The 144,179-nt window shown below is 35.9% G+C and overlaps 2 protein-coding genes and 1 non-coding gene across 6 annotated transcripts in view; 2 read left to right on the top strand and 1 right to left on the bottom strand.

Annotated features, from left to right (window-relative positions):
- ZBED3 (zinc finger BED-type containing 3) overlaps positions 1–22,319 on the top strand; it is a 24,803-nt gene extending 2,484 nt beyond the window's left edge. For both annotated transcript variants that reach the window (XM_007486446.3, XM_007486447.3), the window contains 2 exons: positions 16,734–16,833; positions 17,346–22,319. In XM_007486446.3, coding sequence (XP_007486508.1) covers positions 17,376–18,026 — 651 coding nt within the window. In that variant the 5' untranslated portion in view covers positions 16,734–16,833; positions 17,346–17,375 and the 3' untranslated portion in view covers positions 18,027–22,319. The remainder of the gene's footprint in view (positions 1–16,733; positions 16,834–17,345) is intronic.
- LOC130458680 (small nucleolar RNA SNORA47) lies at positions 15,924–16,065 on the top strand. The gene has a single exon (XR_008918080.1). It is a non-coding gene; the product is annotated as a small nucleolar RNA SNORA47 (small nucleolar RNA).
- A 15,425-nt stretch (positions 22,320–37,744) lies between the features above and the next one.
- On the bottom strand, positions 37,745–114,505 carry AGGF1 (angiogenic factor with G-patch and FHA domains 1). Of its 3 annotated transcripts, XR_008917929.1 has the most exons (15): positions 113,478–114,505; positions 109,062–109,164; positions 107,675–107,877; positions 106,774–106,938; positions 101,599–101,787; positions 71,388–71,730; positions 69,970–70,081; positions 68,053–68,104; positions 66,664–66,765; positions 65,552–65,717; positions 63,734–63,816; positions 57,044–57,171; positions 40,917–41,016; positions 39,247–39,378; positions 38,765–38,920 (listed from the first exon to the last, which is right to left on the bottom strand). XR_008917929.1 is itself a non-coding variant. In XM_001367864.5 (14 exons), exons 1-14 carry the CDS (start codon positions 113,685–113,687, stop codon positions 38,720–38,722), a joined length of 2,157 nt encoding a protein of 718 aa, XP_001367901.1. In that variant the 5' UTR covers positions 113,688–114,505; the 3' UTR covers positions 37,745–38,719. The 3 variants fall into 3 exon arrangements, 2 of the variants coding, with proteins under 2 accessions (XP_001367901.1, XP_056680765.1); XM_001367864.5 differs by lacking the exon at positions 39,247–39,378 and having other exon boundaries at positions 37,745–38,920; XM_056824787.1 differs by lacking the exon at positions 39,247–39,378 and having other exon boundaries at positions 37,745–38,920; positions 63,734–63,813.
- Positions 114,506–144,179: the final 29,674 nt, after the last annotated feature.

The following is a 144,179-nucleotide window of genomic DNA, read 5'->3' as shown; positions in this document are numbered from 1 at the left end:
TATCTGCCATGCTAGCCTGGATGTTTCACTCAATTTTCTGTTTTGATCTTAGGAAGCAAAGTGTTTTTTTTTCCTCGTTCGTTTGTTTGTTTTTTAATCATTTATTCAGGAAAGTGTAGTTTTGAACAATAAGAAAATTAAGCTGAAAGGGTATGGTCTGTAGACCTGAAAGTGGGACCCTATCCCATAACCAAATCACCACTTGCAAGAGATTTGATTACAGCATTAGAAACTAAGGCAGCTGGATAGTATACTAGATATAATATTATTTTGGAGTCAGGGAGACATGACTTCAAATCTCATCTGAGATATTTTCCTGTTTCAGCCTTTTAAGCCCCAGAAATGGAAACTCAGTGACATACTCTTTCCAGAGTAATGATAGCATTGCTTTATTTACAGTTATTGCTTTATTTAGTTACAGTTCTTATAGTATGACTTGAAACAGGGGCTTCTTCATCTGACTAGAACCTCCTTGAGGGCATGGACTGTTTTTTAACTTGCTTTGCCCCCTTGTGCCTAGCACAGTGCCTGGCACAGGGTAAGTTTAATCAATGCTTGTTGATTAATATTGGTTCTAGCTGATTTAATTGCAGCTGAGAAAGGCTAGATAAGTTGTAGTGTGGGAATTAAAAACATGTTTTATCTTCTTGCCATCTGCATTTCATCGTTAAAAAATTATAATGAAGTCATTTTGAACATTTCAAACTGAATCAGAAGCAGAGTAAATTGTAGAGTTTACCTAAGTAACTTCATCTTGGTTCCCAATGATCCCAGGACTGTTCTAGTTTGATGAATAAGCTCAGTTTATATAATAAGTTGTAACTAAAGAATCATCTAATATTATTTATCCTAATTATTATTTCCTAATTATATAATTATATTAATTAAATATTAATAATTATATCCTAATTATAATCCTAATATTATTTAACCAAAAGCTATTTCCTTGTTGTAGCTAATTTTCTGTACTGTAGAACACTTATCTCCTTTTAAAACAGATGCTTCTTAGAGTCAGATTTGGATTTGTGTGTGTGTGTGTGTGTGTGTGTGTGTGTGTGTTCGTGTTCTCATGTTTGTTTTTGAACCCATACCTTCCATCTTAGAATCAATACTAAGTATCTGTTCCAAGGCAGAAAAGTGGTAAGGGGCAATTTGGATTAAGTGACTTGCCCAGGGTCACACAGCTAGAAAGTGTCTGAGGCCAACTCCTCCTATCTCTAGACCTGGCTTTCCCTCCATTGAACCATGTAGTTGTCCCTATTATCATGTATTCTAGTACCTTGCAAGTGTAGCCAATAAAATAGAGCATTAAAAAAAGCCATACTACAAATCCAACCGAACTAATTCACAGATATTCTCTATTTCCTTGCCTGTGAGTTAAAAATCTATTGGCTTGAGTGACCTGTTTTGGAATTGTCCCTTTTGATGTCTACAATACAGTATTTGTAGAAAGAGAAATAAATCATTATTGTTTTCCCATCAATACAGGTTGGTCTTGTTGCTAAAGGCATCCATGCTTCTCTGCTGGTGCAGATAGTTTTTATTTGTTAGCTTTTACTGCTACAATTGTCGTGGCTTGTTGCCCATCTCTCTACAAACATCTCTGCATGTGCAGACAGGCGTAAAGTAACACGGACTAGTGAGCAAGCCCAGCATTTCTTCAGCCAGTGACTCTCAGTCTTCTGTGACCGCATATTTTTCTTGTTGTGCTTGCTCACTGAAATATGAGAATTTCCAGGATCCTTAGATGGCTTATGGGGCAATGCAACAAAATAGTTTAAACCAAACATATGGCTGCCATACCGGTAGGAGATACAGGAGTGAGTCACAGTCTTTGGTTGGTTGATCATGCAAATTCTTTGCTCTTCTGAAGAAAAGACACACCATTTTAGAAACATATTTTATAAACAAAATGGTGGCCTCATTCCTAAAATGGCAGCTTTGTTCCCTTTTGGATGGGCTTATCAGTAGACCACTGCAAGACTCCTAGGACAGTCTGGAATACTTGGCCACGTGGTGATGCAGTGGACTGTTGTACCTCCTCTTCTAGGAGCCTGCATGAAATTCAGGAATCATCTTTGCTTGTATGGTAGAATAATGCTCCTTCCATGTGGTAGAATGATGGAGGATGTTTCTCATTGGCTGTGTGACCTAGATTCTGCCTCACTGAGTAATAGCCTTCTAAGGAAATACCATTTCATTAAAAAGGTGAAGCTGCTTTCCTTGAGAAATTCTCTTAGCACATCATTAAGTCTGTTCTCTTTAGTCTTGCTCCCCAGATTTTTAGACCTCTAGTTTATAAACCCACTAATGAGTAAGATAGTGAAGAAATTCCCTAACAATTTGCTTTCAGAAGTTAGGATGAGTGAAACACACACACAGTGGTGGAACCCAGCACCACTCCAGACTGCTGAGGTACATCCCAAGGTAGCACTTGTAACTGATTAGCCTCTTAGGGTGTCCAGCTCTCTCTCCAAAGGGGAAGGAAGAGTCGTCTCCCCTAAATTAATCAAATACAAGCCCCCATGAAGATTGGGTGGGCCTTACCAAGTAGGACACATCCAGCCTTTGCTTTCTACTTTTCTTGATTTATTCCTTAGGCAGAAGGTACAACTGCTAATTGGTTAGACAGTCTTGAACTACTAATCACTACGAACTTGGAAAATGTCCTGATGTGAGCAGAGTAAGAGTAGAGATGGAAAAGGAAAGAGATTGTCAAGCTTCGTGCCAATATTGGCACGATTAGTGATTAGTGGTTCAGGACTGTCTAACCAATTAGCAGTTGCACCTTCTGCCTAAGGAATAAATAAAGAAAAGTAGAAAGCAAAGGCTGGATGTGTGAACCCAGTACCTCAATGGGGTGGATTCTTTTCTCTCCTGGCAGACACCAGGACTGTGACTGTGGATCTGTTGTTGAGCCTTGTGTTCCTCTGCCTTTCTTTTCTGATACATTATGGGACTGCTCCTTTTCTCTCCCTTTTTCTTCCTTTCTGTCAAATCTCTCAGGCCTCCTTGTCTTGCAGGGTAGTCTCTCTGAGGATGGACACTGTAATTCATGCTGAAGGATAGAGTGAATCAGAGACATCCAATAGAATATTCTCCCTCTGATCTTTAAGGTCTTCCCTTAACTCCTTCCTTCTAGCTTGTCTCCTTTGCCACAGAGATATTTGTAGTAGGTAAACTTACAAGGATCCAAGTTAGCAGTGACCAGGTTAAGGTTCCCTTGAATCTCACAAATTAGCTTACCCTTGAAGGTTCTTAGAAGATTCCCATCCTGAACAGATAAGCCCTTGGATCCTTTGGACTGTACAAATTGAATTGAAAGGGCCAGAAAGCACTGATTCTTTTGGAAAAGCCCAAGATTAAGTTAAAGAGAGAAAAATTTAGCAAGGAAAAGATCTGGATCAAACTCAAAGCTGAATCCTAGACTCAAATAAGAAAAAGGTTTAGTTCTGAAGGAATAAAATAAACCCAATCTTGTTAACCAACTACCCCAGCTCCCTTTCCTCGCCACCACCTTCTGCCTTTCTTCTACCTTCTCCTCTCTTTATTTTCTCATCCGTGGTCTGTACTGCTGTAGGGTGGCAAAACTATTCTGCTCTGATTATGCCAATTGTAAGATGGAAGGCTTCCCCAATGAATGCTCCCATTTCCTAGAGAATACTGAGATACTGAAGAAAGAAAGACACTCCATGCTAGCCTGGAAGTTAATAGAGTTTATTGAAGGGATTTTATTTATGAATCCTGTCCTGGACAGCAGCGGGACAGATATTCTATAGAAACTACACCAAGAAGGCATAGTGTAATTATATGTGTGTATGTGTGTGTGTGTGTGTGTGTGTAAATAAAAAGATTATTTGTTTTACCAATTACAGGTAATAACAAATGTAGTTTTCTTTATACTCCAAATTATTTCCCTCTCTCTCTTCCTTTCCAGTTCCTGGAGCTGGTAATCAATTTGATCTGGGTTATACATGTATTATCATGCAAAACCTATTTCCATATGATTCACTTTTGTAAGAAAATAATAATGTATATGGTTTTATTTGGAGGTTTTGGTTTTTCATGAATGTGCTCTTACAACAATGACCATTATGGAAGTGTGAAAAATATAGGTAGTTTTTACACACACAGACACACACACAGATGTGAAAGGTAGCATACTTTGAGCCTCATCCATCTGACTCCCACAGTTCTTTCTGGGGGTGGTGGTGGATGGTATTCTTTGCCATAAGTACCTCAGATTTGTCCCGGATTGTTGCACTGCTGAGAGTACCCAAGTTTTCACAGTTGATATTATACAATATTGTGGTTACTATGTATGATGTTCTCCTGGTTCTGAATATTTTGCTCTGGATAAGTTCATGGTGGTCTGAAATCATCTTGTTGATCATTTCTTATAGCACAATAATATTCCATCACCATCCTGTACCACAATTTGTTCAGTCATTCCCTGAGGTAGTTTCTATTAATCCGGGGAGCCACTGGTTACATTCTTACACTGTTACTCCCTCCATATAGGACCTTCTCCAACATTCTTTCCAATATTCTCTTCTGCAAGGTTCCCCAAGTGCTACCCAAAGGGCTTCCATCATGGAGAAAGCAAGCAAAGGAGCTTGACAGTGATTTACATTAGAGGCATAATTCACAATAGCCATACAAGCACAAGTAGAAAAATGGCCTGACTAACAAGAGAATTACTACACTTATTACACATTTTTTTCACCTTACCTCAAGAGAGGCAAAAAGTCAATGACATCTGCTGATCCGTGGGTGAACTGAGTTTCTAAATTTTACTCATTATAGGTGAGTTCAGTTTCTGAAGTCAGTTTAGAGTCCAGCATGGCTTGAGCAATTGCACAACATATTAGAGACAATACAGAATAGAATCAGCATCATTTGATTTTCATCAGTTTCCCCTTTTTGTCAATGGGAGACCTTTCATAGGCCAATGCAGGAACAAAAAGATTGACTGATCATAGTAAGAATATCTAAAACCATGAACTAATTTTAGAGGAGAAATTCACATAATGCCAAGATAACTGAAAAAACTTAATATATAGGATAAGAAAAAAACTCTACTTACAGGTATTAAATTTTTCCCACAATAGATACAATGAAAGAAAAAGCCCAAATCGTGCAATAATGACCATCAACATTAACCAGCTTTGTCTTTTTGTATTTTAGTAACCCATTCTCAATTGAATTAAATTTAATTGAATCATAAGACTTCATCTTAAATCCTAGATGTCCCATGTAGTTGTCCAGTCTTTGGAAACATCTTCTCTTGGACATTCTGGGAAAGATCTTATTCTCAAGAAGGAGATTCTTCTTAGTAGATTTGCTTTTCTGGTTCCAAATTACTGGTAGAGCTTCATAAGTTGTTCCTGCTAAAATCTTTGCAAAACAAATCTCAGTACAACTTAATACCCCTCCCAAATCTTACTTCTCCAATAATTAGTTCATGTGGTCATTTGGTGAAAACTAGCTCAAATCTTGAGGTTCTGACATTTTTAACAATAGAGCTAGAAGAGGAATATCAAGTTAGGAACTCATATGTCATTTGAAACTTTAGAGAATTGTCCATACCCCACTGGAATCATTTATATTTGATCTATAGATGATCATCTGTTCTTGCTGCCTTCCCAAAGTTTTCCACTGCAATTATCCTTTGCTCCCAAACATTTTAATTATCACAGTTTATGGCTCCCACTCTCTTATCTACAACTATTTAACGCTCAAAACTAATTTAAGTCTAACATTCCTTTAGGAGAAGAAGATGCTATTAAGGCTCTAATTCTATATATGAAAATATAGATAACAATATTCTTGGTAGGCAAAGGCTTTCCATCTGTAGAGTCAGTGGTTACGCCAATGAATTTATTTCTAGGACACTGAGTATTCCAATTGTAACAAAAGACCTGGAATGGGAAGTGTACGCTCTAAGTAATTAATTCCTAATTGTATGCAGAGAATAATATATAGCAAATGAATTGCCTTTAGAAACATGTTCAGTTGTTAGCCATATTCATATGGAGTAGATGTAACAGAAATATTACTCTCCACTGAGGACTCATTCCAATGAAATTCCATTCCTTAAAACAAAACAGAAAAGGTCTCTGACTTTAATTTCACAAATGAATAGATTCACATCTTTGTCTCCCAAGTTATTGTTTTCATCTTCATCTAGTTATTCCCATCTCATTCTGAAAGGATGAGATATTTCTGGGACTTAATCATTTAAAAAAAAATTTTTTTTAATCCCTTGCCTTCCATCTTAGAATCAGTACTTTGTGTGAGTTCCAAGGCAGAAGAGTGGTAAGGGCTGGGCAATTGGTAGTAAGTGACTTGCCCAGGGTCACACAGCTAGGAAGTGTCTGAGGCCACATTTGAACCTAGAACCTCCCATCACTAGGCCTGGCTGTCAATCCACTGAGCCATTTAGCTGCCCCTTTTAGGGAGTTAATCTTATACATTTCTCTATAACAGCTCTCTTAAATAAGCTTCTCTTTTTATAAGGATCAAGATAGTTCTTAAAATTCAAATTGAGCATAATCTAGGACAAAAAATGGTCAGGCATCTCATAATTTATAACATAGTTCTATTTCAAGGCATCGATTTAAAAAGTTATTTCTAAATTGATCAGGATTTAACTTTAGTTAAAGACTAAAAGTCTAATTAGCTGTTCAAATCAAATCTAATGACTTTTGGGGTTTTTCCCACTGTACACAAACTTTTTATTTTATTTTTGTTAACCAAGAAAGAGCTAATAGTAAGCAGACAGTTTCTAAGTGCCAGAGCATCTATTCCAAAGTATGAAATTGCAACCTTTTTTTTTTTCCTGTCACTGTGAAACTTCACTGACACTGTACATCCTCCCTTTCATTGCCTGTTTCTTTTAGCTTGTGAGAAGGCCTTCTTCTCTACTTGTAATCTAAATCCTTTAAAACACATTCTAAAGATTGTTGACTTGAAACTTGCTAGGATATTTCATTCTTTATTAAAGCATTCAAACTACAATTTAGGAATTTACAGTCAAGAATTTTACATTTTAGTCCCAAATTTAGTTTTTCATTAGTTTATAATGTATAATGTATATATAATGTATATAATAAATATAATGTAAAATCATTATATAGTCTGAGGGAACACAGTCCCTTTGTACCTGCCTTTTCCCACACACTTCCCTGGAATGTACAGGAAAAGGAAGACTTTCTGGAAATTTATTGAGTTTCCTGGAATGGTTCACATTCGTTTTCTTAGGAAAAGGTTAGTTAACAAGATATAGAAAGACAGATTTGCCAGTGGTATTTTTTTCCCTGTCTAAGTCTGTGTGCACAATTATAGATACCCCATCAGACTGACATCTACGAGATGGTGGCCCCAACACTCCCTTACTTGCAAGGCTATCTGTTACCATCCTTTTGAATATTTACTCCTTTTTGCCTCCTTCCCGGATACTAAGCAAAACCCACCAGCGTGTTGTTGTTCTCAATGTGGTCCTTTTTCTAGATAAATCCTGGTGTGAGTGTTTCAAGAGTCCTGGGATCTTATTGTTTTAGGCAATGGTCAATCGTTATGGAACTTTTGAGGCTTTCATCCTTACCACAAGCTGCAACTTGTGAAGACTAACTGCCTTTAACAGGAGCTTGTTATCTGGCCAATGATATACCAGTCAGCATCTCTACCTGATTCCAGATGTGCTTTTGGAGTTTGTCATTCCATGAATCGGCTATAGAAGGAATTCTTCACCTTAAGAATCTTCTCTTTCAGCTGCTGTCCCCAAGGCCATCCATCTCTCTTTCCAGATGACTGTAACCCACTGTCCTCCACACACTGGATCCTATTTTTTCATTTTAATTTCTAATTAATTAATTTTTTATTTAAAATGCTTAAATTGCTTTAAATTAAAAAATATTTTAAATTAATTAGTAACAAATTTCCTCATATAAGTTTTTTTTAAGTTATATGGTCTGTATTGTCTCCCTCTCTTCTTTCCTCTCTCATCCTAGAGCTAACAAGCAATCCAATCTGGGTTATACATGTATTAACATGCAAAACATATTTCCATATTATTCATTTTTAATTGATTAATGTTATAAAACCAAAATCTGGAAGCATATACCTAAATAAATAAGTGATGAATCCTATGTTTTTCTTCTGTGTTTCTGCTCCCACAGTTCTTTCTCTGGATGTGGATAGCGTTCTTTCTTGTAAGTTCCTCTGGATTGTCCTGGATCATTGCATTGCTGCTAGTAGCAACGTTTTTCACATTTGATTGTTCCACAATGTTACTGTTACTGTGCACAATGTTCTCCTGGTTCTGCTTATTTCACTCTGCATCGGTTCACGAAGGTCTCTCCAGCTCTTTTTAAAATCATCTTGTCCATTATTCCTTAGAGCACAAGAGTATTCCATCGCCATCATATACCACATTTTATTCAGCCATTCTCCAATTGAGGGACATCCCTTTAGTTTCCAATTCTTTGACACCACAAAAAGAGCTGCTATAAATATTTATGTACAAACACATCTTTTCCTATTTTTAAAAATCTCTCTGGGATACAGACCCAGTAGTGGTATTGCTGGATCAAAAGGTATGCATTCTTTTATAGCCCTTTGGGCATAATATTGGATCCTATTTCTGATTCACCTGTGCCAGCCCTGCTGCACGAGCTGCTCCAGAATCGAGTGGTCTCACTTCATCCTCACCTTCTTGTGCATCCTACTCCCATTGTCATTTTGTGTACTTTTGAGTATCTCTTGCCAACTGGAACTTGGATCCCAGGAATGGAGAAGGTCAGTGAACAGTTTAACTCTGTTCTATAAGATGTGCCAAAAACCTTAGTGACATTTTGAGATTTAATCACTTCAAACTGCATTAAGATTTTGAGGACACTCAAATACAATCACTTCATTAACTCAAATACTGTCTACCCTTTATAGGAAAAACAAAGCATCATAAGCTGATCCAGGCAACCTTCTGCATCCCAGAATCGAGCCAGAGGTCAAAGTCTATATCAGAGTCCCCAGGAGAAAGTGATTTGTGTCCTGGGGTAAAGTTCCATTCCAGGATGTAGTCTTTCTTTTTTAACAAGTGCAATAATTTATTATAATTATAATGATTTATGTTTATATAACTTTAATAGAAGGAAAGAAGAAGAGAATAAACATTTACATAGTGCTGAGCATTGTACCAAGCACTTTATAAATGTAATGATGTTTTCTTTCCCTCCAGGCTGAGAGATAGGTAGTATATAATCTTCTCTTCTCTTTTTTTTAATTAAATTTTTTTTAAATTTAGGATATTTTCCCCTGGTTCCCTTCCCCTTTCCTGTTTCTTTCCTCCCCCTCCCATAGCTGACAAGGGGTTCCACTGCATTTATACATGTATCATTGTTCAAAATATATTTTCAGAATATACTATTTTTAGCTCAAATTTCTCAAAAGTGGAGGTGGATAGATTACCTAGAACTCTGATAGTCACTCCTAGCAAGCCTCTGGCAATCACAAACCAGTAGACAAGACCTACTCCCTGAACCCTAAATCTAGGGATTCCAAAAATTGGAAAAATTTTCTATAAAAAACAGCCTGTTGTTTCTTGAATTTAAGAGAAATTACATGAATCTGGCTTCTACTCTGAGAAAGGATGCGTTATCTTGATTCTCTTAACTCCTATAAAGTTTATCTACCATCTTACTCTTCATACCTTTGAGCACCCTAGCCAGTTTGGTCCTGAAGCCACAGGTCTGTCCCTGTGCTAGGACAATCATGGTTTTGGTATTTGGTCTTCTTGTTTGTCCTGGAGGCTATTTCCTGAGGCTGAAGGCCAGCAGCACTTTTACAAATGTATCCCTCCCTTATTTCTATACTCTGGTATAACACTCAGACCCACAGCCTCCAAGTTTCAGCTGGAGATCTCTCCTCCTACCTTTCATATTCCAGATTTTTTCATACACCAATGGACCAACCCAATGAGTTTCAGTATCTACATTCCTCATCATTCTTTGAAGGGCCCTGCTCCCTATTCCTGATCACTTCCTCTCTCCTGGTCCCTTACCCATGGAGTTTATTTAAAACATTGTCCCTTCTCTTCACCAGCAGCTGACTGCTGACCAAAATGTACTGCTGATTGGAGGCTGAGAGGAACAATAAAAAGAGCTTGTTCTTACCACCAACAATCTCAGGGCTCTAGATTCCTTGTTTGTTTTTTTTTGTTGTTGTTATTGCTGAAATTCAACAAATAGCCAAGAAGCTACTTCTGGCCCTAGCAACAACAAATGGAATCTTTGACACATTATTTAAATATGGGCTGACACAGCTCCTTCATTCACAAAAGCCATGGAAAGAAAGGGACCAGGACCCTCTAGAATGAATAAACAAACCTCTTTCTAAAGTTCAACCCATTCTCTTTTCTATGGCTTTGGAGGATTTATATCTTTTTAAAAAAATTATATTATTTTTTATTACAAATTACAAATGCATATATATAATTTTTATTATAAAATATCAAGTCTATTATTTACAAAGAAATCCTAGAAGCCCTCAAAAGGTAGTGCTTCTTTCCAAATGATACTACCAGGAACCCCAGCAACTTCCCCTTTACTTTATCCAAATCAGTACCCCAGCCAGTATTTGTTTATGCATTCTGGTTTAGGAATATCTCTACATGTACACAGAAAGTGGAAACATTGTGGGATGATCAAATATAATCGACTTTTCTACTAGCAGCATGCAATGATCCAGGACAATTCTGAGGGACTTATGAGGAAGATCACTATCCATATCCAGAGAAAGAACCGTGGGAGCAGAAATGCAGAAGAAAAAGATAGGATTGATCACTTGTTTGTTTGGGTATAGGATTTGGGGTTTTGGTTTTAAAAGATAATTACAAAAATGAATAATATGGAAATAGGTATGAAGTGATAACACTTGTATAACCCAGTAGGATTGCTTGTCAGCTCTGGGAGAAAGTGAGGGGAAGTGGAGGGATGGAAAAATATTTAAAAATTTTAATGAAAAAAAATATCTCTACAACAGTTGTGTTAAACAGCACAGTCTGCAAGTTAGACTCCTTACCCAGGACAAGTTACTTAACCCCGTTTGCCTTTGTTTCCTCATCTGTAAAATGAGCTGGAGAAAGAAATGGCAAACCATTTCAGTGTTGTTGCCAAGAAAACTCAAAAAAGGACTCAACGAAGAATTGGGCACAACTGAAAAATGATTTTTAAAAAATCATCTTGGTTTTCGGTAATCCTAAAACTGTTATAGTGTGTTGAGTAAACTCAGTGTATAACAAGCCATATCTGAAGAAGAATCCAGTAGTGTTTATCCTGTGCCAACAGAGATTTCTTTGCACCAGTTCATTTTCCATAGCATATATCATTTACTTTTTTTTTTTAAGCAGATGTTTCTTAGGACAAAAGGTTTGTACTCCCATCTATCTTGCTAGTTATAGCCAAAGTTATAGCCAAAGAGAACATTTCCTTTTATTTTGTTGCAATATAATTTTTTAAAAACCCCAAAGTAAAATCTAATTGCATTGACATCCTCCTTGTTTGCAAGTTAAAAATCTGTTGACTTGAATGACTGTCTGGGAGTTGTTCCTTTTGATTTCCCCAATCAATTGCAATGTTGTAGCAAGTGGAAATCATCATTATTGTTTGGCCATCTGCACAGTCAGTTGGGCTTGGCTGGTACAGGTATCTGTCCTGAACAAAGCTCGATTTTATGGGCATTTGTAGGGGTTTCGCTGCCCCACATCTCTCCACAAACATCTCTACATGTGCAGATGGGCATAGACTAACATGGGCGAGTGAGCAAGCACAGTGCTTTTTCAGCAGTGACTCTCAGTCTTCTGTGACGGTATATTTTGATTGTAATGCTTGCTGACTTGACACACTTAGATGCTATTCACTGAAATGTTGGAATTTCCAGACTATAGTTGGTTTGTGGAACAATAGAATATTTGAAATCAGACATATGGTTGCCACACCTGTGTGAGATGCAGGAATGAGCTATGGTCTTTGCTTCAGCCAAGGCTTGTTGGGAAAGCCTATCCCTTCCACCCCACTCCTACCCCCTTAAAAAATGGTTTCTTCTGAGAAACAAATAAGGCAACCAGGATAAACAACAGTATGCCCTCTTTAGGGAAACTAGATAGAGTTTCATTACTAGATAGAGTATAGAAACAGCCTACTTTAAGTTGGTCATTTGTAATACAATAATAATAATAGTGACTAGCTTAAACTATTTCTTGAAACACTTTTTTATTTTATTTAATTTAACATTCTTTTCTTTTAATAGTTCACTTTATTAAATATAGTGCAAAATTCAACCAGATGGGAAAGAGTCAGAATTTATTTATTTTGGTTTATTTATTTTTTAATTTTTAAATATTTTTCCCATGGTTACATGATTCATGTTCTCTCCCCACTCCCTGAGCTGACAAGCAGTTTCACTGGCTTATACATATATTATCACTCAAAACTCATTTCCATATTATTTATTTTTATAATAATCTTTAAAACTATTTTAAAGGAGGATGTGGTGGAGGGGAAAGGCTTTTCTAATAATTCTCTTGGGCAGGGAACTGATCATGTAGAAATAAAATATATAATAATTTTGGGCTTTAAGGTTTGCGAAGTACCTTGTAACTATGATCTCATTTTATCTTCACATTATTATCTCCATTTTGCAGATGAGAAAACTGAGATAGAGTTCAAGTGACTTGCTCAGGATCACAGAGCTAGTATCTGGAGTTAGATTTGAACTCAGGTTATTTAAAATATTCAGGGGATTTCTTTGTATAATCCTAGTACATTAAAAAGGACTTGGGTTTGCCAACAGAAGTTTTCTACTAGATTTTTTAGAATACCTCTTTGAGGTATAAACTTGAAACCCTGTAGGAATTCTGCACATTTATTAAACTCCTGTGTGCAATGTATTTGTGGCAGCTGTTTACAATTTTTCATCCATTTTGATTGGAATGTACTTCTTAAGTCAAGTCCAACCTGGATAAGTACTGGCATGGTTCTGCAACATTTGCTTGGAAAAGCTTCAATCTACCACCTATTTATCCATTCTGGGAAAGCTCTAATTATTCTCCCAAAATAGAAATCCAGAAGAAAACATGATTTATCACTTGTTTATATGGGCATATGATTTGGGGTTTTTATTTTCAAAGATTACTCTCATACAAAAATGAATTAATATGGAAATGGGATTTGAGTGATAATATATGTATAACCCAGTGGAATTGCTTGTCAGCCCCAGGAGGTGTGAAGGAAGAGGGGAAGGAGACAGGAAGAATCGTACAACCATGGAAAAAAATTTTTTTTAATTAAATTATTAAGAGAACATTTCCTTTTATTTTGTTGCAATATAATTTTTTAAAAACCCCAAAGTAAAATCTAATTGCATTGACATCCTCCTTGTTTGCAAGTTAAAAATCTGTTGACTTGAATGACTGTCTGGGAGTTGTTCCTTTTGATTTCCCCAATCAATTGCAATGTTGTAGCAAGTGGAAATCATCATTATTGTTTGGCCATCTGCACAGTCAGTTGGGCTTGGCTGGTACAGGTATCTGTCCTGAACAAAGCTCGATTTTATGGGCATTTGTAGGGGTTTCGCTGCCCCACATCTCTCCACAAACATCTCTACATGTGCAGATGGGCATAGACTAACATGGGCGAGTGAGCAAGCACAGTGCTTTTTCAGCAGTGACTCTCAGTCTTCTGTGACGGTATATTTTGATTGTAATGCTTGCTGACTTGACACACTTAGATGCTATTCACTGAAATGTTGGAATTTCCAGACTATAGTTGGTTTGTGGAACAATAGAATATTAAAAAAAATGGAGGACTAATTATTCTCCCAAATTTGCCTCTTGACAGTTTCTACTCATTAATTCCAACTTGTCCCTTTGGCACCACGGTGAGTCTAATCCCTATTCCAAATGAAGTATCACAATAAATGATATTAATAATGGGACTTTAGTTGAGTAAGTATTTATTAAGGACCTACTATGTGCCAGGGACTATGCTAAGCGCTTGGGATGCATAGAAAGTCAAGAGGCCTCATGTGATGGTTTGAGAGTATCCCTAACTTATCAGTCACCTATATTTCACAGTTTTCATGTAGATAATTTTACAAGATTTTCTTATATATTTATTTGTCATTGAGAAGGTATAGCTGATGAATGTATCCCACGTATAATTATTTTATTTAATTCTATAAAATAGCCCATTGCACTAATCCATAAATTAATTTAGGATTGCCATTTTTATTCTTACTTGTAGAACTATATCAACATATTTAATTAGGCCACTGTCCTTTTTGAGAAGAGAAGCTAGCAAATTAATGGACTGAGATTTCACTTACACTTCTTTTGTCAAGGATAATTATTTGTTTTAAGCAAGTTGGTCAGTCTTGATTAAGGTCATTAGTGTCTGTGATTAAACAAAATCATTTTTAATCTTTTTGCGAGTCATTCTGATTTTCACAGCGTTTTATGGTCCACATCTGGAACCCAAGCTCAGCTGAGACTTAGAAGTGCTAATTTTATAACCAAAGTACAAGGTTTAAACTAACAGATAATTAGTGTTACTATTGTACGTTTAAAGAGAATTCTAGTGTATGAATGACTCTTTCTTACTAAGGACATTACCTGGGTGTCTGGTCTTTAGCCTAATAATAAAAATGACAATAATTTGCATTGACATAGAACTTTGCAAAGTGCCTTCCTTTATCTCCACACTGCACGTATACCATTTGGCACGTGCCTTTCCCCATAGTTTGTCAAGGCTCTGCAACGACAATTTATTCTCTGCGTTACATCCTTATGTGTTATACATAAAAGTTTCTGTAACTCCGCCCTCACTCTCTCTCTCCTCTCCTGCTTAGGCAGACTGGGAAACTCCTTTTTACTCAGGCTATTTTATTCCTTTACTTCAAAGGATTATTAATAAATCTTATAAATACTTGGGGTATTAGATATTAATTTTTAATCTCATAGGGGCCAACCTTTGGTCACCATCATTTTGTGTTTTATAGACAGTCTGGTGAAGCCAAAGACCTCTTCTCAGAAGAATAGTGGTGACTTCATTCATAATTAAAGGAAATATTAAATTTCAGTTATATGTTAACAAAAATGTGATTTTTTTCCTCCCAATTCAGGTTTTTGTTGTTGTTCAGTCGTCTTAGTCATGCCTGACTCTTTGTGATTCCATTTGGGATTTTTTAAAAAATTTTAGTTAATTAGATAATTTAGAATATTTTTCCATGGTTACAAGACTCATGTTCTTTCCTTCTTGTGTCTGACACACAATTCCACTGGGTTTAATATGTGTCATTGTTTATATAAAAATTTAAATTAAATCTCAAATAATAAAATATTATGTTTTAGGAGATTTATTAAAGATCATTAGAAATCAAGGAATAAAGAGGATACAAAATAAAAACCACGTGCCCATGACTGGTTAGCCATTTTCAAAATCCTCACTTACCGCCATCACTGCTGATGCTACATCATGCCAAAAAAAGAGGAGAAGCCTCAACGTCAACTCTGTCTACAGGAAGTATGTAATGACAGGAAGTTAGTGGGCTCTCAGGATATGTAGTTCTTTTTTTTAGGGTAACAGATTTTCAATTATACATTCAAGACCATTTGGGATTTTCTTGGCCAAAATACTGGAGTGGTTTGCCATTTCCTTCTCCAGCTCATTTTCCACTTGAGTCACACAGGGTCAAGTGACTTGCCCAGGGTCACCCCGCTAGTAAGTGTCTGAGGTCAGATTTGAACTTAAGAAGAGCTCAGCTCTAGACCCCTTAAAGATCTCTCCCTGCACCCTTAGTTAAGAACCCCTGCTTTAGAGAATTGGGTTCTTCCTGATCTAGGGCCAGAGACATAATACCCATGTTCCTGGAGGACAGAGAAGGTAAGGCAGTTATGTTCCGTGCTGCCCTCTACCGGTTATTGCCTCCGACAGCAAAGTGATGCCAGAAACATTGGCTTTTCTCTTCTTTCTCCATGGAAGGGAATGAGCAATGCTTCCTTTGCAGACAAGTCTCAGGATTCCGTTTCCAACGAGGCTCAAGAGCTCTTTTGTCAAGCCTTAAAGCATTAAGAGGCATGAGCAGTCCTTGGACTTGCACACTTTCCAGGTGCTTTTAGTGGAAACCTGTGCGCTACAATAGAAGCTTATTTCCAAGGAGATAAAGATTTCCGGCAGAGGTGCCCTCCTGCCCATCCCAAATGGAGTCACAATGGTAAAGTCAGAAGAATAGTGGTTACTTCATTCATAATTAAAGGAAATATTAAATTTCACTTCTATGTGAACAAAAATGTGATTTTTTCCCCCAATCCAGGTTTTTGTTGTTGTTCAATCATCTTAGTCATGTCTGACTCTTTGGGGGATGGAACCCCCTGATTAAGAGTTGGAAAAACACTGTTCCAAAGCAGCAAAACTTTCTGGCTTTGAGCTCTGGTATAAAAATATTTTAAAGCTTTCTAAATATTCTATAAAGTTTTCCCCTCCAATGTATGGAGGTGTGAGGTGGGAAGTCTAGGATTAAAAGAAACGAATTGGGTTCTAGGGAATGGGAAGAGGAAATGGCTAGTCATAAGTTCTCTTGGTATTTAATGAAGGAAGTCAGACTTTAAACGTCCTTCCACTTTTAACCTTGCAATTACTAAATAAATTCCTTTTTTTTCCCTGTTCCTTCCTTCATAGGCATGATGACGTTAACAAGTAGAAAAGGCTCCTGGAATCGGTTTCATTGAATTTGAGATATTTTGCATGGATATCTATCTTAAAGATATGTTCTGACTAGGTGAGAATCTTTGTTTTTATTTCCTTATTAAAGACTGAATGAATACCTAGCTAGCTATTCAGGGGATGGCAGGAGTTATCTTGGGTCAGTAGAAACAAAGATATTTGGGGGGGGGCAGGTTTTTTTTTCTACACTGACTTGAGGCAAACCCCCCCACAATTTTCTGGTGCTAGAACCTTTTCTATATGTTTTTGTACAGCTGGCCCCTAAATTGGAGTTCATCAGTCTCATCTTTTGCCAGTATCTGTCCTCTGAAGTGACTGTTAGCAATAAAAATATAATTAGGTCTAGAAAATTTGGTACAAAAATATTGACTTAAATTTCCTATTAAAAATTAGTATAAAAATCGTTGATATATAAATATCAAAAGAGAAACCTCAGATACCTAATTTTGAGAAGGTTCTCTCTATGGTTTCCTTCAGGGAAGAATGATGATAGCAACAAAAGTGATTTTAAGGTTTGGGGCAGCATTTCATTTTAACTCTTTTTTTTTCCCTCCCCTTGATGTAAAGGGCCTGGAACCAAGATTGAGGTGGAAAAAAATGGAAGAAGGCGGCTCATATATTGACACCGTCAGAAGCGCGGCCCCTGTGGCCCACGGCCGCGGAATGAGGTACTCCGAAGCTTGGGAATACTTTCACCTGGCCTTAGCCCGCTCTGGTCTCCCTGCCAGTCAATATGCCACCTGTAGGCTATGTGGAAAGCAAGTGAGCCGAGGTCCCGGTTTTAACGTTGGAACCACAGCTCTGTGGAAGCATCTGAAGAGCATGCATAAGCAAGAACTGGAAAAGAGCGGCCACCGGCAGGCTGGCCCTCGCCCAGAAGCACCTCCTTCCCTTCCATCCTCTTCCCCCGGGGTAGAGGGTGACTGGGGGCGCCTGATGGAACAGATGGGGGCACTGGCTTTACGGGCCAGCCAGCGGGAACGGGAACTGGAGAAGAGAGAGAAGGCCGTGGAGAGGAGAGAAAGAGTCCTGGAATTGAGGAAAAGGGCCATTGAAGAGGAGGAAAAGGATTTAGCTGAGAAGAGGCAGGAGCTTCAGGCTGAGAAGGAAGGGCTGCAAGCCCGGCTCCTGGAAGTATGCCAGAGGGAAAATGCTTTGGCCCTGGCTACTGCCCCTCTGTCCACCCCCATCAAAGAGGAGCAAGAGGATCGCGGTGAGGGCTACCTAATCACCAACGTCCTCTTCTAGACTGGAGACCTTCGGCAAAGCGGAGCCCCCCCACGCTTTCTTCCTGCTGCTGACTCTTCATGTCTCCCACATGGTTTGTCATTTCCTTTTCAATTTACAGATGAGGAAACTTCAGGCCCCATGCTCTGTCGCTTCCCGATTTCAGGAGAGGGACATCTTTACATTTCAATCCCTACTGAAATGATTGCTCCTTCCAAATGTATGCTTCTTGGGGACGCAGAGAGAATGCCATTCTGTGGTCCTTTGGAGCATCTCGTCTCCATGACCACACTGTTCAAGCATCTGCACCGCCCGGATGTGTGAATTTCACTTCTCATCAGTATCTTCCCCAGAGTCTGGCCTTCTCCATCCTCACCAGCCTCCCACTTGTCTTCTTCCTCAATTAGAGTGGAACCTCCTTGAGGATGGGATGCTGTATTTTCTTGCTCATGTATGTTTCCCCCATACTTAGCACATTGTCTGGCATTATTGTAAACATTCAGTAAATGCTTTATTGAGGGTACAGTTTTGGAACACAGTGAAACCTTGTGGAGGCAGGAGTACATCTGAGCTGGAGCCAAGGAACATCAGTAACAAAGTGGGAATTCTGCTGGCTTTTCTGAACTCAGAAACATCAGTCTTATATGATGCCGATTCAGCTAGCCGTGAACGACCCTGGAAGCCATTATGCCTAACGACAGATATTTTTCTCTCACTAAATGCCTATCCACAGATGATCAAATTGGTCCTATAAAGCAAGGGGCAATTGATAAATGGGCAAAATATGGGTGAACAGTCAATTTTTAGATGAAGAAATCAAAGCTATATATAGGTATATGAAAAAATGCTCTAAATCAGTATTGATCAGAGAAATATAGCTCAAAGCAACTCTGAGATATCACCTCACAACCCTCAGGCTGGTTAAAATGACAAAAGGTCAAAAGGACAAATATTGGAGGGGATGTGGAAAAATGGGGACACTGATACACTGTTGGTGGAATTAACCCAAGAAGTGGGATCATTATAGGGAGGGCTGTGACTTCTTTGAGATACCCAGAGATGTTTATAAAATTGTGTATATCCATAGATCCAGCAGTGTCATTGCTGCGTCTGTTTCCCAACAAGATTAGGGGAAAAGGAAAAGAGTTCATATGTTCCAAAGTATTTATAGCCACTGTCTTTGTGGTGGCAAATTGAGAGGATGCTCATCATTTAGGAAATGGCTAAATAAATTGTGGTGTATGACTGTGATGAGGGCACCATAAGAAGCCATAAGCAGGCTAATTTAAAAAACAAACTTGGAAATAACTATGCAAGATAATGAATGGCGAAATGAGTAAAACCAAGAGAACATTCTATGGAGCTACAGAATTAATGCTGGAAGAATAAACTGTAAGTGTTCTATTCTAGAAAGGGAACTGAAAGGTGAAAACCTGAAAGATTCCATTTTTATGAACATGTTGGTCTCAAGGGCAATGCCTTCTGTGATGAAGAAGAATGGGGAAGAGCTGGGACACTTGTGGATGGGATTTATTATGTAGATATGAAGAAAAGTAAGCTAAACATATAAGAGATTTGTGTTTTCATTTATGTATGATCTTTTTGTATGGAAATTGTAAAATTTGAAATAATAATTTTTAAAAAAGAAAAAAAACAAGGTCTTAGATAAAAGTTGTAGTATCTTTGCTCTGTTTCTAGATTAGACACCCAAGAGACACCTTTGGCTGGTATCCTTTGTCTGGACTCTTAAATTCTCAATCCCCTTCTGGTTTCATTTGTCAGCCCATGGTCAACCCTTTCAGGAATGCTTTGACTAGAACCCTAGAATACTTCGCCTTCTGATTTTTCACACTATTAATCTTACCAATTCCTAGTCCTCCACCTTCTGTTTTCTTTATTGCTCCTCCTGGGCTGCCAAAATCTGTTTGAGAATACCACAAAAAGGAGACCAGTACAAATTCTTACCCACAAACCTATCCCAAGTCCTTGATGCTCCTTGGTAATCCTTTTATTTAGCTTGTTTACTTTTAAATTATTAAGTCCCCTGTACAGCCATTTCACACTTTTCACCTACCCCTTAATCCCCAGTCTTACCCCTACTCCAGTTTTACACCTCACTCTTGGCAAAGGACCACTTCCTGGTTTACTGGGGAGAATAAGACCATCAGGTGTGAGTTGCACAAGCATCTTTATTCCCTCTTTTCTTCCTTTGTCAAAGAAATTACTTGATTTAGAAGCATTTATTAAATGGTCAACTATCCTCTTTATTCCTTGATTTTTTTAATGATCACTTAAACCTCCTAAAATATATTTTTATTATTAAGATGTAATTCTAAATTATACAATTGAAGACCAGAAGGGACAAGAAAAAACTCATTTTTTAAAAAATAGCTTAGATCTTTTTTTTTTTAAGCCACATTTCTCCTGCCAAGGCTTTTCATCCACCTCACTTTTGGTTCTCCAGGAGATTTAACATGTAGGTCTCCCCAGTAAGTCATTCCATCTATGGAGTCTACATGTTTAGAATTTTACCATCAGGCACATAAAAGCACAAAATATATTGTACAATTAACGGGGGGATTTACTACATTAACGTAATCTCCACCCCCTTCCCTCTGATTCTCTGGAAGTTCAGTATGTTGTGTATAAATGAAAATTTTGAACCTTTGACTTCATTCCCCAGAAGTCCTTAGTATTTCCCAAGATTCCCTATAATCTCTCCTGTGTCTCCACATTGGCAAGATCTTGTTATTGGTATTTAACGGGCTGTAACTCCTCCCATGCTCTCTCTTTGGCAAACATGGTGGCAGTGGTAAGCTAAGCACAGGGATTTTGAAATGGCTAATCAGCCATGGGCACGTGGTTTTTATTTTTGTGTCCTCTTTATTCCTTGATTTCTAATTGATCATTTAATAAACCTCCTAAAATATAATATTTTTATTATTAAGATATGATTCTAAATTATACAACAGCCTGTCTCTAATCTACCTCTCCAGTCTCATTATCCAGAAAATAGTCCTTATAAATTGTTACTGAATCCTGTTCTACATTTGATTTTGAATATATAGTTCATTTAATATATATTAAGTAATATAATAACTTAAGTCTTTTAAGTTTAATGTTTCATTTGTATAAGAGTCAATTGTCTCATCTCTAATTCATATTATACATTAAGTGCCTTTTTACTTTTTTTTGGAGTGAAAACCTAGTTGTGAGCCATAATTGAATTTACTGTTAAGAATAATCCTCCCTCAGGGTGTTGGGACGGCGATTGAGCCAATGAGAGTGAACTTATCCATCTCATTAAAGGGCAGGCTGCCCAGGACTGACCCTGTCCCTAGTGCATGCCTGGGTAGAAAGGTACAGAATGTGGTCTGGGCACATTATTACAGCCCACGGTAGATGTTTGTGGTTTGTATATACTTCTGTGTGCACTGTACATGCTTCCCTCTATAGAACATAAGCTGATTAAGAGCAAGGATGAGGGGGGCAGCTGGGTAGCTCAGTGGATTGAGAGCCAGACCTAGAGACAGGAGGTCCTGGGTTCAAATCTAGCCTCAGCCACTTCCCAGCTGTGTGACCCTGGGCAAGTCATTTGACCTCCATTTCCAAGCCCTTACCACTCTTCTGCCTTGGAGCCAATACACCGTATTGACTCCAAGATGGAAGGTAAGGGTTTAAAAAAAAAAAGCAAGGATGATTTACTTTTATTTTTCTGCAGGTAGAAAGCAGGAGATTTGCAAAAGATTATATATGAAGGCCTACACAGATGAGTTTCATATACAGTCCTTTCCTACTTTATAATGTATATAGAAATACTATTTTAGACAAGAGAAGGAAAAGAAGGCTGCTGAAGCAACTTAAAAATGCAGCGGATAAAATAAAGGCAGAAAGAAGCACCGAAAAGTAGGGCAGCTTTGAAAGTTACAGGTTGAGATTACCCTTCAAAAAGAAAAAGCAGCTGGACATGATAGAGAGCTGAAGTTTCCTGGATAATTCCTCCTCCCTCCACCTCAACCGCCCTTTGCCATCTGCACCTGGTCTTCCTGATCCCAGCTTTGTTTTCTTTTGTTTTCCTCTCTTTCTTCTTACCCACCTTCAAGGACCCTTGAATATTATCCAGCAGGCTCCTGACAGAGATACCTAGAAATAAATTCTATTAATAAAAAAACAAAAGAATGGAACGAGGAGGGGGAAGGTGACAAAAGATCTGAATGGGTATATGGAGTCTACTCCATATACTTTCATTTCAGAATAAAAATAAATTTTGGAAATACTTTCATTTCAGAATAAAAATAAATTTTTACAAAGAAATGCTTGTTTTGTTTGCTGTTTGCTAATTTTGGAATAAAAATAAAAAAGGTAAATGGACTCTGTGGAAGCCCAGACTGAGTGAGGGGCCTTGTTTCTGGTTCTACCAGTGGCTGCTGTCTGAGCTCTCCCCATCATCACAACAGGAATTATAAACCCCTTTCAAGTGAGGTGGCAACTGGGGTGTTCCAACTCCTGGCCAGGTGAGTGAGCTCCCTTCTCTTTAACTGCCCAACGACGTTGCATTTTGCTAGATTGCCTATAAAGGGATGACCACCCTAATTAGTTTCCCCCAAGATTTTATTCTTCTTGAGACTCTGTGGACAGAAAATTCTTTTACAAACTGCAGGTCTGTTTTGCTGTTCTATAATGTGTCCTCTCCTGGAAGCCTGAATTCACCTCCTCACCACCTATACCCATTCAGACCTTTTGTCACCTTCCCCCTCCTCGTTCCATTCTTTTGTTTTTTTATTAATAGAATTTATTTCTAGGTATCTGTCAGGAGCCTGCTGGATAACATTCAAGGGTCCTTGAAGGTGGGTAAGAAGAAAGAGAGGAAAACAAAAGAAAACAAAGCTGGGATCAGGAAGACCAGGTGCAGATGGCAAACAAGACAAGTTTATTGAAAGTTATCACACTTTTTGTAGGGGGAGTAAAACAAGTAGAGGCTGCAACACAAACTTTCCACATCCATAGTAATATGAAATGATTAACAGATCTTAAGTGATCACAATACAATTTGCCATTCATAAGTGATTTTTAGGGGATATATTATGCAGCAGTCTGAGAGATGGGAGAATTTCCTTATACACATAAGAATTTTCCTGGGTTACATACACATTCAGGGGTTTCTAGGGATGTTGGACCCAAACATGTCCTAGATGGAGAAGGAGAAAAGGGAGGGGGAATGTTACTGGGGATTTTCTGTTCTGTGGACTTGGGGGTCTCAGCCTGCTCCATCTCAGTCCTTTGTTCCCCTTCCCACACCATAGAAGGCATCATCTAGTAAGCATATATAAAAATAAGATGTTCATATATATGTAATGTCTTTTATTTTTTCACTGCTCAGTCCATTCTCCAAAGGTGAAAATTTGCAAGTTATTCTTCAAATTTTAAATCTGTAGCTATATATAATATTTTTCTTGGTTCTACTCATTTCACTCTTCATTATCTTACATAGTTCTTTCCAAGTTTCAAAAAAGTTGATCTTGTCGTTTCTTTTTTATTTTTAAACCCTTACTTTCCATGTAGAATCAATACTGTATATTGGTTCCAAGGCAGAAGAGAGATAAGGGTTTGGCAAAGGGGGCTAAGCGATTTGCCCAGGTCTGGGGGGCAGTATCAGGTCACATTTGAACCCAGGACCTCTTGTTTCTAGGCCTGACTCAATCCACTGAGCCACCTAGCTACTCCCCTTGTTTGTCATTTCTTATGGCACAGTAGTATCCATCACAAGCATGTATCACAATTTGTTTAGCCATTCCCCAATTGATGGACATCCCCTCAATTTCCAGTTCTGTGCCACCATGGAGAGCTGCTATATTTTGGAACATATAGTTTGTATTTTTGTTTCTTTTCCTCTGGTCTCCTTGAGAATTAGATCCAGCAGTTGCAAAATGCTTTATAAATGTTTTCATTTTTTCCCTCACAATGACCCATGGGTGGTATGTGCTATTCTTATCTCCATTTTATAGATGAGGAAACTAAGGCAGACAAGTTAAATGACTTCCCCAGTCAAACAACCAGTTAAGTATCTGAGGTCAGGTTTGATCTCAGTTTCCTGACTCCTGGTCCCATATTGTCTCCTCTGAACCGCCTGTCTACTTATTAACACGTTCCAAAGGATTAGCACGTGCTTTACTTGTCCTTTGTGTTTAACTACAAGCATTGAGCCATAGTGGAGCATGTTGGACCTGGAATCTTCCTGATGATTCCTTAATTTCCATTTGCCTCAGACACTTGTGTCACAGTCACAACCTCTTTCACCCTTCCTTTCCTCATGTAAAATAGGGATGATAATAGCACCTGTGTCCTAAGGTTGGCCATTTTCCTTTTAAACTCTCTCTGCTTAGGAACCTGTCGTATTTCTGTATTGCCTTTGGTGGGGTGGGAAGGTGGAAAATATATCACTGAAGGTTAGAGGTGGAAGGGACTTTAGAAATCAAATAATTCAATTAATTAAAATAATCTTAGTTAACAGGTAAGAAATCTGCAAGTGGTGGGACAAGGGAAAGGGTGAAATAGGAAAGAAAAAAGGTTCTTAGAGTTTATACATCTAAATTGTACCCAAATGTGTCTATGGAACCCTCTCAGGTAAGGTTGGAAAAACAATCAGAAAATCAGCCTTTGACTTTACAAAGTTGGCCATCTGGTTAGGCAGTCAAAGCATTGTGGTAGCAGATCAGGGTCAACTAATTGGCCCAGGGTAAAGCTCTTCTACTGAAATACCACCTAATCCCATGCATAAGCAGGTTATTCCAGCTTCTGTTTGACCTCTGCTCCAAGTCACTCCCTATTCTGGTCTAGCTTTAATTCAGCTACCAACAGGATCTTCTGAAAGGGTCCATCACCCTGCTGCCACTCTGCAGTGGCTCCCTATTCCCCCCAGGAACAAATATCTTCTCTTCTGTTTGGGTTTTTACATCCTTCATAACGTGGCCCCCTTCCCATCTTCCCAGGCTTCTTTACTCCCCTCCACAACCAATATGATCCAGTGACACAGGCTTCCCTGAGGTTCTCCAGCTCTGGAATGCTTTCATGGACTCCTTCAGGTCTTCTCTTCGGCAAGGATCCTTTCTTAAGGGTCTCCCCTTCCTCAATGTGAGTTTGTACCTGTGAATTCCAGTTTCCCTAACGGTCTATCTCGTTGGCACCTAGATATTTATTTATCTCCCCTGATAGAATGTGAGCTGCTTAAGAGCAGGGACTAATCCTCCACCCCATTTTGTGTGGGGTTGGAGATTCCACAGTGCTTACTTCCTGGCAGGTAATGAGCATCTAATGCTTGTTGACTGAGCACATGAACAAGTAGGCCACTAGGATAAAGTTCTCCCACTATCAAGTCTGTGTACCAAGCCAGGAGGCATCAGAGGGCATCACTGCCACAGAGGCGTCCATTCTCCTGCATCCCTATCAGCATTTTCTTCAAAATCATTCCAGAGTTGTCATTGCTCCAAACACACTTGCAGTCCCTTTGCAGGAACAGCCTTCACAACCGGGACCCTCATTACTAGGCATGCTCTCGGGGGCCACATTTAATCTTTGAGAAGGAGCCAAATGACACCTGGAGGCAGGTCTGGTGGAGGAGACGTAGAAAGGATTCCATCTGAGGTGGGGCTTTTCCTCCCTTTTACAAGGGTGACTATAACACAAGAGACTGATTTTTTTGGCCACTCATGAACTGACTGATAACGCTGTGCAAAGTGTACCATGGTCATTTTAGAGATTAAAAGCCCATTTTTAGTGAGTTAATGGTGTGAACGTATGCAGACCAGATTGGGGGTAATTGCATATTTAAATACTATTAAATATTTCTTTTTATGAAAGCTTGATTATGATATTCTCTTAAAGCTGATTTCCTATTATTAAAGTAGTCTTTAAACCATAACATAAAATGCTAATGAAAGCTTTATTATTTCAGCATATAGTCTCCTGTGACTTTGATCAAGATAAGTAATGATCAGGTGAATGACTTGGCAACCTTCCTGGCCTCAGAAGTCTTTTTATATAATAAGATATTAAGTAAAACCTTGCCACGTGTTAAAATACATTTGATAATACTCCAACGGTTTTCCCAAATCATCTTCTGCTTCCCTGCCAATGATATATCAAGGCATTTTAGTGGAGATGAGAAAATATAGCTTTTTTTTTTAAATATTTAAAACCTGCATCAGCACAATACCTGCATTTAAATCCTCTCCTTACCTCTAGAGGGATTTCTTGACTTGTGCTGATCCATTTAAGCATACAATTTGACTATATTTGATTCATGCTAATATCATGTCTGAATTTAAGAATTAGGGAGCTCAAATTCATTGAGTGTGCAGTGACTAACTTAAGAATATTTCAATACACAGAAGTCTCCTCGACAGCTCTACTGTAATAATTAAAATGGTTGTTTGCCATAAACTGTGGCAGTTAAAAGAGTGGGAGCCATAAACTGTTATAATTAAAATGGTTGATGTTGTAAACTGTAGTGAGTTAAAATGGTGGAAGATATAAATTATAGTAGATATAAGAGAGGGTGAGTAAATTTGACCGCAGAAAATGTTTCACTACAGTGTCTTGGTCTCTAAATCAAATATATAAGGTGATTGCCAGGGAAATATTCCCAATTATTCAATATACCCAAGTCAACTGGGTTTTATAGAGATTTTAATTAATAATACAATGAGTAATTAAAGGAAAGAGAGAAAAAGGAAATAAATATGAAGGGCCTTAAGCCAACATGGCCTAGACCTGAGTCTTAAGAGAGAGAGATCAGTCAGTCTTTTTTATCACTCACTGTGAGATTTAAAATGGTTGAGGTCTTAAACTGTAGTGATTAAAATAGTGGAAGATATAAATTGTAATAGATATAAGAGAGGGTGAGTAAATTTGACCGCAGAAATATGTTTCACTACAGTGTCTTGGGTTTTAAAATCAAATATAAGGTGGTCGCCAGGGAAATATTCCCAATTATTCAAATACCCAAGTCAATTGGGTTTTATAGAGATTTTAATTTACAATACAATGAGTAATCAAAGAAAGAGAGAGAGAGTAAGAAAGGAATAAGTATGAAGGGCCTCAAGCCAATATGGCCTAGACCTGAGTCTTAAAAGAGAAATCAGGCAGCTTTTATAACTCACCATAAGATCTGTCTAAGTAAGGAATTCTAATGACACCAGGCCAGCGTCCTTCCTCAAAGAGTCTTCCAGCCAGAGATTATTTCAAAGGGCCTCTCTCAAGAGCCTCCAGAGCTCCTACCCCAGAGGGACAGAGCCCCTCAGAGGAGCTCCTCAAGGAGCTCTCCTTCAGAATGAGAGTCAGAAATCGAGATCCTCAGAATGAGACTTCTCAAAATGAGCTCCCTCAGAATCGGCATCCAGCTCTTCTCTGAGCTCTTATTTTTAAGGGCAAAATCTCCTATGTCACCTCCCCTAAGTCCTTACATCTACCAATCACTGTAGATGTTTCTAAAGGACCGCCCATTTTGAATTCACAGCTGAGTAGTTTTAATCTCTTTAGTAAGTCAGAAAAAAATGCTGCTGTGTCAACAAATTTCATTAGAAAAAACCTCTGAATAAGTTATCACCCTTTTAGGTTTAAGTAGTTTACAAGTTCCCCCACCTTTATAGGTACCTAGCATCCCATTGTATCAATTCTAAAAACAGGCATGGCTCAAAGAACTCCCTGCCTCATCATAAGCATGGGTCCAAGTACTTTCATTGTTTAGCAAGGAGTTTTCTCCCCTAAAGCAGTCTTAAGTAGGGGTGGAGTAGAGGTCCTCCCATTTCTGATCCTGGCGAGTTCTCACATCAAAATGGGGAATGTTTCCAGTAGGGAATTTGTTCCAATGGAGGATTCCTCAATGTGGAAATTTTTAACAATCCCAAGTCTGAGAAATTTCAAGTTTTACAATCCCCCCTGATGATCATTGGGAGACTAGTCTCCGCATTGATCATTTAACATAATCAATTTGTAATCCTAAATGCACTTCTAACTATAGATATACACAATATTCAATTTTCTAAGAGGAATTAGAATAGTGAAAGAGGAAATAGAAAAGAAAAGAAAGCAAAACATTGACAGAAAGCCAAATTAGGGGCAGTCCCTTTTGGCATAAATGTGTACATTTACAATAAATGTTCAATCAAAGTTCAGTTCAATCAATCATATTCAAAGTTCATTCTTGATCTTCTTGATGAAGTGTAGGGTTTCTGGCATCTTTTTGCAACAGTTCATTCTCTGGATATAAAATTTTCAAGCTTCTTTCTTGAAGATCTTTTCTCGAACAAAATCAAAATCTTGAATTTTTCTAAAAGTACAATCTTAAACAAAAAAATCAAAATTCTTGGATTTTTATAAAAATACAGTCTCAAACAAAAAAATTCAAAAATTCTTAGATTTTAAATTAAAATACAATCCCCCCTGAAGTAGGTATTAAAAAAACATCAAGTTTAGCTCAGAATGCAATGTTCAGTTATGGGGGTGTATGAATCAATTATCAAAAGAAGAGAAAAATAATCAAAAGCATAAGAAAAAATTCAAAATAGGTCCTTGTATAGGTCCAATATAAAAGTAATTTCTATCCCACAAGTATGTAGGACAGAATGCAGCAATATTTCACTTAGTCATTTGTAGCCAAGACTACAGGAAGTTGAAAGAATTAGAATTCTATTTTGATAGGGAAGCTTCATTCCCTTATCTGATTTTTTTTGTCATTCTCAGGGATATAGGGAGCCAGCATGATAGTCAAACTTTGTACTTGTATGAGTACTTCCTACAACTTAACATATGTCAAGTATCGCAACCTCAAGTCTCACATTAGTATTTCCTGTGTGCTCTTTTTGGCACTATTCAGGTTAAGTCTGTGCTCCATGCTTTTTATCCCTTTTTCTGGAATCAGATACATAAACATTAATCACAGTCCTATAATATTTTATCAATAAATGGTATGTTCCCATAGTTTAAAGCTTTTCCATTGACATTATAGCAAGAATATATATATTAACTTCCATTACTGAAGAAAAAAATATTATTTATGTGTACCTTTAGTACAAAAATGAGAAAAAATCAAATATTCTAATCAAAATAAAGAAAAGAAATAATAAAAATAAGGAAAAAAATCAGTAATTCAATGTGTTCTCAAAAAACAGCATCCATTTGTCTATGGATTATTATCTCCAGTTCATATGATAGGATACAGTCAATCAATTTCAGCAGAAGATGCTTTCTTCACATGTGAGCAGTGAATCCAAGAGTCCTTTTCTCCAATCTTTATAGATGTTGGAGTAGTTAACAATATTTAGAATGGTCCTTCCCACAAAGGCTGAGTTGCTCCAGTTCGCTTGAAATTCTTAAAATAAACTTTATCTCCTGGATTCAGGTCATGCAGAGAAAAGTCTAATGGTCCAGCTTGTACTGCAGCTCCGGATTCATGAAGTTCATGTAGTTTGTGCTGTAACTCCTGTATATAGGAAGCAATAGTAGTATCTTCCCCTAATAGTGATGTATATGTAGGGGAAAAAGGTTTAGCCTGTATAGGCGGATGTCCAAAAAGCATCTCAAATGGTGAGATATGTAAGTCTCCTCTAGGCCTGCTTCTAAGATAAAATAGGGCCAGAGGGAGAATTTCAGGCCATTTTAAATGGGTCTCAGTGCATAATTTGCCAATCATAGTTTTAAGTTCTTTATTCATCCTTTCAACTTGGCCTGAGCTCTGGGGATGATATGGAACATGGAATTTGGGAGTTATCCCCAAGCAAGAATATATTTGGTTTCTATGACCATTATCATCATTATAGTTGCTCTGGTTTCTATGACCATTATCATCATTTCTATAGTTGTTATTTCTAAAGCTATTATTAAACTGTGTATTCCTTCCAATCATCTTAAGAAAGGTTGTACATTCCATCATTTTGTGGCCCTTCTTCTCACAGAAGTGGCAAGTTATTGATTGATTTGTGAATTCCCGCAAAGGGTATAGTCTCTCCCTTATTTTTCAATTATCTCTTTAACATTTCAATTTCTTTCTTTAAATCTTCCACTGATGTATCGTCTTCCTTGGGTCTTTTTACACGACCTTTATAAACATAGGTTGCTACTCTCCTCAGTTCTTTGAGGTCCATAGAGTCCCAATTAGGACAGCTAGTTCTAAAGTAGTCTTTTACCACTGAACAATAATTCTTAACAAATTGCCTACGTATTTGTCTAATGTCTCTTTCTCTGGATAAATCAAGGTCCATATATGTATTCCCTACGTCAATAAGTCTGTCCATAAACTGGGAGGGTGTTTCATCAATATGTTGTCGGGTTTTTTCAAATTTTGACCATTTTTCAGGTCTATCAGAGAAAGCTCTCATGGCTGTCAATAATGCTTCTCTGGCCTGGTTTAGTTTTGTGTAATCTAGTTCAACATTGGGGTTCCAATGTGGATCTTCAGTTAGCCAATAACTTCCTTTTTTACCTCGTTTTTGATTAGCCAGAGAGACTATATTATTTTTCTCTCTCTTTGTCAATAATGCTTCTAATATATTCTCAACATCCAACCAAGTGGGGTCAAAAGTTATGAATATGTTCTCTAATGGTTTGTCCTCAAATGATGGCATATCTTCCTTCAATTTTTTTAAATCCTCAGGGGGTAAAAGGTGTATGATGTCTTACAGATACCAAGTTTCCATTTTTATTAAAAGTGGGTACTTCCCTTAAAGGAAATAAGCTATCTGAATTATTTGGCACTCCTGTTTCTAGGCTTCTTGCTCCATTTTCAATTGGGTAAGTCTGAGAAATAGAAGAGTTGGGCACATTAAAAGGAAGGGTTTGTTGTTGTCCCATAGTGCCAGAAAATTCAGAGGTAGGGTGTGAATTTAGGTTGGAATGTGAACTTAAAGTGGATTGTGTAGGATGAGGAGGAGCCAAGGAAGAAGTGTGAAAGGATACAGAGGTGTTTGGATTGGAGGAATCAGTTATGGCTCCCACTCTTTTAACTGCCACAGTTTATGGCAGACAACCATTTTAATTATTACAGTTTATGGCGACCACGAAGGGACGAAAAGAGATCCTTGGAGATAGATCCTTTTGGAGGAGGCCCTTTGAAGATCTCTTGAGAAGAAGTCCCTTGGGAGGTTGACTCTGACTGGAACTCCCTCTGGGGAGACTCTGTTCCCAAGACATCCTTGCTTAAGACAAATCTTGTGGTGAGTGATAAAAAAGACTGACTGACTGATCTCTCTCTCTTAAGACTCAGGTCTAGGCCATGTTGGCTTAAGGCCCTTCATACTTATTTCCTTTTTCTCTCTTTCCTTTAATTACTCATTGTATTATTAATTAAAATCTCTATAAAACCCAGTTGACTTGGGTATATTGAATAATTGGGAATATTTTCCTGGCGACTACCTTATATATTTGATTTAGAAACCAAGACACTGTAGTGAAACATATTTTCTGCGGTCAAATTTACTCACCCTCTCTTATATCTACTATAATTTATATCTTCCACCATTTTAACTCACTACAGTTTATAACATCAACCATTTTAATTATAACACTACTCTTCTATCAACACGGCACTGGCTCAGGGTTACATGTCTGGTCTGAACCCATTCCTGCTGAGGCCACAGCTAAAATCAAGTACTGTAAGCAGCTCTAGATGTTCTCCTTTCTATTGGTCTCCAAGTATGACCTAGAAAAATGGAAGCAGGGCTAAGAGGATGTGAGTGGGGTTCCTTTGCCTTCTTTTGGGTTGCTGGTGTCCCAGACCGGTGATGGCAAACTCAAAGAGAAACACAGAGAGATGGTGACTTTGAAAACCATAAATGAACCTGGTTCTATTGTATTTTTACTGTCAAACTTTCCAAATTACATTTTAATCTGGGTCAAACTGTAACAGTTAAAATTATATTTTTATGAGGTTTGTTCAAGATTATTAGAAATAAATAAAATACAAAATAAGAAAGCACGTGCCTAGGAGGACTGAAAGCCCATTCAATTTCATTTACTCTACATCTTGAGAGACAGAAGCAGGAAGAGAGGGCGTAGGCGGTACAGACAGTTTAAATACCCCTTTTGCTCTCGGCAGTGAGGACCTCCGGTGAGATTTCAGGGAATTCTGGGAACTACCAAGGACTTCTGGGAATTGAAGTCTGAGGTTCAAATCTCCATTTTTACAGAGCCACATTCTTGAGAAGTTGGGGGATACACCCTGGGCTGCAGTCTTGACCCTTGTCAGAGACCTTGAAGACAGCTGGAGTTGTTTTATCTTTAGCACATAATTTTGGTTTTGCAGAGGTATGAGAAGCTGTAAGATCAGAGAAAATGCAGTCTTCCATCTTTTTGGCCATGTGTCCTAAAAGTGCCCTCAATGTGTGACACTCGGCGTGACTCATTTTTAATTCTATGGAGGAAGTCATAGTCCATGTTTTGCTGCCTTATAGCAACATTAACAAAATGTTAATAACACAAAGATGAGCCTTTGCTTTCATGGGCAGTTTCAGGTCAGAAAAAGAGCTTTTCAATTTCCTCCTATTCAACTGAAGGCCCTCTATTTGCACATCTGAACTGTTGGTCACAGATATAAATATTGATTGACTAAACTCTATGGGGAGTCCACCAAAATGCTACCAGTGAAAGTCTTTTGACCTCATATTCATTATTTTTAATAATTAAAATTATTTTAAAATAATATTTTAATTAAAAAATAAAATTAACATCCTTACCTTCCATTTTACAATCAATACTAAGTACTGGTTCCAAGGCAGAAAAGCAATAAGGGCTAAGCAGTGGGAGTTAAGTGACTTGCCCAGGGTCACATAGCTAGGAAGTAACTGAACTCAGGACCTTTCTCTAGGCCTGGCTCTCAATACACTGAGCCACCTAGTTGCCTCTAATTGTTTATATAGCTTAATTATCTTCGATTATGTCTTTCCTTTTTTTCTTTTACAATTAAGATTTTATTAGTTCTAGTTTGTCATCAGCACACACACTATGAACAATTTGTACATTTAAAAAAATGTTAGAAAAATCTAAAAATTATGTAGTTATCTTTTTCTAAATATTCCAGTGGCTTTCTTAGTTTAAATTGGGAAGAAATACTCCCCAAAAGAGGTTTTGAGTACCAGTATTCTGAATATGGATGAGGTATTAGGTTTTTTATAAAGGAAAGTTTCACTAATCCTGTATTTAATAAAACTCCACTCACACATTTTCCAGTTTTTCATAGCACATTAATAAAGTTCCTGGAAAACAAATTGATACTCCACTAACCAGATCCAATATGAGGGAGCAGTTGAATTTTGGAAATAATTGTACTGAAAGATGATACAGATTAAAATTCATGGTCACAACTCCAAATTTCCATCTGTGCTTCATTTAATCTAAAAATTACCTATTCAGGACAGTTAAGACTTTCCTAATCAACATTTTATTAATTTCTGATTGTTTAAAAAAAAAGTCTAACCAACAACCAGTGCATGATTTCAGCTCTTTAAATGAATAGGTCTCTAATAAAGCCACTGCAGACTGACTTATTCTTATCTAAATGTTTTTACACATTAATGTGATGACATGGAACTACCTGCTTCTTAAAAATGTTTCTAGTGACATTTAAAAAATGGAGAGGAGGCAGCTAGATGGCTCAGTGGATTGAGAGCCAAGCCTAGAGACAGGAGGCCCTAGGTTCAGATATGACCTTTAGGTTCAAATCTAGCTGTGTGACCCTGGGCAAGTCACTTAACCCCCATTGCCTAATCTTTACCGCTCTTCTGCCTCAGGGATTTAAAAAAAATCGACATATACAAAATAGTTGGTAAAAAACATTCCTCTGAATTGTACAAGAAGGAAAGTAACAGGGACAATTATTGATGTTACTTCAGGTTTGGTTTCTTTCTCTCCTCCTGAATCAGAGACTGGGCCCTTTTCATTTTGGGGGGGGGGGGGTCTTCATTTTTCACAAGGAAGTCACCTCCATTCTCTTGCTTGGTAATAACATCTGTTTGCTTCCCTTTTGCTACTTCCCACCCCCCCTTTTTGTGAACTTTTTGGTCCTCAGCTTTATCCCTACCTACTGTTTTTTTGGCTTAGGCTCAACCTTTACAAGGATGGGGATGGCTGAAATCTTGTCTTTCTTTTGGGTTCTTCACCTATTTTCCCTTCCGCAGTTGATCTTCCTCTTCAGCATCCTGCTGTGACTGTATATAAGCTTCTTCTCAGACACAGTGGCATGAGCATCTGGGTGGGGCATGGGGTTGGAGTGCAGGGCAGGGCAAATGTCAAGAGCACTTCTCTTTCCAAACAGGAATCCTCGGTCTAGATGTTCTTCCTCCAGCCACTTGAGCTTCTAGGACCACCTTACAGACACTTGGACCAAATTGTTTTCCTTCTATGACTGCCTCCCTTTTGCATTTTGTTGATGCAAGTTTTTAGATTCCTTTATTTTAAAATTTGTTTGTTATATTAAAATTCCCAGGTAACTCCTCCCCTTGCCTTCCAACACTAGACATCATTTGACAAAATACTTGTAAATATAACTTTGTCTTGGTCTATTTATCAGTTCTTTCTCTAGGGGTGGACATAGACATTATTCTTTAAACAATATTTCTGATGCTGTATATAATGTTCTCTTTGTTCTGCTTGTTTCACTTTTCACAATTTCATGTTGATCCTTCCATGTTTTTAAAAAAAATTTGCTCATTATTTCTTACAGTACAGTAGTATTCCATCATAATCATATGCAACGACTTGTTTAGCCATTTCCCAATTGATGGACATTGTCTCCTCTAGTTCTTTGCCATCACAAAGAGAGCTGCTATATTTTAGAATATAGGGGGTCCTTTTCTATTTTTCCTCGATTACCTTAAGGAAATGAACTTAACAGCAGTACTGCTGGGTCAAAAAAGTAATGTATTTTAAAACTCTTTGGGCATAATTTCATATTATTTTCTAAAATGGTTAAACCAATTTACATTCCACCAACATTCTATTAGTGTACCATTTTTCCCTCTCCCTCTCAACGTTTGTAATTTTGCCCTTTTATCATTTTAACCAATCTGAGATACCTCAGAGTTGTTTTGATTTGCATTTCTCTAATCAATAATGATTTGGAGCATTTTTTTATATAGTTATACATAGCTTTGGTTTCTTTAATCCAAAAACTCTCTCTTCATCTCTTTTTGGCCATTTTATCAATTCTGGAGCTACTTAAAAAAACTGATATTTACAAAATAGTTGATAAAAACATTCCTCTGAATTGCACAAGAAGGGAGGTAATAGGAACAATTGTTAAAACATGTAAGATGTTACTCAGGTTTGGTTTCTCTTTTTCTTGCTACTGAATAAGAGACAGGGAATGGCTCATATTTATATTATATATACATATTTTATATATATATGTATGCATATATATATATATAACTTATAAATCTTTACCTTCTGTCCTTTCTAAGCCAGAAGAATAGTAAGGCCTAGGCAACTGGGGTTAAATCACTTGCCCAGGATCACAGAGCCAGGAAGTGTCTGAGGCCAGATGTGATGAATGTCTTTTACATTTGATCAAGTTCTCTATACATTTTAGACTTTATCTCATGTAGTTGCCTCATTGTTACTCTAATTAAGAATTCATCAACCTCTTATACATAGCTCTGAAAGGTACCTGATCTGCTCCTCTTCTGTTTTTTTAAATAATACTTTTAAAAAATATTCAGGTCACATAATGAAATATGGTTGATGCTGGTCTATACCTAATTTCTGCCCGACTACTTTTCCAGTTTCCCCAGGAATTCTTTGTCAAATAGGGACTCTTTCCTAGGTTATTTGTTTTTGGATTTCTCAAGTGTGTGGTTGAGAGGTACTTTTAAATGTTGCAGAATATAGAAAATCTCAGATGTTTATTATTGGAGTATGATTTTAGGATGCTGTCAAGAATATTCTTCCCACAACACGTTACAAAGGGCTTTGGAAAATATATATAGCCTTTGAATTCTTAAAATATCTCCTAATTTTATAGTTTATGAAAACAGTTTTTAGAAATATATCAAATCAAGAAATAATTAATAACGAGAAATGGCAAGTAAGGTTGTCTTAATCCCAGAAAATATTAATTTATCATGTCCATAATAAAAATGGTACATCAGCGTGGGCAGCTAGGTGATTCAGTGGATTAAGAGTCAGGCCCAGAGATGGGAGATCCTGGGTTCAAATCTGGCCTCAGACACTTTCTAGCTGTGACCCTGGGCAAGTCACTTAACCCCCATTGCCTATCTCTTACTGCTCTTCTGCTTTGGAAATAATACACAGAACTGATTCCAAGTCAGAAGGTAAGGGTTAAAAAAAAAAAGTACACCAGAAAAAGCAGAAATTGAAAATAAGATTGATTAGACAAAGATTCCCAAGGCAAAGTTGGTTTTTTTCCTCTTTTCTCCCCCTTCCCTCACTTCCTTTTCTGGCAATTGAAGTTTATTTTATCTGCTTGACATGTAGAGGACATGAAATTCACAATGTTGAGACATTCTTCTGATTGAGATATTTATTGCTTGTTTCTCAAACTGGCTGGAAACTAAGATGCCACATTCTGCAAAGTTCAGTAATGTGCAGCTCCACTTAGCAACAACAACAAAAAAAATGTAAAACATTTAGAATTTCAATTACTAAATTGAATTTGAGTAGGTTATATTTTAAACTATATACAGTCATGAAAACTGTATGAGAATACAAACATTTTATATGCTTAGACAATAATTTTCAACATGTAAAGGGCAGTAAAACTTAGATATATTTCAAATTTCCCCCAATTCTGAATTTTACAAAAACAAAAATGGGAGAAGGAAGGAGGAAAATCACATTTTAATAATGACTTCAAAATTTGTTTCTCTGACCATAGGTGCATGGCAAAGCCTTGAAGATAAAAAAAAAAACAGAAATTTGAGAGGAAGTCATATGAACAGACTCCAACGTGTAAGTCTTTTGGGGAGTTGTTCTGTACCATATGTGAAAACTACAGCCATTTTAAGTTTATAGAACCCTCAAGGCAGGTAAAATGCTTCACCTAAAGAATACCACTCATCAGAAGTGGACCCTGCCTGGGCTCCTTTACTGTAGCAGTTGGTAGAATCTAGTGGAAACAAAAGGAGATTACAAATTAAGCCCAACTCTAATTTCCAAAACCCCTGGACCCCAGTGCCTTAGAAACTGATTAATTTAGTAGGCCTACAAGGAACTTATCAAGTGAAGTCTGTTTGGTTCTTTCTCTTATCTTTAAGAATTTATCTATTCCTTTTTATCTGCCACATCCCCATAACCTCTCATAGGCCTAGAAAGTCTAAAAGGTATCCATGTTAGCTCTGCCTTGTAACATTTCCTCCTCTCTGTATGCAGTACTTTAAAGGTGCCTCCTACCAGAACCGTTTCTCATTTCCTCTTTCCTAAATCATAAAGACCTCTCTTCTTGGTAGATACAGGAGCAAATAGTTGTACTAATTTAGCAGAAAGGGGGTGGCTCCTCCAACAGTTTCACAGCACAGAAGCTGATACAAAAGTAGAATGGAAGGCAAAGAAACACAGATATAACATGCAGAGCAGTGACACCTACATTCAGAAAGCAGGACTGCAGTCTTCCAAATGTTTCAGAGGCATTTGCTGCTAAAAATCCTCATTTTTGAACAATAATGCTTTTCTTATAGTCCTATTGCCACAAGTGGCATAATTTCTTTAAACATATGGTCCAATGAATCACACCATTTAATGTTACAATTGTTTTTATTGAGTGTAAGAACATACTCCATAAATATTTTGATTTTGAGGCCTTTATTTTGTAGTCCATTTTTCACTGGAAATCAGATTTACCTGGCACAAACTCCATTGCCAGCAATGGACTTATCAAAAAGACAAATGCCAGGATATTAAATATTTCAATACTGTATTCAGCTGTTTACATCTGGACACCTTACAGTTTCCAAACATACCAAATGTAAATGGTTAATATGCTGTACAAATCAACACATTCTTCATAGAAGAAAATAGGAAAATGCTAATTTACTACAACCTGTTCATTATCTTTTCAATAATGTTACTTAGGTTATCTCATGGATAATAATATTCCCACACAACTAGTCATATTTTTTCAACAGCCTATCTAGTTTCTCATAGGACAGTGAGAGAAGCATGTAGCCAAAATGATTTCTGTGAAGTCAGAGATGCCCCTTTTTTACTTTGTGATTCATAACTATGACTACATGGAGATGAAGACAAGTGTATATTTTTAAAGAGCCATTTACATTTGTATGGTTTTTGCTTCCCTTTTAAATTACAAAGAAAATGAAATATTGTGAATGAGGAAATGCCATGTAAAAAACAAGGTAATTTTCCTAGTTAGGTGGTCTTTTAAAGGAAAGAAGAATTCATTAATCTATGTTTGCATTCAATTATTCACATCTGTGCTCAGTGAACTTCATTTAACTCAGTGAAACTTATGGCAACTTAACTCACTGATTAGTTTAAAATAAGGTGTTTTTTTGTTTTTTAAAGATGAAAATGTGACCAACATAACTAAATAGTTCATAGCTAACCAAATTTTATTACATGTCTCTGAATCCTGAGAGGGTAAACTGTTATTTCATTCCCTCACACATACATATTTGAAAAATAAAAATCCCACAAAAAATCAAAATCTAAACATTTAAAAACTCTGAATTTCTTTGTTCTATGATTGACCTTCACTCTGCAGTCTCTTTTACCCAAGGCATGACTCCTGGCGCATCTTTTTGTAGTTTAACTTCTGGGAAGTTTCCAGCAAATCTTTCTCTTGCTTTGTCCCAATTCTTTTTGTTTTTATTTTGGAAGAGCTGAACATCTTCAAGTGAAGATGGTTTGCCTGTCCCCAAGCCTGCATGTGTCTGTCTCAGCTGAAGCTGGATCTGTTTAAAAAATTGAATAATTTTATGTAAGAGCCACCATATAATTCTAAATTAATTGAAGTTCTCTTTTTACCTTAGCCCTTGAATTGGAATTCTGATTTAAGACTGAAACAACAAACTCTCAAACATATCAAAAACATATAATAAAAGGTCACATCAATATGCATGGAATTTCATATCATTTTTCTGCATTATGCCTCATCATGAAATCAGGATATACTACTACTTTCCAAAGCAACTGCCTAATTTCATCCTGAGATGTTTCAAAATGTTATTCCCACAGTCTGACTAAAAGAAGAAGCACTAGCCATGTATCAAATCCTTACCTGGCCTTCAACTAAAATATTCAGCTGCTGGGCTATCTGCTATTTTCAATAACATAAGAGAAATTCTACAATAGGAACCTTAAGCAGAAGATGCTTGTTTCATTTTCTTAAGGACTGAGGGTAGACCACAATCTGGGGAAAAGTGAGGAAACTAAAGTTATAAATGCATCGAAATGTCACTCATCACTTCAAAACAAAACAAAACAAAACCCTTATCTTCCATCTTATAATCAATACTATGTTTTGGTTCTGAGACAGAAGAGTGGTAAGGGTGAGGTGGCAGGGGTTAAGTGACTTGCTCAGGATCACACAACCAGTAAATCTTTAGGGCCAGAAGTGAACTCAGGACCTCCCATCTCAAGCAGTCATGAGCCGCCTAGCTGCCCCTTAACTCACTCAACATTTAGGGTATCAAGTGATTTTTATGGAATATGTGATCAGGAGAAAGGTCTAGAAAGGTCAAGTGTTACGGATCTTGGACAAAGTCATGCAATTAATAAATAGCAAAACTAGGATTCAAATAAGGGTGTATTCTATATTTAGCATCCACATTACTACACTGCTATTCATTATCCTATGTTTTCCACTGCCCTCTCTACATAATAAACAGAATTTGCTTATTTATGACCTAAGGGATTCAGCTTAAAAAAAAAAAAAGACCTATGTTTTATTTAAGGCCTTTCCTAACTAGGACAGTGGATACATATAATGGAAAGGCACTTAAGTGCTATATGTTAATCGCTGAGTTAGGTACTAAGGGTACAAACAGAAAACAAGTTCTTGCTCTCAAGGAGCTCACATTTTGTTTATGGAAGGCACTTATTTATACATAGTTTAGAACACCGTAGGGTGCCAAGGCAGGCCAAATTCCAATGGTTGAAGTTCTGGCAGGTAAGAGCTAGGTAGAGTCCAGTAATCTACCATATTAATGAAAGGATTGTGGTTGGTTACTCTTGGATCATCAAAGTGATGTTAGTAGGCATGTTCCCAATGAATAGATTGTTGAGATATGGGCAAAGGATTGGAATGAAGGAAGGTTCTGGGTTATTCCACTGAAGGATGGAGGGAGAGGTGGGGGAGAAAGGGTAGAATGGGGGAGGGAGAGGGTTGGTTTGCCACTGTCCTGTTCCTGACAGTTCCTTTGGCAGCCAGTTGGCATTTAGGTGGCAGTGGGTAGGTCGGGGTAGGGGAGAGGGTTAATAAATTAGTAGCTGAATATGGGCCCTCTAAAAATAGCTCATAATATTATAGGAGTTTGAAGTGATTTCTTCTTAACTTAGGAAAGTTATATAAGTCAAAGATTTTAACCCTTTTTGTGTCACGGACTCCCTTCTGGTGGGCTGGTGAAATCTATGGGTTCTTTCTCAGAAGTTTTAAAAATGAATTAAATACATAGGATTACAAAGGAAATCAGTTACACTGAAGTTTGGGTATAAAGAAACCGATTAAGAACCTCTGTTTGAAATAGCAGTCTGAGATTTGAGTGTTTGAATGTTCAGGATTTGGCATACCATAGGCAATCAATTGAAAACTCAAAATTGAGGCTTGCTATGACTTGATGAAATAATATTTGCTATTCCAATTTTATATCAAGAATTCCTTTAAAACAATTTTCTTCAAAGAAAGGTTTTACTTGTAAGTAAATTAGGGCTGGAAAATAGAAGACTTACTGGAGTTTTCATTCCTCCACCATCCTTTCCTAGACCTTCTCCTTTTTTCCAACCCATCTTCTCCAACATCTTCCGACCTTTGTTGTTGTCATTGATTTCACTTTAAGGAAAATAAAAACATTACCCGATATATAAAAGAGAATTTAAAACATTTCTGAATAATAATTTTCCCTTGATTTCCATGACATTGTACTCTCCTGCTCTGCCCCTCTGCCTTATATGCAGGTGTTCCCTCAAGGTTATCAATGGTTATCTTTTTTTTCTATAATTTCACTTGATAAACTCATTGTTGTCAAGCTTTTTATCTGTAGATGAATCCAAAATGTTATCTCTCCCTCCAATCTCTTTCCTGAATTCCATACTCATGTTTTCAATTACCTATTAGATATATCCACTTGGGTTTTCCACAAACATCTCCAACTTACCATTTCAAAGATCCACCTTATCTTTCATCAGTACCTGTTCTTATTTCTGTTAAAAACACCAAGATCCTCTGAGATCCTATGCTTCATCACCCTAGGCTCTTTGACCCTACTCTTTTTCTGCCTAGAACAATCCATCACTTGCAAAATCCTATTTCCATCTCTGACCAATCTTTAATTTTTTTTCCTAACTGATACTACCTCACTGCCCCAAGAATTCAATACTCCTTTAAAGTGTTCCCCTATTTTCAGTCTATCTTAAATAACTCTGTCAGATTAATCTTCCTACAGCACAAATCTGATCATGTCACTACATGATTAAAAGCCTCAGTGATTTTCCATTACCTAGCTGTTGCTTTTTAAAAAATTCCTATTTAGAAACTTCTTTTATTTCCTTGCATGAAACCTCTACTCTAGTCAGTATAGTTGCCCAGAAGCAGGCCTTAATGTCACTTCTTAGTCATTTACAGATCAGGTTGCTCTACTCCATAATCCATTCTTCTCAACTTTTTTCTACCAGAATTTTCTGATACTTCCTTTAGGAGCTTTTTAATTTATCTTCCCTGGTCACTTTTTCCATTAAAAAAAAAAAAAACAACACTTTATTTCCCTCTAAAATTCTTTTTTTTTTTAAACTGCAGGGGAAGCAGAGTCAAGATGGCAGCTTAGACACAGCAAAAGCCCAGACCTCTAAAACTCTTCTACACCAATCAAAAACAAAGTGGAACAAAGTGGTTCGAGGGGACAGAAAACAAATCTAACAACAGGATAGAGCTGGGGAACCCTCCTGCTGTATTCAACTTAAAAGTTACTCCATAAAAAGGCTGAATTCTTGAATTCTTGGGTTCAAGGGAAGGGAAGGAAGGTCCCAGGAACCCTCCCCACCTATAGTGCTGAGTCTCCAGTGTTTGCTGGAAACTCTGGGTGGACAAGGACGCTAGTTTGGAAGGAGTGCCTTGCTGACACAGCTGTGCCAGGCTCAGGGCATTGAACACAGGCATCAAGAATGCAACTGGAGGAGAAGTACAGAGAGGGCAGTCGAGTTGCAGCCAAAATACTCCATCTTGCCCCCCATCCCTTTTTGCTCTCCAGGTTTTAACCTCAGGGCACATCCAGTGCTGCAGATCAACTACACACTGGCTTAATCTTATGAATAGGGCAGATAAGAAGCCTTCAGAAGGCAGGGAAGCTCAAGCTCCAACACTCCTCCCCCGTAAGACTACGCTGAGACTATCTGTAAGAATCCAACTGATTGCAATCCCAGGAGAAAAGTTGGAACCACAGCTCCTTTCACCTACACCTTCAGCTTCTGCTACCAGCTGGGGAAGATCTGACCTTAGGGCCCACCATAAATCAAACCTAGTCAATTAGCAAAGCAGTGAAGAAGCCCTTTCAGGACAGAACAGCTGAATCCAACAGATCTATCAAATAACCAGAGGAGCAAGATTACAGCCAATTATGGGGGAAAAGAAGGAAAAAATATGAGTAAACAACAGAAAAAGAAAAAAGAAATTACAATCAACAGCATCTATCCAGGTAATAAACAAAGAGCAAACAGAAGAGAGGAGGACCAAGTAAAATCAAGTAAAAACACAGAAAGTCCAGCGAATTGGACACAGACTTTTGGAAGAACTCAAAATACAATTAAAAAAAAATTAAGAGAGGCTGAAGACAATTGGGGAAAAAAAACTTAAAAAGAAAAATAAGTCATCCGAATACAGAAAATCGTGTCTTGAAAGCCAAAATGAACCAGCTTGAAAGAGGTAAAGAAGATGAAAGATGACCTAAAAGAAAATCAGACCAGAAGGAGGATGACCAAAAAGCCAGGGATGAAATTCAGTCTTTAAAAATTAGAATCTAACAACTAGTAGCAAATGACTTTACAAGTTAGCAAGAATCTATAAAACAAAATCAAAAGAATGAAAAATTTGAAGAAAATATGAAACACCTCATTGACATAACATCAGATCTTCAAAACAGATACAGGAGAGACAATTTAAGAATCACTGGACTATTGGAAGATCATGACAAAAGAAAAATCCTGGACATCATCCTACAGGAAATTATCCAAGAAAACTGCCCCAACATTCATAAGCAAGAGGGAAAAGTGGAGATTGAAAGAATCCACAGATCACCTCCTATTTTTACTTCCCAATTGACAATGCCCAGGAATGTTATAGCCAAATTCAAGAACTACCAGATCAAGATAAAAATGTTACAAGCTGCTAAGAAGTCATTTAGATACTATGAAAGGACAGGTAGGATAACACAGGATCTACATCTGCATCTACACTGAAGGGCATGGAACATGATATTCCAGAAAGCAAGGGAAATAGGACTACAACGAAGAATCAACTATCCAGCAAAACTGACTATATTCTTGCAGAGGAAAGTATGGCCATTTAATAAAATAGAAGACTTCCAAGCATTCATAAAGAAAAGACTGGCCTTAAACAGAATATTTGATGCCCAAACACAGACCTCAAGAGAATCACCAAAAGGTAATTAGGAAAGGGAGCAAAAGAATCTAAAAACTTTTTTAAAGGGATCTAATAAACTCAAATGATTTGTATTCCTATAAGAAAAGATGATATTGGTAACTCTTAAAAACTGTTATTATCAACTGGGTAGCTAGAAGAATTATACTTAGAGGGAACAGTGACAAATTGTATAGGATGAAATGTCAATATATATGTATGCATAAATACATATAGAACTAGAGGTAAAAAAAGAGGTTCATACTAAGAGAAATGGGAACAGAGACAAAATGGGGTAATTTATATTTCATAAAGAAGTGCATGGCAGGAGCAGGGAGAGAACATCAATACATTGGAAGAGTAAAGAGGTTGGAGACAGGAAATACTTAATTCTTATATGCATTAAAATTGACTCAGAAGAGGAAAGAACAATCAGATTCATTGGGCAGAGAACTGATTCGTGCTCTATAGAGAAGTCGAAGGATAACAAACGGATTGGTGGGGAGGGAAGCAATACAAGGGAGGGAGAGTGTGTGACCCTAAAGAAAAATAAGAGGGGAATAAGAAGGAGGGGGGGGGGTAGAAAGGGAAGTAAAATAAGGGTAGGAATTAGGGAGACTGAAGAAAAGCAAAATACTGATATAGAAGGAAAAATAAAAGAAGAAAGGGCTGGACTAGGAGAGGAAATCAAAATGTTGGGGAATACACAGGTGGTAATCATAACTCTGAATATGAATAGGATGAACTCACCCATAAAACAGAGGCAAATAGCACAGTGGATCAGAAAGAAAAATCCTAATATATGTTGTTTACAAGAAACACACATGAGGCAGATAGGCATACACAGGGTAAAGGTAAAGGCTGGAGCAAAATCTATTGGGCATAAACTGAGAAAAAGAAGGCAGAAGTCTCAATCATGATATCTGACAAAGCCAAAGTAAAAATAGATCTAGTTAAAAGAGATAGGGAAGATAATTACATCCTGATAAAAGGCAGTACAGACAATGAGGAAATAATAGTACCCAATATGTATGCACTAAACGGTATAGCATCCAAATTTCTAAAGGAGAAACTAGAAGAGCTCCAGGATGAAATAAGATACTAAAACTATACTAGTGGGAGACCTGGACTTTCCTCTTTCAGATGCAGATAAATCAAAAAATAAACAAGAAAGAGGTAAGAAATGTGAATGAAATCTTAGAAAAATTAGAGTTAATAGATATGTAGAGAAAAATAAATAGGGACAAAAAGGAATACACCTTTTTTTCAGCAGCACATGTTACATTTACAAAGACTGACCATGTAGTAGGTCATAAAAACATGGCAAAAAAAGTACAAAAGAACAGAAATAATAAATGCAACTATCTCAGACCACAGTGCAGTGAAAATACTAATTAATAAGGGTACATGGAGAGGCAAATAAAAAAATCAATTGGAAATTAAATAATATGGTTCTCCAGAATTGGTTAAAGAACAAAATCATAAAAACAATTAATCATTTCATTGAAGAGAATGACAATAATGAGACATCCTATCAAATTCTATGGGATATAGCCAAAGCAGTACTCAGGGGAAAATTTATATCCTTGAGTGCATATATTAACAAATTAGGGAGGACAGAGATCAATGAATTGGAAATGCAAATCAAAAAACTATAAAGTGAACAAATTAAAAATCCCCAGATGAAAACTAAATTAGAGATCCTAAAAATTAAAGGATAAATTAATAAAATTGAAAGTAAAAGAACTATTGAATTAATAAATAAGAATAGAAGTTGGTACTTTGAAAAATAAAATAAAGTACTGGTCAATCTAATAAAAAAAAAGGAAAGAAGAAAACCAAATTGACAGTATCCAAGATGAAAAGGAAGACCTCACTTCCAATGAAAAGGAAATCAAGGCAATAATTAAAAATTATTTTGCCCAATTATAAAGCAATAAATATGGTAATCTAGGTGATATGCATGAATATTTACAAAAATATAAATTGCCTAGATAAGCAGAAGAAGAAATAGAATACTTAAATAATCCCATATCAGAAAAATAAACTGAACAAGTCATCGAAGAACTACCTAAGAAAAAATTCCCAGGACCAGATAGATTCACAAATGAATTCTATCAAACATTCAGAGAAGAACTTATCCCAATACTATACAAACTATATGACAGAATGACACAAATATAGTACTGATTCCAAAGCCAGGTAGATCAAAAACAGAGAAAGAAAACTATAGACCAATCTCCTTAATGAACATAGATGCAAAAATCTTAAAAAGACTCCAGCAAGTGATCATGAGGGTTTTTCATTATGATCAGGTGGAATTTATACCAGGAATGTAAGGATGGTTCAATATTAGGAAAACCATTCACATAATTGACCATATCAACAAGCAAACCAACAAAAATCACATAATTATCTCAATAGTTGACAAAATACAACACTCATTCCTATTGAAAACACTAGAACGTATAGGAATAGAATGGCCTTTCCTAAAAATAATAAACAGTATATATCTAAAACCATCAGCTAACATCATCTGCAATGGGGATAAACTAGATGCATTCCCAATAAGATCAGGAGTGAAACAAGGATGCCCATTATCACCTCTATTATTTAACATTGTACTAGAAACACTAGCAGTAGCAATCAGAGAAGAAAAAGAAATTGAATGCATTAAAATAGGCAAGGAGGAGACCAAGTTATCGCTCTTTGCAGATGACATGATGGTCTACTTAAAAAATCCTAGAGAATCAACTAAAAAGCTAGTGGAAATAATCAACAACTTTAGCAAAGTTGCAGGATACAAAATAAACCCACATAAATCATCAGCATTACTATATATTTTCAAAACATCATGGCAGCAAGCATCAGAAAGAGAAATTCCACTTAAAATCACCCTACACAATATAAAATTCTTGGGAATCTATCTCCCGAGACAAACACAGGAACTATATGAACACAACTACAAAACACTTTCCACACAGTTACTACTAGATCTAAATAATTGGAAAAACATTAACTGTTCATGGGTAGGATGAGCTAACATAATAAAAATGAGAATCCTACCCAAATTAATTTACTTATTCAGTGCCATACCTATCAAACTACCAAGAAATGTTTTTAGTGAATTAGAAAAAACAATAATAAAGTTTATTTGGAAGAACAAAAGACCAAGAATATTAAGGAAAACTGTACAATAAAACAGAAGTCATCAAAATAATAGGTTAAAAGACAGAGGGGAAGATCAGCGGAATAGACTTAGGATAAGTGACCTCAGCAAGACAGTCTATGATAAACCCAAAGATCACAGATTTGGGACAAAAATCCACTATTTGACAAAAAATGCTGGGAAAATTGGAAAACAATATGGGAGAGATTAGCTTTAGATCAATATCTTACTCTCTACACCAAGATAAACTCAGAATGGGTGAATGACTTGAATATAAAGAAGGAAACTATAATTAGGTGAACACAGAATAGTACACTTGTCAGATCTTTGGGAAAGGAAAGATTTTAAGACCAAGGAAGAATATGAAAAAATTACAAAATGCAAAATAAATAATTTTGATTATATTATATTAAATTTAAAAGGTTTTGTACAAACAAAACCAATGCAAACAAAATTAGAAGGGAAACAACAAATTGGGGAAAAAAATCTTTATAACAAAAACCTGACATATGTCTAATTACTCAAATTTATAAGGAGCTAAATCAATTGTTCAAAAAATCAAACCATTCCCCAATCAATAAATAGGCAAGGGACATGAATAGGCAATTTTCAGATAAAGAAATCAAAACCATTAATAAGCACATGAAAAATTGTTCTAAATCTCTTATAATCAGAGAAATGCAAATCAAAACAACTCTGAGGTATTACCTCACACCTAGCAGATTGGCTAACATGACAACAACGGAAAGTTACTGGAGGTGATATGGCAAAATTGGGACACTAATGCACTGACGGTGGAGCTGTGAATTGATCCAGTCATTCTGGCAATTTGGAACTATGCACAAAAGGCTTTAAAAGACTGTCTGCCCTTTGATCCAGCCATAGCACTATTGGGTTTATACCCCAAAGAGATCATAAGGAAAAAGACTTTGTACAAAAATACTTATATTCTCAGTCTTGGTGGTGGCAAAAAAATTGGAAAATGAGGGGATGCCCTTCAATTGGTGAATGGCTGAACAAATTGTGGTATATGTTGGTGATGGAATACTATTGTGCTGAAATGGATAATGAACTAGAGGAATTCCATGTAAACTGGAATGACCTCCAGGAATTGATGCAGAGTGAAAGGAGCAGAACCAAGAGAACATTATACACAAAGACTGATACACTGTGGCACAACTGAATGTAATGGATTTCTCTACTAGTAGTAATGCAATGATCCAGGACAATTTTGAGGGACTTATGAGAAAGAACACTATCGACATTCAGAGAAAGGGCTGTGGGAGTAGAAACACAGAAGAAAAACAATTCTTTATCACATGGGTAAATGGGGATATGATTGGGGATGTAGACTCTAAATGATCACCCTAGTGCAAATATCAATAATATGGAAATAGGTCTTGATCAATGACACATGTAAAACCCAGTGGAATTGTGCATTGGCTATAGGAGTAGGGTGGGGGGAGAGAAAGAACATGAATCTCATAACCATGTAAAAATATTCTAAAATAATTAATTAAATAAAATTCTCCAAATTAAAGGTTAAAAAATTCTTTTTAAATGTATGTTCTTACAATAATACAATTGTTTCAAAACTCTTAAGTTATAGAAATATATTGGTTTTTAGGTTTAAAAAAAACTTTCTGAAGTTTCAAATAGATCAAAACAGAAATATAATCATACAAGTATATGATGCTTAGAGAGGAGTACATTGGTGTGCTCTCTAATAACATTAATTTCCAACAATACATTTTAAGAAACTTTGTTATTGTTTTTGAAAAATTTCATTTTGTAAAATTGAGGTCCTCTTTCCATTCCCCACACCATAGAAAGTATCATCTGGCAAAATAGATTATTTTTTTTGTGTTCCTACTTCTCAGTTCAATCTCTCGAGGTGAACATTCACAAATTATTCTTCAAATATTAAGTCTACAGTGATATATAGTGATCTCTTGGGTCTACTCATTTCCCTCTTTCTTATCTCATGTGGTTCTTTCTATGTTTTAAATAAATTAATCTGCTCACTGTTTCTTAAGGTTGCAATAGAATTCCAATCCAATCATGTACCACAATTTGTTTAAGCATTCCTCAATTGATGGACACCTTGTTGATTTTCACTTCTTTACCACCACAAAGAGTTGCTATAACTATTTTGGAACATATATGTTCTTTTGCTTTTTCCTTGACATCCTTGGGAAATAGAACTGGTGATACTCTTTTGGTTTTGCTGGGTCTAAGGATATAGAGTTCTTTAGCTTTCTGGAATACTCAGGTTCTTAATGTGACATATTAGATCCTCTACAATCTGGCTCTTTTCTATCCTAGTTTTTATACTATTTCTTTTCACAATCTCTATGCTCTTGGAAAACTAGACTACTTTTTGTTCAAAAATGTCTTGGTACTTTGCAAATCTATACATTTGCTCACACTGTTCCGTATGTCCCTATTTAAGGATACCTTTCTCCAACATCACCTATTAAAACCCAACCATAAAGACTGAGCTAAAATGCTATCTCCATGAAGTTTTCCTTGATTTCCTTTTAAGGGGTATTGTGATAAAAAACAAACAAACAAAAAAAAAAACATGAGGGGTGGGAGTCTTAGGTGGCTAAATGATAGTCTCAGTCCTGGAGCTGGGAGGACATGGGTTCAAATCTGAGCTCAGACATTTCCTTGCTGGGTGACCCTGAGCAAGACCCTGTAAAAATGGAGACTTGAATCCAGGACTTCAATCCCCAGAAGTCCTTGCTCCACTTCCCCAGAATGCTTTGTAATCTCACTGAATTCTCACTTGGGCCGAGAGCAAATTATTATTTAAAGGGTCTCTGCCTACGGCGGGGTCTTTTCTCTTTTTCTCCTACTTCTGCTTCAGAGCAGACGGGTCTTTTCATCATGTAGGTGAGGTTGAATTGGGCCTCTCGGCCACCTAGACAGGTGCTTTCTTATTTTGTATTTTCTGTATATTTTAATCTTCAATAAACCTCTAAAAATATAATACCTCTAGCAGAGAGAAACTAATTTTTACCTTGCCTCAGTTTCCCTAAATTTTAATCTTTACACCCCTCCCAGTTTGCCTATCCCTTGCCCTTGCCTAACCCTCATTTGCCTAGTCCTTGTCCTTTTGTTTTAGGATTAGGATTTTTTAAAGAGTAAAGAAAAAGCACTAGATTTAGAGTCAGAAGACCTCAGTTCAAATTCTGTCTTTAGTGAAGACCACCTACATGATAATGGACAAGTAAAATGATTCCCTCATTTTCAATTTCCTCATCTCTAAAAAATTAGGGCTTTGACTTCAATGATCTTTAAGGTTTCTTCTTCCTTTAAATCCTATGATGCTGTACCATCCTTGGAACAGTAACCTTCTCTTAAGACACTTATCAACTTCTTTTCTATGGAAGTAGTTTGTGTAAATGCCTTATCATATTAAATCAAACTCCTAAAGAGTGGAGATTGTTTTATTTCTCTATCTTCCCTGAAACTTCATACAGTGTTTTTTCACATATGATGGAGCTTCCTCTTGTGTTCCTTCTGCCTTCTGACACTCTGAGAAACGTGGCTGCTACCAAAAGAAAATGTATCTCTAGCCATTTTCTTTTCCTGTCTTTCTTGTACCTTCTCATGTGTTGGCAAATTCATTCCCCAATGCTACTTCTAGACCTTATTCTGCCACCATAATCTAGCAATCTCTTCTTTGGAGGAGATAATCATCTAAATGCAGATTCTGGGGGTCATTAGTGCCCAACATCAGGAGTTTAGTGACTGGTTCACAGAGTACTTGGGAAATTCAAGATTCATGTGTTCCCTCGGATATCTTGACTTTCAGTTTCTTAACCTCCTCAATTCTCCCAACCTACTTTTCTACTTTATCACAGCTATACATTTGATCTTTCCATCACCCATAGCCATAATTGAAAATTCTGAAATTCTTTTAACCAACCAAAATCTCTTATCATTCCATTTCTATGCCTCTTTCTTCCCCAGAGGGAAGAGATTCTTATTATGATCTCTATCCCCTCTACTCCTTGGTAATCTTTCAGTTTATCACCCATATTCTGGCTTACTTTCTTCTCTGCCCTATCTTGACTTGAGAGTGATTAGTTCAAAGTTACACTTCCTTTACTCTCAAATTCCTTAACCACTTAATGCCACTATGAAACCCAAAACCTGGTTTATCCTTACAATCTGCTTTCCACTTTTACTCATATATAACTGAAAAGTATTGAAGGAAGTCAGGGAACTATGATGACTGGATATACTACAAATGTATGTCATCTAGTCTCAACCGAGCCCTCATTTTAACAAGTAAAACACTTTTACTCTTCCCTAGTTGATTCTCTATTGGGCTCTGCAACATCTGCTTCAAATAAAATTTCTTTCTTTTCCTAAGCTTTCCACACAACTTCTCACTGTACCACCTCAAAAAAACTGTCTCAACCTTTACTGAGGTCCTGTGATATAAGCTTCATCTTTTTTTACCTTTTTCCATAGGCCAAAAATCCTGGATTTCAGTTCCATTCTTGCCTTCTTTAGTCCAGTCACTTTTAAAGAGAGTGTTTCTCAATAAGAATATTTGCTTGCTCTATATGCAGGATTTCTTTTTACTTCTGGTAGATTACCCTTATTATACTATTCCTCTCTAATAACTTTCAGCTCTTACTCCTTCCTTGCTGCCTATAAAGTCAAGTCTCAGCATCATTAAAAAAATGAAAAAGACAAAAACACCACATTTGACCATACCATCATTAGTGGTGCATTCACCCTTTTCATTTTCGATAGTAGTAATTTGGCTTGTTTCCTTTTTTAAAATCAAATTAACCAATGGTTTATGTATTTTCCCCCCATAAAACCAGCTTCTAGGTTTTTTATTAGTTCAGATTTCTTGCTTTCAATTTTATTAATCTCACCTCTGAGTTTCATGATTTCCAATTTAGTATTTAATTGGTGATTTTTAATTTGTTCTTTTTCTAGTTTTTTTATTTGCATGCTCAATTCATTAATCTATTCTTTCTCTAGTTTACTGATGCAAGTAATTAAGATATAAAATTTCCCCCAAGCACTGCCTTAGCTGTATCCCATAAATTTTGAAATGTTGTCTAGTTATAAATTGTCTAGTTTCCTACTGAATGGAAGTTGTCTAGTTAATAAAATTACTGATTTTTTTCATTAATTTGTCCTTTGACCCATTTATTCTTTAGGATTAAGTTACTGAGTTTCCAATGAATTCTTAATTTCTTTTTCATGAAGCTTTGTGGATTATCATTTTATTGCATTATGATCTGAAAAGAATGCATTCATTATTTCTGCTTTTCTGTATTTGATTGTAAGGTCTTTATGCCCTAATAAGGTCGATTTTTATGTAAGTGCCATGCACTACTGGGGGGTGCTGGGGGGGGAGGGGGAGAGAAGGTATTCTCTTCTATTTCCACTTGGCTTTCTCCTAAGTCTATCATGTCTACTTTTTCTAAAATTATATTCATCTCAGCTTCTTTTAAATTTATTTTTCAGTTAGTTTTATCTAATTCTGAAAGGAGAAAGTTGAGGTCCTCCACATAATTTTACTATCTATTTCCTCCTTTAATTCATTTAACCTTTCCTTTATAAAAATGGATGACCTACTACTTGGTGCATATGTGTTTAGTATTGATATTACTTCATTGTTTATGATATTTTTTTAGCAACACATAACTTCCTTCCTTATCTTTTTTAATTAGATCTAGTTAGCTTTTTCTGAGGTCATGACTGTCACACCTGCTTTATTTAGCTTCAGTTTAAGTATAACAGATTCTATACCAGCCCTTTCCTTTACTCTATGTGTCTCTGGGCTTCAAATATGTTTCTTGTAATCAGCATATTGTAGCATTCTAGTTTTTAATCCATTCTGCCATCTGCTTCCATTTTATGGGTGAGTTCATCCTATTCAAATTTACTGTTGATAATTAACTGTGTTAATTCCCTCCATTCTGTCTTTCCTCTATTTATTCTTCTCTCTTTTTCCTTTCACCTTGTCCCTTTGCACAAGTATTTTATTTCTGACCACTGTCTCCCCCAATCCATCTTCCATTCAATAGGAAATATGCTATTCCCTCTGAGCCAAATCTGATGAGGGTAAGATTCAAGTGTTGCCCCATCCCTATTTTCCCTTTCTAGTCATCCCATTTTATCTCTCCCTTCCTTCTTCTACCAATGCAATCTTTCCCTTTCTTTTTCTTTAATATCTTCCCATTATAAGCAATTCATATCCACACCCTCTATCTATGAAAATTCCTCCTACTTGTCCTAATACTGATAAAGATCATAAGAGTTATAAGTATGATCTTATCATATAATATACAGTTTTACAATTTAACCTGAGTCCTTACATTTTCTTTTTCTTTTCATGATTCTCTTGAACCTTCTGTTTGAATGTCCAATTAACTATGAAGCTCTGGTCCTTCCATTAGATATTTTTGAAAGTTCCCAATGTCATTAAATGTCCATTTTTACCCCTTGAAGTATCATGCTGAGTTTGCTGGAGAGGTAAATCCAGGTTGTAATCCTAGTTCCTTTGCTTTCCAGAATATATTTTAAGTATGGCAAGCCTTTAAAGTGGAAGCTGCTAAATCCAGTACAATCCTGATTGAGGCTCCATATCTCCAAAAGAATTGTTTCTTTTTGACAGATGGAAGTATTTTTTTCCCCCCTTGGTCTGGTAGCTCTGGAATTTGGCCAATATTTCTGAATTTTTTTCCTTTTATGATCTTTCAGGAAGTGACTGGTGGATTCTTTACATTTCTACTTCACCCTCTGGTTCTAGGATGTCAAATTTCTCTTAGCTTTATATCTAGGTTCATTTTTTGCTCTTGGTTTTCAGGAGACTGGTAATTCTTAAATTATTTCTCCACATTCTATTTTTCAGTTCAGTTGTTTTTCCAATGAGAAATTTCATATCTTCTTCTTTTGCTTGATTGTTTCTTGAAGCATTCAGTCATTATTTTTCCATCTGTCTAATTCTCATTTTTAAGGAATTATTTTCAATGAGCATATGTATCTCCTTTTCCATTTGTGTAGTTCTATTTTTTAAATACTTGTTTTCTTTAGTAGCTTTTGTGAACCTTCCTTTCCCTTTGGCCAATTCTACTTTTCTAGGATTTGTTTTCCTTGGCAAAGTTTTGGATATCTTTTCCCATTTTTTTATTTCCTTTACCAAGCTATTGATTCTTTTAAAAATGGTTTTCCTGCATTATTCTCATTTCCACCCCCCACCCCCAATTTTTCTTCTAATTCTCTTATTTGATCTAAAGTCTTTTGGGGGCTTGTTCATTATATATCTTTTGGGGTCTGAGACTAATTTACATTTTTCTTTGATGCTCCACATACAGCTATTTTGTTAATGCTATCCTCTTCTATGGTTGTATCTTGAACTTCCTTATCACCATAGTAACTATTTAAATTCAGATCCTTTTTTTTTGTTGTTGTTCATTTTTTCTCACTTTATTTTGTGATTTTTTTTTTAAATGATAAAGTTGAACTCTGTGAATTGGAAAGGTTGTTGTCCCACGTTTCTTATGCTGAAACTTGGGGCTTTGCTTCTGATTTGCATGAGACCCTATAATCTAGCTACTAGTTTACTCTAGAAGGGAGTCCCCCTTCTGACTTGCACTGATGGGAAACCTCAATGTGGGTTTATAGTGAGGTAAAGACTCACTGCTGACCAGCTCCTAGGAGTGAAGCCTCACTGCTGATTGGCCCCAGGGGTAGAACCTTAGTTCTAATTGGCCCTGAGAGTGAAGCCTGTAGGAGGCTTGCATCAGGTTGGGGGCCTTATTGCTTGGGGGGTAGGGGAGAAGGCCTCATGTGGCCTTCTGAGGTATGGTCTACCCTTGCTGCTGCCTACATAGACTTTGCTCCCCTCTTCTACTCAAGAGAGACAGGTCTCTTGTAATGGTCCTCCAGGAAGCTCTGGTACAGTGAAGTGGTTCCTGCCACCAAAGTTTTTTGTGAGGCTTTTTTTCAGTGCTGTTGGAAGGGGAATTTGGAAGGGCTAAGGAGGGTGGCTTCCTTAATCAGCCATCTTGACACCCCATTAAAAAAAAAAATATATATATATATATATAAAATAAATAACCTTTACCCTCTTTCTGTAACAAAAGAGCAGTAAGGGCTAGGCAGTGGGAGTTGTGACATGTCCAGGGCCACCCAGCTGGGAAATGTCTGAGACCAGAGTTAAATCCATGTCCTCCCAATTCCAGGCCTGGCACTCTATATTATGCTACTAGCTGCCCACAATGATATATATATTTTTAAACCCTTACCTTCTGTCTCAGAATCAATTGACTCCAAGGCAGAAGAGTGGTAAGGGATAGGCAATGGGGGTTAAGTGACTTGCCCAGGGTCACACAGCTGGGAAGTGTCTGAGGCCAGATTTGATTTGAATCCAGGACTTCCCATCTCTAGCCCTGGGCCCCCCCCACCCCCCCGATCTTTTAATACCCAAGTCAAATGACTTTTTGTAATCTTTAAATTTTGTGTAGCATTTGACACTATTGTCCACTCTTATATACTGCATACTCTTTCCTTTCTGGGTTCTCATGACACTATTATTTGATTTTTTAAAAAATTTTTATTTTTATAGGCAATGGGGGTTAAGTGACTTTTGTCCAGGATCACACAGCTAGAAAGTGTCTAAAGTCAGATTTGAACCTTACAACCTCCTGTCTCTAGACTTGGCTCTCTATTCACTGAGCCACCCAGCTGCCCCCAGACACTATTCTTTTAGTTCTCCTCTTGTTTGTTGCACTTCTCTGTTTTCTTTGCTGGATCATCATTGATATCATGTTCACTAACTGTGAGTGTACCTCATGGCTCTGCAGTAGGTTCTCTTTTCTCTCCAACCTCTCTCAGTGACTGCATTGGCTCCCAAGAATTTAATCATCACCTCTAGGAAAATGACTCGATAGTCTAAAGACCTAGCCCTAGAATGTCCCCCCACCCCCATTTTAATTCCATAACATCAGCTGCTTATTGAACATGTTCAACTTGACATCCCTCAAGTACCTCAAATTCAATATGTCTGGGGCAGAACTCTTTTTTCTACTTCAAAATCACTCATTTCATGAACTTTCTTATTTTTGTCCAAGGCATTACTATCCTTCTAGAAACCTAGGTAGACATCCTTCAATGTCCTCACCTCTGTGGTCTCTCTGCACATATTCAATCAACTGCCAAGTCTTCTTGATTCAACCTTGACAACATCTCTCACATTTCCCCATCTCAGATCTCTATCCTAATTCAGTTCTCACACTGGTTCTCACACTGACTACTTTAATAGCCTAATCAAAACAAAATACAAACCCTTTATTTTGACATTTTTTTTCACAAGCTGGCCTTGATCTCTTTCCAGTTTTAGTATTATCTTTTAAACACTTTTTTGAACCAGTCAGTTCAAACTGGTCTTGTAGTTCTCATAACATGAAACTTCATTCCTCATTTCTTTGCCTTTGTTTTGGCTGACTCCTCTGCTTGGAGCCTCTATTTCTACTATTTCACTGTCTCAGTGAATCCAAAATTCCCATAAAAGCTCAGCTCAAGTGCCTTCCCCTCCACACAAGGCATTTCCAGTGTCTCTCTGCAAAATGACCTCATATTTATATTGCGTTTGAGTTGTGCCTTTCCCTCTCAATTGAATGTAATCTCCTTAAGGGTGGAACTATTTCATTTGTCTCTTTTGGTTACCAGTGCCCAGCAGGTAGACTTGAACAGAATATTTACCAAATATATGTTCTTTAATAAATACATATGCATGTATGTGTGTATAAATATAAATATATACATTATAAAAACATACATATAGCTTCTCAGGGACAAGGGGGAATTGTATTATAAAAGAAGGCTTTAAATAATATCATGCTTTGTGAATGAAAGGCTGGAATTGGGCAATTTCATATCTTATCATTACATGTTCTACATCTTCATCCTTTGAGGCTATTAGAATAGTAATCAATATATATTAAGTAATCTGAATATGAACACTGTATTATGTTTCTCATATACTAAACAGGTGGCAATCTGTCTAATACTCACGAGTGGACAGAAGCGGGAGCATCATCTCTCTGAAATGTTCCTTCACTTCCAACCTGCTCTCTACGTTTTCCAGCTCTGTCTTTATATTTTGGATTCTTCAGTGCCTTTTCATCTTCATAGTCTGTATTCTTCATAAATACATAAAATTCATTAGGGAAGAAGGGCATTTTAAAATAAATAATGTAATTTACACTGTCTTAATGTAAGGGTGGAGAGGCTATTTATACATTTATCTTTACAATAAAACAAATGTTTCCACATATATTACAAAGTAAATTTAGAAACCTCTCATAATCAAAAACCTAATTATTCAGATTTTTATTAGTTTATGTATTCTTTCCTAGACAGTTGTATTTTCAAAGCAAAATAAATCACTAATTAAAGGTATAGCACACAGTTACATATTTTAACAATATTTTGATCTATAATGTAGATATTTCACTTCTGAAAGGTCATATGTCCTCGGGTTGAGAAAAATCTATGTTTACCCTAAATTTAATGTGGCCAAAAGAGTTCTTCTTGGAAAAGAAGAAAATTTAGTAGCATAGTTTTACAAATAAGCAGACATTCTTCTGCTGGCTGCCTACAAAATTGGGGAAGCAGTAAAAATGTTAGAATTCATTGCTGCTATTGTTGTCATTTGATTCTTAGACAGAGTTTTGCCCTATAATGCTATTTGTCAATATTTATAATAAATGATTATTATCATATGTCAAATTCATCCTAAGTAATAAATATAAGGGCTAAGTGATAGGAAAAAATTGTGTGAAGAACAGATGAATTCACATTTTAATTCAACAAACATGGAAAATCTATGTAGCAAGGTACTATTCAATTAGAAAATTCCAATATACATGATGCAATTGTGAAAATGTTCAATTATTTTGAACATCTAATGCTTGTAAATGTAAATTGTAAAAGTTTCAACATTTTACTGTATCAGTTTTTGTTATTTTGGAATGTGAAGAGAAAAAATTCAAATCCAAGGATTTGGGAAAAAATATTCCCTATAACTTCCTTCTCTCAAATTCTGGCCCAGACATATGGTCTGCTATTATTTCTCTCTTTTATTAAATGGACAAATATTTATTTAGTGTACTATGTGTACAAGGCACCAAACATAAAGCAAAATACTTTAATTCCTCAAGGATCTTAAAGCCCACTGGATTTTAATATTAACAATGTTATTTTCAAAGACATCAATAGCAATATAAAAATGTTCTAAATCATTCTTGATTAGAGAAATGCAAATTAAAACAACTCTGAGGAATTACCTCATACCTATCAGATACAGAATAGAGATCCTAACACTAGAGTCAGGGCAGAGAATGAATTAACTATATGTCACATAACCATCTTTTGACACTGGCCAAGTTCCTTAACCTATATGGTTCTCAAGTTACTTCTAATAAAGTAAAAACATTCAAATAGAAGTTATCTTTTGTTAATTACTGGGCTCAGCTTTTACAAACATTGTTTTAAAAGAAGAATTTATGATCAAACAAGAGATAGAAAGCATTAAAGGATGTAAAATAGATAATTTTGATTATATCAAATTAAAAAGTTTTTGCACAAACAAAACCAATGTAGCCAAGATTAGAAGGAAAGCAGGAAATTGGGGGAGAAATTTACAGCAAGTTTCTCTGGATAAAGGTCTCATTTCTAAAATATATAGAGAACTAAGTCAAATTTATAAGAATACACGTGATTCTCCATTTGATAAATAGTTAAGGTACATGAAGAGGCAGTTTTCAGAAGAAATCAAAGCTGTTTATTATTGTTTTTTGGTCAAATCCTACTCTTCATGGCCCCTTTTGGGATTTTCTTTGCAAAATTACTAGAGGTTTACCATTTCCTTCTTCAGTTCATTTTATAGATAAAGAACCTGAGGCAAACAGGGTTAAGTGACTTGTCCAGCGTGAGTATCTCAAGGCCAGATTTGAACTCAGGTCTTCCTGATTCCAGGTTCAGCATTCTATCCACTGCATTACCTAGTTGCCCAAGTTATCTAGAGTCATCTAAAAAAATGCTCTAAATCACTATTGAGTGACCCTTAATGTATTGCTGATTGAATTGTGAACTGATCCAACCATTCTGATATTAACTTGGAATTATGCCCAAAGGGCTGTAAAACTGTGTATACCTCTTGGACCCAGCAATATCATTATTACTAGGTCTATATCCCAAAGCGGTAAAAGAAAAAAAAAGCAAAAGGACACACACACACACACACACACACACACACACACACACACACAGACAGACACGATTATTGCAGTTCTTTCTTGGTGGCAAAGAATTGGAAATTGAGAGGGTGCCCATGAGTCAGGGTATGGCTGAACAAGTTGTGGTATAGGATTTTGATGGAATATTATTATGGCATAAAAAATGACATGCAGGATAGTTTCAGAAAAACCTGGGAAGACCTATATAAATTGATGCAAAGTGAAGTGAGCAGAACACTGTATAAAGTAATAGTGATATTGTAATGATGATTCACTATTCAAGACTTAGCTATTCTGATCAATATAATAATTCCATGACAATTTCTAAAGACTCATGACGAAAAAATGCTATCCCCTTCTAGAAAGAGAGCCAATGGACTCTGAATGCAGATGGAAAGCACTGCTTTTTAATATTCTTTTTCTTGCTTTATTTTTTCTTGTAAGCAACATGGTTAAGTTTTGAATGATTTTGCATGATTACCATATAGTTTGCCCTATTGGGTAAGGAAGGAACTAAAAGAGAGAATTTGGAACTGAAAACTAAAGAATGAATGCAAAAAAAATTAATTAACCCCCTCCCCAACAATAATGCTATTTTTTTCTCTGATACTGTGAAAGACCTATAGTTTCAAGAGAGTTCAAAAATATGTGGTTTCAATATTCTCCACTGACATGGACTGAATCCTTCCATATTTCAAGAGATGTTAGGAGGGAAAAATTTATCACCTAGTAGAAAGTCTTCTCTATACTTAAGCTGTCCTTCAGATGTTAGTATGTCACTAGCTTATTATGCTCCATAGCCTTTGAGATTTCTTATTTTCCCAAGCCTATATCTATTATCTTTCTCTTTTGCTTCAGTTATAGTAGAATGTACAGAACACTTGATTTAGAGTTTGAGAACTCATGGGTGATAACCTAGCTCTGCTGCTTTACTAGTTGTGTGACCTGGGCAAATTACTTAACCTCTGGGCCTCAACTTCTTCAGCTGTAAAATAAGGAGGTAAATTTTAAATTGTAAGATCCCTGTTAGCTTGAAATCTAACATACTATGATCATCAACTGCCTACAGAACACATCCAACTGGTTATTTAACCAGCATCTCAAACTCAACATTTCTAAGATTAAATTTACTTGTTTCCCCATCTACTTCTGAGCCATTCAGTCCATCACCCGTGTTCAAAGCTGTGGCATTTTCTGGTTTTTCCTCCTCTATCTCCCCTTACGGCTGTCAGGTCCTAAGGGTTTTACCTCTTTAATATTGCCAAGTTTTGCCTTTTTCCTCTGTTGCCTTAGCAAATGCCACTCCTTTAAGGAGCATTCCAATAGCCTTTTAGGACATCTTGTCATTTCTAGCTATTCTCTCTCTGACAAAATCTAACCATCTTTCACACTTGTGTTAGACTAACCTTTCAAACACAGACATGATCATGTACTCTCTGTTCAAAACATTCCCAACAGTTCTCTGGCTGTTGAATAAAAATGAAATTCTTCTGGAATTCTCCCTGTAGGAGAGGTGACAACATGTGCCAGGCAAGTGAAAAGACCTTGACCATCAAAAGACCTCAGACCCTACTAAGATCAGGACCCTGATCCCAAGAGCTCTGAGAGGGGCAATGGTCTCCAAATCTTCAGTCCTGCCTCCACCCTGGTAAGAAGCAGCCCTAAGGAGGAGCGGCCAGACATTGCTGCTACTACCAATGTCAATAAGCTGCCACAGAAAGGTAGTTAAGCTCAAAATCTGAGAAGCAGCAGTATACCACCTAGGCCACCAACCCTACTTCCTTGCCGGACACCTCAAGTTACATATATTTCAGAGAAGTAACTCTTGTGGACATGTAACCTAGCAATTTCTATAATTTTTTGGCTTTGCTTCTCCATGGCAATCATGCCAATCACTACTACTGAAGACACAAAAACACAGTTCTCACCACCAAAGTCCTTAGAACCATTAAATGGTTCAAAATTCAGAAACCAATGTTGTTTTTATTAAAGGAAATTACATTAAATAAGGTGTATGATCATTTACTTTACTTCTGCAGCCTAAAAACCATGGGACCTTTTCATCTCATTTGGAGCTGAAACCCTCACTGTTAAAAGACTATTAATCCTGAAGACTTTCTTGTTTTTTAATTTGCACCCTTGCACATAACACAGTGCTTTGCAAATAGCAGGCATCTCATATTGTTTTTGTCCCTTTTTTCCATGTCTTATAATTTATAATCTGTGATCACTATACCTTTCTAGTCTTATATCATATAACTACTCTCTGTGTGCATTTATCTCTAGTCAAAAACTCATCAACTCACACATATCAGCACTCTTCCGCCTTTGGGTTATGCAGTTCCCTGTTACCTGAGATGTTTCTCTTTTCTACCCCCATCAGTTTAAATTCTACCTATCTTTTAAAGTCCAAGTCAAATGTCACTTCTTCCAAGAAGCCTTCATTAGTTCACTCAATAATGACCTTTTCTTCCATTAGACCTCACATTTCATTTGGTGCATGCAATTTTGTATCATAGTAATTTATGAATGTTGTACTTCCACCATACTAAATTTTGGGAGGAAAGACTTATTTAATCTTTGCTTCTCCCCCAACACACCTCTGAACATAGCAGACATTTAATAAATGTTCCCCTCCATGTAACATGAAGATGTTTTAATAACACTTGAGGGAAGTATTATTATTACTGCTTCGTGAGTTACTTCACAATTAAGGGTCCCAGGCAATTTCTATTACTCTAGATTGTAGAACTGTTGCTGATTTGCATTAGTTTTCTCCCTAGAAGTTTCCTATAATAATGAAATCACATTTCAGGACTAAAACATCAGAGCAATAACAGAGAAATAATGCACATAGAAAAAATATTTGATATGAATATATTAGGTGAACTGCATGAACAAGATCTCTCCTTCCTAAGTCTCTGTGGTATAACCAAAAGGATACTACATTATGATTCTAAGGACTTGGGCTCTACTCTTGGCTCTTCTACTTAGATGTGTGCTATTTTGTAAGTCACTTTGATCAATTAAGAAGCATTTATTAAGGGCTCAGTAGGTGGCAGGCAAAGATAAAAATGAAGAGTTCTTGCCTTCAGGAAGCTTATGCTGTACTGGGAAAACAGGTATGGATGCAAAATATACACATAATAAAAACAAGGTAATTTGAGGGAGTGAAGGCACTAGCTGCTGGGGAAGGGTTTCAGGAAAGATTTGATGAAGAAAACAGTGCTTGAGTTTTTTGTTGTTGTTTTTGTTGTTTTTTAAACCCTTATCTTCTGTCTTGGAGTCAATACTATGTATTGACTCCAAGGCAGAAGAGTGGTAAGGGCTAGGCAATGGGGGTCAAGTGACTTGCCCAGGGTCATACAGCTGGGAAGTACCTGAGGCCAGATTTGAACCTAGAACCTCCCGTCTCTAGGCCTGGTTCTCAACCCACTGAGCTACCCAGCTGCCTCCAGTGCTTGAGTTTTGAAGGAAATTAGAGATTCTCAGCAAGAGGAGAGTGAATTCAAGGGATGGGGAGACTACATGGCATTTAAACAGGAGATAGAATGACATCAGCTTTTGATATAGCAATAGCACTATGGACTATGTAGAGAAGGGAGAGTCTTGAGGCAGAGGAAATGAGACTACCAAAATAACCCAGGTAAGAAAAGCCTGAACTGAGATGGTTGTCAAAAAAGATGGCAGTAATGAAAATTTAGTCTCAGCTTTTTTTATGTGAAAAACTGAATACTCAGTAAGGTAGGATAAAAAGGGAGAATGTAGTCGAGGCATTGCCGTAAAGGCAGAACCGTAAGGGTTAAGCCTCCTCTTCCTCCCCAGTTGGGCTGCATAGTCGGGGTCGTGGGTTGAACTGTGTACGACCTGCCCAGCTGTGTGCTCAAGGTTGGAGTAGAATCAGAGGGAGGACTGATAAGGTTTGTGAGAAATTGTGAGAGACTGTGGGAAAGTTGCTTGTTTGGAATCCTCTCGGTTCTTCCCTGTGCCTGGCAGGTAACGTCATGAATTCCTATGAATCTGCCCAATTATTGGTTCTTGCTGTTGCTGGGCGGTAACATCATATCTTCCTGTGTGTCTTAACCTATATATGCTTTGTGTGAAACCAATAAAGCTTTGTCGCTATGCATTTTCATATAGCGTCCATTCGTTACTCTTCATTTCGTTACCCCAAGTGAGGTCACACAGGGCTGGCCGACCCTGGCGATGAGCCTTACAGGAGAATGTTTGTAGAGCACTGTGATAATGGTAATGTATGCCATAAATGTAAACCTACTGCTTCTTTGTCCCAGTCTAATTTTTTCATTTATAATCCCAGCTTGGAAAATCAAAACTTCTTTTGCTTGACAGATCATTGTATTCAATTACAGTATACTGTTGGTCTTGTATGAAGAGAAGACTTCAGCTCTGCTTTAAACTACAACACTTAAAAGAATATAATATTTAATACCTTCTAAACACTTACCATTAAGCCATATTTTACTCTTATTTTCTTTAATGCTTTTCTTCTTACCAACTCTTTTTCTTCTTTACTTAATGCTGGGCCTACTGAAAAAAGAATGACTATTTAATCATTAGATATATGAAGCATGGAATACTTTTTTAGGAGGAAATGGATACTTTTGTAGCATACAGTGCTTATACTCAATAGTGTTACTCCAAACAGCAATGAGGTACAACAAAATGTTGGTATAAAAAGATCTTAGGTTATAATGAAGACATTTCATTATTTCTGGTAACTGAACTGGTTTAGACAGAATTATATAACAATTCTACATTCTAGTACTGGGTCATATCATAGTTAGACTTTGGTGTATGTTACAAAAATAACAGTAAGTTACCTCAGGACAATTCTTATTAAGACCCCAAACCACTTCATAGATCTCAATCTTTCAAGGGCCTTGTATGCAAAGTATGTGGCTACAAATGGTACAAAACATAAATATTAAGTGATATTCCCAAAGGGTCAACACGAGCTGGCAAAGAACTAATAGAGAACTGAGGACTTCTCAGCTTTTTGTTTAATAATTTGACTAGAAAATATTTTAACCCCACTGCTCCCAAAAACATGTAAAGGGACTGAGTTGTAGAAATAATAATTTTGTTAAAAGTTTAATTTCCAAGAAATCCAAAGTATCAAACTTCGGAAAACTAGACTGTTAATAAAGCTCCTTAATAACTTCCTAGCACTAATTTTTCCTCAGAAAGTGGTATTGCCAGCATAATCTTCCAACTTGATGTACATATAATCCTAGGGGGTATGAGAAGTTTGTCAAAGGGGCATGAAGAAAATTTGGTAATAACTATATTATCCTAATGAAATTAGTTTCTTGATTTTCTTAAGTGGACATGTGAGGAAAAGTGGCACAGTGGATGGAGAGCTAGCCTGGAGTCAGGAATACCTAACATATACATATTGGCCATGTGATTTAAAAGCTCCGTGTTCTCAATAGTACCTAAGCCAATTAGTTGCAAGAATTGTATAGGCTTTGGCTCCCTAGAGCAATGAAATCACATGTCCAGACAACACACTTATGTTCTTGTGCATCATAAACTTCAGAATTTAATTTCTTTAATATCGAACAACAGTTACAGATTTACTAAAAATTAAGTACAAGGATTAGGAAAAGTGGGAAACCCTTGCAATAGAACAATATGAATTCTGCCTCACATAAATGCCAACAGAACAATTCCACTAATGAGAGAGCCTGACTCTCAATGGCTTTTCTCACCATTAATAACAGAAGTTAAAAGAAATGGGACCTAGTTAGATAAAAGTATAATTACAAGTCTAATCACATCATAATTACTGTTTTGAAGGACATTTGGAAATGGTTACAGTGTTGTTGCAAAAGCTGATTGACAAATTGTATTGGCATTAGCAAAGCCAATATTTTTAACTAATAGGCTTTTCTTCTCAGCAATACATTTCATGTGCTATCGAGTCTTCAAAGTGCTATGGACAATGTGAAAGATTCCTAAATTACGTTATTTATTAACCTCGTTTCCAAATATGAAACACACAGCTTTTATTCATGCCTTTACTGGATAAAGTCATTAATATGCACTCTACTTAATAAGCTTAGTCCTAAAACACACTTTATGCAATAAATGATTATTAGCAAATATCTCTCATATATAAAGAACAGAGTACTGATACCTCAATATGATATGGAAAAGCTTCAGTTTTCAGCTAGGAGCCAGTTTAAGAAAAATGGAGATAGAGATTCAAATTTAAAAGAAAAGTTATCAACATCACATAGAAAAGACAAATTTTACCTACCAGAAGATTCATCTTTCTTATCAAGGCGAAGGTGGGCTCTCACTTGCCCGGGTTCACAACCATCACAAGTATCACTACCTGGATGAATGTGAAAGGACAGCACTGTTTCTCCAATTTTCACTTCATCGCCATGTTCTAGTACATAAGGTTCACACTTTGTTTTGGGCTATAGAAGAAATATGTAAAACAGAAGGCCAAGATGATCACATACATGGTTGATTTTTACTTCTACAGATAAAATTAAAGAACAACAAATGTCATGACATAGGTTATAACAGGTGTTACTATCTATATAAGAGTAATCCAGTCTTACTGATGATATGAATACAATGAATTGCATGTAAAAATTCAGGCAAAAGATGCCTTCCTTGGCCCCTCGTTCACTTAATTACTAAGACCAGCATATACTACTTGAAGAATAAAAGAAGATAGCTGAGCCTTTAATGGTTCTTTTATCACCAGCAAATCATAATTTCCCTTCACAATCCTCATATCTTCCTATCTCAAACATTTCTTCTAACCCTATCAGATATACCCAATTAAATTTCCAAAATGAAGAACCTGCTGGCAGAGTGGATAGAACACTAGGCCTGGAGAAAGGAATTCTTGAATTCAAAATTGGCCTCTAGCTGTGTGACTCTGGAAGTCATTTAGCTCTGTTTGACCTCAACTGTAAAATGGGGATAATAACAGCACCTACCTCTCATAGGATTGTTGTGAAGATTAAACCAGAATATTGCAGTGCCTGGCACAGAGTAGTTGCTATTAATTATTCCCTCCCCTTCCCTAAGCTATCTACTAGAATACACTACTATTACACAGTACTGGGTCACTAAGTGGTTAAATGACTTTTCTAAGGTAACATGGTCAGCTTTGTTGGAGACAAGACTTGGTCCCTGGTCATGACTGCCTGGCTCTCGATCTACTGTGCTAGCCAGCTGTTGTTAGGACTATGAATTTTAACTGGTAGGCAAGATGGAACTTATGAGGAATTTTGAGCTGGGGAACGAGGTCTAAAAAGGTTATAGATCTATTGAGAGAATTATGAGTTTTACATTTTTTAAGCTATATAAACATATATGTAGGTGTTTGATTAACATAAAAGTACTCACTTGAAGAATCTGTTTTCCATTAACAATTGTACCATTTTGACTGCCTTGATCCACAAGAACATAACTTTGTAACTCATGGTCAAAATAAATTTCTGCGTGAAACTTGAGAAAAAAAAACAAATTTCTGCGTGAAACTTGAGAAAAAAAAAACATTTTATTAAATGAATGTGATCTTTGTGATATGTTGTCACAGAACATTAATACTCTGCTTATATGCCTTTGAACATGTTAATTGTAAAGATAAAATACTGCTGGTTTATCTTTTTTAGATTAGTACAGAAACTTTTTTTTTTTTAATTTGGGCCACAATGAATAAAAAGCAACTTACCATGCTGGTGCAAATATATGCTGTCCTTTCTTTCCAAATCGGACTAGTATAAAGGTCTGCATCTGACCTACAATATATGTTTTTTTTTTCAAGTATACCTGAATATTTTTTTCCTTTCAAAGAGTCCACATTTTAGCGTGACTGGAAACATTTAAGCATTATGGTCATTTAGTTCATTATGGAGTGTCTGTGGTTTCATTAGATTTTTAATTAGGGGAATAAGGGGGAAGACGGGAGGCATAATAGATTAAGCTCATCTGGTTTTAAAATTAATAGGAAATATAAGACTATTTTTACATATGTGTGTATACACACACACACACACAAACACATTACAGAAACTTCAATACCTATTGTAATTCCATATTTTTTTCTATTATGGTTGAGGAGGAAATAAGGAGGAAGACAAAAAGGGAAAAAAGTGAGCCAAAGGAGGAAGAGAAAACTATATAAGAGAAGACAAGATTATCATGGAAAGAGAAAAGGTGAAGTAAATAAAGGAAGGAGAAGTAGACTTAGACACTTCTAAAATGCCAATTATTTGAACTTCAAAGTGTTCTTGCCTCTTATTACTTCCCTGTGAAATTCTAATTAGCTCATTAGCTATTTATCCTAGATCTACACTCGATCCAAAAATCTCATTTCAGAGATTCTACTATGAGAAAGTAACAGCAGCCAATTTTTTATTTTATTAGCTTCAAATTAGCCCCCAAAATTTTCCTTGTGCTACAAGAACAGTGACTTAGAGGTCTGGAAGAAATAAAGGTATGGGCTCAGGGTGCCTAATTCTGCTTTAAATTAATGAAAAAAGATGACACATTGAGTTCATTCACCTTGTGATTATAGACTATTTGATCATATACCCAAATAGGAAAATGCTATTTGTATAGCAAAATAAATTTTTAACAACAACAAACAATAAACGGATCCAACACAAATGTTCTATTAGTCAGTCACAAAAACAAGTAAAATGCTTGGAACTCAAATATGAAAAGTATAAAAGATTAATTCTACTTTCAGATAAGAGGGAAGGAATATTTTTTTCAGTTAAAAAAGCTTACCTTACTGACCCCAACTTCAGGAATTCGAAGTGTATGCTCCATGTCCTTTTCTCTATAAAGTCAAATGCAATTTTTCAGTCATATATAACTATACCCATTTCAGAATGGCCCTGAAATTTTAAGGAATTGCTAATATTTTTAATGAATTCTTCTCAATTCTGACAAGTACCCTTGTATAGATTATATCAAATCTTTAACTCTGTTTGCAATTTCCTATCTACCAGAAAATAATGCAAATTACTTTTTATTCTTTGGTTCATCTAACACAAAATAATTAGCAACCAGTGAGTACATAATAAAGTTAAATCTGTGAAACCATATCTTTGTACCAATTTTGTATTAATTTTCCCAGATCTGTTGCATAAATCTGTATTTTCATTACATGCATAATGGTGAATTCTATTGTTTGAGAGCATTTAAAGATTAACTTGGAATAAAAACCTAGATTATCCTTCCCAAAAGGAAAGATGTGAAGGCATCCTATGTGATCAAAGCTCATTCTCCCACTGAGTACACTGGGTCCCGTTGCTAAATTAGCTATAAAGCTACACTGATGCCAGAAATCAATCCTTGAAGTCCCCAAGCCTCTGGAAACTGAGAAGAAAAATGTCATGGTTTTTCCACATGAGGTATCTATTTCAAGGCTGAGAGTAGAGAGTACAAAAAGGGTGAGCTGAAGATGAATCAAAAATTGTGTGTGTATATGTACTGAACAAGATAAGATATTTGGTGTTTAAAGCCCTTCAAAGCCCTTCCTAACCTGGCTCCCTAGTATCTTTCAAATCTTCTTATACCTTACTCTCAAATATGTATTCAATGATACTGAATCATGGCTGTTCCATGAACAAGACATTCTGTCTTTCCTCTACAGACATTCTCTCTGAATGTCCCCTATGCTTGAAACTCTGACTTGACCTCTCTAGCTTTTTAAAAATCCTAATTAAAATCCCACCTTCCATAGGAAACCTTTCCCAATCCCTCTTAATTCCAGTGATTTTCTCTGTCAATTATTTCCTGTATATCCTGTATATAACTTGTTTGTATAAATTTGTTTGCTTGTCTCCTCCAATAGATTGTGAGTTCCTTGAGAGCAGGGTCTGTCTTTTGCCTCTTATTGTATTCCCAGAGCTTAGCAAAGTGTCAGCAACAGAGCAGGCACTTAATAAGTTTACTGAATTGAACTAAAAATCATAAATCATATACTATATAGGCCCCCTTCTGCATGTGTGTGGGTGTGTATACGCATGGGCACTTGCAACTAAGAGAATAAGGATAGGCTTAAAGGAGGATATGGATTCTAAGTGAGAGAAGGGAATTCCAGCACTGGAGATAGGAAATGATTACATTGGCACAAAGCATGTGTAAAAAGAGTAATATGCAATAAACTTGAATGGGTAAGTAGATTAAACAAACAAGTATTTTATCTTAAAGGGGAAAAGTCCTCAGAGACTTCAAGCAATTAAGCAAAATTCCCATTTGATACAGGACCATGATGTTCTGACTGATTCCCATATCCCTCCACAAACAAGCACTTGAAATTGAAGGTGTATAAAAATAACTGGCCTGAAGCATTTTTAAGAGTTCAATGCAATTACTTTTATGTAGCTGGCAACTACAAAATGTTGTATAATGACAATCCTTCAGTTACAAATTTCATTTCTTTTCATTCAATCATATAGTAATTTCTAAGCTCTTCATATTAATGAACATTGCTAAAAAATGCCAAAAGAAATTTATAATTATATAGTGCTTAGCATATTTGTGTCTAATATATATGAATACATATATGTAAAAATTGGAAAAGGAGCAGTAAATAGTTCATGAAAAGGCTAAAATAAAGCAGCTTTAACAGTAACAATTAAGCACGAACATAATTTTTTTGAAGAAAATCTGATAAGAGAGATTAAGACATTTTACCTTCCAATTGTAGCTGGATTTACAGCTGTGATAATAAAAAGTGCACCTGTCTGCAGTACTGGTGATCTAATAACGATGACTCTAATACATGGAGGCCAAATTTTTTCTTCCTCTGTAACCCAGAACAAAAAAAAAGAAAGAAAGAAAAAATAGAGGGTAATTATGAATTTAAGGGAATGAGATTAATTAATGAAATTTTCAATATCATGAAATTGTTTCTCAAATTTTTTAGAACCTGAAGCTCAAAAGAATTCGAAGCATACATTTTTAGTATGACTTATTTTAAATATTTAAAATTTTAAAATAATTTATCCTTTATGAAACAAAACAAAAAATGAAGAATGAAAATAGTTTATATTTGTACTTTCATGGCCTTGACATCTTTGCAAAAAGCAAAGAAAACAAGAAAAGTGAATTTTTAGCACATAACAAAGATAAATTAATTTTGGGGACTCTATTTTCAAAAGCAATTGTAAAATAATAATTTTATAACTTTAGTTGGGCCTATCCAAGGTCACAGATGACGCCCAAGACCAGATGAAATAGTTTTGGTTTTTTTTTTTTGAGAAACTTGGCTCTGATAATGACTATTTCAGTACAACTTTCAGCAAATGATTATGAGTCTTAGTTTCCTCTCTAAAACAAGGGTAATGATACTTGCTACAGTTGCTGTGAGAAAAGCAGGTAGCATAGAGTAGCATAGAGGATAGAGTACTCAGGAAAACCTGAGTTTGACTCTGACCTAAGTCACGTAATAGCTGTATGACTCTGTGCAAGCAAGTTGGTGCCTGCTTCTTTCATTCTTCTCTACCAGAAGGTTGCCTACCAGGTAATGAGCTGGATTGGCAACAGTAGTTCTCATTACTGCCTCTGGGCATCCTTGAAGTCCAGGCTTCCACAGGAAGCCAGAAATCTCTTAATTCAAGTGCATATTGTCTGATTATTTCCTGCTTACCCTGATTTGCATGTTGTCTCTCCTATCAGTTTATGAGCTGCAAGAGGGTAGGTACTATCTTTATTTGTATTCTCAGCATTTAGCACAGGGCCTGGTCTACAGTATTACTAACTGCTTACAGATCAACTAAAAGAATAATTACTAACTTAATATTAATGTTGGCACGCACTGTAATCTGCATAAGTCTCCACAATGAACAAAGCTGATACTTTTAGAATTAAAATTTAGAATTTAAATTATTCCTAACTACTCCTTAAAAATAAGTGAATTTTTAAAAAATCATTCACTGTTTTAATTAGATTAAATTAACATTAAGTAACTATACTTACCTACCTTAAAATCATTTTCCTGCATGTATACTGTGTGAGTTGTAAGGGTTTTTTTTCTAGTTTGCTCCTTTACAGTGATTAGGTTTTAGGGAAATGTGTTTTAAATTGGTTATCTGTAAAGGCCATTTACTCACCTTCATCTTCAGAGTCTGCTGAAGTAATATTGTCTTCACTAGTAACATCACTACTGTCCTCAGTCTGAGAGTCTGTAATTTCACCTTCTTCTGGCTCACTGTCAGTCTCTATTACTTTGTCTTCTTTAAATAAAGCCAAATCATAGACATTTACATTAAGATGTGAGTCAGTATTATCTTTGCCATCTGTGTCAGCAAATTTCAGTGGACTATTTTTACTATGATTATCTACTTTGGCTTTCTTTTTCACATTTGTGGAATCTTCTCTTTTAACACAGCTTATATGTTCAGTGGTCAGGCAATTTGAACTATTTGATGCTTTGTGTTCTTCTAGATCCAGATCCTGTGATAAAAAACAACAACAACTTTATCACAAAGTACAGAGCTGAAATTATGATAGATAAGAGAAAATGCAACTGTCTTGGGAAAATATTGTGAACTCATAAGTGATTGCTAAAACCTAATTTGCACTTTTGAATCCTTGTCTATCTGCATATCATTTTTCAAAAAAGGAACTTCTTAGTACTTATCCCGTTTCTCTAGAATTACTGTCAAATGGAACAGAGCATAAGAATCACAATAAACACTAGTAAACTCAATTTGAAGTATAATGAATATGCTAACCATACTTGATATGGATCAAATATATTCCTTGAGTTAGTTGGATAGTACCAATGTTTCTGGGTTTTGGTGAGTTATTTACATATTTGCTTTGAGATGTATTAATTTTCATAAGAGACAGTTTAGTGGAGTTACTAACTTTAATGTAATTATAATTATTAACCAGAGATGCAGCATTTTCACAGTGGATACAGAGATGGCCTTGAAGCCAGGCAGACCTGGATTCAGGATTTGCTTCTGTCATATATATGGCTATGGCACCTAAGGCAAGGTACTTAACTCTTCAGGGTGTTAGCCAATTCTCTAAGACAAGGGTTCTTAACCTGGAGACTATAAGCATGCTTAAGAAAAGCATAATACAATGGATTTCATTTGTAATTTATTTTTTATGTATTTCAAAATAATACAGGTATACCTTCCACATTTCAGGACTTAGGGGTATAGCACCCCTGCAATCTGGAAAAATCCATGTAAACTTTTTTGGCACGTCTTTGTACCAAAGAAGAAGTTTGAATTTTTTCTTTTTCTTTTATGGGGTGTTTTCAGTACATTATTATGAAATCTGGGTTAAGTATTTGGTCATAGATTATTTGTAGGTCAATGTTAAGTAAAAATACTGTAGGAAAAAGAAAATTTAAAAGTAAAATATGAAAAAATTAAAAATAAAACAAATTATGAGGATACTACTACTAACATACTATACAGGTAATTTTATATATAAAAGTGCATACATTTTATGCATTTATGAGTTATCAGACTTTTAGAACATATCTCTTCATTTGTAGCCTTTGTGTGTCATCTGCTGGCTTTCACATTCCTTTTGTAAACTTTAACTTTTTACTTATTTTAGCTTAAAAAAATAAATTGTGTACATTTTTGGCATAAAAAATAAAATGTTGATATAATACAAAACTATAAATATATTTTATGCATTTCTGAGTTAACTTTTTGTCTGTTGCCTGCTGGCCTTCTGTGGCTTCTGTAAAACTCCCCCAAATTCCCATTTAACTTCTTATGCCAATCCACGTTACATGGAAATTGAGATGGGGAAAGTTGTAATATGGTAGATACCTGTATTCTGAGAGGAAGTTCACAGGCTTAACTAGACTGATAATGGAATCCACGACCCAATAAATAAATAAAGGCTAAGAACCACTGTTCTGAGACCACAAAAAGCACAAACACTCTTGTGTATCACTGGTAGTGAAGTTAAAGCATTCCTAAAAAAGTGAGTTAACTTCCCCAAGTCACCAGATTAAATCTATAAAACATATTTCAAAGGTGAACTTCTTGGATAATATTTTTGATTAATTGCCAAGATAAAATATTCTGTATGATCAATGTGATTAGGTTAACTTTGGCAAGCCAGCTTTCACTACTGCAATTTATATACTTGTAAAGTTATGGCAGAATTCACATATTTTTACCTTTAACTACCTCATTTTAAAAACATACACAAAATTCAAAGCAAATGTTTTCATGCACAAACATAAAAATAAGAAAATGTTACAAAACCTTATTTTCACTTAAATGTACAGTTACAATGCCTTATAATAATGAAGAAAGTTTTGCTTTGCATTATCTTTTTGAAGATCCATGTTGAAAAAAAATTTCTTTTTGGAAATTCAGTACTTTTATTCAGTTTCACAAAGCCCAAGGGCTTCATAATGTCCCTAATTCTCACAATAACCCTTCAAGGAAAGAACCTATATTACCCTCATATTATAGACATGGAAAAAATGAAACCAAGCTTGTGACAAATTCTAAGACTCTGAAAAAACTAACTCTATGATTAAATTGATGGGAGTTTAAAGATCTATCAGAATTGTGAGGTGAATGATTTTAACCTTGTTTATCAAAGGAAATTTAAATTCTCCTTGAAATAAAATGATATATTTTATGTGTATATATAATACATTGTTATATCAATTATAACTTGTCAATTGCATAAAAAGAAAAAAATTATTAGACTAAGCACAGTTTCATTTGAATTAATTTTCACAATGTGAATAACTATTGCCTTAGATATTTCAACCAAATACACAATGACATTGTTCTGCCATGACTGCTTCTTTACCAACTATCCTGCAAATTATGTTGTAAAGTTTATATGGCTTGCTAAGTCAATGGGAATGCTTTTCATTGAAAGTATCTTTTAAAAGAGTTTTATTTTGAAATAATTTTTAAAAAGACCAGTTAAGAATATAAAACATTATAGATGCAACATAAAAACAATACTCATTCTGATATGCTAAATTCTTTAAAATGGAACAAAAAGCTTGATGACAGCACATTTATCAGGAATGAACCCCATCCCACCTTCTCCATTTTGGTATCTTCATTTTGGATTTATCTCAAATATAATTGGTTTTGTTTTTATCCATATCAAGAGGAGACAATATAAAAAGTAATTGATTTATATGTTCTTAGTTTGGCAAATAAGAATTTTTAGCGGAAAATTTAAGTTCTTAAGGTAGGTATGCTTAGATTTATATTAAAATTAGCTTGCATTATTATTCCTATTGCAAAGCACACAGGAATTGAGAAAGTACAATAATTTAAAAAACTGTCCGGTAAATGTAGTATTCTTAACTTGTTTAAGTATACTTAAACCTGTTGTCTATAGCTTTAATTTATAGCTGTCAGTTTAACATTGGCATGTCTAGCAAAGAAAATTAAACTTTAAGAGTTTTATAAACTGTTTCTAGGTTGCTAAAGAATTTATTTTTCTACTATATATGGTATAGACAAAGCATCAAAACTATGTACAGGAAAAAAGCTTGACTATTTCTTTTGGAAGTAGGCTGAAAGGAAAAATTTTCAACTCTCCATTATCTTCATATTCAGTCTGGTATAACTTTCTTACTCTGATGTGAATCTCACTTTACAATATTTGTTTTTTGCTATACTAGTATAATATATAGTCAGTTCTGATCATTTAAATTTCATCTCTATACAGTACCATTTTTGTTGTTATAACTAGCATTTACCGTTTCCCACATTAACTACATAATACAACTCCTCAAAACTGATATTAATTTTTTCTTTATATCATAGACATAATACAGTGAATCTGTCTGAATACTCCTACAGTTGACCCAATTAGCAGGTTTCTCTAACACTAATTGAAAAATAATTATTTAAAATAATATCTGACTGAATTATTTGAATTGTTTTTGTCCAGAGCTTAGTTTTATGTTTTACATATCGAAGAAGTATTTTAAGTATTTGCTTTCCTATAACACAGCTGGAAGGCAAGGAGCATATAATTACATGTGTATGAGGTTTTAGAAAATTTAAAAGAAGGAACTAAACAATCTTATAGATTTTATCAGTATCCAAATTGTGGGGAAGGAGTGGCACAATGGGCTGTTAACAATTAAATTTTAAAAATGCTAACTAATAAATTAAGTGAATATATGAATTGCCATTATTTTCATTTATGCTTCCTATATCTAATTGTTAAACTGTTGGGCTTAAACAGCCATGTCTAGATTAGAGATGTAATAAAGGCATATTTGCTACTCTGATTTATGCATTCAGTAGATCTGTCCATTTGGGAATCAAATTATATGCCTTCAATGTAATTTATAAATTAATTTCCTTTATAGAAATAAAATTCCTTTAAAAATTAAAGTCCAGGTACAGTGGATTTTGGTTTAAATGGTATTTATTAGTAGTTTTGAACATTTATAATGTAAATACTGTAGATGACAGCAGTCTGATTTAGGTGAAAAGCAACTTTTATTTTCCATCCTGTATGTAAATAATGTGGACTTGCTTTTCTTTTCGAGGTACTGGAATATAATTTCTAATAGCTCTAAACTATAAACAAAAGGAAACAATTGGAAAAAGAACCTAGGCCTTAGCTTCCATGGTGATTTTAGTTTTTTTATACAGTAATAATTGTGATGCTATTTGTCAACTGAATATAAATATATATATATATATATGTATATATATATAATTTTTAAAAGTCAAAAGCGCTTTGTTTCTTTGTTTTTAATTAATATAATCTTATGCTTCACCACCAACAGGATGCTGCAGTGAATTAAATATCAGTGAAGCTTATTCTGTATAAAGAATGCTATGAATAAAACATTACGATGCTTAAAAAAAAAAATTAGCTTGCATCACCTAAACATTTCAAGAACAGGACCAGAAATATACAAGGTAGAATGAAATTTAAAATTTGTCAGCAAGACTTCTAGTGGTCAAATTTGGTACCAGAACTGTAACTGGGGAAGCATCAACAAGACCTGTGCCCCAGGGCAGAAAATATTATCATTATTACTTTTGAATTTTTAAAAAACTTTTTTCAATTAATAAAAATCCATTTTCTCTCCTCTCTATCTCCACTATTAAAAAAAAAAAAGAAAACAAAAAATCCTTTGTAATAAATATGTAGAGGATAGCTAAATAAATTCCTGCTTTGGCCAAGTCCAAAAAATCCTTAATCTGGACTGAGTCCATCTTAATATGAAGAGGTGGGTAATATGCATCCTCATCAGTGTTCTGGACATAGGTTATTACCTTGGTCAATGTTTTTAGGTTGTTTATTTTTATAGTGCTTTTGCTTACAATTATATCAACAGGTCTCCTTGTTCTGCTCACTCTGCATCAGTTCATAGGAGTTTCCCCTGATTTTTACTGAAACTATTCCCTTTATCATTTCTTGGAGCAAAAGAACATTTTATTATATTCACTTACCATAATTTGTTCAGTTTCCATCTATATAACCACAAAAAGAGCTGCTATAAAATACTTTTTTGTACAAATGGATCCCTTTTCTTTCTTCAGGCTTTCTGGGTATTAGGAGGGCAAAATCTTTAGAGAACCAACAACACTGTTCTAGCTTTCTGTCTTTCTTCTACCATTACTCATCCCCATCAGGAAGGTAGGTTTGGGAGAAGATAGGTTCTCTTTCGGTGTTTTGTTGATGATAATATACAAAAGGATTGGTGATTTGTGTGTATTTTATACCCTGAAACTTTGTTGAAATTATTATTTTGATTATTATTAATTTCCCACCTCATTCTACAAGATGAAATCAACTATGAAACTTACTCCTTTCTCAGCATCTCCCTACCCCTGGGGTTCCTCCCTTCCTCTGGTTGGAGAAGGAGGGAGTAAACATCTAGAAGCTCATCCCTGATCCTCCCTCTTAATTTAAGGGGAATACCCAGGAAATCCTCATTTCCCATCCAGCTGTTTTCCTGTACTTCAACATCTTCAGAAACTTATAGTTCTATCAAATGAAATCAACTATAAAATGTTTACCTCCTTATATCATTTTCAATCCTTTCTGTAGTTCTTTACCTTGCCCTAATGCCAAGTAACCTTCCCCTCCCCACACTTTTTCAGCTTATTTTTACGTATTGTCGCTCCCATTACGCTGTGGGTTTCTTAAGGGCAGGGACTGTCTTATGTCTTTTTAAAAAATATCCCCAGTGCCTGACACATAGTACATATTTAATACTTAATGAGTTTTGACAACTATTATTGATCATGCCTCATTATCTAGTCCACCAGGCTGGAGGTGAAGTGGCTATTCATGAACTGAACCCAATGACAACTGAAAGTTCTGACCTGCTCCATTTCTGACCCATACCAGTTTGTCTCCTTTTTAAACAGCCTGGTGGTCCCTTATTCCCCAGATGCTCACCATATTGTGCCAGACTTAGTGTAGACAACCCATCAGCTTTAGCTTGACTGTTGCTCCTGAACTCAAGTGATCCACCACTTCAACTTCCTCAGTAGCAGGAATGACAAACATATATCATGCTCAGTTCAATTAATTTTTGGTTGATACTCTGTTTTTTAAGAAACAATTTGCAAAAAATAATAATTTTGTTTCTCCTTTGCCTATGTCTATTCCTTCCATTTCTTTTTTGTCATATTATTGTTCTAGCTAGCATTTCTAACACTATATCAAATAATGGACATCCTTGCTATGCTCTAGTTTGAATTTGTCATACACAGTAATCTTACTGGAAAGGACTGTAGTTTATGTTCATTACATATAATGGAGGCTCTTAGTTTTAAATATCTACTACATATTAAGAAAAAATACTTCTACTACTATGGAATTCTATAAAGACAGAAATAGGTATTACATCTTATCAAAAGTTATTTCTGTATCTATTGTTAAAATCACAAATTATTCTTATTATTAATATGTAATCTCCTAAGTGTATAGTTTTCTTAATATTGAACTAAACCAATGATGGTGAACCTATGGCATGGGTGCCAAAGATGGCACACTGAGTACTCTCTGTGGGCACAAGGCCATCACCCCACCCTGTACCCTGAGTTCATTACTAGAAAGGCAGAGGGACTTGGGAAGAGCTGCTCCCCACCCTCTCTCCACCACGCCTGATGATATTTTTCACACTCTTGCTCCTCTGCCCAGCTGCCTAATGGGAGTGCACAGTGGGCAAGGTGGGCAGCTCACAGGAGGTAGAGCTGAAGGGGAGTGAGCATTTAGGTCACCACCACCCCAACACTCACCAAGGACATTCCTCATTTTACCTGCCCCTCTACCTAGCAGCCCAATGGGAGCATTTTGTCCCTTCCCTGTGTGAAGTTAAAGGGGAGTGGGGTACACCAAGCACTCAGTGGCGGGGAGAAGGACACAGCACATGGTTGGGGGAAAGGGGAGGCAGGACCCCAAAAGGTTTGCCATCACTGAACTAAACCTACATTTTTTGCATAATTCTCAGGGAAAATCCAGGTTGATCATAATATATAGTGAGGTTTTTTGATATAGTATTTTAGTCTTTTTGGTAATAATTTCTATAATATTTTAACATCAGTATTTATTAAGAGATAGTGGTTTATTTTCTCTGTTTTGACTCTCTATGATTTGGGTATCAAGAATATATTTGTATCAAAGATGAATGTGGAATGGTCCCATTTCCCCTATTTTTTGCAAACAGCATATATAAAAATGGAATTTTTAAGGAATATTTGATAGAATTCATTTGTACATACAATTGATTCTGGGTTTTCACTTTGGGAATTCATTTATGTCTTGTTTACTTCCTTTTTTCTGATATTGGGCTAGTTAAATTATCTACTTCTTGTTCCTTTAATAAAAACATTTTATATCTATCTCTATCCTTTCTATGTTAATTTATGAAATCTTTCCTGACCTATTAGAATCCGAGTGCAAAGGAAAAATAGAATCACCTGAAAAACTGAAATCTCAAAATTAAAAGTTCTACAAATATTAATAGACAAAAGCAGAGTTTCCAGGTAAAAGATAAAACATTGCAGTCAGCCAGAAAGAAAGAAGTCATGTACCAAAGTGCACAAGGTTCATACAAGATTTAGTAGCTACCACTTTGAAGGAGCAGAGAACTTGGAATATTAAAAAAGAAGCTTTATAACCAAGAATAAGTTACCCAGCAAAGGTAAGCATAATCCTACAATGGGAAAATGGACATTTGATTAAACAGAAAACTTCTAATCATTCTAATGAAAAGAGCAGAGCAAACATGAATTCTGAAATACAAACACAAGCATCAAGAGAAGAGGAAAAAATAACTACTAATGAGTAATCAGAAGCGACAATACAAGGAAAAAGGGTTTACATTCTAAAAGATTGATTGACTGAAGTTTTTCCTCAGAACTCTGTTGTCGATATGATAGATGGGAATTAAAAAAGACAAGAGGTCTGGGAGAGGTTTTGTTTTAAGGATCTTAAAAGAGAAAGAGATACAGTAAAGAAAAAAGAGGAGGATAGAATAGAATTTACTAACTTACATAATCAGGTTGAACAAATAAAACTGTTCAAACAAGGAGGAAAGGGGTAGAGGGGAGCTATCACTTAAAAGTTCACTTTCAGTGGAATTGATGGAGGAAAAAGATGGAGCATAGAAATATATTGAACTCAACAGGATACAAAAAGGGAGCAGAAACAGGGAGTAATATAAGAAATGGTAGATTTGGAAAGGAAATAATGAGAAGTAAAATAAACTTCAGAGAGTAAATCATTAAGTATAGTTTGAAAGAAATTGAGTCAGATTCTACATAATTCGTATGTATGGGCAAGGGAAAAAGAACAGTTACAGAAGAGCATAAGTAAACTGTATCAACTCCAGAACACTAATGCTAAGCACATTCCTCACCATTTTCTTTGTAAAGAAAGGGATTAGGAGATGCAAAGAGAAGAAAAAGTATAGGATAATAGGATAGAGGGAAACACAATTATAGTTAACTGAATGGATTAATCTCAACTATAGAAGAGGATATCAGAAAAGTGTAGAATGCAAAATCCAACAATATGTTTATAAGAAACACACTTGACAAAGATTTATACAATTAAAGTAAGAAATTGTAGTAAAATCTGTTATGCTTCAGGAAAACTAGAAAATGGTAAGGGTAACAATTATGATCTTAGGGACAAAAGCAAAATTAGACTTGATAAAAAGAAGTATAAGCGGAAAGCTACTTTATATAGAATAGCAATATATAATGTATGTGTACATGTGAATACTCACATCTAATATTATGGTTATCTAAATACTCAAAGGAAAAGTGTAATGAGTTACATGAGAAATAAAGAGTGAAACTAAGTAGAGAATTTAATGTATCCTATCTAGACTAATCTTAACAAAAATTAAGTTAAAGAGCTGAATAGAATTTTAAAATAGTTAAAAATGACAAAATCAGCAGATGCCAAATAAGAATAGAAAGTAAAATCCATAATCTTTACTTTCTTTAATTTCCTGGCCCTAGTTTATATTGGGGTAACACTTGTCTTTGACTGGAACTCCAGCAGAGTTGCTGCTTCTAGCTTCTGTCTACTAGCTGAGATGCACTTGCATTTTAAGATCCAGAGTCTCAACAGATCTATAGTCTCACCCTAATTCTTAGTACGATGCCTTTAATACTTGCCCTTGTTATTCAACTGTTGGCCACAGATAAGTCTGTGGGTTGAATTAGCAATTTTGCTCCGGAGTCAGTTATAGGACTGTAGGCCAATAATCACTGGTCTGCAGTCTTTACTTTACTCACTTCCCTGTGGGCTGAATCCATAATCCTACTCCAGAGTCAGAGCAATAGAACTGCAAGCCAGTGCCTTTGAAAAAGTCATTTTCTGAAAATGCCAAAGTCTAAACCCAGATATTATAGTTTATTTACTAGCTATAAATTTGGACTTGTATCCCACCAAATGATGGAGGAGAATTAGAAAATGAAATAATTTGGAGAATTTATATCAATGAATCCTTATACCTTAAAGAATCTAGAAAGTTTATACACAATATTTTGGTTTTGATATCAAGTAGATGGTCTGGCTATATATACACTGACATGACTCCAAATGTCTCTTAAAAGGAAATTCTGACAATAGCATAAGAAAAGTAGGCTACAAAATGAACCCACAAAAATCACTAGCATTTCCATACAGTAATTAAAAAATACAGAAGAAAATTATTAAAAAAGGAAATTCCATTCAAAATAATTGCAAAATGCATAAAATATCTGGGAATCTGTCTACCAAGGTACCTGTCAAGCCTTGTATATGAAACTACAAAACAATAAAAGAAATAATATCTTAAATATCTGAATGAATAGTGAGCCAATATGTTAAAAATCATGATATAGCCTCCTATGCATATTTTGTGCTATGCCAAACTAACAAGAGTAAATTCATAGAATAGTCAAAATAAAGATGCGATTCCTTTCAAACACCACAAGATTTAGAAGCCATGGGGAATTAACGAAAAAAAAAAAGGATTGAAAGAGGACTAAAATGTCTAGATGTCAAAATATACTATAAAGCAATGATTATGAAAACTACCTGGTATTAATTTAAAATAGAATGTATCAGTACAGATTAGAAAGTAAAAATTTTTTTATTGAAATCAATAACCCTTTTCCAATAATCTGACAAAAGAAGTTATTCTGGAAAAGAACTCTATCTGACAAGACCTGCTGGGAAAATGGTAAAGCAGTTTGGCAAAAAAATTAGTTTATATCAAAATCTAATACTGTGTCATAATACATTTAAAATGACTACATGAGCTGAATATTAAAGCTAATATACCCCCCAAATTATAAAAGAACATCATGTCATTTCATCATAAAAGAATCATATTCCTGACCTCTAAATAGGCTCTCTCAAACATATCTAGTGACCAAAGTTCTGAGGGTCACATGTATTATCTTCCCATGTAGGTATTCTGTTCCTGCTCTGAGGGATTTTTTTCTGCCCAGGTGTTCAATTCCTGGATGCTGGAATGCTCTTCTTCAAGCTTACCATTGCTTCTGCCTACTACTGCATTGCATTCCTGGCCAACCCACACCCCAGTGGTGTTTGCAGATCTCTCTATCTTCTTAAGCTCCCTGGGATAGAAAAATGACTCACTATGACTTTTTCTTGGCTTTCCCAAAAAGAATTAAATTTGGTGTACTTTCTAAATCATTGTAGAGATAAGGCAAAACTGCTACTGCTCATTCTGCCATTTTGATTCCTTTTCCTCTTCTCCTCCCATCTCTCCTTATCTTTTGATCTATAGATCCTACTGCTAGACAAATACTCCAAGGAAGTGAATAGCAGAATTCTGTGCATTAGAAAGAACAGGAAATAAAGTAGATGTTTGTCAAATTGTGATTTATGATGGTGATGGAATACCATTGTACTATAGGGAATGACGAACATGATGATTTCAGAAAGAACTGGAAAGACCACGTGCACTGACGTGCACCAAATGCAGAGCGAAATACAGTACCAAGAGAATATTGTACACAGTAACTGAAATATTGTGGAATAATCAAATGTGATAGATTTTTTTTTTTACTAACAGCAATAACAATGATCCAGGACAATTCTGAGAATGTCTATCCATCTCCAGAGAAAGAACTGTTGAAGAAGAAATGCAAATGAAAACATTTGATTTATCACTTGTTTATCTGAGTATATAATTTGGGGTTTGGACTTTATAAAATTATTCTCTTACAAAAATGAATACTATGGAAATATGTTTTGAGTGATATATGTAGAATTCAGTTAAATTGCTTGTCAACTCTGTGAGGGGGAAGGGAAGAGGGAAGAGAGACAACAAGAATCATGTAACTTTGGAAAAACTGCATATAAATTTGTTATTGGAATAAAATAAAGATTAAATAAAAAAAGAAAGTAGATGTTCATGAAATGGGAATAAACTAAATAAACTGTGGTGCATCATTGTAATGGAAGACTATTGTGCTATGAGAAACAATATTTTGAATACAAAGAATGGGAAGACATATTAATTGATGCAAAGCCAATTAAGTAGAACCAAGAAAACACTACATACGACAACAATGTAAATAAAAAGAACAAAAAAAATGAAATTGAATGCTATGAAATTATGACCAAGTTTGTCCCCTGCCAAAATTATATGAGAATGAGCCTCTCTCTCTTTAAAGAAGCAGAAGACTTGGGCTCTGAAATGCTTCCTACAATGTCAGACTTTTTTTTACTACATTGGTTAGCTTTGCCTTTTTTTTTTAATCTTTAATATATTTTGTTATAAGGGATGGCTGTTTGGGGAGAGGGTATATTGGGAAATATGTCATGAAAACAAAATTTGACAATATTTTCAAAAGCTTTTTATAAAAAGAAATGTTTTCCTCACATTAATAAGCAGTCACTTCTTGTCTAAGACACAGTTGATTTCTTTCTTTTTAAAAATAATGTAGTTTTGTGCTTCCTATGATTAGTACATCTCTACTCTTCTCGAATACATACATACATGAAGAGTATAAATAAGACATTTTTTTAATGCCATATAAATTAAGGAGACAGATAAGGGAAAGTTTTGTTATTATCATGCTAGATTTAATATACCCTAAATTCAAATTTCATATAGTCTTCATTTTACTTCTTTGTATATCAAAATGGTTATCTTTGTTAAGATCATAATATGAAAATTTTCTAATTAAAAAGGTTGTATTCATGCTACACAGACATGAAATTTTTATATAGTCTACAAGCTTTGGGCTCCTTGTTGTTCTTACTCCTACAGCCTTTTCCAACAGATTTTTTTTGTTATTATCTCTTATGCCCACCTTTGCATCAAAGTCACAAGTATTAAAGTATGTGTTAACTTAAATTTCAAGGTCAAATTGAGTTCTTTGTAGAAGTTTTATGCTTCCTTATTCTTTTCTAAGGGATGCTGGCACACAAGCTTTAAATAATTTGTTGTGTGTGTTTCTCAAATATTCATAAGGACTGCTTTGAGATAACCAAGAATACCAAGAAATGAGGCTTCTTGATAAACAAATGATTTCAATGATCCCAAACTCCTCACCTTTGCAAAAAGAATATACCTTTATTTCAAATAGCCTTCTAGAGATATTACACAACTATGAATTATAAAAATACCATAAGAATTAAAATTATAAACAACTAGAAGGACAACAGAAGGTACATGGCAGGATACAAAAAGGCAGGAACAAATTCCTAAGGCAACTTATATGCAAAAGTGGAAAACAATACCAATTGTTCATATTCTTTTACCTGGCTCTCACTGCTGAACATACACCCAATAAAAGTCACAGACAAAAAGAAATGTTTTATATATTCAAAAATATTCATAGCACAACTCTTTTTTGTAACTAAAAGAGTTGAAACAAAATGGATGCCATAGACTGTGGGGAATGGCTAAACAAATTTAGTATATGAATATAAAGGAATATTAACTCAGGAAAAATGATGAGAAGAATCATGTGAACTAAAACAGAATAAAGTAAGCAGAACTAGGAAAATACACACAAATCTGAAAATGTAATGGAGAGAAAAAAATATAACAAAGCTGTTTATTGTATACCTATGATAATTAATTTGGGCTCTTGAGAAGAAATAAGGAAACACAACTCTCTTCTTTCACTGGACAGATGGGGTTACTATGAATGTGGAATGCTGCATATGCTCTCAAATGTGATTTCTACATCAGTTGAGTTTGCTTAAATGTTTTTCTCTATTAGAAGGGAAGACGTCCTAAGAATTGGGAAGAGGAGTACATACATCTCCAGAAATGACTGATGAGAAACAAATGGTAATAAAACATTTAAAATTTTATTATCTACATGTATAACCCATTGAAATTGCTTGTCAACGCCAGGAGGAGGATGGGAAGAGGAGAGGGAGACACCATGAATCATATAACTTTGGAAAACTTATGTGTAAATTTGTTATTGGAATAAAATAAAGATAATTTTTTTTAAAAATTCATTATAAAGGAAAAAACAAGAAAAGAAGTAAAACTGTCTTATAGTGAGAATGAGACAAGAGACAACACGAGTACTACATTGGTATCCCCAAGATGCTAAAATAATAAAGAGGAGATCATTAGTGCAGGAGGATATCCTCTATGAAAGATGTATGGAAAAAATGGAAGCATAAGATCTCCAGGATGAGAAGTCATAGGAGATTCATTACAATGGTGGGAATAAAACCTTATGGAAGGAGAACCCACACTGGCAAAATCACAAAGTACTCATTAATATATCAAAAATTTGTTGCATTCTATTAATAAGAGGCTTCTATTAACTAGTACTTCAACATAGCTACAATATAATACAAATTTATATTCATAATGATGAACCTATGGTCCTGTAAGACCCTTCAGAAACACCCAAAATAGATGAAATATATTCAGGTTATAATGGTATTTTTCATTTAGTTTTCATACTCTGAATTTACATATAAGATGTAAAGTGATGTTAATAGTCAAAACATTAAAAAAAAATATTTCCTTGTAAACTAGCTCATTTTAGATGTTGCTAAGTCTTGAAAAAAGACCTTAACATTCAATTGAAACTGTTCTCTCTAAAGATATCAATATTCTTTTTAACTGCTAAATCCAAAGGTTTTTCTTCATTATTCTTGAATTATCTGCAGCCTTTGACACTATCAACTACCCTTTTCTCTCCTGATATTTTATTTTTCTTAATAATACTTCCCACTTCATTACATGTAAAAACAATTTTTTAACATTCATATTTTTTAAAGTTTTGAGTTCCAAAAACTCTCCCTTCTTCTGACCCTCCCCACTCTCCCTTAGATGGAAAGCAATCTGATAGTGTAATCATGTAAAACATTTATTTTTCCATATTAGTCATTTTGTAGAAGAGTTCTCAAATGGAAAAAGTAAGAAGAAAAAAAATGAAATATAGTATGTTTTAGTCTGCATTCAGATTCCCAGTTCTCTCTTGGAGGGCTATCTTGGATTGTGTATTGCTGAAAATACCTAGGTCATTCTTAGTTTACATAGAGAAAAATTGCTGTCACTGTGTACAAAATTCTCCTGGTTCTGCTTACTACATGTTGCATCCTGTTTCTATTTTTTCTCTACATTTTCATGATCATATTCTCTCTTGGTTCTCCTCATATCTAACTGACCACTCCTTTTCAGTTTCCTTTGGTGGATTATTCAGGTCATGACTGAAATCAGAGGGTATCCCACATGGCTCTGTCCTTGGCCATCTTCTCCTTTTATATTCTTTCATTTGGTGATCTTATCATCTCTCATGAACTTGATAATCATCTGCATGAAAAGAATTTTTTCCCTAATCATCTCCACCTTCTGGCTTCCTTCAAGTCCCAGATAAAATTCTACTTTCTAAAGAAAGCTTTTCTGAAGCCCTCTTAATTCTAGTGCCTTCTCTCTGTCGATCATTTCCTATTTGTCCTGTATATAGCTTGTTTGTACATAGTGGTCTACATGTTTTCTACTCCATTAGATTGTGAGGTACTTAAGATCAAGGATTGTCTTTTGCACTTTCTGTATCCCCAGAACTTGGTGCAAAGCCTAGTATTAAGTAAGTTCTTAATATTTATTGACTGATTGAAATTAATCCCATTAGGCAGGTATTATTTCATTGTTGTTGGTATCTCAAAGGCCTAGAAGTGTCTGGCAAATATTAGATGCTTAATAAATTTTTACTCTGATACTTAAACTTTCTTTACCCACTAACACATATTCCCACCCATTTAAATACCCTTCCCTCTTCCTTTCTTTCAGAGCTTAACTCAGATAACCACATCCTTCATGAAGACCTTTCCTGAAGCCGTCCTTACTCCCTCACTCCCTTACAGCTGGAAGTGATCTTTAACTCCAATTTTTATACTTTTTTCTACAGAAATCTCCATTGCAAATTACGGACACAATAAATATTTGAATTAAGTTTTTGAATTCTAGCATTCAGCATGGTGTGACTAAAGAAAGTGCTTGAAAGTTAACTAATTAAAACGAAACATCAATGAAATCAACTTCGAGATTTTACTTTGTACAAATTGGCAAAAAAGAAAAAGAAAAAGAAAAAAACAGGAAAAAGGGGCTGTGGGAAGACGGGTATACCAGTCTTTCGTGGGAAAGTAATCCAATTGTTCAATTTGGAATTTTGCAAGAAAAAAGCAAATTGTACATACTCTTTGATCTAGCAATCTCATTACTAGACTTCTTAGACCCTAAGAAAGTCAAAGATAGAAACAAAGACCCAGGATTTAGCAAAAAATACATCCTAAAACTTTTTATGATAGCAATGAACTAGAAACAAAAGGTAAACATCTCTTGGGGACTGTTTGAAAAAAATACAGTATATGAATGTAACAGCAGAATATTATTTTAAGTAATAAAGGATTTCCATGAACTCATGCCATCTCAAAACAATAGAAATATACATAACTACAACAACATAAATGAAAAGAACCCGAAGAGGAAATTGAACTCAGGATTATGTTAAGATCAGTGAAGGCCCTGAATTACAGATAAAAGGCAGAAAGGCAAGAGCAGAAGAATATTGTGTATGTTGTCAGACAAGATTATTGCATTACCTGTTCTTTATTATTACTTTTTTAACCCTTACCTTCCACTTAAAATCAATACTATATATTGGTTCCAAGGCAAAAGAGTGGTAAAGGCTAGGCAAAAAGGGTTAAGTGATTTGCTCAGGGTCACACAGCTAGGAAGTGTTTGAGGCCACATTTGAAACAAGGACCTCCTATCTCTAAGCCTGGCTCTCAATCCATTGTGCTACCCAGCTTCGCCCGATTATTTATTTTATCAGAAAGAAGGACTCAATCTGGGGTTGAGCAAGGAAATGACTGTGATATAAAGACAAAAAGTCATCAATAAAACATTATTAAATGTACTTGTTTACTACAAAAGATCATATTTTAATGACCTACAGATTACCTTTTAAATTTCTGAAATCTCTCACTGATCTGTTTTGTATTTCTGAAAGTTTACAAATGAACATTAAACTTTCTAACTCAATGACAGAATGATAAATTTAAGGGACTGCAAATGCATACAATGAGCGAGTTTGGAAGAAATTGTGTCACTATCTAAACATAATTTCTTTTAATTAAATTATCAGGGCAATTAGTAATTTCTTTATTCCAGTAAATTTGGTCTTTTTGCCCTATTATCCATACAATCACCAAAGACAACTATTATCCTTGTACTTTGTTTTGTTATTTAAAGCTCTAGCTAATCCTCAACTGCATTTGCTTTAAATCTTGCTGTAACGGGATAAGTTTGGACCTAAATGTTGGAGGGATGTACTAACATCTCCAGATAAGTTTAACTATTCTCATAGTTCATATTAGTTTTTGAGCTCTTTAAGGGTAGGAACCATTCTTTGAACACTTCTATATGTCCTTTACAAAGATCATCTAATCTGTACCTTTCACAAAGTAGGTATTTACTAAAAAAATTGATGAATAAAATGTCTACAAAAAATAATCCACACAAAAATCATAAGAATTGTAGGCTTAGATTTAGAAGGAACCATAGAGGCTATTGAGTACACCTCCTCATCTTACATATATAAAGAAACTAAGTCCCAGACAAATAAAGTGGCTTACATAGAATTAATTTGCTAGTAAGTATCTAAGACAAGATCTGAAAGAAAGGTTAATGGGGACTCTAGTTCCAGTATCCTATTCATTAAACTAGGCTCCTCTCAAAGATGTTTTAAGGATATTTGGAGACATTTAATATTAAAACAACCTTACAAGGAAGAACAAAAGGTCAAGAATATCAAAGGAATTAATATAAAAAAATTAAGGAAGAAGATCTAGAAGTACCAGATTTTAAATATATTATAAAGCAATAATTATCAAAATTATAAAATACAAGCTAAAAAACAGAAAGGTTGACCAGTAGAACAGAACAAATATAAAACAAACAATAGAAAAAGATTATAGTAGCCTTGTATTTGACAAAAAGATCCAAGCTTTGGGGAAAAGAATTCCTTATCTGGTGAAACCTGGAAAGCAATTTGGCAGAAATTAGGTATAAACCAATATCTCACACCATTTACTAAGATAAGATAAAAATGGATACATATGTTCATTAATTGGGGAATAGCTGAACAGGTTATAGAATGATTATAATAAAATACTACTGTGCCATAAGAAATGATGAGTAGGTTAATTAAAAAAAACATGAAAAGATCTACATGAAATTATTAAGTATGAAATGAGTAGAACAAAAAAAAATTATAAAGAGTAAAATAAGTAGAACCAAAAGAACATTATATACAGAAACAGAAATTATGTTTGAAGAATAACTTGTGAATGTTCAACCTAAAGAGAAATAATAGATAAAGAGAAACATGCAAAACATGGTTTTACATTTACACAGGGAGGGTCAAATCATGGGGAGAGGAGTGTGAATCTTAAAACTGCTCAGACTGTACCTTAGAAGATTTGGTTAAGCTATTCCCCATTTGAAAAATGGAGGTTCTTGGTCAGGAATGTATTGAGAACTTTAAAATTTACTCTACCCTGCTCAGACAGTGCCTTAGGGGAAGATAAAGTTGCAAATTCCTGATTGAACAATGAAAAGTCCTCAACTCATACTTATAGTGAAGCAAAAACACTAAGAGAGGTGGTCTATTTTTAGATCTAATACAAAAGGGTCCTAAGTACCTATAAAGGTTAAATTAATCACTATAAGTTCAAGCAACTTACAAGAGGCAAGCTTAGCAAAAGAGATGTGAAATATTCAGAAGATATAATAAACCCAGAGAAGGTGAGAACTAAAGAGTGATGAGAACTAAGAATGGGCAGTCCTGGGAAAAACGTCTACTATGATTGGTAGATGTGAAAATTTAGGGGAGGTGACGTAAGAGAAAATTCTCTTTAAAAAGGACTCTCTGAACTCCTCTCTCTCTCTCTCTCTCTCTCTCTCTCTCTCTCCCCCCTAAATTCCTACATTTGCATTAATTAAAATCTCTATAAAACCCAGCTGACTTGGGTATTTTCATATTTGGGAATTTTCCCATGGCAACCACTTATTTTTAATATAAATCAAGACAATAACATTATCTTTACAGTTTGGCCAAAACCTTTACAGTTTTGGCAATTCACAGTCATGGCAAAACCACATTTTCACGGTTACAGGAGAGGGAAATACCTGGGAATTTTAATGTAATCAATAAGCAAATTTAAAAGAATTAAAGTACCTTACATATTTCACTCATTTTTAAAGGATCACAGTATTAACAACCACCATTGCTACAACTTAAGTTTATATAGTACTTTGTTTTTCCATAATTCTATCAGTTAGGTTGTACAACGATCATCTCTATTTATAAAATGCAGAAATTGAGGCTGAGAAATTTTAAAACTACTTTCCCATTGTTACATGGGTAGTAAATAGAATAACTGGGATGTCAAATTCAGTTCCTCTGATTCCAAATCCAATCCTCCTTCTACTACACACTCTAATTCTTAGTTACAATGATAATTCTTTGTTATAAAAAAAAAGTTAAATTCTTTAATTCTCATTTTAAAAATGACCCTGGGCTCCCTAAGGAAGACAGCCCAGCTGCAGAGAACCGAGAATTAGCCCGAGGCTAAAGCCTTGATCAGTTGACCCTTACACTGAGAGCAAGTCCTCCTCACTCAGATTTCTGACTGGAAAGGGGAGGGGAAAAAAATAGAGATGGCAAACAGTGCACAGGAGCAACAGCCTCCCAACACCAAGAAAAGCAAGAAGAAGGGGGTGACTTTGGATATATTTTATGGAGGAAAAAAACAGAATACAGAGGAAATAGAAGAGGAAACACAAACAAATGCTCCAAAACCTTCCAAAAGAAATGGAAATTATCCACAAGCACTTGAAGAATTTAAATTGTAAATTATCAAAAAGATGGAAGCCTTCTGGCAGGAAAAATGGGAAAGAATGCAAAAGGAACTCAGCAATCTGAAGGACGAAAACAAACAACTGCAGAAACAGCTTGAAGCCTCAAAAAGCAGAACAGACCAAACTGAAAAGGAAAATCAGTCTTTAAGGGTCAGAATCAATCAACTGGAATACAATGATCTTGCAAAAGAGCAAGAATTAATGAAGCAAAGTCAAAAGACTAAGGAATTAGAGGATAACATAAATATCTCACTGACAGGGTGAGAGACCAGAGGAAGGAGAGACAACCTGAGAATCATTGGTCTACCAGAAAAGCCAGAAATAAACAGTAATCTTGATATCATAATATAAGATATCATCCAAGAAAACTGCCCAGAGATTCTAGAACAAGGGGGCAATATAGGCATTGAAAGAGTTCACAGAACACCCTCTACACTAAATCCCCAAAAGACAACTCCCAGGAATGTAATTGCCAAATTCCAAAGCTTTCAAGCAAAAGAAAAATCTAACAAGAAGCCAGAAAAAGACAATATAGATATAAAAGAATGCCAATCAGGGTCACATAAGACCTTGCAATTTCCACACTGAACAACCTTAAAGCATGGAACATGATAATCAGAAAGGCAAGAGAGCTGTGTCTTCAACCAAGAATCAGCTATCCATCAAAACTGACTATATACTTCCAGGGGAAAGTATGGACATTCAACAAAATACAAAATATCCAAGTATTTATAAAGAAAAGACCAGAGCTCTGTGGAAAGTTTGACAACCAAACACAAAGAGCAAGAGAAACTTGAAAAGGTAAATATGAAGGAAAAGGAAAAGGAGAAAAATGTTATCTTTTTCTTTTATCCAAACTTTCTTAATAGACTACATTTATATCAAATTATATATATATATATATATATATATATATATATATATATATTAATATGTGGGGAAAATGTAATGTGTAACTCTCAAAAATTGTATGCATCATTAGAGTAGTTAGAAGAATCATGCATAGGGAAGGGATTGGGGCATCAAGACGATATGGAGAAAGGAGGGGGAGAAAGAAAAAGGGAAGGGGGTATCATTGATGGTACTAAGATATACTTCAAGAAATAGAAAAAAAAACTAAATAGAATAATCTTTCTCACACAAAGATACACATTGGAAGGGGAGAAGAAGAAGTCTCATATAAGAAGGAGAGGAAGAGAGTGTGAATAGGTATTACTTAAACCTTACTCTCAGTGAAATCAACTCTGAGTGGGAAGAACATCTAGATCCATTGGGATCTTGAATTCTATCTTATCTAACAGGGAAAGAGAGAAGGGAAAAATAATGAGGGGAAGAGGGGAGGGAATATAAAAAAGGAGGGAAGAGGAGGGGAAGGGAACAAAAAGGGAGGGGACAGAAAGGGAAGCATATCAAGGGAGGAGACTAGGGGGACTGACCTAAAGTAAATCACTGGTTCAAAAGGTTATAGCTAAAGAAGAAAGGTCAGAATTAGGGGAGGATATCAAAATGCCAGGGAATCCACAAGTGACAATCATAACTTTGAATGTGAATGGGATGAACTCACCCATAAAACGTAGACGAGTAGCAGAATAGATTAGAATCCAAAACCCTACCATGTGTTGTCTTCAAGAAACACACACGAGGCGGATAGATACTCACAAGGTCAGAATTAAAGGATGGAATAAGACCTTTTGGGCCTCAACTGATAGAAAGAAGGCAGGAGTTACAATCATGATATCTGACAAAGCCAAAGCAAAAATAGACCTGGTTAAAAGGGACAGGGAGGGTAAATATATTCTCTTAAAAGGGAATATAGACAATGAGGAAATATCACTAATCAACATGTATGCACCAAATGGTATCGCACCCAAATTTCTAATGGAGAAACTAGGAGAATTGAAGGAGGAAATAGATAGTAAAACCATATTAGTGGGAGACCTAAACCAACCACTATCAAATTTAGATAAATCAAATAAAAAAAATAAGAAAGAGGTAAAAGATGTGAATGAAATCTTAGAAAAAATAAACTTAATATACATATGGAGAAAAATAAATAGGGATAAAAAGGAATACACCTTCTCAGCACCACATGGCACATTCACAAAGATTGATCATACACTAGGTCACAGAAACATGGCATACAAATGCAAAAAAGCAGAAATAATAAATGCAACCATTTCAGATCATAAGGCAATAAAAATAATGATCAGTAAGGGTACATGGAGAGCCAAATCAAAATTAATTGGAAATTAAATAATATGATACTCCAAAATCAGTTAGTTGGAGAAAAAATCATAGAAACAATTAATAATTTCATGGAGGAAAATTACAATGGTGAGATATCCTTTCAAACCTTATGGGATGCAGCCAAAGCAGTACTCAGAGGAAAATTCATATCCCTGAGTGGCTATATTAACAAACTAGGGAGGGCAGAGATCAATGAATTAGAAATGCAAATAAAAAAACTTGAAAGTGAACAAATCAAAAACCCCCAGAAGAAAATCAAACTAGAGATCCTAAAAACCAAGGGAGAAATTAATAAAATTGAAAGTGATAGAACTATTGAACTAATAAACAAGACAAGAAGCTGGTACTTTGAAAAAACAAACAAAATAGACAAAGTACTGGTCAATCTAATTTAAAAAAGGAAGGAAGAAAAGCAAATTAACAGCATCAAAGATGAAAAGAGGGACCTCACCTCCAAAGAAGAAATTAAGGCAATCATTAAAAATTACTTTGCCCAATTATATGGCAATAAATATACCAATCTAGGCAATATGGATGAATATTTATAAAAATATAAATTACCTAGACTAACAGAAGAAGAAACAGAATTCTTAAATAATCTCATATCAGAAAAAGAAATCCAACAGGCCATCAAAGAACTTCCTAAGAAAAAATCCCCAGGGCCTGATGGATTCACAAGTGAATTCTATCAAACATTCAAAGAACAGCTAATCCCAATACTAAACAAACTATTTGACATAATAAGCAAAGAGGGAGTTCTACCAAATTCCTTTTATGACACAAACATGGTATTGATTCCAAAACCAGGTAGGGAAAAACGGAGAAAGAAAACTATAGACCAATCTCCCTAATGAATATAGCTGCAAAAATCTTAAATAGGATACTAGTAAAAAGACTTCAGCAAGTGATCAGGAGGATCATTCACTATGATCAAGTAGGATTTATACCAGGAATACAGGGCTGGTTCAATATTAGGAAAACCATCCACATAATTGACCATATCAACAAGCAAACCAACAAAAATCACATGATTATCTCAATAGATGCAGAAAAAGCCTTTGATAAAATACAACATCCATTCCTATTAAAAACACTAGAAATCATAGAAATAGAAGGGTCGTTCCTAAAAATAATAAACAGTATATATCTAAAACCATCAGCTAACATCATCTGCAATGGGGATAAACTAGATGCATTCCCAATAAGATCAGGAGTGAAACAAGGATGCCCATTATCACCTCTATTATTTAACATTGTACTAGAAACACTAGCAGTAGCAATCAGAGAAGAAAAAGAAATTGAATGCATTAAAATAGGCAAGGAGGAGACCAAGTTATCGCTCTTTGCAGATGACATGATGGTCTACTTAAAGAATCCTAGAGATTCAACCAAAAAGCTAATTGAAATACTCAACAACTTTAGCAAAGTTGCAGGATACAAAATAAACCCTCATAACTCATCAACATTTCTATATATTTCCAACACAGCCCAGCAGCAAGAATTAGAAAGAGAAATCCCATTCAAAATCACCTTAGACAAAATAAAATACCTAGGAATCTATCTCCCGAGACAAACACAGGAACTATATGAACACAATTACAAAACACTCTCCAAACAATTAAAACTAGAACTGAGCAATTCGAAAAATATTAACTGCTCTTGGGTAGGACGAGCCAATATAATAAAAATGACCATCCTACCCAACTTATTTATCTATTTAGTGCTATACCCATTGAACTTCCAAAAATTTTTTTTTACTGATTTAGAAAAAACCATAACAAAGTTCATTTGGAAAAACAAAGGATCAAGGATATCCAGGGAAATAATGAAATAAAATTACAAATGAAGGTGGCCTTGCAGTCCCAGATCTCAAACTCTATTATAAAACAGTGGTTATCAAAACAATTTGGTACTGGCTAAGAGACAGAAAGGAAGATCAGTGGAAAAGACTTGGGGTAAGTGACCTCAGCAAGACAGTACATGACAAACCCAAAGACTCCAGCTTCTGGGACAAAAACCCACTATTTGACAAAAACTGCTGGGAAAACTGGAAGACAGTGTGGGAGAGATTAGGTTTGGATCAACACCTCACACCTTACACCAAGATAAACTCAGAATGGGTGAATGACTTGAACATAAAGAAGGAAGCTATAAGTAAATTCGGTGAACAGAGAATGGTATACATGTGGGAAGAGAAAGACTTTAAAACCAAGCAAGACTTAAGAATCAAAAAATGTAAAATAAACAATTTTTATTACATCAAATTAAAAAGGTTTTGTACAAAACCAATGTAACTAAAATCAGAAGGGAAGCAACAAATTGGGAAACAATTTTCATAACAAAAACCTCTGACAAAGGTCTAATTACTCAAATTTATAAAAAGCTAAATCAATTGTACAAAAAATCAAGCCATTCTCCAATTGATAAATGGGCAAGGGACACGAATAGGCAGTTTTCAGCCAAAGAAATCAAAACTATTAATAAGCACATGAAAAAGTGCTCTAAATCTCTTATAATCAGAGAAATGCAAATCAAAACAACTCTGAGGTATCACCTCACACCTAGCAGACTGGCCAACATGACAGCAAAGGAAAGCAATGAATGCTGGAGGGGATGTGGCAAAGTAGGGACACTAATTCATTGCTGGTGGAGTTGTGAATTGATCCAACCATTCTGGAGGGCAATCTGGAACTATGCCCAAAGGGCACTAAAAGACTGTCTGCCCTTTGATCCAGCCATAGCACTGCTGGGTTTGTACCCCAAAGAGATAATAAGGAAAAAGACCTGTACAAGAATATTCATAGCTGCGCACTTTGTGGTGGCAAAAAATTGGAAAATGAGGGGATGCCCTTCAATTGGGGAATGGCTGAACAAATTGTGGTATATGTTGGTTCATGGAATACTATTGTGCTCAAAGGAATAATAAAGTGGAAGGATTCCATGGAGACTGGAACAACCTCCAGGAAGTGATGCAGAGTGAAGGAGCAGAACCAGGAAAACATTGTACACAGAGACTGAAACACTGTGGTACAATCGAAAGTAATGGACTTCTCCATTAGTGTCAATACAATGTCCCTGAACATTCTGCAGGGATCTAGGAGAAAAAACACTATCCACAAGCGGCGGACAAATTGTGGGAGTAAAAACACCGAGGAAAAGCAACTGCTGGACTACAGGGGTTGAGGGGACATGACTGAGGAGAGACTCTAAATGAACACCCTAATGCAAATACCAACAACATGGACATGGGTTCGAATCAAGGACACAGGTGATACCCAGTGGAATTGCAAGTTGGCTATGGGAGGAGTGGCGGGGGGGGGGGGGGGGGGAAGAGGAAGAAAAGGAAATTATTTTTGTTTCCAAGGAATAATGTTTGAAAATGAACAAATAAAATAATGTTTAAAAGTTTAAAAAACAAAAACAAAAAAATCCTCTTGGAAATAAAAATCTAGTGTTGCTCCTTAAAAAAATTTTAGTCACTCGAATTAGAAAAAGGAACAAACATGGACAGAATTTTAAAAAAATATTCTGGTTAAATGACACTTTGTAGTAAAATGATTTTAACCTCTATGCACACTACTTTTAAAAAAGAAAAGGCCCAACTTCCTCTCTGGAAAGGGAGGTTTGACACTCTTTTGTGTAGTTATAGCGCCATCTGCTGGAACTTTTGCTTTGTGTCACAAATGTCAGCATAATTATCTAGACAAAAGATGATGTATGCTGCATGATGGACTCGAGATAAAAAATTAGGAATATACTCTTGGAAATGATTAATTTGGGAATTTAAAATAATTATTGTTTTTTAATGGGGGTAGAGAGTTAGGAAAGGGAGAAACTAAAGCTTTATTAATTGAAATAAATAAAATTAACCAGATTTGCTAAGAACACACATGCATTAAGAACACACCTGCTAATAATTTCAGAAAGCATTTCTATCTTCCCCAATAAGTTCAGGGCAAATGAAAGTATTTTGGCTATTGTGTTCTTTATAAGCAAAGTAGAGCAATTCAATAGGACTGCTGTGTGCCCAAAATAATAGCCTTCTAATTAAAAAAAAGTTTCCATTTGCATCTCTGTGCAAATTCTAGATGGATAAAAGTATGCCAAACTTGGGAATCAGAAAAATCCAAGTTTAAAGTCTGCTTTAGCCATTTACTAAATGTGAGACCCTGAAAAGTCACTTAACCGTTGAGCTTATTTCCTCAACTGTAAAATGGGGATAATTATAACATCTACTTATCATAGTTATTGTGAGAATCATCAAATCAACTATCAGCATAAATAATAACCTAAACCGAGGATTACCCACCTTCTGACAGAGAGGTGAGCTACTCAAGAAGAGAAAGGAGGCGTTTTTGTATATAACCAATGTTAATATATGAAAAGAACTCTGCAAACCTTAAAGCATTTTTAAAATGTTTGTTATTAATATGCACAGTATGTTTGGCTATTAATCTTTTCTTAGCTTTACCACCTATAGTTAATTAGGATTTCGGAATTTAAAAATTAGTGTATTTGTCAACTAACTGTGGTTCTGTCATGGTATGTATACTAGAAAAACAGATACAGTATTTACATCTGTTTCTGGACAAACGTGGTCAAGCAAAAAATCTCAAACAAATTTTTGACCAACTTTCAAAGAAAACCTTTCTTCATGTATTTGCTATTCTACAGTTTGATGTGAACATTAAGATATCAGGGCATCCCCCAGACCTTCTGATGTATGTATGTACCACATGTACATTTTTAGAAAAGAAAAGAAACATTCCCCACCTCCACTCACGCAAAGCAATTTGTAAATCAAACATTTTTGATAAACTGAAGATTCAGACAGGGATTCAGGTCAAATGAGGATCCTTTTTATCAACAGCATAACCTCACTTAATCTGGATTTTGATCAAGGAACAAAATGTTCCAGAGAGATAAATATTCCAGAACACTGAAATATACCTCTTTAAAATATTACTTTTAAAACCTCAGTCATTTTAAAAAGGGAAATTTGAGAAAAAAGAAAAAGAAATATTATTTCCCACCATCTTTAAATAGAAAAGATCCAGATTATTTGATCTTTTCTTAATGATTTGGGCTCATTATTATTGGTGCCTACTTGGGTTACCGAGGCATGTCAACTTATTTTGTTCCCATACAGTGTGTTTTCTTATGTCTTTTCAGACTGTTGTCACTTCTCACTAATGCTAGCAGCTTTCTCACTCCTTCTCTATGCTGCTTCTTCTAACAGAATGTGAGCTGGGAATCACATAACTAAACTTGTAAGAAGTGTATGTTAAGTAAGAGTTAATTCTGATTGAGGGCATGAGGGCCTCTTCAATGGACTGCATATATAACTCAAGGACTTTGTAGAGCTATTTTGGCTCCTCAGACACTTTTCTTGTTTCTAGAAGATTGAGATTGCTAGACATCTGACCTCAGGAGAAGTGGGAAATTACTCTGTGTATGTATACATCTTAGTATTTAATTTTGTAGGAGACAAGAACTAGTTTTATTCTTTGGAAATACAATCTGATTTATCTTGAAAACCTTGAAGTTTTATATGATTTACATTTGACTAAGAATTAAGACCTAAAATATATCCTAAGGTCACCTAATATTCACCAACTCCCCTTCCCCCTACTTCCATTTCTTATACTTTAGTATTTCAGCACAACTTATATGTTCTTTGGTTTTTCAGAATGAGAAACTGTAGAATGGGGTTTTGACTAAAAACAACTTAATGGCTTTAAGAAGGACAAAAAGCCTCGTCTTGTTAACCTAGTCTTCCTGACTCCAGGTCCAACATTCTATTTAATGAGCCAACAGTTGCCTTTACATGCAAACTCTATACAAGTACTTGGGAAAGCATGATGAGGTAGAAAGAGTATGTGATATTTGAAAATGCTTGAAAATCTGAACATGGGTCCTGCTGCTAATAAGCTATGGATCGATGGAGTCACATTATCTCTTGGGCATTAATTTTATCACCAGTGAAATGGTAAAGCTACACAAGATAGTGTGTGAGATCTCTGTCTAGGTTGATCTACTGCAATTCAGAGGGCATCTTACCAAACAAGATCAAAGTGATCATCACTTCCAACCATCTTCTATCTCTGGCAATGGCATTAAATGAAAGTTTATGTTCTGGTATGCTCTCCTTAATATCACTAATTTTTTTTAAAATTATTATTCCATGTGAAATGACATTGCACAGGTTATGATTATTTACATAACAATAAAAGAATAAAAACTTAATTCCTAGACAGATAAAATTCAAACCACATAAATTTAATATCCTTACAGAGAAGTGAAACTTTATGAAAGAGCACTGTGAAAGCAAGCCAGCTAAAGTTGCCTAGATAAGCCAATAGAACTAAAACAGAGACCTGAAACTCCAAGTTGAAGAGATCCATGAGTTTTGTAATTAGTACCAGTAAAGAAGTACTACCAGTACTAGGTGCCAGTAAAGAAGCTTAGATTTTATCTGGATGGCAATGTATGGAGAAGTGGAGGATGGAAACTGGAAAAAAAAAGTGTAGACATGAATAGGGCTTTCTGATGGGTATTTTCAAAGAAAATGGGTGCTAAAGAATCTAGATAAATGCTAAAATTCTCATTATCTACCTAGGTTAAGCTTAGACATTGATTCTTGAAAAAAAAACCTGTCCATCACATGGAAAGATACAATAAAACTCCCCAAAGTAAACAAAGCCCTAGTGTTAATATATAGAAGGAGGAGGAAAATAAGTGAGAACTGAATTTGGGGGTCCAGGAACTGATCTGCTCATTACCGATCCCTGATGTCTTTCATAACATAGGAGAAACTGGGAAATCAGTGGGATAGTGACTTTGAATATATATGTTAGGCTGAAAAAATTTTTTTAATACTCATTTCTTCTCCTTTTTTAACTTTATTTTCCAGAAGTAGATAGTGGAAAACCTTTATTCATAATTTGTTGTTGTAAATTCAGCTATTGTAAAAGACTAATCTCTTATTACTGCACTGTTTATGTAAAAAGCTTAAAATCTCTTGGTAATAAATTTAAGTCAACAATAATTTATTAAGCACTTATTATGTGCCAGGCAGTATGCTCAGCTTTGGGGATCCAAAGAAAAGCAAAGAACAGCCTTGCCTTGTTCTCAAGAAGCTCACAGGCCAATGAGGGAGACCACAGGCAAGCAACTATGTACAAGTAAGATATATATACAGGGTAAACTGGAGATAATCCAAAAGGGAAGGCATGAAGGTTAAGGACAATGAAAGACTTCTTGTGAGACCTTAACTGAAACCTGATGGAAATCAGGAATCCAAGATGAGGAGAGTGTGAATGGGTGGTAATCAGTGAATAAGAGAATCACAGAAGTGAAGAATAAAGATTCAAACTGGGAACTTGGATTGAACTGAGTCATTCTTTGGGGAAGAACTTTAGGATAGAAGCTTGTATTGTATGCCTGCCAAATTACTTAAGTAGTGATAAATCTGTGGATGGAGCTTCTCCTTATGACATCATCTTCAAATGTTAAGAGCATCTTTAATTTACCTTAGCAAGTCAGTATAGATCAGTTCACTACAAATCTATATATTTTTTCTTTGAACCTATTTTTATTTTTACCCTATACAAACATCTTATCATTACTGAGGCTATATTTGCTAATACCTACTTAAGGGAAGGCTTATTTGTCTTAAAATTAGCTGCTTCAAGGAATTCCTCTTAGATTTCAATTCATTACAACAAACATATTAAGTACCTACTATGTAGAAGGCACTATGTTAAATTATTCAGATATACTGACAGATATGACATAGGCTATGCTTTCTAGAAACATAATTTTATGTAAAGGATAAATACGCAAATTGCAATAATATACAGGAGAATGAGATAGTAAGTACAAAGGAGAAGTTCAGGAAACATTCTATGGCAAAATTGAGATCACCTTTACCTCGAGGTGTCAGAGAAGACTTCATGGAGAAGATGGCATCTAATTTGAGCCTTGAAGTTCAGTAGTCAGAATCTAGTGAACAAGTCCACATTTGCCCTATCAAAATGTTATGTACTTTAATAAGATTCTCAAGGTTATGATCAGAATACAAATAGGTAGTGATTTTCAATTTCTATAGAATTCTGGTCATTATATTATAGCTTATCATTATTTACTATAGCATCATATATATCTTATATAACTATATATGGAAAAAATACCTTTTCTTCATTGGCAGTAAAGCAATCTGGATCTTTCCTTTTCTTTTTCCCTTTTTTATCTTTATTTTGTTGTGTGATGGGAGTTTGGTAGGGCTGCAAATCTACACGAGAATGAAACTGATATCTACCACTTTCCACATCACAGTAGTAATAAATTCCAGTAGAAGGATCATAATATAGTTGATTTTCCTTTCAAAGGAGACAAAAAAAATGAGGTCCATTAATGCAAAAAGTTAATAATCTAATTTTAACATAAATATCACCAATGTTGTATATTGCCTATTTTCCTTTAAACTGAAGAATAACAGATAACAAATAAACATTTTCAGTTGTCAGAAATATTTTTTATTACTAAACATGTTCCAAATTTCATAGGTTATGCACACTTCCTTTCATTAGCAGACTATGAGAAACTAAATCCATATAAAAGGTGGCCAGAAAATTAAAAAATCTATACTACAAAAATGGTTGAACATATTAATCCCAATTCTCTAATTCAGTTACTTTATGACCATTTAAAAACTGCCAGATACAACCTCTAAAAGCCTCTTTTGCAAAATATGCACCTATCCTTAATTAAAAAAAAAAAAAGTTATCACGTACTTGGAGTATAATGACAAAATGAAGAATGTCAAACTTTCCAGGAATTAAATTATCTAAGAAACTAATGAATAATAGTTTTGACAAAATTTAATCTTTTAATAGTTTAAGTACTTAAAAATTGTGCTTTGTCTTACAAAGTAGCAACACAAAAATGAGTTGAGATTATGGTTTTGCATTGATTATAGACACATTGGTATACTCCCTTAGGGATATACAACAAAGGAAAATAAGACCAGATTGAAAATTCAACAGCTAATTTGTAACATGAGATCATGTAACTAAATTCTAGAAAGCACTTATTTGCTGCATATTCAAGAATAATATTAATTTTCAACAATATGACCAAAAGAAACTCAGTTCAAATCTGATTTAGCCTTGATCACACAATCATTTAAAGGTAATAGTCATTTTTCTTTGTTCTTTACTTAAATTCAATTGAAAATAAGATAGGGTGAAGCAGAGAATGTTTTCATTTTTCCTATTAACAGCTCAACATTCTGACACATCTTTATTTCTCTTAGCATTTGCACAACATGTTCACAAAATTCTGATTTTTATATGTTTTATGGAGAACTGCAAAAGTTGAAATCTAAGGGTTTCAAAGTAATTTCTGGATTGGAGAAAAAACCAAAAATTCCATCTGATTATTGCTACTGTGTGTCTTCTCTCTGTAGACCTGGGAAACTAAAATATTCTTTCCTTGGTAAAGTTACAATTCACTTACTTAGAATACTAAATCAACTAAACAAAACCATGCCAAGTCCTCAGTTATACATTGGCTACTTGCAGAACCAAATGACTTCAAAGTAATATGTCTGTTTGGATACTGAATCTTTTGCAAGTAACAAAATCTCTTTAAAATAAGCTTCATTTTTCTCAAAGCTGATATTATTAAAAGTTGCAAGGGGTTCTTCTGTTTTGATTTTTATACACTGAGGTTTCTTTTTAAAAAAGAAAAAAAAACATTTTAGTATATATCCTATTAGCTTTTCTAGGGGTGACTAAAATGAATAAAAATAGACTATGACTCAAACCACTCTAGTTTTGCTGTCAGAGTCACACAACCTTGATAACTTGACACTTACAAATACAAATATTTTTCTTTCTACTTACAAGAAAAAGTTAGGAATAATTGCTAAATGAATCAAATCTCAACTTCATGAATTCTCTCCCCAAAAATATCACCTTTCATTTTACAGATTTAAAAAACTAAGCCTCCCAAGGTCACAGTTAGTGTCAATGCTGGGATTCAAACCTGGTGGCTACTAGATAACCACAAGGGATTCATGATGAAAATGCTATGGGATGAGCCAACTGAATCACAGTACTCAGACATCCTTGGACACTCAGGCCAATTTTCTTTGGAATAAGGATCAGTTAGTTGTAGTCATCATATCAGCACTCTCTCTAGTGTTCATTCATACCAACAGGAATACCTCACATCAGCTTTGGCTCAAAATTCCCTACCCACCAAGGCATACTGAAACCACAAAAATTATATTTTTGTGTTCAAATAATTAAAATTTAACTACTAGTCTCCAAATATCTAAGAGAAACAGCATCCACATTTTTGCTCACATGTCCTTTATTAAAATAAATAATATTTCTTTCCTTTTTTAAACTCTTACCTTCTGTCTTAGAATCAATAGTATGTATTGGTTCTATGGAAAAAGAGTGATAAGGACTAGGTAATGGGGGTTAAGTGACTTGTCCATGGTCTAGGAAGTATCTGAGGCCAGATTTGAGACCAGGACCTTCTCTCTCTAGGCCTGGATCTCAATCCATTGAGCCACCTAGCTGCCCCCAAATACCTATTTCATACAAAATATGATTGAGAAAGTGCAGGTATCAAAAGTGGGATTTGAACATTTTAGTTTATATGTATGTTCATATAGAACTTTAAGCCACATTTAAATTTATCATGGCTTATAAAATTGGGAGGACATTAACCCATCTATTAATCCATTTTCTTGAAGCTTATTTTGAAATGTAAACAAAGAGTGCAAAAAAAGACTTTAGAGAAAATATCCTACTTGGAATTCTAAGTATAAGAATTAGAAATATTCTGATGAGTTATCATGCTTGAAGTCAAGTCCTGTATGCAACTTCAGAATATGTAATTATAATGGTGCAGTATAAGACCAGTTTCCTGGTCTCTCCATTCTGTGCCCTTTTCTCACTTTTGTGTAAAACCTTACCCCAAAAGGTAAACCTTCTTATCATCATTAAGACGAGAAAAAAAATTTAATGTCTATCATTTATACCTGATGACTGCTAATACTTTGATGCAACGAATTTCAGTCAACTGCCTCAGATTTCATATATATTACTTATAAATGTGAAATGAAAGATTATAGCAAGTAGATGAAAGAGATGTTTTAAGGTCAAGATCAAGGATCCCCCTGGAATTTAAAAGGCTATCCATCTTCAGATAGAGAACTAATGAACTCTGAGTACAAAATGAAGCATATGTTTTCACTTTCTTTATTTTTCTTGCCTTTTCGGGGGGTGGTACAATATAGCTAATATGAAAATTTATTTTGTATGACTTCACATGTGGGTTTTATATTTTTTGCCCTTTCAGTGGGTGGGGGAGGGGCTGGAGGAAAAGAGAGAATTTGGAACTCTAAATAAAGAAAACAATGTTTAAAAAATTAAACCTTTTCCTTGAGATTTACCTGGAAAGCACTGGGGCTAGGGCTAGGTTAAGTGACTTGCCTAGTCACACAGCCAGGATGTGTTAAAAGATAGGCCTTGAATCCAGGTCACTTAACTTTGAAGTTAGTTCTTTATCCACTATACTCTATTGTTTCTTTAATAATTTCTGATTGTTAAATACTAAAATAAATTAGAATAATCCAGATGTTAAAAACATATGATAATGCCTGCATCTGTTAGAGAACAAGCAGGTACCTAAAACAAGTTCAATGAAAAGAATAATTTAAATAAAATATCATAACTCTGGGTTGATAACCAATGGCAAACATCTGAAAAGAGAATTTTTTTAAAATTATCAGTGTCATGAAAATGGGAATAGACAGAGAAGTGCCTGAAATTCCCCCACCATAACTAAGACAAGTTTCCTGAGGCAGTTCTGATAGCTATAGCTACTATCTCCAGGAGTGCACAACAATTGCCTTTCTGAGGACTACCCTCACATTTCCCTAGGTTAAAGCAGGTCATATTCTCTGAAGGAATGTGAAGGCATGAGCTACATCACTGATGTTACCAAATCATACATCAAATACTAGAAAATGGCATGATTCAGTGAAAAACACAATCTTGAAAATCACAAACTCAAATTATACTTCTGCCACAATTAACGTTATGTCTGAAAATGAACACTGGGAGATGGATTAATAAAATACGTGAAATCCTTAATTGAGTTTGCTAATAAAAGTATTACTAGAATTTCAAGAGAAAGTTACTAAAGAAAATTGTTCTATTGTCTTTATATTATTATGAACAGTAATCACATATAATCCTTTAGATAAGTAACTGCAATTATAAGTTTTAGTTATACCCATTTAGTAAACTGTGTATAAGATATCAAATCATAACAGAATATTAACCATAGCATTAGAAAGGAAATAGTTTGGAATATAAGAATATTATAGCAACTAAATATATTAAGAGCTTCTATTGAAGGAATAAAAACTTTAGGTCTATGTCGTTATCTAGGGAAGCTGGACAGTAGACAGTATACAGCTGACTTGATAAGATAGTATGAAAACAAACTTGTTTTCTTCAGATGTGTGATTCTTTAAGGATTTATGCCACTATAAGCTCCCAGAATATTGTGGTCAAGAAAGGTTACTCTGACCTTAGTACTGAACTTTGAGGACTTCTTAACAAATGTTTTAAACCCTTATTATTAAGCACCACTGCATGTTTCTTAATAAAATCTGTATGTTCTACTCTGTTAATGACTTATGCTAATTAGCTATCAAAAACCTACAATTGAATGTACAATTGAACATATATATGGGGTCTTATCACAAAATAGGTGTGGTAAGATCTCCAGTTTTAATTTACCACAATTAATGTTTGGATCTTCAGCTCAGAATTATGGCCCAGAGAGTTCTTTATTTCTAACATTACCTAGTACTTTCATATGGATTCATGCAGACAAAAAAAATATTTATATGAAACTTGAATCCCATATAGTAATTTTCCACCTCATAAAATTTCCATATTTTCTTTCTTACAGCCCATGGTTATAGTATTAAAAACTTCAATTCTTTTGAAAATACTATGAAGAAATGTACATTCAAATCATCCACTGTTTTTGCAAAGTATTATTATGCAATTATTAAAAACCTCTCAAAAATTCTAACTTTTGTGTACTTATACAGAAATTAGAATATGTGGCAAAAATAAAACTGATAAACAGAACCAAAAAAATCTACAATAAACACAATTTATTCTAATTAATCAAAATCCTGAAAGTACAACATTCTGTGATTTCTCAATAATTCCTTTAATAATTCTGAAAAGTTTAAAAAGCATGAATTTCCTTTTCTTTCTTTTGTGCCTAGATTTAAACTTAAATTATTGATATCAGAGACTTACTGAATCATAGTAGAATCCAGTGCTATGATCATAATACAATCCAGTACTTTCATCATAACTAAATCCAGTTTGTGATACAGCAGCTTCTGCAGCAGCTCTCAAACTTTCAGCTAATGACGAACCATCTAATTCGGCATTTTCTGCTGCTAATACATCTTCTGATTCCTAGGTAAGTGAAAAGTGAGTGAAATGAGATAGCTGGTTTCTTGAAGAGGGCCAAGATGTGAGCATAGATAAGCTCTGACCTGAGAAATGGATTAAATACAATATGACCTAAGAAACAAAAGAGAAAAGCTCTAATGATTTTTATTCCTTAAAGTATTCCATTCAAATCTGATCCAGTTTTGAAAACACTCAAAGTTACTAAGTGATAGGTTTCTGAGTAACCATTGTAATGCTACCACCAATTTAGGCATTTAAAAAATTTCTCTTAAATCAACATCTAATTCACAGAAGCAGAACTATAAATAACAGATCCTAAAGGGGAAAAATAAATGGGACTCTACTGCTATCTTCAAAAACGTATTTTTTGTTTCTGGTTTAAAATTTTCTTGGTTTTTAACTTTTGGAAACTATATCCCATATATTACCAAAAAGTGTTAAAAGAAATTTGCATAAAAAATACTGAAAACAGATGATACAACAATGCTATGTACTTGGTGACTACACATCATTAATTTTTATAGTATGACAGATAAAAAAACACCCCCCACACACAATTTACCTAAATTGTCATTCTTGCTGCCTATGAATTATATTCTCTGCTTTTGTGTATGATTATTTAAATCTAGTTTCATCTATTACACAATGATGAAAATATCAGTTGGATCTGAACTTATATAAGCAAAGTTTGGAAAAAAGGTAACAAATAGTAATGATTTGAATTTAGCAAGTCTTTTACCTGTGAAGTAGGGGTAAAATTGTCCTCTTGTTCATATTTAGCATTTTCTGTTGTATCAGTGCCAATCTGACCCTCATTCTCTCTATGTGTTGGGTCTGTAGAATTATGATTGGGTCCTTCATGCTCTTGATCTTGTTCAAGTGGAAGTTCAGCACTCTTATTTGGAGAACTGATATTCCGATAGTACGTCTGATAATAATAATCTGTAACATAAGTAAAGTGCATGATATTAGCTAAGTAATAAAGGACTTTACATTTTTTAAGTATTTGATAAATCTATGAAGAATACTAAAAAAAAACAGTGCTATCAAATTAAATCCACACTGATTGTTATGACCTATTTAATGTATTTTAAAAGCTTCAACAGGATGTTTAGATAAATTTTCAATAATAAATCTTTTTTGCCACCTCTATCTAATATCTTAGCTTTAAAACTTTAAAAAAAGAGAAAGATTTGTCATTTCAGAAAATGATTAAGAGAAAAAGATATTAATATAAACTATATAAATTAATCCTTAGCAATTGCTAACTCTCTACAGACTCCTCACTACATGACAATGACATGAAGACTAAGTAAAAGGTCTCAGTTTGCCCAAAGTGACAATTTTCCACGTGGTACAGTAGGAAGAGCACCATACTTAGAATTATAAGAGTCAGGCCTGAGTTTCAGCTTCTCTGCTTATTATTAGCTTACATGCCCTGCACTACCTATTTCACAAGATTATTGGAAAGAAAGCTTGGTAAACTGTACAGTTCCAGATAAGTGTGAACTCCCTGAACCTAAGCACATACACCTAGAGCTATGAACCTGTAAGTTTACCAGTTTAGACCAAATAGTAACCATAGTTAGGTAGACAAGATAAGAGTTTGGGGAAAGGATTACTTTATGCTACAGCTTAACTCAGTTAAAAATCAGTTAGGATGAATATTATTCAGACATAGACCATGGTGCTAATGAGGCCAAGGTCATGGGTAGCATCTCATAAGAAGGAGTGAGGTTTGCACTGAGAAAATACTCAGTGCTACTGTTCCAAATTATGACATTTATCTCTATCACCTCAAAGATACATGCCTTTTTGTTACAAAAGGCTCAGGTGAGAAGGTAGCTGGCTCAGATCCATTAATCATCAGTACCACTAAAACCATAATTCAAAATAATCCTCCCAGTGGCAGTGTCAGCAACACATTCCTATATGAAGGATATCAGCTGCCAATCGCTTCCATTCAAAGGGTTATTTGATTTTTGGTAGTTAGCACATTCTACTAAACCAAACAACAGGACAAAATATTCTTTTATGTAGCTAATTATTTTAAATTTAAAGGAAGAGAACCCTGAGTTGGGCTGATGCAAGCTAAAACAGGCATTTCCTCATTGCATACTAAATACCTGAGGTTGACCAAGGAGTATAGTCGTCTGTTTGGACTTCTACATCAGACGTGTTATTTTCTTTTTTTTTCCTATAATGGATTTCATTACTGAGCTCTTCTACCTGGAAAAAAAAAAGCAAAGGTTATTATTATTTTTAAAATATGTTACTTTTATACAATTACAAAAACATTCTAAAACAACAAACAGTAAATTATTATTCCTGGTAAAAGGTGTCAAGTTTTTGTTTTTTTTCTAAAATATACAGTAAGCAGTTGGTCTCATTTCTAAAACATGACATTATCACTGAGTTTCTTTCATCTTTCCTATTTAATTTGAGGAATTGGATATAACGATTTTAATATCTCCTACATTAATTCTTACAGAAATCAGTAACTAACTGAAGGAGATGAAAGAACTCCCTAAATGGACTCTTTGTAGCCAATATGTCAAATAGTTTATAAATATGATGCTAATATTAAAAAGGTTAGGAGTTCTCTATAGAAAATTATAAAACTAAGAAAATATAAATTTCTATCTCTATTGTAATTAAATCTCTAATATCACTCAGTGTCCTTCAACCTTGACAATATGTACTTAATTAAATGCATTAATGTAGTTTAAATGCTTTTTTGCACATATTTCTCAAAATAGCAGTTTCATAATTAAAAACCACTGCTCTGGAGGAATAAACTCTGTTAGCTACTGAAACATATCTATATGTGCCTAGGCTATGAGTCCTTGAAGGGGCCATAAGTATGCCATTCTCATGCTATCTAGGGCATTTAACTAGAAGAAAAGGAAAAGTTGCTCTTTCAATATGCCATAGCCGGATGTGTAACTTTAAGGTAAAATAACATTAGTTCACTATAAGTTGTGTTCTCTTGGCTTTGTCAATTTGTCCATAGACAGGCTATGACCCAATCCCTGGATAATCACTGTAGCCAATGAAAAAGAATAAAAAATTCAGAATCAATTTTTGATTATATGGTAGATATGTAGTCAGTCTGGATTATTCCTATTTTCCCCATCTGCTTGTTTTTGACTAGTTCACATTTTTAGCAGCTTAAAAGCAGAAAAACAGGGGCAGTGGAGAGAAAGCTGACATGAATGACTAAGGTAATTTTATCTGTAATACCTTTCTCGTATGATTAAATATGACTTAAAAGCTTGGCAAAAACACTTCCTAATTACAGTATATATGAACAAATACATTAAAACCAACAAAGAATAATGGACTTTAAAAGCTACAACTTCTCTATGAAGTATGCCATTTCACTTTGCTTCCATCTTCCTAGTTTTTGGTTTAGTGAGCTGAAAAGGTCAACAATATATTCTTCAGAAAACAGTAACAAATTGAAAGGGCAACTTGGTGGTACAGGAGGCCAGGCTTGTAGTCAGGAGAACCTAAGTTCAAATTTGGCCTCAAACACACCTTCTGTGTTACCCTGGACAAGTACTTAATCTTGTTTGCCTTAAGTTTCTTCATCTGTAAAATGAACTAGGGAAGGAAATGGCAAACTTCTCCAGTATCTTTGCCAAGAAAATTCCAAATGGGGTCATGATGAACACAACTAAAAAACAAGTGAACAATAACAAAGTTAAAAAAAACTGCAGACAACTTGCTGTACAAGGAAAATGGGGGGGGGGGGGGATATATGTATGTGTGTGTATATACATATATATATACACACAGTTCACCTGTGAATATATGTAGGACCTTGGTGAGAAATGCCCATCCTAAACTATAACTATATCAGCACAAGTTTGTTTGTCTCATTTCCCCTCCTAGATAAGAGGCTCCTAATTTTATTCATCCTAATTTATTTATCTTTATTTAGAACCCAAAGCCACAGTAGTTGTCCTTTTATGAACAAGTATTCATTAAGCATCTGTTAAGTTCTGGTCCTGAGCTAAATCCTGAGGGCATAAATACAGAGGAAAAGACAATCTAAACTGACAAGGAGCTTTGTAAGGTATTTAACTACAAGGTAGTTTAGGAAAGAGTGCACTAACAATTGGGCACAGAGATGGGAGATGTTGTATGGTCAAATCTGAGGGACAAAAAGGCCTGTATGGCTGGACTGAGGAGCATGGGAGGGAAAAGTAGTATTCCATAGTTAGAAAGATAAATTGGAGCTAGGTTATGATGGATTTCAAATGCTAAACAGAAGAGTATATTTTATCCTAGGGCCACAGGGAGCCACTGAAGTTTATTAAGCAAGGACATAACACGGTCTGATCTGTGCTTTTAAGAAAATCATTTTGGTGGCAGCATGGAGGATAAATTGGAGTAGGGAGAGATTTGAGGCAGGAATACCCATTGAGAGCTCACTACAGGTGAAAGGAATTGATAAAATAAGGAGTCTAGGATAATGATATTATAAACCTGGGAGAAAGGAAGCATGATGCTGCCTTTGACAGAAAAAGAGAAGTTTGGAAGAAGGATGAGGTTGGGGATAAAAGATAATGAGTTCTATTTTAGGCATGCTATATGTGAGACTATTAGATTATCTAGTTTTAAAAGCCTAACATGCAGATACAAGGCTGAAACTCAGGAGACTAGAGAAAATTAAATATATATTAAAGTCAATTGAATCCAAAGGAATTGATGAGATAAGGGGGAAAGGAGAGAGAGGAAGCAAGAAAGAGGAAAAAAAAAAGGCAGACACAGGAGAAAGAGGGAGAGATAGAGAAGGGCCCAGAACAAAGCCTCAGGGAACACCAAAAGCTAAAAGATGTGATAGTAATGATGAGCCAGAAAAGACTGAGAAGGAACAATTCTGTAGGAAGAGAACCAGGAGAAAGAATTAGTGCCATGAAACCCTAGAGAGAATAACGTGTTCAATAGTGGCCTATTGAGCTATGGTGTGATCTGTCTGCTTCATTTGACACTACTGAACACCTTATTATCTTTAGGGTTTCATGCCACTACTCCTTTTTCCTGGATCTAGCAAGGAATAAAAGGAGTGTTATGCAGCAGTGAAGGTCAATTGAAGTTAAGATAGCATGATTTTATAATGTGCCCAGTCTGCATGGCTAATTCTTCCAGCTTCTTCAGCAGCATGTAAGTAGGAGGTTGATTATGGGAGTAGTCAAGGGTCAAGGTCTGGCAAGGGATGAGCTGAGATAGGATTGTTGATCTGAAAATAAAGAACACTGTGGCTAAGTATGGGGTCCAGATGGGATAAGAAGAAAAGTGAAGTCAGAGGTGAGGATAATAGCTTGAAAAAATACTAAAGACTGGGGAGACTGGAGGTCCTGAAGTGGGCAAAAAAAATTGGTTTAGGAGGCCCAAGACAGGGAGAGATAGGATAAGAAGTTATAGTAAGATACAAATTCACAAAATGTGTAACTATTTCACATAGTTGATGTAAATGTTTACAAGATGTTTTAAAGTCCTCAACTCAATAATGTTCCCTTACAATTTTCTGTATTCAAATAAGCAAATATATTTGAAGTTGGTAAGGAGTGAAACACAATTGAGGGTATAGCCATTGCATATGCTGTATGCTTTACAACTTAATCTTAGATTACACAAAAATCATAACAGAACTTGAGGCTACCTTGGGTTCCAGCTTACCCAAAACCTGTCACTATATAAAGGAAAGTGAAGCTCTGAATTTTTCCCATCAAAATAAAGATTTTGCCAAGATTGTCACTTTGACTGGAGCAAAAGAGATCAAATGTGCATGGAAATTAAGACTCCAGAAATTCAAAGTTGTTATTACTTGGATGTAAGTAGCAATGCTCCATAGAGTTATCTGATATTTAACAACCAGTTCTGACTTAACTGAAATTGCTACTTATAATAGCTTGAAAAAGTAATAGCAAGACATGAAAAAAGTGTCTATAACAGAAATTGTCTGCTTTCAAAAACAAAACTAAATTCTGCTTTAGGTTAAAAGTGAAAATCGGTGCAGCATATGCTGTCCTCATTCAAACTGGCTCTTCATTCTTCACTCAAACGTGCTATTTTTAAAATACCACATAAAGCCACAATTATGGTATCTCAGCAGTCTTTTTCCAAAAGAGCCTTGGGGACAGTGTGTGCCAGGGAAAGATTAGACATAAGATCAGCATAAAATACAACAGCCTGTGAAATGTGCAAAGATATTTCAGGGGAGGGGGACAAATTTTAAGAACTGTTCCTCCTGTTCAGGTAGTCTATCCAGATCAGTCGGCATGAACTATTGGCCAAGATCTTAAACCATGCGTGCTCTTGCATTCCTTAAATAACTCGCTCCATTTTACTGGCACGAAGTTTACTTAGCATGATAAATGCACGCGATGTTAGGTGGGTTTGGATCCCTTTGAGAGTATTATTTAGCAATCCGGATCCCCGGGACCCAGGGACAAGGGCAAGGCAGAGGAACAGATGAATTATCCGCCTTTAGGCAGCGGCCCAGCCCCTTCCCCGCCCGGGGCTCGGGTTACCTGGGAGCGGAGCTCCTGGTTGCACCTCTCGGCGCCCTGGTACAGGCGCTCCGTGTGCTGCAGCACCTTCTCGATGTCGCGCACTTGGCGCCGGCAGCTGCGCAGCTCTTGCTCCAGCCTCTCCACCTTGCGCCGCAGCTGCACCAGCTCAGGCTCCGGGGCCGGCGGGGATGGGGCGCGGGGCGGAGAGGAAGGGGCCACAGAGGCCATGAAGCTGGTGGTACTCAGCGTCCGCCCGCGGCCTCGCCTCGGGTCCGCGGTCGCGGCAGCGGCGTCCCGAGAGAGGAGGGCCAAGAGGCCGTGCTCAGGAGGCAGCCTGAGGGCTCAGTGGCAGCCTGAGGACACGGGGGGCGCGGAGCCGCCTAACACTGACATGACGGCGGCTGCCGCCGGCCATGCCGACCTGGACCGAGTCTCTCGCCGTGCCTGCGGGAACTAAGGAGGGAGAAATCGAGGCCCAACGGCGCGGTCCAAGCCTCAGCCTCGACCCAGCGCGGAGCAGCGACGGTGGCCGATACCGTCGGTGCCCGAAGCGCGGGCAACTTCTGAACCACAACAACGAAAACTTTATTGGCAACTTTAATTTCCCCGGTTACCGACTAGGCGCGGGGAGGGCGGGAGGCGGAGAGCGGACGCACAAGGGCCGCGCGTCACCCGGACATGTTCCCTTAGCGTAGCCGGAAGTGACGAAGCCCCTGGTCTCCGTTTGCTCCGGGAGAGTGGTTGGGCCAGTGGAGTTAATAATGCGCATGCGTTGGGCACCCCAGACCGGGCGAAGAGGGTTGAGAAAAAGATTCATGTTTTCCGCGGGTGGAGTGTGGGTGAAACTCTGGTTCCTGGGAGAACGGAGAGTAGATCCTGAGGGCAAACAGATTCCAGGAGAAGCAGCTAGGTGGTGCAGTGAGTGAAGAAGTGCCTAGTTCAAATTCAGCCTTAGAAACATTAGTTGGGTGATCCTGGAAAAGTTACTTATCCTATTTGGTTCGATTTCCTCATCTGTAAAATCTGTAATTAAAAAAAAATACCTCTCAAAATTGTTGTAAGGATAAAATGAAATATTATTTGTAAAACACTCTGCAAACCTTAAAGTGCTATATAAAAACTAGCTATTATTGTTATTTTGCACTGACATGTCAGCTTTCTTTTCACTGTGTATAGTGATGATGGAAGCCAGGATTTATCTTGAATTTGCTATTTATCTTCTTTTTGAGTTTATATGATAGGTAACTGCTGCTAAAATTGATACCAAAACAGAAGTTATAGAAGTAAAAAAACTTATCATGCTTAAACATAGGTTCAGATCTCAGACAAAGACAAAAACAAAAAAAAAAACCTAACAATTAAGATTCTAACAAAGCTTCATGACAAAACTATGCCAAGGTGGCAATGAAATAATTGAGATCTTGTAGGTTCCTCTTAGACCATAAAAATTTAAGAAATGGCAGAGTTCATAATTCCATGCTTCCTTCAAAGTCATAAAATTGAACAAACTTAGTTAAGCAGTCATAATCTCATACATCCAATAAGGAAACAAACAAGACTCTAGGTAAACTAAATCAGATTACAGATTATATTTAGAGTGTTCACAATAAATTGATTGAAGGAAAAGATTTATATGTTACTAAAATAATCCAGAAATTGACATGGGGAACTCCTTTCTTAAGGCAGTTAGCCAGGGGAGCTAACAAATAACTAAATCACTTTGAAGATCTCAAACTCCCCTTAGGTTTTTATCATAAGAATGTCAAATAGTCTTCCCTTAGCATTTCTCCAGTAGTTGGGTTTTGGTCCGGTGAAGTTAATATTAACAGAAGACAAGCTTTTAGCTAACCAAAAGTTGCAGGAGGTTTAAGTAATAAAAGTTAACAAAAAGAAATAAAAATTCCCATAAGTTTCCGTTTTTAAAAGTGAGAACATAGGCTTGAATTGGTACAGAGGGCCCTTCTGGCTCTAGAACTGTGATTTTATGAGTACAATTGTCATGTTTTAGAATGCTCGTTTTATATATATATATATATATATATATATATTTTTTTTTTTTTTTGCTTGTTCACAGTGCATAAATGCACAGGACATAAAATAAAAAAGATCCGAGTTCAAATACTACCTCAGATGATTACTAGCTGTGTGACCCTGGGCAAGTCATTTAGCCTTTCTGTACGTCAGTTTTTTCATCTATAAAATGGAGATAAGGGCACCCATAGTATGTAACCCACCAAGTAGTTTAAGGATTAAATAAGTTAACACATAGAGCACTAGAAAACCTTAAAGTGTAATTAATGCTAGCTGTTTGTTGTTGTTGAGTGCCCTGAAGGAAGACTGCCTTCCTTAAAGTTTCTGCATAACTCTAAGAATGAGAACTCTTCTAATGAGTCTCAATAAGGAGAGGTTATTTCTCTTAGATTTGGAGGTTAGAAAGGTGTTAGATATACACAAAAGCCTATGGTCTCAGAATATCACCTTCTGACCACATCATTTCAAAATCATTCAGGGTACCCTAAGTAATAAGAATTGCTACCATGGGGCATAATTCTTGGCCATCCAGGCCAGAATGTTTGATCCTAAATTCAAGGAATATTTAATGAGAGAACATAAATTTGTTTTTGGCGAGAACCACGAAAATTGGCAATAATGTCCTCTAGCTCTATCACCCATAAATTTAAATAAATGAGTTTTTATTGGTCCAGTCCTATGACTTCATTAGTGTAGGGAACTCCCAATTTGTGGTGTGATAGAGTTGTTGGGGTATTGAGAGGTCATGACTTTCTTAGCTAGTATGTGTCAAAGGGAGACAGTAGTTGAATGCATTTAAATTTGACTAATCACTTTTTTTTTTAATTTAAGAAAAGGAACTAAAACCTTTTGCTTTAAGTAGTACTTCCTTTTGTTTTTATTTGCTAAACTTACCTCTTTCTGACTTCATAGTTTAAAGGTGAAAGAGGCCACCTTAGCACTCATCTAGTCCAGGTTTTTATTTTATAAATGAGGAAGCTAAAACCCAGAGAAGTAGTACCATAAAATTTAAGTTCAGAAGGGCTTCAGTTGCCATCTAATCCAAATAGTTCCAAGTGAGAATCCTCTCTATAATATGTAAATTAACATGTGTTTATTTAGTCTCCTTGAAGATTTTGGATTGTTCCAATTATTAGGACAGTTAGGTGGTTCAGTAGATAAAGGCTGGGTCTGGAGGCAAGAAGACTCATCTTCCTGAGTTCAAACAAGCCCACTTAGTTCACTTACTAGCAGTGTGGCACCCGGCAAGTCACTTGTCCCTGTTTGCCTAAGTTTCCTCATCTGTATAAAGAGCTAAAGAAGAAAATGGTAAGCCACTCTAGTCTCTTTGCCAAAAGAATTCCAAATGGAGTCATGACTGAAATGACCAAACAACAATTAGGAAGTTTTCCCTCATGCAACACATATGCTATGTCAGGATAACCTAGATGGGAGAAATTTTTAGGGGAACAACTTTTCATGCATGATCCACATATAAATAGAGAGGGAAGCTGAGGAAATTAGGAGAACAGGCCGAACAAGCCCTGCCTCTCTCCCTGTTTGTCCTATGTTTCAGTGTCTGTAGAGTAGACATGATCCTGGCCAGCTTAAGGTTTCATATGATGGCTTTCTCCTTGTCTGCTTACACCAACCACTAGCCAACTACCATTAACTCCAAACACTGACCAACTATTTCTAATGAGCAAGTAAGTCCCATAGTGGTGTCCACTTCTTTTGACAGCACCCATCTTCTATATAATACAGAACATATATAATCTATATTATATTTCCTATTTTCTTTTATGCTAAATTGCATAATTCTAGCTTTTCTTCTTTATGCTGAATATTATAATTAATAAATTTAGAACATGCTTCCAAGAGTGTCTTGCCACCCCCGAATTGTGTCTAAATGTTGCAAACAAGTCTGCCAATGAAAGTTAAGAGTAGAGAAAGGAAAGCAAACCTGGGGAAGGATATCATCTGGTCATTGCCTCATTAGCAACCATAGAGCCTGAACACCCAGGAAAGAAAGTTCTTGCCACTAAAGACCTTGTCATTGCCAAGTAGTTTAATATCAGAAGTGAATATAAATTTTTTAAACCTTACTTTCCATCTTAGAATTAATATTGTGCATTGGTTCCAAGGCAGAAGAGAAAAGTAAGGAACAGGCAAAGGGTTTAAGTGACTTGCCCAGGGTCACACATCTAGGAAGTGTCTGAGGCCAGATTTGAACCCAGAATATCCCATCTCTGGAGCTGGATCTCTATCCACTGAGCTACCCAGCTGCCCCTGTGGATATGACTTACTAATGGAAATAAAATTAGCATTTCTTAAGCCCCTCCTATATATCAGGTATTATATTAAGCCCTGGGGATACAGAGAAAGCAAAAAGCAGACCTTCCCCTCAAGGAGCTCACAATTAAATGAGGAAGACAACATACAAATAAGAACATAAAAAAAAAGGATACATACAGAATATTAAAGAAGATGCATTATTCTCTGTTGCACCTGAAGGACCATGAGGCCTATCCATCTGACTTGCAACTAAAACCTCCTATACATGTTGTCTCCCCTTATTAGAATATGAACTTTTTGAGAGCAGAGGATTTCTTACTTCTTTATTTGCATTCTCAGCATGTAGCACTGTGCCTGGCACATAGTAAGTACATAATAAATGATTTTTTACTCAGTCAGTCTGAGTAGATCTACCTTCTTGGGGTCTACTGAAGGTCTCTTCAGAAGTCTGTGTAGTTTATTTTTTTTTCCTCCTTTACGTTAAATAGTAAAATCAATAAATATAGAATATGCTTCCTATAGTGTCTTGCAACCCCCATTTCCACCTCTGAAATTCTAAATTTTGCAAACAAGACTTGACTGTGTAAAGAGAATCCATAGGTTGCTATATATGGGAGCTTGTCTTGGATATATTGAGTCCTTCAAATATGTAGGGAACTAGTGGAGAGATTCTTTATTTAGCACTTTAGTTATTATATACCCTAGTTTTGTGGATACACTAGAGAAAAATCAGTATTTTTTTCTCTGTTTTGGTATAGATTATAATTGTATCGTCTATTTTACAGTCAAGCAAAACAAATTCCCTTAATAATTGTGTGTGTGTGTGTATATATATATATATATATATATATATATATATAGTATATAAGGCCAGGCACATGCATAAATACTTGCATGTTCATCACAAGGAATTTGTTTTTCTTTTTTCACTGAGTTAAAAAAGAGAGACTAGTGTAATAGATAATATTGGAGGGTATATTTGATGGATACTAGATAACTAATATATTTATTAGGCAGCTATCTTTCTTTTGCCTATCCTCCTCCCTCTATACCTCCCTTCCTCCCTCTTCCAATCTCCCTTCCTCCCCTCTTCTTCCCTTCAGTTTCCCCTTCCCCCTTCTTCTTCAGCCTCCTTCTAAGTCACTCAGGGTGAGCTATGATGTTTCAGAGGAAATACTCTTTTCTTTGGCTCGAATAAGGGTTTATTGGGGAAAACAGGAAAAGATGAAGGATGGAGGTAAGAGGGGTGGAGGTTTCCCCATTATCTACAGTGAGTCTTAAGTTGGAGGATATTGGGAGAATTGGCAATTCAGTCATTAGCATGAAACAGAGCAAGTCAGAGAGAGATATATGGACTATTGTCCTTCTTCTTCTATCTTCAAATCAGCCAAGCTACTTCCAACTTGATTATCCCAAGTCCCAGAGATAAACCCAGCTTCTTCCTTCAAAGTCACCACCATCAACTAAAAAGCCTTCAGCCAAGTCCCAGAAAATCAATCACCATTGGTTTTTGCCTTCAACTGTTTCCCAGTCACATTCCAAATGGAATTTTCCTTTGATTGACAGCTGATCAATCTCCAGCTTCTTGTTTTTCTGCATGCCTTGTAATTTCTCTCCTCCACAATAGATTTATGTTTATTTAAAAAACAAGAGATGTGGAAATGTGCTACAGATGCGAAATATTACATATACTTTTAGATGAGGTCATTTTATTATTCATTTTGCATAATTGTTTCACTTTTTTACAAGAGACCTTTCAGAGTGAGAAAAATCTAGAAATGTTAATACTGTGAAAAAAACAACAACTTGTCAATAAAACTTTTTTTACAAAGTGAATTTATCATTGAGGGCTTGTAAGCTGAAAATTTGAGAGGATGCTCTCTCCTTTGTTGCCTGGGATATGGTTGCCAATTTGTGATGGTTTTCATCTACAACATAAATAATTTTTTAATTATTCAAATATTCTGATTTAGCATTCCAATGTGTATTTACTGGCCTATTAAGGTATAATTTGTTCTTGAAAATGATCTATATTTTTATTAAGTAAATATTTTAGTCCATTTTTCATTAAATTCAATTGCAAGATAATTTGAGACTTGACAACATGTTAGAACCAAGATTATTAATACAAATTTATTAATTTTATAATTCCAAACATTAAGGAACTTTTGAAAAGTGGGTAGTGCCAGGGTCAACTGGATGGCTCAGTGGTTTGAGAGCCAGGCCTAGAGACAGGAGGTCCTAGGTTCAAATCTGGCTTCAGATACTTCCCAGCTGTGTGACCCTAGGCAAGTCACTTAACCCCCCTTGCCTAGCCTTTACCACTTTTCTGCCTTGGAACCAATACATAGTATTGATTCTAAGATGGAAGGTAAGGGTTTTAAAAAGTGAGCAGTGCTTAAAGTAAAGAACAACAAATTTTGCTAAAATTATGCATTATTATATGTCTGTCTGATTTCTTGGTGAGAGATGAGACATAGAATCATATAGTACCTATGCTATACTCATAGAAAAGAGACAGTTTCATTGATATCTCATTTTATAACCTGTTCTACTGTACCTTCGTTCACAAACTTTTATTAAGTGCCTACTTATTCAAGATTCCGTACATGATTTTATTTTTATGTCTAATCCGTTTGAATTATTGGAGATAGTTTTCTTAAACAGAATTGATTATTCAAAATATGATTTGCATACTAATTTGATTTTGCTATATTAGTTGGAAATATACACCTATTTATGTATAACCTATTGTGTATAACCATAACTCTGTACAAACTTTGAGCTTGTTCCAGGCCCATAAATGACAACACAAAGTAGCAAAACAGCGTCTAAACACTCCACAACAAATGAATGAAATTAAGGAAAGTGATTACCCTTAATGTGCCAGAATGGGTTAGATGAAGATGCAGAAAGAAAAGAACTAGCTGCCTGGCTTTAAAAGACAAGCCCTTTCAAAAGAAAGATGAAACTAGGGCAGAAGTGACAGAAGGACAAAAGAAAACAGAAATGAGGGAAAAAAAGAATGGGAAGGAGAGTAGTAGCAGCACTTGTCTGTGGATGTCCATGTGTGTATGTATGTGTGTGAGATCATCCCAGTTATTAACAGTAGGATTTCAGTGGCATGATTGAAGGAAACACTGGTGACTACAAAGAAGAAAGTCAGAAACAAAGGAAGATAGAATTAGCCGAGGAGATTACTAGGTGTCATTTTTGCTACCCCTAAATAGTCCCTGAATGAATGAATGAATGAAAAAGCATTTATTAAGCACTTAGTATGTGCAAAGCACTGTGATAAATGTTGGGAGAACAAAGAGAAAAAAAGCAGTCCCTGCTTTCAAGGACTTCCTATTCTGAGAGGAGGGGAGGTGTCAAATAGAGACAGTTTCAGCTGTGACTCAGATGAAAAGCCTCATGATACTTAGGAAGCAAAGCAGATGTAATGTATATTCCATAATGTTATTTCCACTGATATCTTGTATTTGTTTCTGATGTTGAACTACTTGACAAAGCCAAGGAATTTTGTTATGAGAACTTTCTTTTCTGAGGAGCTGTGGTTGCTGAAGAGGCAGGGCTGGCAACATAGTTTCCAGGTCCTGTCTCCCTAAGGGCTGCTCTCTTAGACTTCTGGAAGTAGTAGGGTAGGTAGTTTGAGGGAGGAAGACAGGAGAGAAAGGGTGCTGCTGTGTATGGCGTCCAGATCTGTCTCCACCTGGGTCTGAGGGGTGGTAGTTTGACCTGCTCCGCATTTCCTCCTCCCCATCTCTCCCTCCAGATCCCTTGATGCATCAGCTATGCTGACTTGAGAGCAAGCCCTTTCTCTATGGATTGCTCTGCTCAAACATGGTTATGGAGGCGAGACTCAAAGCAGGGCTGGATGTCTGAAGGGTCAAGAACATATAGGACTCTCTTTCCTGTCTGCCGTATTATATGAGGTATAGAACACAACCACCATAATAAAGTACCTTTGAAAAGCCAAAGCAGTCGCTAGTATAGGTACTTCATACTTATTGCCACAGTGGTCTTTTGGTTCTTTCTGAAAATACCTTAACTGATAGAGATAAGAGGTACATCTTTTCAAGAGTAACAGACTGTTCGTGTTGGATGTTGGTAGTTTTGAAGAGGAATCTCCAAGAAATAAGATATTAAAAAGCATTTTATTGATACCAATAATTGGGATCCTTGCACTCTGCATGTTAAAGGATTCACTATATGTCTGTTCAGTGGTATATGTTGTTTTTAAAATTTTATTTAGTTAGTCAATTTAGAACATTATTTCTTGGTTACAAGAATCATATTATCTCCTTCCCTCCCCTCCCCCTTCCCTTCTTGTAGCTGATGCGCAATTCCTCTGGGTATTACATATGTCCTTGGTCAGAACCCATTTCCATGTTGTTGATGTTTGTACTAGGATGATCATTTAGAGTCTACATCCCCAATCATATCCCCCTTGACTCATGTGATCAAGCAGTTGTCTCTCTTCTGTGTTTCTGCTCCCACAGTTCTTTCTCTGGATGTGGATAGCATTCTTTCTCATAAGTCCCTCAGAATTGTCCTGGATCATTGCATTGCTGCTAGTAGAGAAGTCCATTACATTCGATTGTACCACAGTGTATCAGTCTCTGTGTACAATGTTCTCCTGGCTCTGCTCCTTTAATTCTGCATCAATTCCTGGAGATCTTTCCAGTTCACATGGAATTCCTCCAGTTAATTATTTATTTGAGCACAATAGTATTCCATCACCAACATATACCACAATCTGTTCAGCCATACCCCAATTGAAGGGCATCCCCTCGTTTTCCAATTTTTGGCCACCACAAAGAGTGAAGCTATGAATATTCTTGTACAAGTCTTTTTCCTTATTATCTCTTTGGGGTACAAACCCAGCAGTGCTATAGCTGGATCAAAGGGCAGACAGTCTTTTAAAGCCCTTTGGGCATAGTTCCAGATTGCCCTCCAGAATGGTTGGATCAATTCTTCAGTGGTATATGTTGTAGCTATATGTAGAGTAGGTTGTAATCATAACAGAGAGACTTATGAAAAGAGAAAATAAGAACTGCAAATGGTGGTGGGAAAGCCTCAGATATCTAAAAATTAAGGTAAATTTCAGAAGGCTATATGCAGAGAAACTAAGGGACCAAGTATTATATAAATATAAGAACTATCAGAGCTGTATGATAAAGTGATGTATAAGTGATGCAATAAGGAGGAGAGGTGTTTTTTTTTTTAATCAGGTATAGTAATTCTACTTAATGTGAAGATTGGCATCAAGGTAGCCAAACATACATTGCTGTTTAGTCATTTCAGACTCATTGTGACCCCATGTTGGTTTTTCTTGGTAAAGATCCTAGAGTGGTTTGCCATTTCCTTCTCCATTTCATTTTACAGATGAGGAAACTGAGGCAAACAGGGTTAAGTGACTTGCCTAGGGTTATACAACTAGTTAGCATTGGAAGATGAGTCTTTTTTATTCTAAGCCCAGTACTCTAACTACTCTGCCACCTAACTATCCCAAAACAGGTACAGTTAATCTTAAAAAATTGCTTCTTTTAATTGGAATTTGAAGGAATGTCCATCAATTGGGGAATAGCTGAACAAATTGTGGTATATGTTGGTGATAGAATACTATTGTGCTATAAGAAATAATAAGCAAGATGATTTTAGAAAAAGCTGGAAAGATCTGCAGGAACTGATGCAGAGAGGAAATAAGAAGAACTGGGAGAACATTTGAAATAGAGAATGTAAACTGAGGAAACTGTTTCTGGTTGAACTAACTGGATGTACTCTGGCTTACTAAAGAACTGCTAGAGGGGAACCTGAAATTGCTTGGTTGTAATGGAGGTAGGAATAAGAAATGCTGAGAGATGCTAGTGCAGGGATGCTGGTATGCAGGGGAACTGCTCTGGGGAATGCTCTGGGGTGTGCCTACTGATCCCTACTAATGGCTGATGGATCAGTATATCTTTCTAACCTCCTCCTCCCTTTCACTCCCTCCCTTCTCCAACCCTCTCCTCCCTGCCTCCCTCACTTCCCAGTTCTTCTTGAAGCCTTTGGCTTCTTACCTCCCCCCTTGAGTAAACTATAAAGATACTCTTTTCTTTTCCTTTTCAAGTCAAGGAGTTTATTGAGATAACAGGATAGGAAACTGAGGTAAGAGAGATAAGGATGTCCCTAATCTAAAATGAGGGAGAATTTGAGGGTTTGAGAAAGTAATCCAGGCACAAACTGTGACTCTAAGACAGTTAGAGAGATGGAGGAGAACAGCTGTTTAAAATCTTTCTTCTTCACAAAGTCAGCAAGGTCTCTCAGCTTAACCCCAGAGAGAAACAAAGTTCAAAATCTCTCCTTCAGCCTGGCTTTCCTCCAACTGTTGGTCAGTCAAATCTCAGAGACAGAATCAGATCCTCCTTCGGTCAAATAACTCAAAGTCAAGCCAAGCCCCCCAAGGGTCCTTTCAGTCAGCTTCAACTCCAGAGAGGGAAACCAAAGTCCCAAAGTTTCTCCCCCTGGCCAGCTCAACTGCCTCTCCTCCTGGGAACATTCCATTTGGAACCTTCTTCCTGATTGACAGACAGGTCAGGTCCCCAGCTTGTTTCTTGCATCTTGGCTTACAAATTATCTCTTTCTCCATGCCTCTACCACACATTGTACACAGTAACAGAAATATTGGATGATGATTATCTGTGAAAACTTGGCTATGATCTAGGATAATCCTGAAAGACTCATGACAGGGAATGCTATCCACCTCTAGAGAAAGAACTGTTGGAGTTGTCCTTCACATCAGTGTATTCATGGTTTTATTTGGGGGTTTTGGTTATATATATATATATGTATATATATATATATATATATACTTTGGATATGAATATGTATATATACATATGAGTTTGCTCTTACATTACAACAATGATCAATATGGAAGTGTGTTTTGCATGGCAATAAAAATAAAATTAAAAGATAAGATAAATAAATAAACAAAATTCCTTCTTTTGCTCCTTCTACCCCACTGAATTACAGTCTCATTTCTCTAATCCCCTTTACAACCATGCTTCATTAACATCAATCAGTCAACAAGACACTGGTACACAAAAACCAAGAAAAATGGTGACAGCCCTTGAGAAGTTTTCACTCTATTTAATGGAGGCAACAACATGAACACATTTGTGTGAAGTATTCTAAGTATCTTCTATTTTGAGCTAGAAGCTATTTTCAGAGGTCAATGAGTTTAATACTCTTTGCTCTTATAAACCAGACGACAATATCTACCCTGTCTTTGGTAGCTATTAAATATGGCTTTTTTCACCACCATTTAGAGTTCTTAATTCTTCTTTTTATAACTCTTCCTGTTATAATTTCAACCTTCTTGAGTATTTGCAAGTTATACCATTGAAAAAGCCTACAGGGAGTAGGCTTTAACATTCAGAGTGCAAGTACCCAAATTATTTACATCAATAAAATATTTTTCTGTATCCTATTTCTTGGAGACTTCTCTCAAAAACTACTTACACCATACACTATATGCTACTGTTGAGGCAGCTAGAAGGGCATAATGGATTAAATAGTAGGCTTAGATTCAGGATCATTTCTCTGATACTAGCTTTGTGAACCTGCTTAACCTCTCTTGGCATGTTCCTACATTTCTAAAATGAGGGTAGTGTACTGGATGGCTTCTAAGATCCTTTTCAGTTATGTATCATCTATCATTCTAAGATCCTGTTATCCAATATAGAATAGAGTCTTATGATAATATTTGGGGTCTGGCTCAAGATCCTACCCAATGTGTCTTTTCATGGATGAAATTTGTTTGATACACTCCTCTGCCTTACATGTAAATTTTTCCATAGAAGTACTAGGCCAATGATAATGAACCTTTTAGTACCTTTTAGGAACCCATGCCCAAGCCCTAACCCCCCAGACTGTGTGCAATGCCCCACCCCCCCAATTTAGTGACCTCCACCCCATCCCTACATTCAGGGGCAGGGAGCCAGACTCCTAGACAGTTCACAGCTTGGGGAAACCTCTTCCTGCAGTGAGGGGGACCCACCTCTGCATCCAGCTCTGCTGAGGCTGCCTACTGGGCTGTGACCCAGGTGGGGATGGGAGTAGGGTGTAGAGGGAGCGCAGTTAGACTTTGGGAATGAGGCCACCACCCCAACTGGTGGCTGGAAGGGAAGAAAGGAAGAAAGTAGGGCTCTTTTAGGGGGTGGGGCCAGGTCAGTGCCAGGAGAAGAGACACCACCCCCCACCTCCCCACTTCCTGGCTCCCTGAAGCCCCTTGTCCCAGAATGGGAAGGACAAAGGGAGAGGTGTGGCCTGAAGGCTCTGCTCAGGAAAGGGAGTAAGCACAGAGGGGCAGGGAGGTATTGTGGAGAGGGGGAAGGCCAGGGATAGTGGGTGCCCACAGAGAGGTCTCTGTGTGCCATCTTTGGCACACATGCTATAGGTTTGCCATCATAGTACTAGATTTCAATTAACTATTAGGTCTCTAAAACAAAGCATGAACAACATGCGTTAAGTGCATTAACTCAAGAAGTGGGATCATTATAGGGAGTACTGTGACTTCTTCGAATGGAAATAAAATGGTTACCAGAGCTCAGAACAGGGATGCAATTTTTTTTTCTCTTATCTTCACCAATCACAGCTTCCCATCATATTTGTACAGCCTTTCTTTGAAGATGTCTTTCCCCAGTGCCTCTTAAAAAACAAAGCTTTCTTTAGTGGGTAGTTCTCAAAGAGAACATCATGAAAATTGGATTTGGCTCTCCCCTGATTGTAACAATTAAGGTACTTAGCTATTCCCCGATTGTGAAGATTTAAATTGTAACTCATTTCTATTTTTAGATTTTAACCCCATAAGTGTAAATACCCTACTTAATATTTAAGTATTGAGGGGACAGCTGAGTAGCTCAGTTGATTGAGAGCAAGGCCTAGAGATGGGAGGTCCTAGATTCAAATCTGCCCTTAGACACTTTTCAGCTATGTGACCTGGGCAAGTCACTTAACCCCCATTGCCTAGCCTTTGCTGCTCTTCTGCCTTGGAACCAATATACAGTATTGATTCCAAGATGGAAGACAAGGGTTTAAAAAAATTTTTAAGTATGGAGACCTGCCTATTTTTAGATTCAATCACAATAAATGCAAACACAGTACTTAAAAGTTAAGTATGAAGATCTGTTCATTTAGATCTAATCACCAAAAAGGGCAAATATCCCACTTAATCATGAAGTGGGAGGTCTGTGATCCATGTGTGTGATAGTTGGTAATGAATCAGAATTGACTAACTGCCTTCTGGGCAGACCTAGAGTAGAGTGTCAGCTGTGATTAGTAGATGTGGAATTAGGGGAAGTGACGCAAGAGAAAATGCCTTTAAAAGAGAGAGTGCTGTTACACAGAGTTTGGGATTCTTGGAGCGGAGTTCAACTTGGACTTCCACTTCTGCTAGATTGAATTCTTCATACTTTTGAGTTGAGACTGGTGAAGAGGAGCAGAAGAATCTGCTGACTGGACTGACACTTGGTGAGTGAAAAGCTGATTCTTAACTGCTGGATTTTCTGAAGAAACTTCCTGGGTCCTCAGCTTTGCTGAGGCCAGCTGAAATGAATTCTTCCTGCCCAGAGGGGCTGGGAATAAATTACTTAGTGAGCAGGCTAGATATCTTACCTTATCCTCTCCCTGATTTCTTGCTTCACTCTTTCTACATTTTGTAAATAAATTGTAAATAAAATCTCTTTGGAATTAATTGAATTCCTGTCGACCAAACTCTTAAATAATCAAGTCCAACCCTTTAAAAAATAGCCCCCTTTCCCCCTAACAACATTGTGTATAAGATATAATCATTTATGTGTCCTATGTTAATGCCCACCAAAAATGTCCACCATCAAATAGGAGCACAGTGACAATGAAATAAAAAAGTGACATGACTATATAATAGAACTAAATGCAACAGGCTATGTAAACTTCCTAGCCCTTGCACTATGGGGCATGACAGAATGAATGGATATGGAATATATTCATGAACTAGAGATTAGCATTCTAGAATGCTGGAATGGTTGTTAAAGACTAAATGTGACATTTCAAAGTCCAAGACCTGCTTGAATGGGAAAGTGGTATTGGATAGCAGTTTGTACTCTTAAACAATGACTATTCGATGCTTTTGGGGAAGCTAGGTGGCATAGTGAATAGAGTGCTGGGCCTAAAATCAAGAAGACACCTTCCTGAGTTCAAATCTGGCCTCACGACATTTAGTAACTGTATGATCCTAGGCAAGTCACTTAATCATGTTTGCCCAAGTTTCCTCATCTGTAAAATGAGCTGAGGAAGGAAATAGCAAACCTCTCCAGTACCTTTGCTAAGAAAACCCCAAATAGAGTCACAAAGACTTAGACAAAACTGAAACAATGGCACAACAATGGCATTCAAAGCTTTAATCTCTTCTTTGGCTAGGATAAATAGGACTGGAAATCAGAGGTAGAGAATAAGAAAATAACTCATAAATATTAGTTTTACATACTTTTGACAGTTCATTATATTTCCACACCATCTATATACCCCAGCTAAGCTGTTCCTTCATCTTGTAGTAACTTCCTATTTATAAGACTCTCCAATATCATATGATTATTATGGATGGGAGAATGGTATATTATTTACCCAGGGCTTCCTCTGCAGTAACCTATAGTGGCAGAGAAAGGAGTATGAGTACAGTGGAGAGCAGTGGCCCCAGAAACAGAGGCCAGAATATTAACACTATTATGTTTTCTCTTATTATCTAAAGGTGTCTTCCTGCTACCTTATTAGAAACCTAAATAATAATCAAAATACTGAGATAGTGATGAGATTACAAAGCTAGACTACAGCATATTTTGGTTTTAATGTTGGGTCTGCCTCTATAAATTATTGTGCAAGCCATTTAATCTCTGTCTTCTCTAATTGTCAATGAAATGGGTTGATAAAAACCTGTTCTTTCCCATCTCACAAAAATACTGTACAAACAGAAGGTAATATATATGGAAGTGTTTTTAATTATTCCCCCACTGACATCCTACTTTGATGCCTCCTTAATAGCATGGGAGTGATATTGAACTTTTTGACAGTTATCTCAGTTGAATGAAAGCTCTAAAAAGTCCGTCAAGCTGGGAAGGTTTTACATAAACCCTTTGTGATATCTTTCATCAGAGGACTAATCCTAGCCATGTTCAGAAGGGCTCACCATTCCATTGTCAGGTTAATATATTTTTAGTCACAATTCCCTAATAATAAAATGATCCCCAAAATGTAACGAGTCAAAGGCTGCCATCCTGTGAGAAGTCTCACTGCTTAAGCCTATTGCTCCTGCCCACGTAATCTGAAGATTTCCTATTTGCACCAATTTCACTTGCAAACCCTTGTTTTACAAGACTCAAAAGAATGAACAAGATGATTTATAGTTCAGTGAAAATAATGGGAACTAATACTAGTGTAGTGGAGGCAAGGAAGTTGGTCAAGACACATCATTAGGGGGCAGCTGGTTAGCTCTGTGGATTGAGAGCCAGGCCTAGAGATGGGAGGTCCTAGATTCAAATCTAACACAGACACTTCCCAGCTGTGTGACCCCCATTGCCTAGCCCTTACCACTCTTCTGCCTTGAAACCAATACACAGTATTGATTCCAAGATGGAAGGTAAGGATTTAAAAATTTTTTTAAAAAGGATATAATTAGTTGATTTTTCTCCAGCCAAGTTAATAAAATCACAGAAGATAGGGGTAAATTACAGGACAAAGGAAAAGTTTACATTTTTTAAAAGGAAGTATAATGTTTTAAAACCAAAACTGTTAGAATTAGAGGGCAACTATCTGTTGGTGGTCATATATTATCTACAAACCTGATGGATTTTTATAAAACAAATCACACTCTTTAAGGCAGTCAAGAAATAGTTCTGAGGGAGGCAGAGTCAAGATGGGGGCATAGAGGCAGTGAAAGTTCAGACCTCTGAAAACCCTTCCTTACCGAATACAAACTAAATGCTTCTAGGGGACTGAAAATCAAACCTAACAACAAAACAGAAAAAAAAAAAAACTCTCCTGCCGGACTCAACTTAAAAGGTATGCCCCCAAAAGCTGGAATTTGAGAACACTCGGGTTTAAGGGGAAGGAAGAAGGAAGGTCTTGGGAACCTTCCCCCACCTACAGCAACCTCTGGGCCAGTAAAGGTGCTAGTCTGGAGGGAGTACCTTCTGGGCAAAGCTATGCCAGGCTCAGAGTGTCCAACAGAGGCTGTGGGGAAGCAGTTAGAGAAGAAGTGCAGAGCCCAGAGTGGGCAGCCTAGTTACAACAGCGGAGACACTCCATATCCCCCCCCCCCTTTTTCCAGAGGTTTTGCCTCAGGGTACATCCAGCTCAACCCATCTGGACTTAATCCCATCAAAGCTTTCAGAGAGCAGGGAAGCTCAAGCTCCATCAGCCCTCCCCCACAGACAGCACTGAGAAATTTGCTGACAAAGCTCCAGGTGTGAATCCTGACAGACAAGCCCCAAACCACACACACACACACACACAAAATGAGAGGAGCAAGAGTGCAGGCAACTGCTGGGAGTAAAGAAGGGCTAAATATGAGCAAACAACAGAAAAAGAAAAAAGAAATTACAATCAACAGCTTCTATGCAAGCAATGAACAAAGAGCAAATGGAACAGAGAAGGATGAGGGAACACCAAGCAAAAAAACAGAAACCCCAGTGGTCATCAAAACAATTTGATACTGGCTAAGAGACAGGAAGGAGGATCAGTGGAATAGACTTGGGGTAAGTGACCTCAGCAAGACAGTCTTTGACAAACCCAAACACCCCAGCTTTTGGGACAAAAATCCACTATTTAATAAAAACTGCTAGGAAAACTGGAAGACAGTGTGGGAGAGATTAGGTTTAGATCAGCATCTCACACCCTACACCAAGATAAACTCAGAATGGGTGAATGACTTGAACATAAAGAAGAAAACTATAAGTAAATTAGGTGAACACAGAATAGTATACATGTCAGACCTTTGGGAAGGGAAGATTTTAAAACCAAGCAAGACTTAGAAAGAGTCACAAAATGTAAAATAAATAATTTTGACTACATCAAATTAAAAAGTTTTTGTATAAACAAAACCAATGTAACTAAAATCAGAAGGGAAACAACAAATTGGGAAATAATCTTCATAACAAAAACCTATGACAAAGATCTAATTACTCAAATTTATAAAGAGCTAAACCAGTTGTACAAAAAATCAAGCCATTCTTCAATTGAAAAATAGGCAACGGACATGAATAGGCAGTTTTCAGTTAAAGAAATCCAAACTATTAATAAGCACATGAAAAAGTGCTCTAAATCTCTTATAATCAGAGAGATGCAAATCAAAACAACTCTGAGGTATCACCTCACACCTAGCAGATTGGCTAACATGACAGCAAAGGAAAGTAATGAATGCTGGAGGGAATATGGCAAAGTTGGGACATTAATGCATTGCTGGTGGAATTGTGAATTGATCCAACCATTCTGGAGGGCAATTTGCAACTATGCCCAAAGGGCAATAAAGGACTGTCTGCCCTTTGATCCAGCTATAGCACTGCTGGGTTTGTACCCCAAAGAGATAATAAGGAAAAAGACTTGTACAAGAATATTCATAGCTGTCCTCTTTGTGTTGGCAAAAAATTGGAAAATGAGAGGATGCCCATCAATTGGGGAATGGCTGAACAAATTGTGGTATATGTTGGTGATGGAATACTGTTGTGCTCAAAGGAATAATAAAGTGGAGGAATTCCATGAGAACTGGAACGACCTCCAGCAATTGATGCAGAGTGAAAGGAGCTGAACCAGGAGAACATTGTACACAGAGACTGATACACTGTGGTACAATCGAATGTAATGGATTTCTCCATTAGTGGCAATGCAGTGATCATGATCAATTTGGAGCGATCTACGAGAAAAAACACTATTCACATTCAGAGGAAAAACTGTGGGAGTAGAACCACAGAAGAAAAACAACTGCTTGATTGATTACATGGGTCAAGGGGATATGGCTGGGGATGTAGACTCTAAATGATCATCCTAGTGCAAACACCAACAACATGGAAATAGGTTTTGATCAAGGACACATGTAATACCCAGTGAAATTGTGTGTCAGCTATGGGAAGGGGAGGTGGAGGGGAGGGAGGGAGATAATATGATTCTTGCAACCTAGGTATAATGTTCTAAAATGACTAAATAAATTAATTTAAATTTAAAAAAAACTATAGATAATTCTTAGGACTAAATTATATGAAATGGTGACCTTATGGTCAGGAGTTGAGGTATGGAGAGAAACAGGCCCAGCCAGTAGTACAGATGAGCAACCTGCCAGAGAGTTTAATCCAAAAGTGGAAAGAGCAACTAACATTGAGATTTTTACTCAGAGGCAATAAGTTCAGATGCCTGACTTTAAGTAACTGCCTTAAATTTTTCCTGAGGAATAAAGATCAGTTTTCAAGTGAAATTATTTCTAAGGTGGTTGATAGGAAATCTTTGAGTCATTGTCATCCTAATAGGCCTTTCAGTCTATGAAAATATCTTGTCCAACAGCATCTAGGTGGCTCAGTGGATTGAGAGCCAGGCCCAGAGATGAGAGTTCCTGGGTTCAAATTTGATCTCAAGACACTGCAGCTGTGTCACCCTGAGCAAATTGCATAACTCCCATTACTTAGCCCTTTCCACTTTTCAGCCTTGGAACCAATACACAGTATTGATTCCCAGAAGGAAGGTAAGGGTTTAAAAAAAATAAAGAAAGAAAAAGGAAAATATCTTGTCCCCTTGAGGGAGTCTGGGGAAGTGATTTCCCCACCCGCAAACTCAGTTTCAAAATTTGCTTTGAAAATAAAGTTTCAGAGCCTTTTAAAAAATAGCATTTTTTAAAATTCCCTGTAATCAGGGAAATAACATTTGTTCTTGAAATACAGACCCAAAAAATTTCTGTTTGCACTTCGGATCATATATTCAAAGCTAAAAGCGACCTTAGTGATCATTCAATCTAATCCTTTTCATTTCACAGATGAAGGAACTGAAACTGAGAGACGTTAAATGATTTTTCCACAGTCACACCCCTAGTAGGTATCTGAGGCAGAGGTGTCTTCTTGATTCAGTGTCTAGCATAGTATCCGCTGTTCATGCCATCAGGGATTCTGGACAGAAAATCAAAACAAGTCAACATTTATTAAGCATCTACTATTGCTAAGCTCTGGAAATATAAAGAATAGCCAAAAAGAAAAAAATCAAAACAAAAAATCAGGCCCTATTCTCAAGGAACTCACAGTCTAATGGGGGAGACAACTATGTACAGATAGGATATAAATGGTATAAATGGGAGATAATCAGCAGAGGGAAGACTCTAATAGTAAGACAGATTGGAGAAGACTTTTTGTAGAGCATGAGATTTTAGCTGGGACAACATTCAAACTTTATATCATTGTTTATTCTTCAACATAGGAAAAACCAGTTGGGTGGTAGGAAGTCTTTAGCCATTACCTTACTCTAATGCTATGTTTGGGTTTGCACTACCCCAAACAATGAAATCACAGACTCTTGAAGAATAAAGGTACGGAGTTAGGAAGAAAGGCTCCAAAAAGTCCAAGTTTTGTTTGCTTCTTGAAATAATTATTCATGAAGAACACTTCTTGTATATTACATGTAAGTATTCAGGAGTCCATTAAAAAGACACTGTTGGAAGGAACAGGGGAGATAAGGTGTGAGAAGGGTTGTTTCAACCTCCTTTGGGTCATTTCCTGATGTGGCAAATGTCCCTCAGTGACTGTGATATCAAACCAAAAGGTATTAAGGGGAAAAATATGTTTTTAAACATCTAAGTGATTGGGTTAGGGTCAGAACAATTCCCTCACTTGAGTCCTGAAACACCCTCCAAACTTGCCTTCTTCCATGTTCAAGAACTATCCATCCCTGTTGAAGGTAGGGTAAATGATTCTTTGGCATTCGGCACAAACTAGTTTAGAATATATATGAATTTAAGAAATGAAAATGGAAATCACATTTAAAGATTAGAAATTAGAGTATCTGATAAGTACATTCATGTACATTCATGCTTGTTATTCATGTATTTATAAAATCACTGAACATTTTAATATCATCTGTTGAAAAACAGATTTCTTTCTTCTCTTTCACTGACAAATACTCAGCTGTGATTGCAGTTAGGATACAAGTGCTAAGTAATTGCTTTAACCCACTGAAACATTCTCTGGAAGAGGAGCCAGCATTTCTAAACCTAATGTCTTTATCATTATCATCAAGTACACATTAAGTGTCCTCTGGAAGTTGTGCTGGGGACTATCTGTATCTGATTAAAAAGTACATGGGAATTGAAATAAAATTCACCAGTAAACAGGTCAGTAACCTTAAATTGGAGAACACAGTGGCACCACTGATCAGTTCATTAGATTCCCAGATGATCCCAAACTGAGCAGACTGGCTAGGACCTTGAAAGAAGGGCACAGAATTAAAAATTGATTTTGTAAGTTGGAAAAGTGGTTACCTAAAACCATTAAGTTCAATGTTGACATGTACAGGTTAGTACAAGTTTAAAAAAAAAAAACAAACTACATTTACATTTTGATGGCATGGGGTTGGGATAGAAAGTTGGCTTCAGAGCCAGGGTTCAAGTCTCATCTGTGACACACTAGCTGTGATACTCTTCCTAAGTCATTTCATATCTCAATGCTTTAAGCAGCTTATGTTTTGAGGGCAGCTAGGTAGTACAGTGGAGAGAGTGCTGGGCTTGGAATCATAAAGACTCCTCTTCCAGAGTTCAAATCCGACCTCAGACACTTACTAGCTCTGTGACCCCAGACAAATTACTCAACTCTGTTTTTGCCTCAGTTTCTCATCTATAAAATGGAGCAGGAAATGTCAAACTATCTCAGTATCTTTGCCAGGAAAACCCCAGATGAGGTCATGAAGAGTTAGACATGACCGAAACAACTAAACAACAACAAAATTCATGCTATTAATTACAGGGGGATTTTTCTTCATCTGGGAAACTGCTATACCAATAATATCCCAAGTCTAGATTTACACCAGATTTACAAGTTGAATGCATATGTGTGTTTTGTGCTTCATGCCAGGCTTCTATGACTTAGAAGTTCTAAGTGGAAAAAAAAATCAAAGGAGGGAAGAGTTGGTAATCACCTGAACATGAAGCAATGCCATAGTTTAGGGGTACTTTGCTAGGTGGCACAAAGGATAGAATCTAAAAGTCAGAAAATTGTTCAGTTGTTTCAACCATGTTCCACTCTTTATGATCCCATTTGGGGTTTTCTTGGCAAAGATACTGCAGTGGTTTGCTATTTCCTTCTCCAGCTCACTTTTACATATTGTTATATCTAAAATTAATATGTCTCTTAGTTATTCTTTTTCATAAAGTTTATTAATACAAAGGGTAGATTAGCACAGATTTAAATCTCTTTCTTTACTCAGACCACATTTAGCCTAGCCTCCATTAACCTTTCTCTCCCTCTCCTCTCTCTTCTCCCTCCCCAAGAACATGCCACCAGCCCCAGTCAGTTCTTGCCCCATTTCTTTTATTGACATACCAGGATGTAGCTCTCGCACAACCTTAGCATGTAAAAAAGTTGACTGATCAGTTCGACTACTCAGTGTGTGTGTGTGGGATAAGATCTCCCTTGGCACAATATGAGGGAACTGAGGCAAACAGAGTTAAGTGTCTTGCGCAGAGTCAGAGTCTAAGGCTGGATTTGAACTCAAATCTTCCTGATTCCTGGCTTGTGCCACTTCACTGGAACTTGGGAAAGACTGAGCCTCTGACATATAGCCAAATGACACCCTGAACAAATCTCATAACCTCTATTTGCCTTCATTTTCTCATTTGTAAAATGGGGATAATAAAACACCTACCTCATAGGGTTGTTGAAACATCAATTGAGATAATATTTGTAAAATGCTTTAGGACACTCCTGGCACATTGTAGATGTTTAATAAATGTTTATTTCTTTCCTTAAATGATTTTGCCCCTGAAACTGTATGTACATCAAATTCTTATAAATTCAGTCATCCTAAATGATTTTTTGAGCCATGTTAATTAAATGAATCTATCAGGGATCCTGTAATAAAGTAAAAGGTCTTTGCATGAAATGAAATAAAAAGGTTCTACTGTATCTTTTGTGCTCTCTGAAATTTCTTCTGGCTTGGTTTGCTTAGAGGCACAGGCACATGTCTAATACTAAAAACGTAAGCTCCAATTATAATATATACAAAAGATTATATAGTGAAAGAGTATGGAATTGTGGGTACAATATGAGAACAATTTTCAGGAGGATCTGGGTTCAAATTCTTCCTCTGTTCTTTGCTGGCTGTGTGACCAAGTCACTTAAACCACAAATCTCAGGAAATACTTTAAGTTGTAAACAGTCTATGGAAATGCCCAAGATACAGCTGATGAGATTCTTGATGGAGATAGCAATTAGGAGCTGGGAGATGATCATAGGGGTTTTCAGAGTCACTGGGAGATGTAGAGCTAGAAAGGACCTTGCAAATCACTTAGTCTACCCTCTTCCTTTTAGAAATGAGGAGAATAAGACCCCAAGAAGTCAAATCAATTACTTGTCCAAAGCCACAGAATAAAATAGAGCCAGAAGGAGAAATTTCCCATTATTTTCAGACCTGGTCAGTTCTGGTCATTTCAAATTAAAGGAACTTAGAGGGAAAATAGTTGTAATTTGCAGAAGAGCCACAAAGAGTTCTAAAATAGTTTAAGACCTCTGAGAAAAGGTCAAAGAAATACAATTTAGTTAGCTGAAGAAAAGACAATTAAAAAGAGAAAAATTACAATTTCACATCCATGGGAGCGTTTTATCCAAAGACTGATGGCTATATGGAAGTTAAGTTAGGACAATGAAAGACTCTCATAAAATTCAGTTTTAAAATAATGGATTTTTGATTAAAAATAATTATGGAATCACTATTAAGGGTTAATAAAAGGAAAGGGGTAAAAAATGGTGAATTGTTTTTAATGGAAGCACCATGAGAAGATAAGAAATAGATTGGATGAATCAGCAAGGTGGCTTCCTACCTTAGAACCCTATTAAATCTTTAGCCAGACTTCCATTCTGCCCCTTCACTTAATTGACTGAAACCCAAAGAATAAAACAATGAAGCCAGATGATTTCTCACCACCGGGTGGCACTAAAGCATCATTAAAAAAAATTCAAATGAATAGTTTGGAACTACCTAACTATTATGGAAGTGGAGAGTGGGTAGGATGCACCAATGCAAATATTTGGGATAACAACATACAATAAAAATAAAACATTGACCATACCTTCCGACCCACTGATTACATGGATAGGACTTTATTCCTATCCCTCCCCATAGAAAAGGGACTCATTAAGACAAAAATATTTGAATTTTCTCCATTTGGAATAGCAAATACTAGAAACAACTTATATGTCCAACAATTGAAGAATGATTTGATTAAATAATAGCATATCATTGTGATGGAATATTATGATGTAAAGTAAATATGGAGATATATTTATGTAGTGATGCAATACAAGGTTAATAACCTGAAGAAAACCTGTCTTCCTTAAAATATATGTATACATATATATGTACACATGTATAAAAACACACACAAAATGCATGTATATGCACATATGTCTAGAACACATGCATGCACCTATATGAAGGACAGAACAAAATATTTTCCCCATTATCATTTGTTAATTCATCTATTTCTATTTTTTTAAATACTAAGGATTTTATGCAAGATTTTGGTGCTTCTCTTGTATTTTTATTTTATTATTTTTGTTATTGGCAGACATGAATTAAAGTCCTCCTCTGACACATATTATCTTTGTGACTCTGGGCTAGTAGCTTGACTTCTCAGGATTCCAGATAGCTTTTTAAGAAGTCACAGTAAAGGTGTTGAACTGCACTGGTAAAGGGAGTTTCTTCACTTGGAAGTTCCCCAAATCACTGAAATCACAGGACTAGTTTCTAGACCTTTCACCATGAGTCCTAATTTGTGAACTTTTCTACATAAGATTTACTCTATAATTTTTCATCATTAGCTATTATACATCTAAAAGGGAGGAAGAATAAGGTAGTTTGGATAATGCTGATCATGGAAAGGTAAATCATCTCCTTCATGTCAATTTTTCATGGCTTGGTGTCATGCTACTCTCATCATTTCCCAACAAAAATAACTTCATGAAAGGCAACTAGATATCACAGTGGAAGAGAGCCAGGCCTGGAGACCAGAGGACTTGGGTTCAAATTTGACATTTCTAGCTCAGTGTCTCTGGGCAAGTCAACCCCAATTGCCTAGCCCTTGTCACTCTTCTATCTTAGAATTGACACTAAGACAGAAGGTAAGGATTTTTAAAATGCTCACATGCCCTTTTAATTGGTTGAGTTTTTTGTTTGCTCCACTAAAATTCTAGGTGGGAGAAGTAATCCTTAACTTCTTACGAGTTCCAATCCTGTGGAGTATAGGCTTTGGTGGGTCCTTCCAACTTGGAATGGTTTTGAGTATAAGCTCAGTGATAGACTCTTTATTGTAGGCAAGGCAATGGATGTCAGGAAGATCTGATACTTACTTGCAAAGGTAGCCTTGGGCAAGTCACTAAATTTCTTTTTGTCACAGTTTCATCTAGTGAAATGAGGGGCTTTAACTGGGCAGTGATTTGGGGCCCCTCAGTCTTCTCTTCTTCAGTCTAAACATGCCCCATTCCTTGAAGTTATCTTTACATGATCCCTATTGAATTTCAACTTTTTAGATTCAACCTAATTGTTTCAAGCATTGCCTGACCAGACCATTCTCCTGATAATTTAGATTCAAGGTTGTAATAAAATCAGACCCTTGTAGTCTATCTAAGAGTTAATAAAAGGAAATTAATTTAGTTACAACAAGGGAAGGATATTCAATAAGAGTGCGCAGTTAAGATCTCATTGATTTGATGAGTAAAGTTCCTCTGCCAGAATTGCTCATGGCAGTCCACTGGTCAAGCATCAGAGAGCTACTTTGTAGATTTTTGTACTAAGATAACCAGGAAGCTCCATCAACAGCCTGGAGCCTTAGTCCTCGGACTCAATTAGGGCTCAAAAACAATTTCAATATTTTTTAAGGAAAAGAGCTAGTGCAGCTCGCATGGCAGGGTGCTCTGGGGGATATTTCTCTGACCTACCATACCAGTGCTCTAGTCTGTCAAGATGCTTTTGGATTTTCTGTCATCTATTGAGTTTAACTGTCTTTACCACCTTTGTGTCATTGACAAATTTAGTCTCCATGCCTTTGTTCAAGTCACTGAATTTTTTATTTTATATTTTTAGTTATACTTTTTTTTTTACCAATTACATGTCATAATAAATTTCCACTTAAGTTTTCAGAAGTTATATGTTCCAAATTGTTTCCCACACTCCCTTCCCTCCCCCATCCCAGAGTTGGCAAACAAGACTTGATTAATACATGTGCTACCATGTAAAACATTTTTCCATATTGTCATTGAAATTTTAAATAGTATAGGACTAAGCCTAGATTCCTGTGGTACTCCGTTGGAGACTTCCTGACATGTTGACTTTGAATAATTAGTAATGATTCAAAAATTCCTTTAAAGATTCTTTTGCTTTTATTTTTGCATCCTAATTGCCTCGCTTAGTACCTGCCATATTAACAATAAGTGCTTGTGGAAATGAATTGGAAAATCATATAAGTCAATATGCCCATTTTACAGTTTGGAAAATAGGTCCAAGGGGAAAATGGTTTGCTCAATGTCAGTGGCAGAATTAAGGCTTAAGACCAATGATTTAACATCAAATTAAGTACTCTTTCCACTACACCCAATTGCTCAGTCAGAGGAAAGTCCACAGAGCTCCAAATTTTTGGTTAACAATTACATTTGTATAGTGCTTCAGGCGTGTAACTGGAAACAACATACAACCATGCTTTGAAACCAGAAGAGGCAAGAGGTTGACTTCTTGTTCTCGGGAGTTGATAAAATGTGGGAAGAAGGACAGAGTTGTGGTCCAGACAGCACTAGCCCAATGAATGAAGCAGCTAAGTGTCACCAAAGGCTTCCACTAGCCTTGACCACTTCTTAGTAACTATACCAGAGGCAAGCCAATAGGAGAACTGTGGATTGAGAAGCAGTATGGTACAGGCAGCAAAGCCTTGGACTGAGAACTGGGGCAGCTAGATTTGAATCCTGATTCTGCCACTTTCTCTTTGTATGACCTGTGGCAAATCACATAAATCGAGTTTCCTCATTTTGTAAATTGAAAAGGTTCTGCTTAGTGGTCTCTAAGGTTCTTTGCAGATCTAAGTCATATAGAGCTGGGGCCGAGCTATAAGAATCGGAATTGGTATCCTTCAAACCAGACTCTGGTAGATCTAAGCACCATTTGGCACTGAAAGCTAGGCAGACTGAGCAGCCATCATTCCTCAAGCTGGAGCATACTCCCACAGTTTCTTTCTCTGCCCTAAAGTGGACAGACCTTTTTTTCTTTTTTTTTTTTTTTTAAGAAGCTCTGGGCATGGCTTTCCCTTTCCAAGCAACTCACTTTCTCTCCTTTCCTTAATTAAGGGATATGACTTTCTTTTCAAATTCTGGAGCACAAAACCCAAGAAAACAATAATGGCCCCCAGGGAAAAATGGAAAGTAAAAAAAAATGCTGTGCTTTCCATTCCAGTCTTGAGTGTTTGCCATCCAGTGTTTTATTTGTAGGGACATTTGCTTTTTCAATTTTTTCCCCAAACTATAGAGGTTTTTTTTTTTTTTACATGTATATATTTATTTGTCAATGCTATTTTATTTTACCCATTACATGGAAGAACAATTTTCCATATAAATTTTCTGATGTTATAAGATCCAAATTGTCTCCTTCCCTCTTCTTGGAGATGGTAAGCAATTTGATGTGGGTTATACATGTATTCTCATCGAAATCTATTTCCATATTGTTTATTGTTATAAGAGAATACTCAAAATAAAACCCCCCAAATAAAAAATCAATTAAACTGAAGTGAAAAATGGTATGCTTTGTTCTGCATTCTGACTCTAATAGTTCTTTCTCCAGAGTGGGATAGCATTCTTCGTCATGCCCTTCAGAATTATCCTGGATCATTGTATTGCTGAGAGTAGCTCACAGTTGATCTTCCAACAATATTGCATTTACTATGTACAGTGTTCTCCTGGTTCTACTTATTTCACTTTCATCATCAGTTCATGTAGATATTTCCAGTCCTTTCTGAAATCATCTTATTCATCATTTCTTACAGCACAATAGTATTCCATCATCATATACCACAGTTTGTTTAGCCATTCCCCAATTGATGGCCATCCCTTCAATTTTCAGTTCTTTGCCACCACAAAAAGAGCTGCTATAAATATTTTTGTACAAGTAGGTCCCTTTCCCTTTTCTTTGATCTATTTGGGATTCAGATCTAGGAGGGATATTACTGGGTCAAAGGGGATGCATTGTTTTATAGCTCTTTGGGCATAACAAACTATACAGTCTAATACAGTGCTTCACCCCCCACACACCTCCATGTGCTCTTGTCCTAATGACTCAAATATGACTTCCAAGTCCTTTTGTTGTTCAGTCATTTCCATTTTGCCATTTTCTTCTCAGATCATTTTACAGATATGAAAACTGAGGCAAACAGGGTTCAGTGACTTGCCCATGGTCACACAATTATTACATATCTGAATCTATATTAGAACTCAGGTCTTTCTGACTCCAAGATTAGTTCTTTATCCACTGTGCCTCCCAGCTTCCCAAGTCCATAGTCTATTTCAGTTAAGAAAAATGTTGCTCTTTTTGGAAAGGAAGAATCTCCACTCTTGACTCTTTTGCTCTCAATGCCTATACTCATGGCTCTTGCTTGCATTAGCATTTACTTCTTTCTTCCTCCCTCTTCTACTTACTTGACCCATTTCTCCTACTACAAGTCTCTTTCCCAAAATCAAGGTTAGTGACACTCTGGATAATCTGTCCCCAGCCCTGGCAAATATGAAACTCCTTTGTATTTTAGGGAATATTTGGAAGAAGACTATCCTTCAGCACAAAGTTCTTTTTTCTCTAGTTTCATACATGACCCTTTTGGTGGATCTAAAAAGTTGAGTTTAAGGTAGACATTAAAGAGAAATATATATATATATATATATTATTTAAATGCATTTGTTCCTCTGCTTTATATTTCCTTTTTCCTCCTTTTCTTTCAATTCCAAATGAAAAGGAATTAAAAAAAAATCCATTCTTCTGATTATAGACTAAAGGGGAAAAAATATTTTTTCTTGACTAGCTTATAGCAGATCAAAATTCCTAAAAGAATGGTGGGATTGAGGCAGATTGAGAAGGGAGAACTGGAGGGCTGGGTGTGGAAACCACTGCCATTTCAGGTCACTTCTCACCTGGGGTTTCCCTAATGATAACTATCTTTTTATAACTAAAGCTATCTCAGGGAGAGTATTTTCCCCTTGATAGGCAAAATTGTGCCAAAAAGTTTTCCAGCCATATTCCTGAAATTTTTTTTTCCTTAAAGGATTTTCATCCTTTGGAAGTTGTAAGACCTAAAGATTTGTTTATTCTAATATATAGATGTAAAATGAATAAAGAAACTAAGAATGGAAATGATACCAGCATGAAGATTCAGTTGAAACCAAAGGTGGTATCAAGAGAAAACAGATTGTTTTAGGGTATTCATTTCAACAAAATTAATTGTATTCCCACTACATGTTGGGCATTGTATTAAGTATCAGAAAAAATGTTTTTGTTTTTTAAAAAAAAGCTTAAATTTTAAAAATGCTTAACCGTTACCAAGTACTTTATATACATTGACTCCTCTGAGCTATACTCAGAACAACTCTGTGAGGTAGGTAGCATAAACATTATTTTCTTCATTTTACTGATGGAAGGAATTAAGGAATTATGTGACTTGCCCAGATCAAGTGGTCTAGACTTTTCAGGTTCAGGTTTAGGAGGTCCTATAGATTCAGATCTTAAAAGAGATAAAAGACAATCTCTCCTTTCAAGTAGCTTATAATTTAATGGAGGAAACAACATGCAAAAAAAATGGATATAAACCAAGCTATGTACAAGATATATAAGAAATAATTAAAGAGAAACAGTCAATTAGACAACTTCTCTAAAAACAAAGGCTATAAAAACTAATTAAAAGCCAGATTTTAGTCAAAAACAAGTGAGAAAAACAACTGACAAATCAGAATGAGACTTATAAATGACTAAACTTTTTGAATCAAAGAGAAAACTTTACTTACCATATAGCTAGTAGGTGTTATACCAATGCTACATATTAAAGAAAATATTGAATGTAATATGTGAGGAAAATGTCAGTCACTCTTCATAACACATATTGGAAAATAGAATTGGGAATCTGGAACTAGAAAAGCAACATTCTGTGTGTCTTGCAAATGAACCTCATATCCTTTAACTAGTGTCACATTCTAGTGATCTGCCATATAAAATCTGACACCAAGACACGTCCTTGGTCAAACTAGAAGGAGAACTTGTGTTTCTAAATGCCAGCTGCCACACTAATGTGTCTTGGCAAACACTGATATCTTTTGAGAATTCACAGCACAGGAAGGGAAGCGAAATTATTTGACACCAATGACATATGTTTCCTTTGGTATTTGCTGGAGAAAGAGAGACCTTCTGAAGTTACTGGTTAAATAACACCTCATGGCTCAAGAACTGAATAGTAGGTGTCTGAACAGCTGTTCAATGTCATTGTTCAAGGACATGAATTCTACTGGTATTTCTGAAACAACAAAAATTTATTTTCAAGAGAAAAAAACATTAGCATACACTGTCATACTTTAAGTTACTAAAATTATTGTATAATGTTTCATGTAGGCTACATAATAGTTATTATGTAATAATTTTCATTTATTAAAAAATCCCTGTCACCAATAATAAGTTAAAAATGAAAGCCACTGCCAAGCTTGTGATCTAGAACCAGGTCCTGATCAAATAAATGAAAGGCAGCATGGGAGTGTACAACATACAAGGCTTGAGGTCAAGGAATCTGGGTTTGAGTTCTGCCTCAGTCATTTAGTAACAGAGTGACCCAAGGCCCTTGCCTAGACATTTAATGTCTCAGACCTTCCATTTGCCTTGAAGGCTAAAACAAAGAATAAATATGAGAAGACAATACAGGGGGTAGAAAGCTGGCTTTGGAATCAGGAAGACTCAGATTTCCCTGACACATACTTGGTCTGTGCCCCTTGCTTAGTGAGTCACGTAATCTCTCACTACCTCAGGAGGCTTTATAAAATTATAACATAAATAATATTATAATATATGATATATAATACAATATAATATGACATGATATATTATTGCATAATATATTATAATATGCGGAGGAGAAACTCATCTGTATTGGAA

This window comes from Monodelphis domestica, chromosome 3 (assembly GCF_027887165.1).
Source record: "Monodelphis domestica isolate mMonDom1 chromosome 3, mMonDom1.pri, whole genome shotgun sequence".
Taxonomy (NCBI): Eukaryota; Metazoa; Chordata; class Mammalia; order Didelphimorphia; family Didelphidae; genus Monodelphis; species Monodelphis domestica.
Note: the sequence above shows the minus strand (reverse complement) of the source record. Positions and strands in the feature narration are given on the sequence as shown.

Coding starts and splice junctions, on each gene's coding strand:
- AGGF1 (XM_001367864.5), bottom strand. CDS start 113,687: ATGGCCTCTGTGGCCCCTTCCTCTCCGCCCCGCGCCCCATCCCCGCCG. Junction 109,165..113,477: donor ACCAGGAGCTCCGCTCCCAG/GTAACCCGAGCC, acceptor TTTTTTTTCCAG/GTAGAAGAGCTCAGTAATGA. Junction 66,766..68,052: donor CTGAAGTTGGGGTCAGTAAG/GTAAGCTTTTTT, acceptor TTTTTTCTCAAG/TTTCACGCAGAAATTTATTT.